The sequence below is a fragment of the Gordionus sp. m RMFG-2023 genome, chromosome 2, assembly GCF_954871325.1.
Source record: "Gordionus sp. m RMFG-2023 chromosome 2, tfGorSpeb1-WG-v2, whole genome shotgun sequence".
Taxonomy (NCBI): domain Eukaryota; kingdom Metazoa; phylum Nematomorpha; class Gordioida; order Chordodea; family Parachordodidae; genus Gordionus; species Gordionus sp. m RMFG-2023.
The window spans coordinates 28,140,636-28,284,814 of record NC_088776.1 but is presented as its reverse complement, the minus strand read 5'-3'; the positions used below and the strand labels follow the sequence as shown (position 1 = coordinate 28,284,814).

The following is a 144,179-nucleotide window of genomic DNA, read 5'->3' as shown; positions in this document are numbered from 1 at the left end:
TTGATCAAAATTTCATCATTTTTGTTTCCAATACTTATATTTACGTGTATGACATTATCCTAATAAAATTTTTAATATATTTTGATTTGACCGATTCCCGAACTCAAAACCGACCACTTACTAAATATTCGATTGACCAAATTTGCTATTAGTATAAATTGAAAGATGTTCATTTTTGTTTAAAATATCTATAAATACATGCAAAACATTATCCCAAAAATATTTTACAAATATCGTGATTTAACTGATAACCGACCCAATGACTAAATACTGCATTGTTGGTCCATGGAAAAATCATCATTTTTTCTTTATATGTGTACATTGTTAAGCATTATTCCATATTTATTTTAAAAATATTGTGACTTGACCGATTGCCGAGCTCAAAACCGACCATTTACTAAATATTCGATTGACCAAATTTGTAATATCAATTGAAAATTTTTTTTTTAACTTTATATATCTATAAATACGTGTAAAACATTCTCCCAAAAAGATTTTAAAAATATCGTGATTTGATTGATAACCGACTTGTAACCGACCCTATGACTAAATACTGCATTGCTGGTGTTATTCGTTGTAAATGTTTATTTTTGTTTTATAAACCTATATTTACGTGTTAAGCATTATTCCAAAAAATATTTTGATTTGACGGATACCCGATTCATAACCAACCGGCTAATTGTCAAAGAATAATATTTTAAAAATTTGTATTACACGTAATATTGATATAAAATATGAACATTAGTGATTTCGGGTCAATCAAATATCTAGTAAGTGGTGGGTTTTGAGTTCGGCAATTGGTCAATCAGAATATTTTTAAAATATATTTTGGAATAATGTTTTACACGTATTTATTAATATATAAAACAAAAATAAACAATTTTCAATTGATATTACTAACAAATTTGGTCATTCGAATATTTAGTAAGCGGTCGGTTTTGAGCTCGGTTATCGGTCAAGTCACAATATTTTTAAAATAATTTTTGGAATAATGCTTAACATGTAGATGCACACGTATAAAGCAAAAATAAATATTTATCCATGGATGACGCCAGCAGCATGCAGTATTTAGTCATTGGGTCGGTTACGAATCGGTAATCGACGATATTTTTAAAATATTTTTTGGGGTGCATGTATTTATAGAGATATAAAATAAAAATGAACATCTCTCAATTTATACTACTAGCAGATATGGTCAATATTTAGTAAGTGGTCTGTTATGAGTTCGGCAATCGGTCAAAATATTTTAAAAAATATTTTAGGATAATTTTATATACACTTATATATAAGCATTGGAAACAAAAATGATATTTGATCAATAACTCCAGCAATATGTGCCTTACATTTATTATTTTTCTATTCTAAACTTAGTCATAAATTCCATAATAAAATTTGGAGTTTCCATATTATTATTCAAAGCTTAATTCATAATTGAATTAATTTTTCTCTTGGTTTCCATTTGGATTGAATTTTCGTGATAATTATTATGTATTTCTTTATTATATCTTCTATCTTACCATTTTTGTAAAGTGCGGGACAATCTAGGTCAATGCTTTGTCTTTGGGACAACTTTATCCAGGTGGAACAAATAATTTTTAAAAATTAAGATCTCCTTATTTTTTCTTGATAACACTATTTATAAGACTCCGAAATATACAGAGGAAAGAATGGCGAAAATATTTATAATTTATGACATAATGGAACCAGCCAGACTAAAAAAAAAATTAGCTTTAATAAAAAAACTGATCTTCACACTTACTCTCAGAAATAATAAAGTTAATTTCTTACTCTAATATTAATATCTCCGCGTTAATCCTGGATTGATAATACGCTTGTTAAATTTTATTTTTTATTTAATACAAAATAAACATAAAATCATTTTAAAAAATGAGAAAAAATTTATAATACATAAAATATTTTCTTATAAAGTGAAAACAATTAATTCAAAATATATTTTTTTAAAAGGTGGAAAAAAATTAATTATATTTCTAAAACGCAAATTTGAAAAAAGTTATTTCTAACAAAATATATTTTTCTTTTGAAAAGTGGAAAAAAAAATTAATGATAATCTTTAGTTTTTAAAAAAATCGAAAAATTTTTTACTAAGAAAATTGATTGGCGTTGAAAATTTTAATAATAAAATTTTCTTCCTTTTAAACCAATCACAAAATTTTAACTTTTGATGGGCTTGTATAAATATACATATAATTATTTACAAAAATGAGTCCCGTGACGACAGCCACCCCTTTACCAGTGGTATTCACCCCAAAAAATTTTATTTATATAATATCAATTAACTATTTGAATAATGCAGTGGCGTAGCCAGGATTTTATCATGGGGGTTGGGGGGGGGGAGTTAAAAATTTTTAGGGGGGCTTCGCCCCCCAAACCTTTCATTTTTTTGAACACTTAATTGCTTATATTTTTGGATTTGTTAAAATTGTTTTATATTTTCATATAACAAAATTTTAGGTTTTATTATATATTTTACATTCCTTTATTTAATCATGTATATGTTTTTATTAATTAAAATATTTTCAAAATGTTGATATTTTATATAATACAGATTTTAATATTAAAAATTATAATAAGACTCTATTTAAAAAACTCTATTTAAAAAATAGTAATTTTTTACAATTATTTAAAATACTAGAAGATAGCCCGTCAAAAAATGACGGGGAATGAGAATTTACTACTTACCTTTATGATAGTTGTTACCTCTTATTTGAAAATAATATCCAATTATTATTCTTTTAATCCCTCCCCCCCCCCCCTTCATACCAGGTTTAATCCATTAAAACTAAGTGTAAATACTATGGTTTGGTAAAATTAAATTTAAAGCTTTTACTTGATAATACCAATATTATTTGTTAAATATTACTGACCATTTATACCTAATATTTAATATTAAAAAAATTCCCAGGCAAAGTACAAAGCCATAATAATTTTGAAAAATTCTTCTAAGCCCAGTGAACATAATAATTTTGGTAGTTGAGAACTGAAATAAAATATTTAAATAATCATAATGTTAAAAATACAATCAAAATCAGATTTTCATGGGCCTAGGTTTTTTGATCAGGCCGAGCCCAGGCCTGCATAAAATTTTTTAGGCCAATGTGTGACTCATAGTTAATAATAAAAAAATTCTCAAGCTCATAATATTTTTGAACAATTTTCCCCAAGCCCAGCCTAATATAATTTATAAAAATATTTTTCAAATCCAGCCCAACCTATAAAAATTTTATAAAAAAAATCTTCCCAAGCCTGGCCAACCCATAGTAATTTTCAAAATTTTTTCCCAACCCGGGAGATAGGTAAATCTCTAAAAACCATATATATTTTTTATTCTATTTTAACCCAGCTCACCCTTACTTCAGACAAAGGCCAACCCATTAAGACTGAGAATGAATACTATTTTTATAAAAATATATTTAAATTAGCTTTTACCTGAGGGCCATATAAATATTCTGTGTTAAATATTACACCTATGCCTAATATAAAAAAATTCACAAGCCAGGTCCACGCACTTGCGATAATTTTCTCAAAAAGATCATAATAATTTTGATAGTTGAGAACTGAAATAAAATATAAAAAAAGTCACAATGCATTTAAAAATACAATCAGAATATGAAAGTTGCATGGGCCTTGGTATTTGATCAGGCCTGGCCATATCTCCAAAAGAAATTTTCAGGCCAATTTCTAACCCATATTTAAAATTAAAAAATTTTCAGGAATCTAAGACTATATTAATTTTAAAAATGTTACCCAAGCTACTTCCAAGTCCATATTAATTGTGAAAAATATTTTCCAAACTCAGGAAAACCCAGAATAATATATTTTTTCCTTGGATCCAGAAAAATAGGTGTGATGTAGTGGTTTATAAGAATTAAATCTGTCTAATATGTATATATTTTTTTTTGCCATTTATATTATTGGGAAAATTTTTCAAAATTAGGAACAAATGAAGGGGAAATATCTGATTTACCTATCATTCTACTGGTTAGCTCCTGCCTGGTATTTATATGAAAATCATGAATACATATTAAAGTATCATTCTAAAAATATGTTCATTCTAATTTAAATTTTAAACAAACCACCATCCTTCTAAATGATTTATTATACTTAGTTACAAAATATAAATTTAAATTTAAGACATTGTTATTAAATTACAATAGAAAAAATAAAAAGATATTCTAAGTTAACAAATAATAGGAGGTTAACTTCAATCATAGTCAAATTATATGTAAGTTAAACAAAAAAGTTATATATTTAATCAAAAATGTTATAATAAGTTATGAAAAATATACATTCTACAATTAAATTATGAAGTTATGAGAAAATAAACAAAACTATGAAATGCATGTAGAAAAGGCCAATTTCAGGAAAGATAAGAGAGATGCAATATTTACTTATGCATAAAAATTATCTAATTAAGATATAAAGTTGTATAAAATTCAATGTGGAATGGATCCTTCTTAAGGGTTTTAACATAAAACTCTCATCTTGCAAGAATAAATTTTTAGATTATAAAATACAAATGAATAAAAATTTATTTTAAAAGACTTTTTAATTGTGCACATAAATTAAAATTACTAAATATATACTTTATTAACATATTTTATAAAAATAATGGAAAATTTTAGAATAACCCTAAATAAATATAAATTTTTAAATAACACCTCATAAGATAGGAAAATTTCTGATTCATCCCTCATAATAAAATAAAATTCTGATTCCCCATATAATGGTTTAAATTTTAAATTATACATAAATTCAAGAATTAAAAAAGTATTTATATAAATCTCGTACTCTTTGAATCGTATCTATTTGATTAATTTTGTCAGATTAAGAAAAAAAAATATTTTACCAGATTAAGAAAAAAAATATTCGCCAATAATCCATCTAGATTTGTAAGCGAAGTTCTTGCCCGTTTAGGTCATAGGCACTTTTCAAAATTAACGATTTTTTGAATATATATTATAAAGGTGATATGAAAAGTGGGACATGAAAAGTGTGACATGATTTTGTGACAAGGCTTTTATATATATTATAGAAGATGTGTAATTCTTATGCAAATAATGGTATTTAAAAAAATATGATGATATTATCTTATAAATAATACTTTTTTTACAAAAAAAAATTGATTATATATTAAAACTAATAAAATTTTATTGCTATTTTTTGATTTGAATTTAAAAAGAGAGATCTACTTTTCTCTGAGATTTTGCTAATTCATCTAGAATCAAATTTTTATCTAAAATCTCCTTATAAATATTCAATAGAGCTAATCCATTTAAACGTTTTTCACCGCTTGTGTTTCTTAAATAGGTTTTTAACCTTTTTAAAGTTGAAAAAGACCTTTCATTTGGATGCGTTGACGAAGCTTGTTGATTGATAGACCTTTGTTGTTATTATTGTTTCCCAAAATCGTTTTTACGTCCTCTAGTGACATTTCCAACATAGGCCTTGGTGCAAAGGCTAACTTTAATTTTGAATATAGGCTGTGACCGCATGATGATAAGAATAAGGATAGTAAATTTGCTTCAGGTTGATGTCGGTGGATAAGCATAAAACGTTCGAGGTAATAATCTGTTGGTTCTTCCGGGTCGTAGATTATCTAATGTACGTTGGGCGCCAGTGTAGTATTTGGACCGATGGATCCCCCAGTCTGAATGGGAAAAATAAAGTCCGTGATTGGGGGTCCGGGATGGTCGATGACGGGATCCAGAAGGCCGGGTTTTATCGATTTAGTCATGGAATCACTTGGACAACGTAGTTAAAATAATATTTTCAAAGTTTATTCAACAAAGTAAAATTACAAAAAAATATCAATTTTTTTTTAAAACGAACGAAAATAATTAATGATTCAAAAGGTGTTTTGTTTTCAACCTTTATAATTTTTAAAACAAAAAGGGGAAAAAAAAGTTGTTATTTAATCGCGATACAATTCTTCATGAAACTGGTAAAAACTAGTTTCAAATGCTATATAAAAATAAGGTATAATATATCAATTTCATAACAAAATAAAGGAAGATTGGAAAACAAAAGAAACAAGTAGAAAAAAAAGAAATAAGTTGTACGGGACAAATGGGGTGTGGGGGGAGGGGGGTAGAACATAAGACTCCTCCCCTCTTAAATACCGCTACCCGGCCGTCGGCGCCGATTTCAGGCTTAATTCCTACGAAAATAAACCAAGACGGCATTCGCCGCACCGCTGGTTTAGAGCGGATTTAATAACGAAGGTAGATCCTACCTTTAGTCAATAAAATAAATAAAACGGCATTCGCCGCACCGCTGGTTTAGAACGGATTTAATAACGAATATAAATCCTACCTTAAGTCAATATAATAAATAAAATGGCATTCGCCGCACCGCTGGTTTAGAACGGATTTAATAACGAATATAAATCCTACCTTAAGTCAATAAAATAAATAAAAGGCATTCGCCGCACCGCTGGCTTAGAGCGGATTTAGTTACGACTAAATTTTGAAAACACGTGGAGGACATATAAAAAAAAGGGATTTGTAACAGGTGGATGACCACACATAAAAAAATCAATATATATATATTCAAAATAGAAAAAAAAAGAAGGTGTTTTTGTGGAAATACGGCATTCTCCTCCCCTCTTAAATTGGGCTACCCCGGGGTGGTAGGTCCAAGAGATCTTGTGGGTTATTTGAAATTTGTTGAGTCTGTTTGTACGCAGTCATTTTGTCTGGTACGTTGGGTTGGAGAAATGAGAGTACTTGGGCTTCTTCCTCCTTGTTGGGATCTTTGGTGGCTTTGAGACAGTTGGGGATGGGCGATTCGATCGGTTGGCGAATAAAGTGAGAACTTCCAGGTTTGTTGGGGAATGAGTCATCTATATGTGTTAGCTCTTCTTCTTGATTTTCGGGTTCCCGTCGAGGTCGGATATCTCGGCGATGGTATCGTTGGGCTTTTTGAGCTGTTTCTACGTAATAAATGACAGATCCTAGAACCTCTATTATATTTCCTTTTTCCCATCGTGGGTTGGGAATGCTTGGGGGTGTTCGAACCCATACTAGATTCCCCTTTCTTTGATCGGGCTGAACCGGGTAGTGTGTGGTGCGAAATGCTGATTTTTCATGGAGGAGGTCAAATGGTCGTCTGATCTTGCGTCCAAGATATCGCATGGCTGGGGTTTGCTTCGTAGTTGGATGCGGAGTGTTTCTATAGGCTATTAGAAAGTTGGTTAGCTGGGTTTGAATTTCTGTACGGGGAAACCCTCTTATAGCATTTTTAAAGGTTCGTACGAATCGTTCCGCTATTCCATTACTTTGGGGGGAGTACGGGGGGGGGTGTAGATATGGGTTATTCCATGGCGGTGACAATATTAGTTGAATTCGTGGCTGACAAACTGGGGTCCGTTGTTGGTTATGAGGTTTCGCGGATAGCCTAGGTGATTAAAAATGCATTCTAACGCTGTTAGGAGGGCCTTGGATGTAGTGTTATTCAAGCGAGTTATTTCTGGCCATTTGGAATAGGCATCTACTAGAATTAGCCAATGTACTTGATGTATGGGTCCAGCGAGGTCGACGTGTACCATTTCTCCCACTGTGCGGGCGACGGGCCAGTGGTGTAGTAATTTCTGGGGGAAGTTTTCTTTGAATAGTTGACAACGGTTGCACATTTCACTGATTTTTATATCCTTATTTAATCGGGGCCACCAGACATAAATCCTCGCGGTTTCCTTCATTCGAACAATTCCCGGGTGTCCACTATGAATCTCTTGTAAGATAGCGGGTCGTAAGGTTTTGAGAATGATTAACCGGGTTCCCCGGACAATTATCTCCCCGTCTATTGACAATTCATCTTTTATGTTCCAATATTCTTGTAATTCAGTGGTTGTTATCCGGGAGGGGCCAGCCATTTCGTATATTTTCTTTGATCTGTGATAATTCTGGGTCTTGCATTGCTATGGATTCTATTTTATCTCTAGTGAAGGGTAGGTCTTTAATACGGGTCTGTAGAATTTGGTTTACCTCGGTTTCGTCTTGATAGTCGATGTTAGGGAGCGGTAGTCGGGAAAGAGCGTCGGCATTCATATTTGTGGGCCCTGTTTTGTATTTGATGTTGAAATTGAAGCCCGATAATGTTACTCCCCATCGTTGTAATCTTGCGGAAGTCATGGTTGGGATCCCAATTTTTTTTCCGTATATGGCTAGTAGGGGCTTATGGTCTGTGTTTATGATGAATTGTCTTCCTAGCAGGAATTGTCGGAATCTCTTAACGGCAAAAATAATGGCCAAGGCTTCTTTCTCTACGGTGAAATAGTTGATTTCGGCCTTCGATAACGTTCGGGAAGCATAGGCTATAGGTTTTTCGATATCGTTATCCCATAGATGTGATAGAACGGCTCCTAAACCATAAGCGGAAGCATCACAAGATAGAGTGAGGGTGGTTTCGAGGTTATAATTGCAAAGGATTTGGGGGGAAATCAATAGGGTCTTATGGAATTGAAGCTGTCAGATGTGGTTTGGTTCCAATTAAACTTTACCCCTTGGTGTAATAGATCGTATAACGGTTTAGCTATGGTAGACATGTTTGATATAAATTTTGCATAGTAGGTAACGAGACCAATGAAGGATCGCACTTCGTGAACTTTTTTTGGAACGGGACAATTTTAGATGGATTCTGTTGTTCTAGGACTAGAGGTTAACCCGTCTGCATTAATGATGTGTCCCAAATATTCCACTGAGGGTTGCGCTAATTTGCATTTTTTTAGATTTATTTTTAAATTAAAATCATCCAATCGTGTGAAGAGCTGATGCAAATTGAACCAGTGTTCCGCCGGAGTTTTCCCTGATACTAGAATATCGTCTAAATAAGTCACGGTCTTTTTAAGACCGTCTGTTACAATGTCCATCGTTCGTTGAAAAATCATTGGGGCGGAGGAAATATCAAAAGGAAGTCTATTAAAATTGAATAGGCCTAGATGGGTGCTAATTGTTAACAGTTCGCTTGTAGTTTTTGTGACTGGTATTTGGGTGTATGCTTCTTTTAGATCTATCACCGAAAAAATAGTACCTTCCTGTAGTGTTCCAAAAATATCTTCGATTCGGGGGATAGGATAACATTCGGGCCTGACCCATGGGTTCAGAGTAACTTTGTAATCAATGCAAAGGCATATGGAATTGTCCGACTTTTGAATGGGCACAACTGGCGATCCCCATTTACTGTATCGGCATTTACTAATAATCGCTTGGTTTTCCCAGTCCTTAAGTATTTGTTCAATTTGTGACTTTAGTGCATAGGGTACCGATCGGGATTTGACGAACTGGGGTTGTGTGTTGGGAAGGTGATTAACGTCTATTTTTTTTGCTTGGGAAACTTCCTAAGGTATCCGAAAAAATTCGTGGGAAACTTTTTTTAAGTTGTTTAGTTTCTTGATCCTTGGAGGTGATGTCTTGTAGGATCTTGGGTATCTTGTTTAGAACATCCCTACCCACTATGGAGGTTGGGGAGTTATTAGTTACTAGGATATTTGTTGAATGTGTTCTGTCCTGGTAGCTTATTATTGCCGGGAAGTGCCCTATGGGTTGAATGTCATGTCCTGAAAATGATTTTAGAACTACCTTGGTGTCCTCCATTGGGATAAGGTTGAAAAGTACATTATACGTTTGATTACTAATGATTGTTACATCTGAGCCTGTATCTATAACCATTTCTAATGGTATACCATTTATTTTTACCGTTACCCGGAACAAATGGTTTTTGTCGATATCCGCTTCATTTGTCATCATGTTTATGTGTTTGTACTCTTTGATTTCTACCTTTTTAGTCTCGGGTAGTACTCTGTTAGTCGCTGGGTAGGATATTGCCGGGAAATTGGGTGGGGTCATAGGTATATTTCGAGGAGTATACTGAGAGGAGTTATAATTGTTGAAAGTTTGTTTTATTTGGCAATTGTATCTATAATGCCCCACATTCCCGCAATTGTAACAGGTTGGGTTATCATTCCGTGGGAAATTCCGACGTGGGGGTTGATAGTAATTCGCAAATGTTTGCGGGGTGTTTTGAACATGTGTATACTTTATGGGTATGTTTATTTGGTTGCTGTAGGCGTGGTTCGTCGCATTATTTTGGTTAAGCGCTTCGGCCATTTCCCAGGTTTGTGCAATTTTTAACTTCCCTTTAAACGTTATATTATCGGACGTGATTACGTGACCTCTTATTCCGGAGGATTGTATCCCCGCTCCGAATTGGGAGGACAGGAAAAGGTCCCAGCTGGGGCCTAGATCGCACTGTGAGGCCAAAGCTATCAAAGCTTCCGCATATTCAGTAATCGTTTCGCCATCTTGCTGGATGCGTTGACGAAGCTTGTTGATTGATAGACCTTTGTTGTTATTATTGTTTCCCAAAATCGTTTTTACGTCCTCTAGTGACATTTCCAACATAAACCTTGGTGCAAAGGCTAACTTTAATTTTGAATATAGGCTGTGACCGCATGATGATAAGAATAAGGATAGTAAATTTGCTTCAGGTTGATGTCGGTGGATAAGCATAAAACGTTCGAGGTAATGATCTGTTGGTTCTTCCGGGTCGTAGATTATCGAATGTACGTTGGGCACCAGTGTAGTATTTGGACCGATGGATCCCCCAATCTAAATGGGAAAAATAAAGTCCGTGATTGGGGGTCCGGGAGGGTCGATGACGGGATCCAGGGGGCCGGGTTTTATCGATTTAGTCATGGAATCACTTGGACAACGTAGTTAAAATAATATTTTCAAAGTTTATTCAACAAAGTAAAATTACAAAAAAAATATCAATTTTTTTTTAAAACGAACGAAAATAATTAATGATTCAAAAGGTGTTTTGTTTTCAACCTTTATAATTTTTAAAACAAAAAGGGGAAAAAAAAGTTGTTATTTAATCGCGATACAATCATTCATGAAACTGGTAAGAACCAGTTTCAAATGCAATATAAAAATAAGGTATAATATATCAATTTCATAACAAAATAAAGGAAGATGGGAAGAAACAAGTAGAAAAAAAAGAAATAAGTTGTACGGGACAAAGGGGGTGGGGGGGGTGGGGTAGGTAAAACATAACAAAGGGGAATAAAAATGTTTATTTTATAAAAATCCTCAATCGTAGATGCATCAATATTTGATCGATTGGATTGTCTAGAGACTACTCTAGGTTTAAAAATTTCAATTCCAAACATATTAGCAATCTCCTTTACTTTTTCATATATTTCATGAAATTTTTCATCCACATTCTCTCTGATATTTGTTAATATTTCATAAATATCCTTTGCTCTATTCATAATCTCCCTTAAATCCAAATCAATTTTTTGTAGCATTTTGCTAAAATCATATGTATAATTAAATAAAAAATAAACACATTGAATTGAAATTAAAAACTGTGGCTTAATAAAATGCCTGCAAAAGATTTTCGGCATCTGCTGAATCTTTTTCCTTGCTTGATATATAAAATTCTAGTGCTGCAAAGACAACATCATATAGTTCAATAAAGAGTTTCACCGACTCTTGTCTTTCGATGAATCTGGTCGGACAAAATCTTTTAAGTTTTTTTTTTGATTTTTTGGGTCAATATCATGATACGTTTGAATAAATAACTCCCTTTTTTGGGTGGTGTGAAATTCATATTGAAAATGAAAAATATATATTTTTATAAAATGGAATATAACAAACTAGACAACTTTTATGAAATGCAAAATAATATAAAATTTATTTAATAAATATAAAAATAATCAAAAATGTGTATATCTATTATTATTTATAATAAATTTAAAACATAAAAATCAAGCGTTTATTAAGAATTTATTAAATTAAAATTAAAAAAATTAAAAAATTTTTTTTTTTCATTTTTCATAGGGGGGAAGGGGGGGGTGAACCCCCAAACCTTTTCCCCCATGCCTACGCCACTGGAATAATGATATTGTAAAATATTTTTAATCGTTAACCTGAGAATGGTTTTCCTGATCACCTTTATTTTCATGGTGAGGAATATTGATATTATGAGGATAGAAACAAAGTCAGATAAAAGGGTCAGCGAGTGTACCGAAACTGTCATAAACGATGACTTTCCCTATCGTTGGCTTGATAATTAGCTTGAAAAGACGCATCATACGTAGGCCTAAAACGAATTATTTGTTTTTTGATATTCGATTCGATTTGATTCGATTCGATTCGTATTTTACGAATACGAATAACACAATTATTCGATTCGAAATTTCGAATCGAATATGAATAATGAGGAAAATTATTCGTATTATTCGAAATTATTCGAAATTATTTATATATAAATATTCGTAATTATTCGCAAACATTTTATTGAAAGTAAAACAAATCTCGATTTTATAAACTCTATCAATGCGATTGAGAAAATAGAAACTTATTATAACTTAACAAATATTCACACTATAATATCAACAATACTGGATCCTAGACTAAAAATGGAATTTTTTGAGCAACTACCAACTACATATAACATAGACACGACAAATCTATTAGAAAAATTTAAAGATGTATATAATGATTACAAAATAAAATATAATATCAAATCAAATCAACATCAGTTAACCCAATATTACAGTCGACATGGATAGAATTTTTAAACAAAATAACATCGCATCAGTTTGTAAGGTGGAGACATATCTTAACGAAATAAGAATCAGTTCACTTAGAATGATGGAGATTGCTTGGGATCGTTTTCCTGTGTTGTCGAAAATGGCAACTGATATATTGTCAATTCAGGGATCTTCGGCTTCATGTGAGCGGTTGTTCTCAATAGGAACAAATATGATAATGAAAAATAGAATATCTTTGAAGGAGGAAACTATTAGAAAGACTTTTAGCTTAAAAAATTGGATATTATCAAATTCGGATTTACTATAATTTTATATTTTTGTGTATTATATTTTTATAAAATGAGATTATTGTACATTTTTAGAAAATTTTAATAAAATTTGAATATTAGATTGAAGAAATAGTTTAAATATTTTTTTTAAGAAATTCTAATTCTAAAAATCGGATATTTTGGTCAATTTGTTTGGTTAACGTTATATGAAATCATTGGGTTTTATTTCGTTTATTTTCTATAAATTTTTATATTGTAATGACAATTAGTTTAGAGAATCCTTAAAAGTGTCATCTTTAAACACCTGTAAAATTTTTTTTGCAAAATATTTTATAAGCTTTAGAAAAATTTTCGAATCGAATCGAATATTCGACGAATCGAAACGAATAATGATTTTATTATTCGTACGAATACGAATAGCGCAATTATTCGATTCGTTTTTTTGTAGGCCTAATCATAAGTACATCGGACTGATAATGGAAATACGTTTTCTTCTAAACTATTGACGATTGGTTTTCAAAATTAAGGCAATTTCATGTTGGAATTTTTGAAATTAAAATAGATCAATGTGTTTAGGAAGGTAAGGTAATATTATATCAGAACGACTTTTGCAATTTAATACAAAAAAAAGGCTAAAAAATAACAAAGAAAATGATTAAGATATTTGATTGATTAATTGCTTTTTATTAGAGAAAAAATATTATAATAACATTACAATATATTAAAAATATGGAAATTTTAAGATCTTTTCAATTTTTTAAAAAATTAAATTAAAATTTTTAATTAAATTAATATTTGGTTATGATTTTATATATTAAGTAAGTATAAATATATTATAATTACTTGATAAAGAAGTAAATGAGAAATATAAATTTTTTTAAGGATTTTTTTAATTTGCGAAAGCATTTAGGGAAAGGCTAACATCTTAAACGTAATTTTGAATATAATTATATCATTGAACTCAGAATTAAATTTCCTATCCAAAACCGTTTAGATGTATTTTTTTGCGTTTCCGGTTCAAAAAATAATTTTTTTGTCGCGAAAGCATTTTAGACGGGAAATGCTAACATCTTGAACGTAATTTTGAATATAATTATATCATTGAACTCAGAATTAAATTTCCGATCCAAAACCGTTTAGATGTATTTTTTTACGACCGGTTCAAAAAATAATTTTTTTGTCGCGAAAGCATTTTAGAGGGGAAAGACTAACATCTTAAACGTAATTTTGAATATAATTAAATCATTGGACTCAGTGCTCCCACCCCACCATCGCAACCCCCACCTGCTATCTCACAGGCGTCTTTTACGGCCGGAGAGCGTTACACCAAGCTGACTAAAGTCTGGGCAGGACTTAACCAGGATCTGTTAGAGCTCAGATGCAGAGCCAATAATCGCGGATGGCACGAGATCAAACATATCGCAGACATGCTGAAACTGCTTTCAGTAAACTCAGATCCTCGTATTATAGATGTAATGACGAAAAGAATCAGGGTGTTAGCTCTAGCCATTCATTGGAATTGGCAGACGGCAAGAAATAACGACGCTTCGTATCAAGACAAAAAATTATGCGGAGATGAGATAAAAGTTTATCACGAAACGAGGCCTTTTCGAGACAGGGCCGAGCAGGCCCCTCAACTTCTTCCAGTTATCGTCGACGCCCGGAAAAGAAGGAACCGGCCATCACTCGCGGTAAGAAGAGGAAGTGATAGCCACGATGCTATTCCCGTCTCTTCTTCTCTTCCATTATTACATCCTTCTCTTTCTTCTCTTCCCTCTACTTCTTCCTCTCACACATCTCCTCCGCAAATAGCAACCACAGGGGGCGCTATTTCGGGCGGTCCCCCGGCCCGAAGAAGAGCAGCTCAGTTCCATTCCTGGATTGCATTGGTAAACAAATACCTCAGGGAGCTGAGGCACCAGCTGTTCTCTCCTATTGACGACAATTCCGATTTCGGCACGGACGTAGATGAGAATCCAACTAACAATAATCCTACCCCTGCTCGTGACCGGCCGGCTAGCACTGCCTCAGAATCTGACGTACCATCCTTTTTGTCAGAAGACTCAGGAATCCCGGAATGGTGGTTACCTAGGCCCCTTTCGGTTTCCTTTCCGTCTAGCAGCTCGGGGACCGATGAATCAATATGTCAATCGTTTCGGACCTGGAGGCTTCAATCTTCAGTGACCACGGCAATTCTGGTGTGCCCCAGGTGGGGTCCACTGCAGCCCCTGATCTCCCTGGTATCCTTAATGGTATCAGCAATATCGGTGGTCGCGGTACCTTCATTGACGAACAATTGGCAGCGCTTCCTCGCCTCAACATCAGTTCCGCTAGGCTTACCCACACCTTTGATGCATTCCTTCACCAGAAGAGTAGCCACACGGGGTTTCCGACCCCGCCTCGATCATCTAAAGATTAACAATAAAAATAATCGATACTTCAGACATTGGGGCTCTGCCTCAGTCCACAATAAATTCCATGATATCGTTCGCCAGCTCTTAGACACAGACTAATCGAATTAGCGAATGGTCTACAAATCTGTTCACCGCTATTCGTTATTCCCAAAGGCGATGGTTCACCAAGGGTCATTAGTGACTTCGAAAAACTTCCTGCACTACTCTTTTCGCCTTAAATCAATCCCCCTGATGTCTACTAAATTAGATCAAGCCAGATATGCATGTATAATTGACATTAGATCGGCTTTCTTCTCGATCCCACTTGTGCCCCAAGTAAGATCCTTCTTTTGGTTCAGCTTCAATAACACCGCTTACGCCTACAAAGTCCTCCCTGGGCGCCTCATTTAACACTGCCTCCAAGCCATTATTTTGGATGCATGTGCCAAAACGATTAGAAAAGCAAACTACAATGTCTATCTAGACGATATTCTTATCTATGGCGATAATGAAAACGATGTTAAGTGGTCAACTAAATCTCTTCGATGCACCCTAGAAGGATAGAGTCTCCAGATAGCTTCCGAGAAATCAGTATTAGACCCAACATAGCAAATAACCTACTTAGGAGTTCCCACTCGAGGCCAATACGGCCGATACAGGTACCCTCCGCAGACTCGAAAAATACCTCGAAGTCTTCAGGAAACATTCCTATCAGCACATAGACATAAGGCGGGAACTTTCTGCAAGAGTTCTAGATGTATAACCATTATCCCTACGCAATAACAGGCATGTCTAGACTCTTCTCCCCTTAATACATTACCATGCATAACTCTTGGATAGCCCCTGTAGTGGACACCTTCTTAGCCTTCAGAAAAGCCGTAAAAATCATTGAAGCACTTAAGGTCTCTCTCGCCCTTCAATACTATGCCAACAGCCCCGTATACGTAGATGCCTCGAACTCGCATATTGGGATCTGCTTTTGGAGTGATGATTACCTATCGATCTCCTTCTCAGAAGCCTACTTGCTTTTCAGTATCCCAAGCCACGCCATCGCACACATCAATGCGAAGGAAGTTTTAGCAGTAGGTATGGGCGACATTATGGCTATTCACCTCAACAATGAATATCCAATGATGTATTCCGACTCATCTGTTGCATACTATACCTTCAGAAAAGGTGGATCTCGTCCATCCATAGAGATAGTCGTATCCCAAATATTATTCAAATTAGGACTCAAAAACTTCACTGCCAACTCTCAAATATTCAATGGATCCCTTCGAAAAACAACCCTGCCGACGAGCCGTCTAGCACCTGGATGGCCCACGAGAACACCTCGACCTATTTGGCGGCCCTATCCTGGATTCCCCCATCACTCTTCAACAACAGGACACGTCCCTATTCGGTGAGGAATCTTCTGTTGACACTCCTTCCCTTATTTCTGGATTATCCATTCCCAGTGATCCCACAACCGCTACTTATCAATAGAGCAACTTCTCCATCGGTTCCGGGGACCTATGAAAAACTCTACTTCTATTAATCAAAATATTAAAATAATAATACACATAGAACGAATCATCCCTGTATATTTATTTAGATAAATACTAAATTAACACTGTATATTTGCATTATTGTTATTTTTTCTCATTCTATTCGATATATAAAATTTTGATTAATAAAAGCCTTAGGAATACCAAAGCTATAAAACCAAAGGTATTCAGTTATATTCCACATTTCCCTTAAACAGGGGAAATTATATTCAAAATTACGTTTAAGATGTTAGCCTTTTCCCTCTAAAATGTTTTCGCGGCAAAAAATTATTTTTTGAACCGGAAACGTAAAAAATTATATCAAAACGGTTTTGGATAGGAAATTTAATTCTGAGTTCAATAATATTATTATATTCAAAAATTATGTTTAAGATGTTAGCCTTTCCCCTCTTAAATGCTTTCGCAAATTAAAAAAATCCTTAAAAAAATTTATATTTCTCATTTACTTCTTTATCAAGTAATTACAATATATTTATACTTACTTAATATATAAAATCATAACCAAATATTAATTTATTAAAAATATTAATTTAAAAATTATTATAATAAAATTAATTTTTAAAAACCGCAAATGATTTCAAAGAATTTTTAAAAAAATTGAAAAGATCTTAAAATTTCCATAGTTATTGTAATATTTTTCCTCTAAAAAGCAATAAATCAATCAAATATCTCATTAATCATTTTCTTTGTTATTTTTATTTTCAATATTATTTTTGGTATCCCGTCTTTATAGAGAATCTTTTATAGAGAATGCAAATATAGAGAAACCTTTATAGAGAAAACAATTGTAGAGAATGTTGTTTATAAAGAATATCGTTTATAGAGAATGATTTTATAGAGAATTTAATTTGTAGAGAAACTTTTAAAGAGAAAACAATTATGGAGAATGTCGTTTATAGAGAATTTCATTTATAAAGAATGATTTTGTAGAGAATCTCATTTATAGAGAATGATTTTGTAGAGAATTTATTTTATAGAGAAACTTTTAAAGAGAAAACAACTATAGAGAATGTCGTTTCTAGAGAATCTCATTTACAGAGAATGATTTTATAGAGAATCTCTTTTATAGAGAATGATTTTATAGAGAATATTTTTGCAGAGAATTGTTTTACAGAGAATTGTTTTACAGAGAATTGTTTTACAGAGAATTGTTTTACAGAGAATTGTTTTACAGAGAATTGTTTTACAGAGAATTGTTTTACAGAGAATTGTTTTACAGAGAATTGTTTTACAGAGAATTGTTTTACAGAGATTGTTTTACAGAGAATTGTTTTACAGAGAATTGTTTTAGTGCGAATTATTTTATAGGGAAGGATTAATAATTTTATATTGAAGAATTTTACAGAGAATGATTTTATAGAAAATGAATTATTTTAGAAATAAATTTTCTTTATTAAAAATATATAAAGGATATTTATTTGGAAAATCTACTCAATAAGAGGCTAAGGATATTTAATCTGGAAAATCTACTCAATAAGAGGCTAAGGATATTTAATCTGGAAAATCTACTCAATAAGAGGCTTTGAGATTTTTTTTAATTACAGTGTAGAATTTTTTATTATTATATATATTTGATGCGAAATATCAAATACATTTAGAAAAGGAAAACATCAAAGTAGGCTTAAGAAAAATTTCCAAAAAAGCAATGTCCTACACCATCACTTGGAAAGCAATAAGATAAGTTGGAAAAATTAAGTTATTCACAAAAATAAATAATTACTAAGTTAGTAATAATCTTAATAACTTAACATTTTATTGCATAAATTCTTTATTCAAATTTTCAAATTTTTTCGATCAAATAAAATTAATTCAAAATAGTTCCATAATCCAAAATATATAATTTTTATTCATAACAAATGCATATATACATTGTATATAAATATAAATTTAATTATATAATTTAAAAATATAATGAGACAATGCCCTTAGGTAATCTAACATGGGCCTTGAATAGTAATCTTCGACTATTCTATATACCCGTTGAGCTCTTTCCCAATATTGTTTCTTTGAGAGTGGAGCCAATAGTCCCAAAGAATATTGCTCTAATTTATAGAAATTAAGGCTATCTTCATCTTTGAGAGCTAAAAATTAAATAAGATTTTTAAAATATTTTAATACAATATATATTTCATACTTTTGATAAATTTCCAAATGGTTGGATGATGGGAACTTATATGGGAAGAAAAACTCCGGTGCCAACCTTCTACTGCATTGTTGGTATTTGGAGCTCGCATCAGAGTGGAATCATAGCAATTCCATAATGAAATACTAAACAATGGGGATCTCCTCTCCATTGCTATCATTTTGCCTATCCATGTCTCCTCGAAGTATTCTATCAAAGGTTGGAGAATATCCCGCCTTTCTTGCTAGAATTCGGAACCAACCAGCACCTCGAATCCATGGATTATGTCGTCCACTGGCACATATGCCAGTGATAATAACATCTTAATTTGTAAAGCAAAATTAGGCTCTGTCATATATGACATACAAATTATTGCATTTTTTTGAACGGCGCGCCATATGCATTGAGACATGTGGAGGAAACATCCACGGTTATCACCCAACGGAAAAGATTGTTTGAAAGCTGATATGGCTGCCAATTCATAGTCTGTCATTATAGACCTAGGATCAAGATGAATTTCAAAATTTTTAATTTTTTCGAAAATATTTAAATAATCTTGATGGCGACGCGACGCCATCCCTTACCCTGTGGTAAAAGGTCCTGTTTAAATGGTTAAGTGTCCTTTTATTATTGGTAGATAGATCTGGTTATAAGCAAATATAATTATCATTAATATTTACATTTCTTCGTATCATTAGGACTAATTATTTATTCAAACTTTTCTGTTGAAAGGGGGGGGGGGGTGTTTTTTTCAAATCCCGCATAAAATTTTTGAACTCTATAATTGTCCCATATATAATATTTCTCTATAAAATCAAGATCTACAAATAATTCTCTACAAAATAATTCTCTACAATGTAATTTTCTACAATATAATTATCCACAAAATAATTCTCTATAAAAGTAATTCTCTTCAAAATCAATCTCTATAAACAACATTCTCTATAAAATCATTCTCTTTGAAGTCATTCTCTATAAAGGACATTCTCTATAAAATAATTCTCTTTAAAATCATTCTCTATAAATAACATTCTCTATAAAACCATTCTCTATAAACGGCATTCTCTATAAAATCATTCTCTATAAATTAATTCTCTATAAAAATTATTCTCTATATAAAACATTCTCTATAAAACATTCTCTATAAACTACATTCTCTATAAAACAATTATCTATAAATGCATTCTCTATAATTGTTTTCTCTATAAATGTTTCTCTATAAAATAAATTCTCTATAATGGTTTCTCTATAAAGACGTGTAACCATTATTTTTTAGCCTTTCGTACCAAGCCTTTCGACTTATAGACCTTGCAGAGAAAAAGTACGTAAAAATAAATATATAAAAATAAATATATAAAAATCATCCTAAAAAAAATATATTTAAAAAAAATATCAATCAAAAAATATATTTATAAAAATAATATAAAAAATTAAAATAATATATAAAATTTCTGGATTTTTATAACGATGTTTATTTGAATAATAATAAAATGATAACTAAAATGAAATTAAATGAAATTCTTGAGGTTAAATTTCAGTAGAATTTGAATATAACTTAATACGAAAAGTGTGTCTTTTTAGTTATATAAATGTACTTGTCAAATGACCTAAATTAAAATAAATAATATTTTGTGTTATTATATAAATCAATGTTTCTAATATATAAATACTTGGTCTTAAATTAAGATCACTTTTCTAATTATATTTTGAAGACCTAAAAAAATATATTTTATACAATTATTTCTATAACCTGTGAGAGATTTATTTCAAATCGATCAAAAAAGGCACATTTTAAGCCGATCCCTTTTAAAATTGTTAAAATTTTTGGAATTATTTAGATAGGTAAATAAATGAGAAAGTCGTTTATTTTAGCTCGCTAGCACACTTCGTTCCCGAGATATAGGAGCTCAAAAGTGCAAAAATGAGCCACTTTGGAACCTGTAAAATTTTTAAATGCTTATATATCTCAAAAACTATTTATAGTAAAAAAAATATGTAATAGTAAAAAAAACTCTGGCTATCAAAAAATAATAAAAATTGGAGCCAATTTGAGTTTTTAACTTCCGGTTTACCTATATTGTTTTACCTGTATTTTTAAGCAAAAAAGGGAGTTTGTTTTCGAAATTTTTTTTTCTTTTTATTTAGACGCCTTTTATAAATATATTTACGATGTCAAAACCTTGGCGAGCTATCGACTCTTCCAAAATATACATTTTTACCAAAAATTGGAAAAAAATAGATGGCGCTAATGTTTGTAAATATTATTCTTAATGAAAATGAAAATATTGATACGTTTATAAGAAATATGATAAAATTTTCCAGTTCTGCCCCCTACCACCCACCATCCTTTAAAAGTTTTACATTTTTTAGATCTCTATTTTGCTACTATAGCAAATGACTTGTTAGCTCGATAATGTATAACACCTGCAGTAAAAACGAATACATTAATATATCCCTACAATCTATAGTGGAATCTCCCATTAAAAGAAAACGCTTATGTGAAAAGAAATATTTGAATAAAAAAATATCTATAATAAAAAAAATTTTAACGACTAAAATCATCAAATTATGAAAACTTCTATGTACCTTAAAAATCATTTCTCACAATTGTCGATTACAAATAAATATAGATTACTAACATTATTACCATCAAGTTGGACAGTTAGAAAAATTGTAAAGGAATTGAATATTTCATATATAGCATCAAAATCAAAAGGTTTAATAAAAGAAAAAGAGTTTTTTTCAACACCGAATCCTAAACCAGGCAAGACAATAGATGCCGCCACCTTTGCTGTTGTCAAAACTTTTTATAGCAATGATGAATATAGTAGATCGATGCCTGGGAAAAGGGATTTTGTTTCTATAATAAAAAATGGTGAAAAGATTCAAGTCCAAAAAAGATTAATTTTAATTAATTTACGAGAGCCATATCTTAAATTTAAAAATATTCATTCATATATTAAAATTGGACTAACTAAATTTTGTTTCAAATATATTTTTTATTATGGAATGAATATGATTTTATCCATATTTCTATATATTAATAAAAATGAATATTAAAAAAATTATATGAAAGATAGAAATTTGTTACATTATTAAGTGGCTAATGGTCATTTCCCCACTCTGCCCCTCAGTTTAATTAGTATATTTAATAGAAATTAAAAAAAATTTAGTATAAAAAGTGAAAATATCCTGTTATTGATAAGTTAGCAGCAAAATTTAGCCATAATCCGTAATTTAAAAAGCGCCATCTATTTTTTTCTTCAATTTATGGAGTCTATAGCGTCGCCAAGGTTTTGACATCGTATGTATATTTAGCAAAGGTGTCTAAATAAAAAGCAATAAATAAATTTCGAAAACAAACTCTCTTTTTTGCTTGAAAACACAGGTAAAGCAAAATGGGTAAACCTGAAGTTAACAGGTCAAAATGGCGCCAATTTTTATTGTTTTTGATAGCTCTTTAGAGATATTTTTACCTACAATTTGATATATTATATATTTTTTTACTATAAATAATTTTTGAGATATATATAAGCTAAAAATTTACAGATTCAAAAGTGGATCTTTTTTGCACCTTAGAGATCCTATATCTCGGAAACTAGGTGTGCTAGCGAGCTAAAATAAACGGTTTTCTCATTTTTACCTATCTTAATAATTCCAGAAATTTTTAACAATTTTAAAAGGCGCCGGCCGAATAGTGAGCGATTGTTAAAATTAACATATGAAATGAAATTTGATTTCTTTGAATGTATGAGCATCTCTTAAAAATTAACATTTAAAAAGAAATTTATAAAATTTACCATTGAGATTGATGTTGTCAGATTTACATTGTTTATATTTATGTTACAAAAATTTAAATCAATTTATTTATTATTTCTTTTGGGATTTTTCTGTAACGCGTAACTTAATTAATTTATTAATTATTTTCTTATTATTTTATCCATAACTTAAATATTATTTTTTTCTCTTTAGATATTGTTTTTAAATTGATGATTTAAAAATGTATATATAGATAATATATTTGTAAGAAGATTAATTGATATATATAAATAAAATTTACGAAAATGAATTAATTCATGATTACTATATTTGAGAGAAGAAGACAATTAAAACTTACGAAAATGAGTTTATATGTTATTACTATATTTGAAGTTGTGTTTATTACCATATTTTGTTATGAAATTTTCTTCACTTAAAAATCTCTTATAATACTACTTCTTTCAAAGTCCCCATTAATGTTGTCAAATGGTTGGTCTTTTTCGACCAGGAACCCGAATCGAATGGTAAAAATCGGCCCAACCCCAAGCCAGGGTCAAAAAATCACGACCCAACCCGACCCATTAGGCCTGAGCCGACCCGGGTGGATTGCTGGGTCGTCCTCCTGGGGCGACTTGCTGAGTTTGCTTACTGGGTCGATTTATTGGGTCGACTTGATTGGTCAACAAAATATATAGAATAATTAAACTAGTTTGTTTTAATCTGGGTTCTAATCCGGGTTCAATGTTTTTGATATAGAAAGATTTCTTAAAATCTTTGGTTCTAGTAATAAATTGGCACTGCCATTATATTTTACTCCACAAGGTGAAAATTTTTTAAAACTAGTTAAAAGTTTTTGATAAATATAAAACCTTTGGGAGTTGTAATTAATTGGCACTGCTATTATATTTTACTCCACGAGGAGAAAAATTTGTGTTGGGTCCAGTAATAAATTGGCACTGCCATTATATTTTACTCCACAAGGAAAAAATGAATGTGAAATTTTTTTATAATTTATCATAAGCTCAGTTTAAAGTTTTTGATGCTAGAAATATGTTCTTACACCTCTAAATCTTTTAATAAATTGGCACTGTCATTATATTTTACTCCACAAGGAAAAAAAATTATGAATACTAGAAAAAAATAAATGTGAAAATTTTATAACAATTTATCTTAAGCCTAGTTAAAAGTTTTTGTTGCTAGAAAGATGTTCATAAACCTTTGGGTCTTGTAATAAATTGGAACTGCTATTATATTTTACTCCACGAGGAAAAATATAATGAATTTTTTTTAAGACGTTGTTTCAAATCTATTTAAATGTTTATGATATTTGATATTAGAAAGATCTTCTAAAACCTTTGAGTCTAGTAATAAATTGGCACAGCCATTATATTTTACTCCATGAGGAAGAAAAAAATGTGAAAATTTTATAAAAATTTATCATAAGCCAAGTTAAAAGTTTTTGATACAAGAAAAATGTTCTTAAATCTTTGGGTCTTGTAACAAGTTGGACTACTATATAAATTACTCCATGAGAATTTTTTATTTAAGCGCAATTAAAATTTCTTGATACCAGTAAGATGTTTCTAAAACCTTGGGTATTGTAATAAATTGGCGCTACTATTATATTTAACTCCACGAGGAAAATGATTGTGAATTTTTTTTAAGAAGTTGTTTTAAACCTAGTTAAATATTTATGATATGAAAAATGTTCTAAAAACTTTCGGTCTAGTAATAAATTGACACTGTCATTATATTTTACTCCACGAGGAAAAAATGAATGTGAAAATTTTTTGAAAATTTATTTTAAGCGCAGTTAAAAGTTCTTGATACTATAAAGATGTTCTAACTTTGGGTCTAATAATAAATTGGCACTGTCATTATATTTTATTCTAAGAGGAAAATATAAATATGAAATTTTTTTTAAATTTTTTAAGCCTGGTTAAAAATTTTTGATGCTAAAAAGATATTTCTAAACTTTTAGTCTAGTAATAAATTGACATTGCCATTATATTTTATCCCACGAGGAATAATAAATTTTGGAATTTAAAATATGGTTTTAATTCTAGTTAAAAGTTTTATGGTAAAAAGATGTTCTAAAACCTCTATGTATAGTAATAAATTAGCACTGCCATTATGTTTAACTCCACGAGAAAAAAATAAATTAATGAATTATCTTAAAAATTTATTTTAAGCCTAGTTTAATGTTATTGATAAGAAATATTAAAATAATATATATTTATGTTTTGAGCCCAGTAGTAGGTTTGGTTCTAGTAATAAGTTGTCAATATCATTCTATTTTAATCCACGAGATAAATAAAAATTTGAAAAATATTACTAACTTTGTTTTTGTAACTAATATAAATTTTTGATATTAGAAAAAAGTTCCAAAGCCTTAGTATCTAATATAAATTAATATTGCTATTATTTTTAATTATATTTAACTTGAATTAGTTTAAAATTTTTGATATTAGAAATGAGGTATTCCATTTGATAGGGGACTGGTAATGGTAAAGAAAAGATTGAGGAAGGTGATCAGAGAATCATATTTTAAAATTTGAGACACTTGGATATAAAAATTTATCTTAAAATAGATCTATCCTCCATCTATATGCTAAAAATATATTTAAATATTTAACTATTATAAATTTTTTATATCAAATTTAGAAAATGTTTGTAAGATATAATTTTAGCAAAATTTTAACTATCTTAATTTGTGATTTTTACAAAAATTTATGTTGAGTTTTACAAACATATATGATGTCAGAAAAGGAATGATTAAAGATTATAGCAAAATAAAATTAAATACGACAAAAATAGTTTCCAAAAGAAAGATAAAGAAAAGATATTGATATCTTGTTTGGGGAGATTGTTTTACCCTCTATTATTTTTCTATTCTCCAGAATACTCCAAAATAAATGGTCTAAAAGCATTGGAGAAATGGGTAACAATTTTTAGAAATAGTGATAAATCCCCAAAAAGATGTAGGGGAGACCGGGGATAGTGTGTTCCCGGGGTAGGTATTTCCTTCTCAAATAATTTAAAAATTAATAAAGTTTAAGATTTGAAATTTAAGCCAAATATGTATTATAATAAGGTGCTTAAGTAGGTCCAAAATTGTTTCGGACAAAATTGCTCATGAAAAATTTTAAATGCAAATTTAAGTTTCAACATACCCAAAGTAACTTTTTTAAATTTTACATTTTCACGAATAACTTTTTTTATAAAAGTTTTTCAGACTTAATATAAATTCTAAATGATAAAAAAATCTCCATTTTATCATATATAAAAATATTGACAATCATTATGTTAATTTAATATTCTAAATTTAATTTTTAAATGATCCTGTGGACCTGGGGAAGGTATTAGCGGGGTGCTTCTTTTCCTTTTACATACATTCATTAAAATATTGGTTCTGATTTTGTAAAATGGTTCGAACATATATAAGAAAAACTAACAAAGAAAATAATGATAATAAAAAGACAAGTATTCTTAAAATGCTGAAAGATAAGATACCTTTGACAGTTATAACCATGAATACGAATTTAAGTTATGGGAGGTATATTTATATATTTAAATAGTATATATTAAAGAAACTAAGCATTAAGAGGTATAATAAATTGTTCAAAAGGAATGAAGATTTTCAAGAGCTATATCTTCACAGATCAGTATTTTCTCCTATTCAAGAAGCTAAATTAACAGATTATTTAATTAAAGGATCAAGATTATTTTCAGGATTATGCCCTAAACATATTTTAATCCTTTGTTATATCATATATCTCTGTAAAATGAATTTTTTTATAATCTTTAAATTTATGCCATGGTATTTCTTTAGTTAAATAATAATAAACTTGAGAAAATTTTTTTAAATTATTTACATTATATGTTAATGAAACATCTTTATTATACTTTAAAGTAAGAATTTAACTTATACATTAGAATGATATTTATTTAAGTGTGTATGATATATATGTAAATAAAAGGATGCTGCCATTTATGTATAAAATGATGCTGCCATTTATGTATAAAATGATGTTGCCATTTATGTATAAAATGATGCTGCCATGTATATATATTAATTTTAAAATGATGCTGCCATGTATTAATATTAATTTTAAAATGATTTATTAATTGTAGCATTATATATATTATATCATGCATTAAATCATATCTTACCTATATATTAAAGATTTAATTATGTGTGTATGATATATATTTAAAATAAAATGATGCTGCCATGTATATTAATTTTAAAATGATTTATTCATTGATTTAGCATATCATGCATTAAAACATATTTTGGTTCTTACCTATACATTAGAGGTTTAATTATGAATGATATATTTTATTATATTAATTATAAAATAAATTCAGAATAAAATTTAAGAATTAGGATTTTAATTAGATTGCCTTAATATATAAATAATTTAATGTCTTATGTTTAAATTTAGGTTAGAGTTTTAGATTATCAAATGGCCAAGAGGTATAATTTACAAGTACCAAAATCTTGGGAAATAACTCAATCAGCTGGTGAAGACTGGTTTGGAGCATTTATTAAAAGAAATCCAACTATTTCTTTGAGAACACCAGAGGCTACATGTATAGTCACATTGGATAGAACTGTTTTTGGACCTCTAAAAAATATTACAACAGTGCCTTGGATGAGAATGCATCCAGGGAAAAGTTTTACTATATATGATATCCCTAGAGTAGTAAAGGATGTCCTTCCAAAAGCCACCTCAGCTTCAAATATCCAAAAGGGTTTTGAATCCTCAGGTATATGGCCCCTAAATCCTTTAATTTTTAATGACGAAAATTCTAATCCTTTATATTATAATAATAATAACGATCCTAAATGAGAATTTAAATTTATCTGAAATTATTTCGCAACCATCTGTCAGTGATAGTCCTGTTCCATCATCTTCTCACGTGGAAAAAGATTTTGCTCCAGAAATTATTAGTCCCCATCCAACAATATTTAAAAAAACAACACGTAATCAAATCACTTCAGCCATTTTAACCTCTTCACCTTACAGAAAAATAGCCAGATCTAGGGCTAATAATCTGGAAAAAAAATCAAATCAATAATAAAAAAAGTTTAAATATGAATGCAAGAACTTTGTTTAGTGTGCCACAAAAACTATCAAACTCACCACCATAATGAAGATTGTTTCCAATGCCGTAATTGTCATTTATGGGCTCATGGATCATGTTGTGATTTTAATCCATTTTTTATATGTAATAAATGTGTTGTATGTTAAGATTATATGTTTGTTATGATTTTTGTATGAAAAAAAATGAATAAAATGCTTAGAAAATGATAGTCTAAAACATGCCCCACAAAAGGATAATACGTCCCCTGTCTCTTTTTCATGACTCAAAAATTTTCATTTTTTTTAAATTTAAATTTAAATAAATATATAATATTTTTTTATTAGATATTAATTTCTACCGTAGATAATTATATAAAGAATAAAATAACATCAAAATTATTTTGATAAATTATTTCTCCTCCTTTTCACAGCCTCTCAATTTTTTATGGACAATATAACCCCGGTCTCCCCTACTGTACCTATTTAAATTTAACTTTAATTTGTCCTCTTAAAAATAATTATTTTAAATATTTTTTTATGTATCCTAATCATGTACTTTTCTGAATTCATTAAGCTTGACAATTTATTATCATAAAAATACTAGGCATTTTTTATTTCCTTATGTAATATCTTAAAATGTATGAAGCCTTAAAATCATACTTACCTCCTCAATTAACAATCCACCAATTATCATAATTTTTTTAAAATGATTTAAGAAACGCATATCTGTCATCTGCCCATTCCTTGATGTATGTTTCATTTAAAAAAAAAGTAAATCAGTTATTGAAATATTAGTTAATTTAAAATCATTAAAATATTATGTGATATTTTTCCAAAAATGGACAAAAAATTAGATGCTTTGAAAGGAATGTTATAGACATGGCATGTAATAAGTTGATCTTAGGTCAGAATCTCTAGAAGAAATGGATGGAAATAAAAATTCCAAGTAGTCACATTTAGAAAAGTCTATAGAATCTTTTAATAATAATTTTTTTGTTTAAATAAGTCAAAGTTGTTTAACCGCAGCCAAGTTTATAAATAAAAAAATCATGGCCAAAACTAATTAATAAAAAATTAGACATCGGAGAAGGATTTATGCTAATCATCGTCAGGGTTATGTTATAAATATAAATAGAATAATTAATAATAAATATAAAGAAAAATTGTGTAATGCTGTGGGATAATTAGCTGAATTCCTTAGCCAATGCTTAATTAGTTTAGCTGAGAATGTAAGGAGAAAAAGGTAAGAAAAACTATATCTTTCAAATACAAAATAGCTATTAATTATCTAGTTAAAAATATATTTTCCGTTAAGTTATTGTATTTTGTAAACATTTAGTAAATATTATGTAATCATTAAAAGACATATATAATGACATAATAGATTATCCTTACGTTATATTTTAACATCACTTTGTAATCGGAAAATTTATAAAGTTTTATTTGCTTCATTTCTAACTAATAATCAAATGTATATCTCTTTATCAAACTTTATTTGGGACTATAAGGTCCCTAGTCATGATGAATTTTAATCCTTATACTACAGATGAAAATAAAATAACATTATAAACAACTAAATTATATCGGTAAGATATAGTTAATTTGGAAAACTAGATAACATTAATTTAGTAATTAACAGTCAATAGAGTATTAGATATCTTATCCTAAAATATTTTCCTCTTAGCAGTCATCATTTATTTGAAAAACTAGATATCATTTATTAGAAAACTAACAGTCAATAGAGTATTAAAGATATTTTCTTAAAAATAAATTGTTTATTTTCAAAAAAAAATAATACAACATTTTCTTCCCTTTTAGCCTTCTGGCTGGCACCACAAAATTTGATTTTTTAGATTATTTTCTTTATTTGTTATAAAATATCCATAAATAACCAAAAAGCATGTGATAATGATAAATGCTAAAAAAATATTAAGAAAAAAATGGTAAACAAAAAATTTAAAAGTAATCAAAGGCGATATTAGTTTCATTTGTTATTTTCCATTATTTGTTACTCAATTTATTCATATAAATTTTTATTTTTTTTTATGAAAATAATAAAGATATTGATAATGTGACTTATTATATATTTTTCATTTAAAAATTTCATAAAATATAAAAGAGCCTACTTGCGATTAATAAATAATTTTTATAAACTAATATAGAGCTATTATAATTTCCAAAAATAAAGGGGTAGGGGTTCATAAATAAAAAAAATTTAATTCCTAATTAGTAGCATCTCTTAAGTTCTAAATGTTTCAAAATTTTGCCTATGATAATATTCGCACGAATATTATGCTTTTGGATAAGTCTTCCACACAATTACCAAAGGAAAAATCAATTTAAAATTATCATTTATAATGATGCATTAGTGGTAGAAAGTATTTAGGGGTAAGTAAGGCCTGTACTAATTAGGAATTTATTATGATCATATAGATATTGATTATATGTTTTATATTGATTATATATAAATATATATAGATATCTATGAATATAATCATTTGTAAGGTTCACTACCTAACAGATATAGGGGGGGGACCAATCATATTATGTAACTTCCTATGAATGAATAATGGACGTCCGAGAATTGCATGTATGGAATTTAAATACATTATTAATATGAATGAATGGAATATATAAATTGTCGTATTATGGTAAATTCAACTTTATTAAATTGCGATTTAAATAATAATATGTAACCTATAATAAATGCTTGTAAAACTCACAAATTATAAAAAATAGTTCAAAATTTGCTAAAAATTATTTCCATGATCTTAAATGAAATAATAATTTTAATCTTGTATATCAAATTTTCCAAAGTTGATGTAAAAAATTTATAGTAATTACATATTAAAAATATTTTTAGCATATTTTAAAATTAATTTTAAAATGGGATCCTTGCTCAACTTGCCACGTCTTTTCTTATCAACTGCCAATCCCCTAAAAAGTTTCAAAATAGTGTCAATATTTTACTAGACCCTAAGGTTTAGAATATTTTTCTACTATCAAAAACTTTTTACTGGGCTAAAAACAAATATATAATTTTTTTATATTTCCAGATTAGTTAAAAATAATGGTATTAGAAATTACTTACTGAACCCAAGGGTTTTAAAACATTTTTCCAATATCAAAGTTATTTTGATAAGCTTAAAACAAAGATCTTAAAAAATTTTCCTCGTGGAATAAATTATAATGCCAGTTACACCATATTTATAGGTCCAATGGTTTTAGAAAAATATCAGAAACTTTTTATAGGGTTTAAGCATAAATAAATAATTTTTTTTATATTTCTACTATATTTCACAATAGAGTTAAAAAAAATGCCACTATAAATTTCTTTATAAACATAAAAGTTTAGAACATCCTTTTAAAATTAAAAACTAGAAATTGGGACAAAAACAAAGTTTTATAAAATTTTCATAATTTTTTTCCTCGTGAACTAAAATATAATAACAGTGCTTATTTTATTTTAAAATAGTATCATATATTTTAAACTAACTTAAGACAAAATTTTTAAATTTTTTTATAATTTAGCTCGTGGAATAGAATATAGTGGAAGTGCCAATTCATTAGTAGACCCAAAGGTTTTTGAACATCTTTCTAATATCACAAACATTTAACTAGGTTTAAAACAACGTCTTAAAAAAATCACAATTGTTGTCAATGTTAGAATTAATTTGCATAAAGATTTCTTTTGGATTTTGTTGTACTTTATATGTAATTTGCATAAAGAATTCTTGTGGATTTATTGTTATAACGCGTGATAAAAAGATTATATTTGAATAGTTATGATTAGTTATAAGAAGATTGAAAAGAGTATAAAAAGGCAAATTTTTACGATACAAAGAATCTTTGTTTTTTTTAAATTATTAACTTTTTTAATTATATTATATTTTATTTTATTTTTTTATGATTTTTACTATTATAATTTTGAATAAAGAATTAAAGTTGATTTTATGATTTCGTGATTCCTAATTATTATTAATTTCCTTTTTATATGTATATTTGTTTTCTATTTTTATATTTAGGTTTTGATGCACAATGACAAACTTGTCGTTGTGACAATGGTGTTGGAGAGCGGAGGAGACCGGCCCTTTATAACCTTCAGTCTTATGCAAATCACGCATTGTGACCGGTGGGACAACAAGGAGAGGTGTCAAACTGTATTCTAATACAAAAAAAAAATTCCAGAAGAACGTAAGAAAAATATGTAAATAAAGGTGAAAAGGAAAAATTATGTTGTTAAGATTATGTTTATGTAGGAATATAAAATCTAAAATTAAAGATAAAGGTAACATTCATAGTAGATAAGATATAATTGTGTTTAGTTTTAAAGGTGATATTAGGAATTTTATATTTAGAAGTTACTGGTAAACTAAAACCATTGGAATTTTGAAACTAATAAAGACTATGAGATTTTAGAATTTAACATAAATTGCGAAAGTTATATTAAACTAATAATTTGCTAAGATATAATAATTAAAAAATTCGGTGAATAAGATTAGAATATAACTTTATTGTTAGGAAATAGTTGATTAAATTCTTATTGAAGATTTACGTTTAACTTTTATTTTAAGGGCTGCGAGAGATAAAACAGCCTCAAGGATTAATGCGAATTAGTAATTAGGTTGTAGATTAACCAAAAAATCTTCATAGAGAGAATCGGCTTTTCGTCATTAGAAAATTTATGCCGCAATCGAGCTCAATTAGAGATCGGATTTTTATTTTTTTGAATCATAAATAAGATTTGAGATCAATTATGCAACATTATTCTAATAATAACAGAAAGAAAAACATGCTTTAGAAATATACATATCAGTTTTCAACAACGGTTGTGCGAAAAATTATAATTATTAGAGTTCATAAGTTCTTCAAAGACGTGGGGTGAAAACCATAGTGATTAGAGTTAATAGGTTGTTCATAAACGTTAGTATGAAAACTTTTATGATTAGATGTCATGGATTTCTCGACAACGTATGTATGAAAAGAGATTTATATATTTCTGCAGTTTTTTTTTATTTGAGTGTCAAAGAGTACATGAGGAAATAAATACACAATGATAATTTTTTTTAAAAGATAAGTTTTGATATATATTTTAGAATAGGATTTTTAGATATAAATTTAGTATAGACATGGCTGAAAAGAAGATGAGGATCAATAGCTGAGTACTAAATTTTTCAATGAAAATATGGGTCTAGGCTTCATTAAGGGGAGAGAGGTGATAGAATTTGATATATTTATATAATTTATTATATTTTGCTACGTATTATAAATTAAAGATTTAGTATAATTTACGACATTTATTAAAGGCAGAATTAGTTTAGAGGAGATAAATGTAGACATTAGGATAAGGTTGGTATAATTATATATTTTATTAGTATATTTGTATTAGGTAGTTTATATTTGAGAATAAATATAAGAAAGTGATAAAATATTTCAGAAGTTATTTAAATAGATTCTTTTAGGTAGAAGTAGATTAGATGTGATTACCCGATATCTCAGCAAGGGCAAACTGTCGTACAAGACCCGGAAGTCTGAAAGATAGATACGATTACAAGAATTAGAGGCAACAACCAATCAATTACAAGAGAAAGGGGGAAAACAAGCAAATTGATAGAAAAGAGGGTCAAGACGTTATGCTACAATCGTTAATCGCGTACAATAATAGCCAATTATTATCGAGACTTGAGTCTAAGATACGGAAATCGACAATCATAGGAAGAAGAATTAGTGAAAACCATCGTTTATCGCAGACCAATCGTTTATCGAGATAAAAAGCTAATCGTGGATTACAAGAGAATGATAGAAAACAAGCTACGATGAAACTGGATGGCATCGATAATCGTTCATCAAGAGTGGATCGTGGAAAACAAACGTTTATCAAGTTCGTCAGTGGCCTACAGAGATAAAAAGCTGATCATTTCCCAGGGTGACAAGCGACAGATAGAATTCAAAAATTTCAAGTGACAAAGCCTTTGTTAGAACTTAGAAGACAGCAAAAATTAAGAAGAATAAGTCGAGATCGAAAGAAGATTGATCATTTACAGAATGTTGGGTCTAATTTAAGTAGGGAGGTGTTGTGAATGTTAGAATTAATTTGCATAAAGATTTCTTTTGGATTTTGTTGTACTTTATATGTAATTTGCATAAAGAATTCTTGTGGATTTATTGTTATAACGCGTGATAAAAAGATTATATTTGAATAGTTATGATTAGTTATAAGAAGATTGAAAAGAGTATAAAAAGGCAAATTTTTACGATACAAAGAATCTTTGTTTTTTTTAAATTATTAACTTTTTTAATTATATTTTATTTTATTTTATTTTTTTATGATTTTTACTATTATAATTTTGAATAAAGAATTAAAGTTGATTTTATGATTTCGTGATTCCTAATTATTATTAATTTCCTTTTTATATATATATTTGTTTTCTATTTTTATATTTAGGTTTTGATGCACAATGACAAACTTGTCGTTGTGACAACAATCATTTTCCTCGTGGAGTAAAATATAATAGCAGCGCCTATATATTATAAGACTCAAGGTTTTAGAAACATCTTTCTGGTATCAAGAACTTTTAATTGCGCTTAAAATAATTTATAAAAAAATTTAACATTTATTTTTTCCTCATAGAGTAAAATATAATGGCAGTGCCAATTTATTACTAGACCCAAAGGTTTTAGAACATTTTTCTAATATCATAAACATTTAACTAGGTTTAAAACAACGTCTTAAAAAAAATCAGAATTTTTTTTCCTCTTAGAGTAAAATATAATAGCAGTGCACCCAAAAGTTTAAGAACATCTTTCTAGTATAAAAACTTTTAACTAGGCTTAAGATTAATTTTTATAAAATTTTCACATTTATTTTTTCCTCGTAGAGTAAAATATAATGGCACTGTCAATTTATTACTAGACCCAAAGGTTTTAGAACATATTTCTAATATCATAAACATTTAAATAGGTTTAAAACCGTTTTAAAAAATTCACAATTTTTTTACTCGTGGAGTAAAATATAATAACAATGCCTATTTATTACAACTAAAGGTTTAAGAACATCTTTCTAGAAAAACTTTTAACAAGGCTTAAGTTAAATTTTTATAAAATTTTAACATTTATTTTTTCCTTATGGAGTAAAATATACTGGCATTGCCAATTTATTACTAGAACCAAAGATTTTAGATAATCTTTCTATATCAAAAAAATTGAATCCGTATTAAAACAAACTAGTTTAATTTTTCTATATATTTTGTTGACCCATCAAGTCGACCCAGCAAACCAAACCAGCAGATCGACCTAGCAAGCCAACCTAGCAGGTCAACCCAGCAGGCGACCCAGAAAGCCAATCCAGCAGCCGACCCACCCAGCCGACCCATGGGTCGGCTCATAAGACCCATTAGGTCGGGTCTGATCTATGGCCAAATAGGTTTGCTCGGGTTTAGGATCGTTTTTTTCGGCTCAAACCTTGCTGGGTTTTCGGCCAACTCGACCCGACCTAGAAATTTAATAGTACTATTCCCCACATTGTTTGTCACATTTAGTCCCCTTTGTCCAACATAAATCTTTTTTGTTTTGCACGATTTGTAAAAAAAGATTGTTATTATATTTTTTTCAACTGTATTATTCTTTTATTTGTCTTACACGATTTGTAAATTATAAAAAAAGCTTGTTTTTATATTTTATTCACTTTGAAACTGGTCCTAGCCAGTTTTAAGGATGGCAATATGGATAAAATCGTGTTAGGAAAATAACAACAAATTTTTGTATATAAGTAGATTCAAATATGTAATGATGTTCATTAGCTTTTTTATTTTATTTTGCCAAATGTGATGTTACCTATTTGGAATGAATCTTTTGTTATTTACCTTTACGGCGACAATTTTAAGCCTAATAAAATTCACTATTGTGCTATATCCAACTTGCGTTAAATAAAATATTGTTTTCTTCAATCTGTGCTACCCGCGGAGGGAGTTGGGTATGATGACGAAAATGTCCACTAAGTCCGGTCTCCCAGTCTCTCTCTCCGCCAATTCCGGACGATCAAACGCCATCCATCCCTTCCCCTTCCCGATGGTTGAACAGCCAAGGTTCTTAGCTCCAACCATTTCAGACACAATATAATATTAAATCTAGATTCCATTTTAGGCCACCCTATATTTCATTTTGCCTTTATATTTTCAATTATATGGATAATATCTAAAATAAATAAGTTTTTTTATAATAAAAAATTCTAGTTAATTCAAAAACAAAACAATAAGGTCGGCTTCTCTAAACATTTAAAAATTCAGATAGCAAAAGGCTATTACAAATGTGTTAAAACCATGACCTTATGATTAAAAAAATTTGCTTCAGACATAAGCCAGCCCATATTTATACTTTCTTGAAAGAAAACTATTCGTTTCTAATAGATTTTATACTATCTAATAAACACCATTGGTTCCAAAATTTTAACTACAAATATATCCTATCATAAAATGGTGTCTGTGCCAATTCTATTGAAGAGTTACGAATGGAGGAACAAAAATGGTAAATGTTCAAACTAAAGAAAAGTGCAGAAAACAAATAAGAAATAGCAACACTTTAATAGACTAAAAGATGCGGACATAATTACGGCTCTGAAAGAAGAGATAAAATATTTACTTAGCTGAATTTACAAATATCTCAAATGAACTCTCTATAATGTGCTAGATTGAATTCAAAAAAATTCTCTTAAACACCTGATCTAAATATACAATCACATGCGAAACACTAAGAAGGGAATAGTATACTCCAGAAATCAAAGAAGTAGAAATAAATAAACCAAAACGGATAATAATATAAATAAAAATTTATGGAAGTCAGTGTAAAATCAATTAAAGATAGATAGAAGAGACTATTTAGCTTGCAAAACTTGCGAAATTGAAGTGGACATGAGGAATAATAGGACACACGATCAGGGTTGCCATGTCTCCCCCCATCAGCGGGAGACTCCCGCAATTTTTTAGTTTACACGCAGACATCTCTCTTCCCTAAAATACCGCAATTGAAAATCTCCCGCAAAAATCTACCGCAATTTTTTAATTTTTCCCGCAATTTTTTAATTTCTCCCGAATTTTTTAATTTTTCCTTCAATTTTTTTAAAAGGTTTTTAACGTTTTTAATATATAAATAATAATTTTGAGAGACAATAATTGATTATTTTTATATTTTTAAAATAAATTTTAAATATTTATTCGAAAAACATGTCTATTTGTAAATTTCTTTCTATCCTGTTTTATTTTTATCCAATAATAAATCAACATCATTTCAATCATCAGTACAAAGGAGTGTATCAACATCGATTGCAATACAAAAATATTCTCCAAAAATAATAAATAATACAGATGCAATTACAGTTGCGGAAATCGTATACACTATCATGTAGTTCAACATTCACAGAGCTATATCATCACAATGTGGGTCGAATCTTTTCCCCAAGATATTTAACGACTCCAATATAAGTGCAAATCTAACAAAAATGAGCAAGGCTACAAGTGTTTTAGTACCTGAATCTTAGAGGTCAATTCTAGACGATTTGCAGGGTTGGGCAGTATCGCGGATATTTGTATCTAAGATACAAGATACTGTATCATGTATCTTTTTTAAAATTTTGGAAAGTATCTTGTATCCAGTATCTAAGATACATATTATTTAAAAGTATTTGTATCTTAACCAACTTTGTATTCAAAAAGATACAGATACTTTTAAAAAAATTTATATTGGTTAATTTAAATAGTATTAAAATTTAAAATGATATTGTTTTAAGATTTAAATGAAAAATTTAATCAAAATTTAGATATTTTAAGATAATTTTTGATATATGACGTTGGTCGTCATATAGCAATTTGCTAACAATTAGAACTACCATATTTGAATCGTTTTATATCTGTCTATTTTAAAATTAAGGAAGAAGAAAATAGAATAATATGTTTATCTTCATCTTCAGATGATTCTTCAACCGAAAATTATAACAATAAATTTAAACTAAGCATAATTAATGGCAAATTTTTTGAAGTACTTCAAGATGATCATAATAAAGAAATTCATTGACTTTGATATTGACGAAAAAGTTATAGCAACTATTACAGATAACGGCTCTAACTTTAAGAAATCTTTCAAGGAGTTTGGATATTCTATGGAAGCTGTAGAAAATGACTTTGACATCAATGATGATGAATGTATAGAATTCGAAATCATTGAAAGTATTATTTAATACTTCTTTAAAATTTATTATGTAATTGTAAATTTAGTAAAAAATTTTATTCAAATAAAATTATTTATTTGTTTATTTAAGGGTCTAAAAAAGCCTCAATAACATTGCCTCAACACATTCGTTGTTTGTGTCATACGATAAATCTAATTGCCACAACAGATGTCGAGAGAGCTATTAAGGATTCTCCTAACATTTCTAAAATTCATCATCCTGCAATAGCTAAATGTACTAAGCTATGGAATGCAAATAATAGGCATAAAACTGCAGAACTTATCAAAGCAGTTTTAGGAAAACAATTAGTTACACCTTGTGGAACTAGATGGAATAGTTTGTATGATAGTCTTCATAGTTTATTAAAATTTAAAGGCGAACTTCCTAAATTATGTCAAAAATTAGAATTTCCTAAATTAAGAGATATTGAAATTCAATATTTAGAATAATATTGCAATATAATGGCCCCATTGGCTATAGCGATTGACAAAATACAGAGTGAAATCAACTGCTATTATGGAGAATCAACTCCAATTTTGAATGTCGTTAAAAAAAATTACAAATTTAATTTAAACCAATCTACAATTTTGCAAACCATTAGCTATTGCCATAGAAAATTATTTAAATAAAAGATTTAAAAATATATATGATTTTAATAACAATTTTAAAAGTGCATTTTTGGCAACTATTTCTCATCCCTATTTTAAAAATCGTTGGATTGATGGTGAAAAAGAAAAAAAATACCTTCAGGATTTGTTATTACATGAAGTTATAATTGTTTTTAAAAATAATATTGAAATTAATACTTCAACAATGATTACTTTTGCCTTAAAAGTACCACATCCAATTCTAATAATTCAATAAATGATATTGAAATAGAGGTCCTAAATTATATGAAAGATGACAGGTGGAATATAAATATGTTAAATAGTTATAAATATATAAAAGAAATATTTATTAAATATAACACAATATTACCCTTCTCAGCCCCCATTGAAAGATTATTTAGCTTTGCTAATATGGTTAATAGACCAAATCGTCAAAGATTGAACGATAAATCATTTGAAAAATTAATAATATTAAAAAATAATGCTGATATATGATGCTGATTTATTATTATTTACTAATTATATAATTATTAAATGGAATATTGCATTATCTTTTATAATAAATTTGTTATTTTCTACAATTTATTTTAAATATTTTTTTATAAATTTATATTATAGATAAGAAAATAAAGCTTTATACATTTTGATTTTGACTATTTAAAGTTTTTTTAAAAAAGTATCTTGTATCTTAGATACTTTTTTTTAAAATAAATACAAGTATCTTATATCTTATTGAAATTTTTCTAAAGTATCTAGTATCTTGTATCTTAAATACAAAATTTTATAAAGTATCTGTATCTGTATCCGAATACAATTTTCTGAAAATTTGCCCTGAAAGATGGGCATCCATATGCAATTCTGACAGATGCATCTAATAAGGGAAATATTAAAACATTTCCCTTGATCTTTCGCTATTTCAACAAGAATAAGAACATTTCAATAAAACTGTTAAATTTTTTTTCTCGGATAATGAAAAATCCAACGATGTAGCTAACCACATAATGTAAATATAGCTGATTAGGGTTATCAATGAATTGTATGTCAGCTTTCTGCGCTGATAATGCCTCTGTAAATTTTGGCAAAAACCAAGTGTATTTACCGAATTGAGGCCGCACAATAATGATTTAATACCAATTGACTATATATGCCATATACTACATGATTCTTGCAAGAAGGCAATGAATGTACTATCTGTGAATGTCAAAATAATTATGATGAGATGTTTTAAATAATTTAATTCATTAACTATAAAGATTTTAAAAGCTGTCCTAAAATTTTGAAAAATTTTTTCAAGTATGAAATAGCAGAAGCATATTTGGGATTAGTTTCACATGTAGGAAATCTATTTCATGAAGTTAATATTCAGTTGGAATCAGAATATTCTTTATTAATAAAGATTCACAAAATCATGCTACAGCTCTGTTCATCTCTACAGTTAAAAATTGATAATAAATTTTATGACGCTATTGCTAAAATATTAAATGTTCAAATAATACTCTAATTATTACATTTTTAAATGAAGCAGATATTTTTATTAAGACAATTTTAGAATATTTACGATCAAAATTTGATTTTAATAACTCTATTTACAAATGTATAAATATTATGACCTTGGAACAGAAACCGTCAATTGATGATTTTTGTAATTTAATAAATATATTAAAAATACCTAAAGACATTGATGTCTTGTTTGAGGAGATTGTAATTCTCTCTATTTTTTATGATTCACCAGAATACTTAAAGTTAGATTGTCTAAAAGCAGAGGAGAAACGGGTAGAATTTTTTCGTAATAACAATATATCCCCATGTTTGGAAAAAAATTGCATGTCTTATTTACCTCATTCTAATGCCTCATCCGAGCGCATTTTTAGCCTGATGAGGACTGCCTGGGAAAAGGATTGCTTTAACAACATTAGAGGCCGAGCTAATGGTTAAACAAATTTATAATATGTCATGCCAAGAATTTTATAAATATCTCAATAACGACGGGTAAGCGTTTAGTTCCATTATTTAAATCTCAAATAATATATAATTAACATTATATTTAATTTTATATATTTTTTACATTGTAAATCAAAAATAGAGAGCATTATAATATCCTCACACAAGATATCAATGTCTATCGGTATTTTTAAAATATTTAACATTTTAATATAGTTTGCAATGGCTCCATAAAATTTATTGTCAATTTTTAACTGTAAAGATTAACACATCATAATTTTATGAATCTTTGTTAAGATTCTTCTGATTGCAACTGCACATTAACAGTATGTAGTAGATTTCCTACATGTTAAATCATTCATAAATATACCTCTGCCATTCATTACTGAAAAAAATTTCAAAATGTTAGGACAGCTTTTATAATCTTTATTTAAGAAATATTTAAAGGTTTATAAAATTTTAAAATTCTATAGATGGCGGGTATTACGAACATATCGCAACCAACATGACTCAATTCTGTAAATACACTCTGGTTTTTTTCAAATTCACTGAGGCATTATCAGATCATAAAGTTGACATGTAATTTAATAATCCCGAATCTGCTATATTTACCATTATATGGTTAGCTATGTCTTTGGATTTTTCACTATTTGAGGGGAAAAAATTTAATAGTTTTCTTGAAACGTCCTTAATTTTGTTGAAATAACGAAGGATCAAAAAAAATATTTAAATATTTCCCTTATTAGATGCATCTGTTAGAATTGCATATGTATGCCCATCTTTCAAATCGTCAAGAATTGACCTCCTGAATTCAGGTTTCTAAAACATTGATGATATCCTTGCTCATTTTTGTTCTACAAGTAAAGTTTTCATTTATCTTGGAGTCGTTAAATATTATGGGGAAAGATTCTACCTACATTATAATGATAAGTAGCTCTGTGTATGTTGTACTACAAGATAAGTAATTACAATTGCTGCAACCGTAGTTGCATCTGTATTATTTCTTATTTTTGGATAATATTTTTGTTTTGCAATGGATGTAGATACACTCTCTTGCACTGATTATAATAATGTGATTGAACAATAATAAATAAAATAATTATCATTGAAATGAGTACAATATTAGTTTATTATATATTTAAACGTGATACGTGATAATTTAGCGCCTATCGCTAGTTATTGTTATATTATAGGAATTAATAAATTAATTTATATATTTTGGTTATTAAATAGTATATGTTTATTATGTAACGCGCATTTATTTAACTTATTCAAATTATATTTTTATTTTAGTTACAATTTTATTTTTATATGTTAACCTTTTTAATATTATAGTCTAATTTTAGTTTGTAAAAAATATATGAATAGTCGATTAAAAAAGAGAAAAGTAGTTAATAAAATATTATTTTTTAAAATTTGTTTTTCTCTTCATGGTGCTCCGTTGGCAAAAAAAACTCGCCACCACGTAAATTTTTTCTCTTCGCGATGTAAATATGAATAATAATAAAATTATAAAACGAAACAAATAAATTCTACATAAAGAAGGAAAAAGAAAGGTAAAAACATTTTAAAGTTATTTCCATTATGTTTTCTTTCAAACTCGTTAATATTCCTTGGGAAATCTCTGTTTATGATATACTATTTGAATTAACTTATAATTGTGATGTGCATTACTCAAGGATGCTGGGTAGGGATGACGTCTTGTTTGAATTCGTGAGCCATAAAGAAATGATTTATTTTGAACTACTTAATGGGAAATTTTACGTATATAAGGATTCGGAGTTTCAACTCCATTGTAGTTTTGTTAAAATATGAAGTGTTATAATTTCTAATATATACGAATTATTAATAAAATATGGATATAAAACCTGAATTAATATATAAAATTCCAAAATTGGTTGGACCACTTACTGAGATTTACTTAGACAGAATATTAAGTTATTTATTGACCAGCACATTACCGGACTCTATTAAAATAAATACTTTGCTTAATAATTTATCAGACGAGGTCTTTGACAATATTAAATCAATTGGTTCCAATACCGACATATTAGATCTTAAAATAGTGACTAAAAAATTAACTTACCTTTTACCTGTGCAAGATAAAAACATTTTGATAAACAAATTTAACTTATTACAGCAGAACTCGAGTGAGAATTTCATGCAATGGTACATAAGAGTATCGAAACTACATAAAAAATGTAATTTTTCGGACGATAGTAGATTAAAAGAAAAATTACGTACATCTACTTAAATGACAAAATAAAATATAAATTTTGTAAAAATATTAATTTAACCTTAAATAAAATGGTAGGCTAGGAATTAAATTAGATAGTATCAATGATAAATCAGATGTTGATAACATAAGTTATATGTATAACGATAAAAAGTGATAAAGATAAAATCTTTAACAATAGAAATAGAAATGACAATAATAATTATTTTAGACCTGATAATAATTTTAGAAATAATTTAAGAAATAATTATGATAATAGAAATAAAGATAGGAATTAAAACAATAATTTTAGATACTATGATAGGATTTACGGTAATAATAATTCGAGATACCACGATAATTATAACAACTATAACTACAATAACTATCGCTACAACAACAATAATAAATCTGATTATGGTAGAAATAATACATGGCATGATAATAATCAGAGAAGACAGATCCAATACGGTGACGGAAATCGTAACAATTACCAATCTTATAACAACAATTCAAATAGTTATAGAGGTAGCGACAATAATCAGAGAAAGCAAATACAATATAACAACAACTCAAATAATTATAGAGATAGCGACAACAATAATAGAAAGCAAATACAATACAACAACAATGATTACAATATGAATATTGAAGAAATTATTGAAGAGAAAGTCGACTCTACAAAGAACAAAGATGATAACGATTTCAATGTTAACAACTTATATGGGGACATGCTCAATGACAAAGATAATGCATTTATGACTACTTAAAAAGTGAAAGATATTGTTACATGTATGCAAGTCGACACAGGCTCAAAACATACTATTATACCTCAAGGTCTGGCTAAAAACTTGGTATTAGAGATGTTAAGAAATCCGAGTTACAACTTACCGCTTATGGCGGAAATTTAATCAAAATCATCGGCATCACTCAAGTTAAAGTGACTTATGAAGGTATCTCAAAATATTTAAAAGCGGTAGTCGTTGAATCAAGTAAAAATGCCTTGTTGGGACTTACATGGATCAATGCTTTCAAAAATATTTTAAATAAATTTATAGCAAATGTTGACACTAATTACGAAGATGAAATAGAAAAATTGATTAAAGAGCGTGAATCCAAATTGATAATGGGCCAATCAACAAAGCAAGTGTCAAGTTACATTTAAGAAGAGATGCCCAACCTAAAATTATACCGCCTAGACGTATTCCTTATTCAAAAATTGATCTTGTTAGCAATGACCTTAAAAAATGTATACATGATAAAATTATTGAGCCGGTGAATGATGTCCGGGCAAGTCCTGTTACCGCTGTCTACAAAGATGATTGGACCATTAGGCTTTGTGGTGATTTTAAAGACACTGTAAACCCAACTCTAGAAGATTTCAGATACCATCTACCACGAATCAATGATCTAATAGCTAAACTTTCAGAAGGAAAGAAATTTACGAAGATTGACTTTAAAAATGCTTTCTTACAGATCCCGATTGATAAAAGTTGCAGAAATATTTTAACCATATCTACGCACAAGGGATATTACCAATTTACTAGACTTCCTTTTGGGCTTAAGACCTCATCTGCAATCTTTCAACAGATCATGAATCAAATCTTAGATGGATGATGTCATATTTTATATTGATGATTTACTTATAACTGGAAAAAACGATGAAGCCCACCTTAACAACATAAAAAAAGTGTTTGATAGAATATCATCCTTTGGGCTAATACCTAACTTCAATAAAAGTGTGTTCTTTAAAAACAAAGTGAGGTTCCTGGGTCATGATATTGACGCTAAGGGGATTCATGCTAATCACGACAAAATTGAGGCAATAATTAATATGCCAGAACCAAAATCAGCTGCTGAATTATCAAAATTTCTGGGAATGGCTGGCTACTAGAAAATTTTTGAACAATTTTGCAGAAATAGCCTATCCTCTGTATAAGATTGTCAACAAAGAAAAATGGGCTTGGAACCTAGAATACTTTAAAAGTTTTAATGATCTTGAAGTTGATTAGTCTTCCATCTGCTTTGACATATTTTAACCCTGAATTACCTATAGGGATGGCCACTGACGCATCGAAATGTGGTTTAGGAGCTGTATTATTTCATACTGAAAAAGATGGTAAAGAAAAACCTATAGCTTTCGCGTCAAGAACTTTATTAAAATCCGAAATGAACTATACCAATATTGAGCGTGAGGCTCTCGCTATTATGTTTGCTATAAGAAGGTTCCAGGAATACTTAATCGGCACGAAATTTACAATTATTATTGACCATAAACCTCTAGTTCACATATTTACCAAGGGTTTTAAGGATAATAACACTATGTCCTTAAGACTCCAGAAGTGGAATATTACATTAGGAGGATATGATTTTAATATAAAGTATAAAGTCGGTAAATATTATGTTGTTCCTGATTGTCTCTCGAGATTACCACAAGAATGTCATGATGAAGCTGTTGAAAATATCACTATAATAAATGAATATGGGGATTTACCTATTAATGTTAATCAAATTCGTGACGAAACTTTGTAAGATATGGAATTAAAACAAGTCATAAATGATATTAGGAACAACAGGCCTATAATGAATAATATTTATAAAAACATTGATTTGGAATTAAGTATAATTAAAGATTGTCTTTACAAAAGCAACAGAATCATAATTCCGTCTTCTATGAGAAAAAATATACTACAGTCATTACATGAAGGTCATTTGGGAGCAGGAAAAATCAAATCCTTAGCCAAAGATTACATGTGGTGATGTGGTATAAACAATGACATATTAATGGAAGTGAAAGGTTGTGACGATTGTAACATATATCATGATAATCCTATAAAGATACAAAAACCATGGGTTTCGGCAACCAAACCGTTTGAAAGGATACACATAGATTATGCGGGTCCGTTTTTCACAAAAACTCCCTCGACAAATATTGCAGATAGAAATCCTGAAATCCCTATTCCCCAACCTCATAGGATTTCTATCCTATGTTTATCATTCTTTTCTTATATCCAATTTGATGAACTAATATTTCTCATTATTCGCATACTGATGATAATAACAATTTTGAAAAATGATAATAATAACAACTGAGCATTACAAAGTCACGATTTATAAGGACAACTTACAATAAGGATATCAAGCTTGCGATTTAAACAAACCAACGTGCAAAATCGATTTAAACAGATCAACGATTGGGACAAGCCAACGATATGATGACTTGTGAAACAACTTGATGAACAAACTAACTACGATAACATATTAAACTTATGTGAAGGCTTTTTAGAAGAAGGAGAATGTTATATATTCAAATTTGTACTTCAATTGATTCAAATTATATTTTTATTTTAGTTATAATTTTATTTTATATCTTAACCTTTTTAAAATTATAGTCTAATTTTAATTTGTAAAAAATGTTATATATATACCTTACAAAAAGAGAAAGATATTAGACAATAAAATATATTTTTCATACTCTCCTTAAAATTGTTTTTCTCTTCAAATCATTATTAAACCTATAATGATTATAGTTATTATAACTAGCTCTATTATTAAATCTCGAAGAATTATTGTACGATCCTGGATAGTTTGCTCTGACGTTATTGTAATAATTCGCGTTATAATTCTGAAATCTAGGGTTGTAATTATTTCCTTGATATCTGGGGATATAATTATATCCTTGATAATTATTTCTTTGAAAGTCATGGCCTCTTGTTGTCCATCGTTGTCTGTTATCTTAATTAGATTGTAAATTTTGTCGTTCGTCATGGTCTCTATATCTCACCAATTGTTTATTTTCTTCTGTTTTCCTGCCTCAATGCCTTTCTACATGTTTCACAGTTGTATCATCTTCTGTTTTTTCGTTTAAAGAAATATTTTCAACTTTAGCAATTATATTTTCTTTCAATTCTAACTCTTCAAAATCATCTCTTAAAGTAAGAACTTCTGCTAATGTAATGTTTTCTTATAACGTAATTTTCTGCCTAATATTTTTGCTGATTGATGAAATTATTACTTTTTCAATAACTCTTCTATAACTTAGCAAACATTCATTTTTTAAAATGCATAATCTACTTACCCAATTGATGTAACTTTCGTTTTTACCTTGTACAGCTGCGTTAAATAATAACATTTTTTAAAATGCATAATCTACTTACCCAATTGATGTAACTTTCGTTTTTACCTTGTACAGCTGCGTTAAATAATAATAAGTTGGAACTTGTAGATTTCCTCAGGTGTAATAACCTGAATTTTTCAATTAATATCGATGAATTGATGAAGTCGGTAGGTGAACATATCGATTTGAGCTTAATATATACCTCATCTGGTAATTTTCTTGTAAAGGAACCTGCTTTTTCGATGTCTGAGATCTAGGTGTGCTTAAAGATGTCTTTGAATCTACTCAAAAAAAGATCGCCATTGCCTGAGTATATTAGAAATTCAATATTTATATTAACATTATTATTAGGAATCTGTTTCATATTTATTTATTTATGATTTCCTCGAATATGTAGCGGAACTGCCACCATAAAGTTTTCTAAGAATAAATGAATTATGAGTTCAATTTTATTTAATTTAGAATAAATCAAAGTTACGAGTTTAATTATATTTAATTTATTTTAAAATTTTTACAAATTTGTCTCGCTCGTTGGGAAATTAAAAAAAAATATATATATGTGTTGGAATATTACATATAATAAATCTTTAAATGGTAAAAAAATGTTGATATATAAAAAAAAGAAAAGGCATAGTGGATAGCCAGTTTAATAATATTGTCTAAACGTTGCTTTAAAAAAATTGGTATGGAAGGAAAGTTAATAAATCATTGAAATGAATAAAAGTTTGGATCTAGTTGGAGGCCTGGCTGGGAACATGGGCTGGGCCATTTAAATATATCTGGTCAAGCCTAATTTTTTTTAAAAAATACCCAGGCAGGGCCGTATATATTCAAACTAAATATTTTAAATGGCCATTATTCGCCCTAAAAATTAAAAATAAATATAATAGATATAAAAAAAGATCCGGGCCTGGCCGTTGAAAAAAAATATACCGGCCGGACCGTGCAAATTATACCTTTGCAGGTCTCTGGCCTATATATAGCTAGAAAATATTTCATAGGATAGTAGGTTAATTTTAATTAAAACAACTTATTATCATTATTTAAAATGTGCGAAATTAATTACTAATTTAATAAATTGTTATTGATTCTCTATTTTTCATCCGAAAAAGATATATTCAAAAGGATAATGATAAAATCTCCAAATTTTAGGTAACTTTGGAAGTTTGGAGATATAAAAAAATAAATTTATTTTTTGGAGTTAATATTTTTTGTCAAAATATGTGAATAATCAAAAATTAGATGAATTTTTAAATATAAAATTAAATTAAAAGAAATGGCAGTGTAGATCTTAATCAATTTTTAAATATCTTATATAAAGAATTTAGAACTATTTATTTTAGGAAAATCAGGAGAAATCATAAGTTAATAGAAGGCGTGTGTTAACATAAGCCACAGTAAAAAATCTGGATATTACGTCAAAATTGGGAGATCTGGCAACCCTGCTTTTAGAGCCCTAAATAGTTTAAGCATAGTTCTACACTATATATGCACAGATAACTATAGCCTTTCAAAAAATTGGTGGATGATTAATAACCCCTCATTGATTTCCCCAGTTTTGGACAGGGTAAGAAGAATCAGTTTTTAATACCATGAAAGAGCAAAGAGTTTGAAAAATGACCAATAACGAAGTTATACAGCTGTCACACGTGATTAGTCATGTCAAGAACATTTATAGTAGACATATAGTATATTCATTTTATCATTATACACTCATGGATTAATTTACTTGACAAATTTTTTATTAAATAGGTATAGTAATCGATGATTTAAAAAATTTTTTCTTTTCATTTTTTAGATATAATATATACACTTTTTTATAATGGTTGCTTATAATAAGTTATACAGAAACTCATTTTATATGAGTGTAAGTTAAAATTTATATTAGTATGATCTTTTAATTATTATTAGGCAAATACGTCTAATTCTTTTATTCTATATATTATATCAGATAGCATTAACAAATCTTCATATAAAAGCATTTCAAAATTAATATATGGTATGATAGATATGTTGAATTTAAATTTTTTATTGGTGGCAGATATTTAAAAAAAAGAGTTTTTCAAACAAGATAATTGATAAAAACTGTTAATATAAAATTTGTAATAAGATATTTATTTAAATATTTGGCAAATGAGTAAAATATTTAATCTAATTGTTTTGGATCAATAAATACACAGAATTTATATTTATGTTACAAAATTATAATGTTAATTTATTTAGGCATAGAATTGATTATTATATTAAATCAAAATTATATAATATTAATTATCATTTTTTATAATAAAAGCTTCACAACACTTTATTATGGATTAATTGAGTGCCATTAATAAATATGACTAGAAATATAAGTATGTTATTTTGAAAGTTATTTACAAAATCATATTGTGGATACTTTGATTGGATATTAATGCATATTACAAAATCCAATAATATAAATTACTTGTCAATTTACTTAATTAATATATCAATATATATGAAACACTACTAATGCCTGAATCAGATAACAACAAATTTATTGACAAATTATCATCTAATACATGTAATGGAACTTTTATTTTTAATAATGGATCAATACATGGCAATAATAATAATTACAAAATAAAAACGCCACAGAAGTTACTATCAGGGAATATATCCACCAATATATCTGATATTTTAGTAAAAGCTAAAGACACTTCAGACTATACATTTTTAGATGACAGTTCTTTAAATTCTTCTATTGATAATTCACTTATAAATATCACAAATCATTCTTCTTTGTTAACATTAGCCTCGTTAGCTACAAATGATTGGATTTTCAGGCATAATTCCAATACTGATCTCATAAGTGACAGTAATAAAGTAGTGGGCTTTAATGTTGAAAACAATATTTATTTTAATTCAGATTATTTAACAATTGATAATAATTATCATACTTCAAAAATAACTGATTATGATGACTTGAATATAGATGATTTTAGTAATATTGGAGATAAGATTAAGAATATTTATACAAATGAACCCCCACCAGTATCATCTAAAAATTCAATTAATTATAATGATTTAACAAACTGTGATATCATAAAATACTTTGCTTATAATGAAAAAAAAAAATTACAATTTTTACTAGACAAGATTACAAGACTAAAAAATGCATCTTCTTATTTACCACAACTATCTAATAATATCAAAAAGTTATACCAGTATAGACCAGATGTATTAATATCACATACAATTTTCTACTTTCCTTACATTAAAAATAATAAAAATTTATGTCTACCCAATTCTCAAATGAAAACTGACTTGACTTATCAAAACTATAGACTATATATTGATTATATCAAACACATCAATCATAGTGATAGTTCTATATTAAATATCAGTAACAACTGCAAAATTAATACAATAATTGGTAAACTTTGGCTCAATAAATTAAGAGATAAATCGTTTTGTAATTGTAAATTTTCTCAAGATCAGCATTCACAATCACTTTGCTTAAATCTCTCAACTCAGGCCAAATCTTTTGATATTCAAATGAAACATTACAAAAAGTTGCAATTGAAACGATTTCGTAAATCAATCTTACCTCACCACAAAACAATTTTAAACAACTATACAACTGAGGGCATAGAATTATCTGATAATGGCAGCAAGCCTAGAAGAAGGGGTAGAAGAAGAAAAGATTTTGAAATGACAAGGCTGCTTCTCTTGGAAACAAATAATACAAATAAAACAAAAAATATAGAAAATGACAGTACTAGTAATAAAAGATACATTACAAGGCTTTCTAAAAAAGTTATTGAGTCATCTGAGCTTCCACTTAAAAAGGCTGAAAAACAAAAGATTAGTAAAATTACCCATATGGCTCAATTTAATGAGCCTGACTTAAAAAAAATAAAATCAAATCAAGATATTGAATCTATGAAATATGATCTTGTAATAAATAGCGTTATAGATAAGATTCGTCATGTGGCTAAAGAAATTATTGAAAAGAATGCATCCACAACCAAAAAAGAGGAATTACATATAAATGATCCCCCACAGCAATCACAACCCTTAATTATACCTTACAGAAAGACTGCAAAAGAAGAGATTCCTCATTTTGAACATATCAAAGAAAATTTATACACATACAAAGAGGACAAGTTATTTTAGCATTTATTATTTTAAAAATATCACATTTCCTAAAACATTATTTTTAATTAAAATAAATAGGAAATTACATATTTATAATATTAAAAATGTGATCATTTTTAAACCATTTTGTTTTAATTATAAGGAATTCTGAAAAATCGGCCAGGAAACAAGCTAAAAGAATGATATGCACATGCACTTTGGATGATGATCGTATAATTGAAATCCAGAATGAAACCAATATCATCGGATGTAGTTCTGATTGTTTGAACCGTTTGTTAATGATAGAGTGGTAAATATCTTATATAAAATATAACTAATCTACAAATTTTCAATTTATCATAAATCCATATCTATGATTCCATAACAACAATTTACATATTTCATTTTGAAATAATCTGATTATTGATTAATTTAATTATAGTGGTATCTAAATATTGAATCGAATATTAAAATTTAAACCCTTTGACCACACATTTAAAAATGTTGAAAAAGATAGTTTACTATCAATTGTTTAAAATACATGGACCAATCCAATTGTTACATTAAAATACAGCTTTCATTTTAGTCACTCCAAAAATCATTTTATTTTTTAGTCCATTTTCCTAATTTTTTGAATGCCCCAAGATGGCTTATTTTTCTGGAATAGGTATAAAAAAAATACCATTCCCAAAAAATACATTGGTTTTTTTTAAAAATTTAACATGGCACTAAAAATTGCTTTTTTTTAAAGCTATTTAAATTATTCTTATTAAGTAAGGTAAAAAATAAATCAACAAGTAGGAAATAAGCTAGTACCTTCTTTAAAAGACAAGGAGATGTTAAACATATTTTTTATATAATATTTTTTAAACTTCTTTAATTTTCAATTTTTCATAGGTAGGAATTTTCATTATTTTTCTAGCAAAAACTCACATATGAGAACAAAAAATATGTTAACACCATTTTTTAAAATTATTTATACCATTTCAATTCAAACATCATAGGTAAAAATAATTTTTAATTTTTAATACCCCAATTTCTTTTGAATTTATTTCATATTAAAATGAACATATTTTTTTAAGGGGAATATTTACTGATAGTCAATCCACACTTATCACAACGCTTAAGAGGAAGTAATTGATATAGATTATAAAAAATAACCAGTTAATTATTTAAAATGAAAGTCGCACATGTCATTATCTAAATCATATTTTATAGGGCTATTCACAAATTTTTAACTGATGCGGTATTTTCCGAATTCATACAAAACCGATCCAATACCAATATTAAGCTTGATTTTTATTTACCATCCATCTTTGAATATATGTCATTAAAATATTAATATTTTATATGCAAAAAAATTCGCTAATTATAAACTAATTAAGTTTTTTTTATTCTACATATGTTAATCATCACATTTAAAATATGAATAGACATGTGAGCCCAAGTCTCAATCGGCGATGAGGGTTTTTTAAAATTTTCTATTGTCGTTCTTTGGTGCGCCGAATTAACGTCACCGAATGAATTTGCGGCAGCGTTGGCGGAGCTACATATTTAAAAAAAGGATTTGATTTATAATTCAAAAAAAAGGATTTAATTTATAATTCAATGTATTACATTTTTTTTAAAAATTTATTTGTGGTTCCAACATTGTTTATTTTTTAAATCATTTCTTGCCCTAGCCCTATATAAATTTATGTAATTCTCATTCTCTGAAATAGACTTATTACATCTAGAACCCTTCATGCCTGTCCTAAGCTCCGAGGACATGAAGGTTTATTTTTTCAGGGGACCTCTCAATAATCATCTCGTTTCATCGAAATGTCAATCAGAATTATATGTCATTTTTCATCTAACACGTTTCACTTCATTTACATAATTTTCATTTCCAAAATTAACAATTCCCTATGTTGAAATTTATATTAAGACGTTAACTTACATATATTATATCAGACTAAATAAAATATATATTATATTGTACATTTAGCCATAACAACTAGAATATTAATCTGTTATAACAGTTATGAAATGTTTTCATTTGATAATTTTTGTTTTTTATGTTTATAAAATGGTTTATAGCATGGAACCAAATTTAAAAATAATTTCTAAAATAATTAAGACTCAAGAATTTGAGATCAAAGAAGATAAAAATAGAAAATCTGAAATTTGGAAGAAATTTTTACTTAGGTGAAAAGTTCCATATTTTTAGTCATGCTCGGATCAGGCTAACAAAAAAATTGTGCTCGTGTTGGACTTGGACCCAAGATTTTTTTAAATTTGTGCTCGGGCTACAAAAAATTACTTTGTAGGACTTCAAACACATCACATTAGTAATAAATATTCTGTCGATTTTTATTAGAACAAATTTATATATAAATTTGAAATGAAAGTAAGAAATATAAATAAATTAATAATCAAATTTAGTTAAATTATAATTTTCATGAATAAATATTGTTTATCGAGATTGGTGGGGCATAATCTTTAAGCATTGAGTATTTATCCAGTATGATGGAAAATACTTTTTCGCAAGGTATACTAGTTGTAGGTATATAAAGGATTTTCCTAGCTAAATTAGCAAGTTTAGGAAGTTCTAGTCACTTTTTCCCCCAAAAGATTAGTGCATCCTGTTCTGGTATAGTATGTTTGCCAAGTAATATATGTCATTCTTGCTTTAGATTGCTAGTTTTATTTTAATCATTGCTGGAAGGAATGTTAACGAGCTATTTTAGTTATATGAATGGGGTGTATGCCTAATTGAATCTTACTTGCATTTCTGTCATGCTCTATAAGTTTTAAATGCTGAATTAAAATTTTTAATTATGTTCGAATTTTAAAATTCTGAAACAATTTTAAGATTTTGAAATCTTGAATCAAGTAGTGTCATAAATATCTAATATTCAAAATATTTTTAACAAATTTTTATTTTAAAAATATTATTATTATATAAAATAAATTACTTGCAGTTTGATGATTGTAAATTATGGATCTATTATATACTAATACAATTCTTATTAAAAATTTCTATCATAATATTTAAAACACTATAAAAATAAAAATACAAGATCATAATTGTGTTCCCTAAAAGGAACCATAATTATATCTAAAAATTTATATTTGAATTTTTTGACGTACATATAAAAATTCTTTGGCTTCGTTTCTAAAATGCTGAATTTTGTTACCAAGATTTTTTAAAATAGGTTAATAGCGAAAAATGTCCGTTTATGGTGGAATAAATAGGAAGTGGTTGAGATTTTTGTATTTATTCATCTTCTTTGTACCTGCTTGGATTAACGGAATTTAATTTACTTATTTTTTTATTTACAATCACATAACATGAGTTTCTTTTGAAAACAACAGAAAAACCTTTAATAAATAATTTTTGTGTTTTAGTCTAATAAAAAAAATTCTGCTTAAATAATATGCAATTTTTCTATTAGAAAATAGAGAATGAAGTATAATAATGTAAAAGATATAAAATAATAATATGTAAAAGAAAACATTATATTTAAAAAAATTAAATACTACCAGAGTCCTGTAAGCCCGATCCACAACATATCATATACAAAATATTGGCCCGACCTGTAACCGAAAAAATTTATTAGATTCATTTGGGTAACCCCGTGTGATATGAACCAATGTTTCGGATTGCCCTCTTTGAAATAAATGAAACTTGGCATGATGCATATTTATATTGTAAATTTAATCAAATCCAAATTTTAGAGCACTAACTCAACCATTTCCAATGGTATACCCCTTTAAAGTCGAAATTGCACAAATAATGATTTCATTAGATCTCATTTAGTTTAAAAATTACTATTGATAGTCACTAATTATATATATAATTTTGTATGTTGCCTTATAAGAAAACATTAAATAAAACCCCAGGGTTTTCTAATTTCCCGTTAAATTAAATTATTTTTAAAGGTATTGTTTTGGGTGCTAACACTCACCGGGAAGTTTATTACATTTACATTTAAATTTATTAAAAATTTCGAGAGTAAATTTTCTTTATTTAATTTTATGTTAATTATTCATTATTTTTAAAATAAAACAATATATATTATAGATGATGCTATGTTTAAAAATAATTTTAATGTATTTTCTTTTACTATACTATTAGAATTTTTCTGGACCTATCCTTGTTCGATCCAACCAATTCCAACTGGCTGGACTCGGTTAAAGTAGAGCTCTACTTTGTGTACTTTTTTAGGTTCAAGTCAGGTCCGAGATTTTTTTATAATAGTATATTTACCCAATTGATCTGATCCGACTTTTTTCAATGGTCAAATCCGAAATTTCGATTTTGTTCCAAAATTAAATAGAATTTATGAAAATATTGATATGTATTTTTTTTAGAATATAAAATGATAATTAATATAAAAGCACAAAAAACCTTCATTTTTGTTTATTGGACAAGTATCCTTAGCACCCGCTGTCCAAGCCTGTCGGTGACCAGGGTGTCATCTTAAAGCTCCGAAATTCATCTTACCATATGTTTTTACACATCAGTCATCGAAGAAAAACCTGAAAATTTTTACGTTCCTGGATTGAACCTGAGACCTTCTGTTTCCAAGCATACATCATAACCCACTGGGAGATCTTTATCTGGAGTGCTTTGACAAAAGAATCCCACACAAATTGGAAGGAAAAATCCATAGTACAACCAACTATTCTATATAGTTCGGAAACATGGCCAAGCAAAGAATCAGACGAGTAAAATCTACAAACTCTGGAGATGAGAATGCTGAGGATGATTGTTGGGGTATCAAGAAAGGATGAGGTGCGAAGTACAAGAATACTAGGAAGTTTAAAGGTAGTGCCTATTAAGACTAAGATAATGGTGAACAGACTTAGGTGGTATGGGACACAATGAGAAGGCCGAACTACTTAGGAAATAAGGTTGAGAGTTTGGAAGTGATGGGCAAACGTAAAAGAGAAAGGCCAAAACTTCAATGGGGCCATAAAGTTAGAACCAATATGAAGAAGTATAAATTAGATAAAAGAGATAGTATGAATAACATAAAGTGGAGAGAGATATTGAAGGTGCTTACTACCAGAAAAGGTGAAAGCTAAAGAGAAAAAAAACTTAAAAACATAGCATTTATTTAAGTATTAGGAATGAAAAAAAATAAAATTTGCAGCCTATTGTCCCAATTTCTTATTCAAATTGTAATGAGATAAAAAATTTTTTTAAGAATATATGAATAATAAATATATAATTATATATATTATTTTATTAAGGTCGTAAATTCTTAAAAAAAAATCTAGATACAAATTCTTTGTAAAATATAGTATCTTATTAAAAATATCAAAAATATACAAGATATTGTATCTTTTCCTAAATACAATAAGTTGATCAACTCGTTATTCAAAAAAAATGAATGTCACCTTTTAACCCAAATGCTATAAAGGGATTATGCAATTGGATGTGAACCAACAATAAGAATGGAGATCAATTAACAGATGTACATAAAGAAATGTCCTATATACCGAGTGATTAACGAGTTTTGAAATCTTCATAACTCTAAAATGCGTTTTTGTTTTTATGAATTTTTCATTTTATTAAAGAATATATTGAATTTAATATCTTCTAAATTTTTTGAAATTTAATTGAGACTTTTTTCAAAATTGAGAAAAATTAGAAAATTTAATAATCCAGTCCCATTGTATTGGACTATGGGCGCTCGTTTTTCTTCAAAATTTTTATAAAATAAAACAAGCATACTTTAAGATTCTTTAGTTCAATACAATTGTAGAATCAATATACATAAATATAAAGAAATATATATTTTTCTTGTTAAAACTTCTAACTATCTCATCTTTTATTGATTGAACGCCAACTTAATTTTTCTCTTTTTTATTTTGCAAAATTTTTCATAAATTTTTTTTTCAAGTTTGCCTTAAGATCCAAAAGGTTATAATAGCATATTTTTATAAATTTATGTCCTTGATAATACAGGGGATTTAGATCAGGACTTATTTTCGGAATATGATTCTCATATTTCGAAGTCCGTTTATAGCTCGTTGAACTGAACGAATATTCCTAGTTTTCCTATGGAAAGGAATCAAACTTGGTGCATTCCAATTTCATCATGGAATCATTTTACCCATATTAGATCTTCTTTTGATAATATTTTTAATTTGTACTATTTTTTTTTCCGGTCATGGTATACTTTATTTGAATATTTACTGATATGATATGATGTCAAAATATATTAGCAAATAATTAATTTTTTAAAAGGTAAAATAAATAAAGGTGATATTTTGGGTGTTATTGTTTATCACCTTAATATTTTGTGTTATAGTTTATTATTAGGAAAATAATTTGAAAAATACGAGAACCTGCTATAGTCCAATATAATGGGAACCCATTTAGTTCTTTTTTGAAAAGAAATTAATTATATGTCTTGGTTTGTTTTTGTCAAATTTTAGTATTTTTTATATCCATTTTTTGAAAGACGGCTAAATCAAATTTAAAAAAAATTTCGAGTATATTAAGTTTTATATTCTATAATAAAATATGAAATTTCATAAAAAAATAAATGATGCGTTTTTTAGATTTATCAAGATTTTAAGTGGCTTAACTGAAAAAAATTTCAAATAAATGATACGAAATCTTTGAGATAAACTATCCCAAAACTTTTCAAATCGTTTAGAGTTTTTTTAAGCCATCTAAAATAAAACGATATATCGACAACTGTAATAAAGATAATATTTTGCTATATCATTTTTATGAGTATAATTTAGATATCATTATAGAAAGAATTCTAAACAGTCAACAAATCGAAATCATCCAATTTTTGTATACTGTGCCTAAAAGACAATTCAAAATGTTGGACAGCAAAATATAAATTAATATATTTTTAGGGGTGACCGATACCACTTTTTAGAGGCCGAACCGATACCAATTTTAAATTTGATATCTGTTAATTAATGATTCGATATTAAAAATCTGATTTTGTTCATCACACTTAATATATTTTGATTCTTTAATGTGTCCATCTACTTTTCGTATATATATATTAGAGGTCTCCAATGGACAGGTTTAACCCGAACTCTCTCCAGTCCCTTTTAAAAAATAAAAATTTAATTCACCCGCCAGTCCAGGGTTTTATTTTCAAAATTCACCCGCTCACCGATTTATCTACAAATTTTGAATAACCCGCCCCTTTTAGTGAATTTTACTTATAAAATATGTAATATTTTTAAAAAATATCGGTGCATGACTATATATTTTAATAATGATTATTTTATTCAATCATTAATATATAATTGTTTAATAAAATTAAATTATCTAATTCTCAGAGATCTACAAAATGAATTTATTTTGCCCCAAGTCCGCTCTCGTTCCGTGAATTTTTTTAAATCCCGTCCCGGTTCGTGGCCTGTTAAGCCCCGAGGCCCGAATTTAAAAAAAGGCTGATAGGTAAGAGGAAAAAATTTTAAACAACTATTTTATTCTATATTTTAATGTAAATTTAAATATCAGCAATAACTTACACAATTTTATTATGTTTAATATTATAATTACAAAATTTGATAAGAATTAGAGGGCTGCAGTGAGTGGGTTTTAGCCAGTTCTGGGCGGGCGTGATCGGGTTGTCTAAAATATTAACATTGGGCGGGTATAAATAAATAAAGAGCCAAACCAGTCATTAAAATAATTTTTAGGCGGGTTTAACATAAACGGGTGGATGGGTAAATTTAAAAAAATAAAATAAGTGGGCGAGTTATAAAATTTTAAATGTGGGCTGGCACCCGCCCATTGCAGACCTCGAATAAGAATAGTTTCCCATCTTTTTTTTTAAAAAAATTTTTCCTATTAGAAACTTATAATTATGATATTCAATCAAGCAAAAAAAATGAAAAATAGGAAAGAAATATAAAATGACGGCTTATAATTGATAGATTTCATTGGCCTTAAGGGCAAATTTTACTAGTGGCCTCATTTTTAGGGGGGGTGGATAGGGGTCTGTCTCTATGACCCTATTTTCCAGTCTTTAACCGTGTTGCCTTTAAAAGTTTATTCTTTTTACGTTTTTTTATCATTCTTAGTTTTTTGGCAAAAACATATCCAAAGCAATGTATTAAAAATTATTGCAGCTAGAGATGCAGGATAGTTTAAAAAATTATAACAGACCGATTTGGGCAATTCATACATTAGAATATTTCGGGCGGGCTGCACACTATACATAAAAAATTAGGAAATCTGATTATTCTTAAAATTTTAATAGGCCAGCTTAGGCATTCAATTTTAGAAATATATTATTGAATTTTAAGCTAATATTTTGATTACTATTTGAAAATAAATTACAATGTATGTTTATTTCTTTGTATTTTAAGCTGCGATGTAAACCCTCCTTCTAAAAATATGGGTTCGGGCTTGGGTTCAGTGAAAAATCTCTGAACCCGATTGGGGTTCAGGGTTCGGAGACCAGAAAAATAATGACTTATTAAAATTAGTTAACATTATTTTTTTTAAATTTATTTTTATTAGTATTGCCATAAAAATATATTATCATCATAATTATAATATATTCATGATTTTGTCATACTATCAATTTAATAATCCACAAACAACAATATCCTAAATAGATATTATTATATATTATCATCATTTATAAAAATACTTTTTAAATCTGCTTTGCTGGGTAAAATTTAAAAATTTTTACGAAAAATGGCCGACTCTTAAGTATAACAAAAATGATTCCAATGAAAAAAATGATCGATCTTTTTAAAATTAATATTTTTTTTGAATAAAAAAACAATTGTTTTAAATAGGAAATATTTTATAAATGAAAATCGTAAATTACATGTTTTTTATATATTATTTTTTACATATAAATTTAAAATAAGTAAAATAAAAGTTTAAAATTAAAAAAATTTTTTTTAAAAAGAAGTTGACCCTGAACCCTAAATTTTAAAAAAGGGTTCGGGTTTGTGTTGAGCGAAATATCGAGGGTTCGGGTTCAGAGTTTGGGTTCGGATTCTCATCCCTGATTTTAAGAACTAAATTTATATAGTAAATTCACAAGAAATTGAACAAGTTATATATGATGATCCAATTACAAATACACGATATAGATATAAAACAAAATTGATTTACAAAACGGTTGTTGTAGGAAAAAATAGATAGCCATAGAGGAGAAGTATAAGCGCCTTAACTCATTAATCACCAATAGTTTTGTTAAATGTTCTATAGCTGATTTTTAAAGACGGCTAACTCAGTATCTTATTCAGAAATAAATTAAGCAAACCTGGAGATTTTGCTCTATGGTGGTATAAAGGTTTGAACATATATTAGCAAAATTTTTTGGTTTAGACAATATTTTTAGGTAAAATATTGATATGCCGTTTTTTAAAATCCAAATCGAGCCATTTAACAACACTAATTAATCACCAATGTTTGATTTTTGAAACATCAATCTTTTGTTATATAATTTATAAATTTAAAAAAGGTGTGGTCTGTCTTGCCATATCTTTTTCTTTCTAAAAATGCAAACTGTTAAATTTATAAGCTTTTAATATTTGCAGATTTTATTATTTTTTTGCATAAAAAATTAAAATAAAATTATTATAGATAAAATTTTAATTTTTAAAAAAATTCTAATAATTCATATGCTAAACTATAACTCTTTAAAATATTAGCCTCAGAGATATTCATTTCCCGAAGATATATGGTAAAATATCTTTAATTCCATTTTTCATACATTTTAAATAACAATATCTAAATTTCAAATATTTTTTAGACTTTTTATAGCCAGCATAAAATTCTACCATTTAAAAAACACATTATTAGTCAAGATGAAGATGTAGATTCATATTTTATCTATAAAAAAAATATATAAAAATCGCATTCAAAAAATTAAACTATATTTACATTTAGCCAACAATTTTGATTTCCATAAGACTGTTAAATTAACGAAAATTAGGTTATTTTTAGATATCATTGGTCGAAATATACAACAATTTGAGATATTCAAAAAATATTTAAGTCTGGATGAACATATGAGCCCCTGTTAAGGTAACCAAAAAAGGTCTAAATGTGAGAAAAGCCTGTAAAATTTGGTGTAAAAGTTCTTTACTTTTGATATTTATACAGGTAAGAGTAACAATAAGACTAGTCCTCTTGTTGTTAGAGTTCTGAGAAAGTTATCAGTTAATATTTCTATCATTCAAGAACACTTCCACAGATTTATGCAGAATGTTAGGAGTGAATGTTTAGGTTGTACAGGAACAATCCATATAAATTGAAAAATGTCCGCTGGATCAAAAACTAATGAAAAAAAGGCATGGAGGTCTTATGAAACCTTCATTGATAAGATTGCTTTGTGTTATTGGAATGATAATAATCCAGTAGTAGTTGTGAATAAGCATCAAAGAATATTTCCTCTAAATAAAGTCAAGCGATTGAGTTCTAAACACAAGATTATATTAATATTGATCAACCAAATGTGATTACCTCATAATATATGAGAGGAATTGGTGGGGGAATATGTCTCACCTCAGAATATTTATTGTGAGATCTATAATTGGAATTGCACCTGAAAAACAATACCATCTCGGACAATTATGATGCCCAATTGATTTAATCCTAGAGGTAGAGAAAAGTCTTATGTCAATTGAAGCCAGTCATCAAGATCTTTGCAAATGGTGCAAGATAAATACGACACATAAGTGTGATAAATGTGATGGATGTACTGATTCATAAATATAAATTGCTCAAAACTATTTAACCAAAAAAATGAACTCGCTACCTCACAATGTTTGATCCTTGGAATATAAAAAATCACATAAAGATTTTTTTTTTGAAATTTTGTTATATAGATAGGTTTATACTAATGTATTAATAAAGGAAAATAAAATTTATAAAAAGTTTTTTATGTCTTTAATATCTTGGTATCTAACCGGTTTTGACATTTTGGAAAAATATTTGATATAGGTATTGAAAATGTGATAGCCGGAAAATTCGTACAATAAAATCCAACTAGCAGGAGTGGACTTATCGTAAAAATTTAACAGGCCGGGTTTTGCAGATTTATTCCAACTATTATATTTTTAATAAAGAGAAAGACTAGTATGATACGATAGGTCTATATTTTATTTTAAGAATTGCACACACGATATCATGCGTATCGAAGATATAAAATTATACATATTTCGCCAAAAATCTTAGCACGGTCAGGTGCACATATAAAATATTGTATATAACAATTAAAATAAATTACATATTATGATTGACGGGATAACAATGCTAACTCGAATTTAAACCTATAGCATTAAGATTTAAAATTTGGTAATAAGATGTATTTTTCTATCTAATTTCTTACATATGTTCATCTTTTGAAAAAAATTTCTGGTTTGATATATTTTGACAAAAAACCGTTTTTCTTGAGTGGGCTCATTTTAGGAACATCTTACATTTCAATTATTCTTCTTCTTTCTGACTATTCTTAATATTTTATTTCAAATAACACAGAAACAATTTATTAAATTCTATAATACATCATATTAATATTATGTATTGAGAATATATGTCATTTTACCTTTGTTTATTTGAAGAATTGCACTCGATGGCTAATAAAAAAAATAAGTTTAAAGACTCCGAGGAGAATAAAAATTATTTTAAGATTTATGATATAATATATTAAATTATAAATCATAATTTTTGCAATATATTTATATTAAGGGAAAATTCGGGAAATTTCCCTACCTTTACATATTTAAATAGATGTCAAAATTGTAATATTATGTTCAATTAAACAATATAGTTAAGTTCGATTTTAACCTTTTATTCTGATGCTTAGCCACTTTACCCTAGATATAAGGTAAAATGGCAAAAATGACAACTTCAGATAATTAATCGCAGCTCCTAAAGTATTATAGGTTGAGAGCTACATTTTTTTTATTTTGTGGATGAGTAATTTGACTACATATTTATATAATTTGTTCTGTTTTGTTAGTTTCAAAATATTATTGTAAAAATGCAAAATACCAATCGTTTTACCCAGTCTCCTCTAAAATGACACATATTGCACAGATAATTTTACTTATATAAAATTCACAGTTATAATAAATTATTTATTAATATGATTTAATTTTTAAGTTAATTAATGATGCATTAACTTGGAACGTTGACACAAATAAACAAGAATTTTTTCTAGTTAAATTTACACCAAAATTTTTCTTTCAACACATCAATAGAAATGTCTCAATTTATTTTGTCCGATATTAGCCCTAAGCACATTTTTTTATGATTTTTATTTTGCCAAAAAAATTTCACAATTCACTTGAGTTAGTTTTTAAAATACATTCATAAAAAAGGATAAACATATTCCACTAGCATATGCAGGATTGTAATGAGATTATTGTTTTAAAAAAATTATCGCCTACATATTTTTAAAAAAATATTGTTTATAATATTATGTTATATGGCTGAGATACGGGCCTCTAAAGGTAAAAAAATGGGGCATTTTGGGCAAAATACATTCCCTTTAATTTTAGGAATCTTTGGATATAATTGATCTATAAGCGTCATTTAAATTTCTTTGTATAGCCTAATGATAGGCCTTTAAAATTATATAATGTTGAATATTGTTTAAAAAAAATTAAAGTTGAAAAACCAGATATAGAAAAGCGGAAACAATCATAAAATAAAATTGGTTTTTTTTTCTTTTAAATTTTTATTATTTAATAAATATTAAAAATTTAAAGTTTGGCCGAGCTCTGGTGTAGGAGATTTGGCATTTTAATCAATAGTCAATTGTAAAAATTTGAATAAATATTTGATAAATCATTAAATATATATTTTCCAAAGCTTTTATGTAAAATATTTACTTCATTCCTAAAATTTACCATTTTTTTTAAACAGTAGATTACTTACAACCCATTAAATTTGGATAAACATATACTTCATGAAGGTCTAAAAATGCACTTTCTTATAGGATTGACCAGAATAAATAATAAAATTTGCAGTATCTGTCGTAAAGATTAAATGCCCCTAACCAGATATTTCACGAGGATTATATTATGTGAACATCCAAATGACTCATTACCATTAATGGGCGAAGAGACATCAATTAAGAAACATTAGCGAAAAAAGACAGCCTATTTAAAAAAATAGAAATTTAAGAAAAAATTAGGGAAGATGTTTTGGAAATTTTTTCAGAAGATAATTTTATTATTATCAATGAATGTTTAAAAAATATATTTTGCAAAGCACATTTTCGAAATGAATAATTCATATTGACGGTTTTACCAATTTCTTGGACCCTAAAAACAATAAGAATTTTTGACGGCTGAAATCATGTCAAGGATAGTAAAAAAATTTGTCAGGTGTCCAAAAATTTCGTTTTTAAAATTATTTATCATGGAATAATGATATAAGTTTTCGACAATTGGTAGGTTGGGAATGGATATATAATAAATTATATTTTCTGATTGAACTTGTAAATTCATTCCTTATTAGTGTTTGAGTGAGAAGTAAAGTTAATTCAATTCAGGGCATTATTCTTGCATCTTTACTCTCCTCGTATAAGGATCGATCATATTGATGGCTTACCAGCCAATCAAAGAATCTTGAAACATTAAAACTAATAATAGATGTTGGCTTTATTCAAAAATATAAATAGATGTTGGCTTTATTCAAAAATAAAAATTGATGTTGCTTTATTCAAATCATGTCTGTCTCTGGGTTGACAAATTATGACCCAAGCAACATAAAATATTAAACTGCAGATATATACATGCATTTTATATTATTTAGAATATTATAATTTAGCCCAGAACCAGAAGATACACCTTATTATCATATTTTTTTATTTTATAATATCCTTCCTTAAACCACATTTGCAAAAAATCCTTTTACAAAACATTATACAATAAGATGGTTAAAAAATCAATATTATTTCATTTGCGTTTATTTTTTTTTGATATATTTTTTTATTGTTGATTTTTTTAAAAAGAGCCTTTTTTCAATTGAATATAATATAGCTAAATCAATTTACATGAATAATGCAAGGTAGGCTACTCTTTTTATGGCATCATGTATCAGAGCTAAGATAATGCATCATTTAAATTTAACGTACATTTACATTGCTTATAATTTATTTGTATTTGATTATACACGAACTTATTTATTCTTTTATAAATTTTTTGTTTACAACCTTTTTTCATTACTCGAGGCATTGAGTAGGTAGGTAGGGATAATAATTCCCGTTAAAATTTTATAATATAAAGAATTGCTTCAATATTGATAACCAAAATTTAAAAAGAATGTTAATTTTTTTAAAAATAAATTTATGAACTAAACGAAACAGTTAATTCTCCAAAGACAATGTGGGCTAGATCTGAATTTTATAGGAAAACTACTAGTTATATGTTATATAGTGTCATCTTTTGAAAAGTAAGAGTTTCTAATTACTAAAAAGGTAACTAGTTACATTTATTTACAAACTAGTTATACTTAGTTACAAACAAGTTATTGTACTTTGTAAAAAGGTTATATAACCATTTTTAATTTTTTTATTTAAAAATTTTTTTTACGAATTTTAGACAAAGGAATCTTTATTAAAATATGAATTAATTACCGATATAATTCACGGAAAAATATACCGCAATTATTTATATTGAAAGATTAAAATTTATAAATAACATTTGCACCCCCAGTAATATATAAATAACAGGTTTATCCCAAAATATATATTCTATAAAGGTTTAATATCATTATCAAGTATATATTTTAGTCACATTTCTTCTTATTTCAACAAAAAAATTAATATTGAGTATGTTTTTATTAATTGATAATATTTAAATCTATATATTTGGAATAACCATTAAATTTGCAGTTTAATGATGTATATATCGATAAAAATAATGTTAAAAAATGATTTTTTTTTATATTAAACTGTAACGAAAAGAAAAATATATATTGGAGTATTAACAAAAAGTTTAAAACAATAAAGTTTATTTGCTAAATATAGCAGGCAGAGATATATGATTAAATGTTTAAACAAGGGACTGGTATATATAATTTATAATGATTTGTTATATGGCGGCAAAATCTCTGATTCTTATCAAATTTTATTTACCCATATTCAGTAATCGTATTTAACTAATAATTTTGCTTATCACTAATAATCATATTTATAACGAAAAGCAACTGTATCATATTAAAAGGTTAGGAAGAACGTTTAAAATAATTTTTAATTAAAGGGGGAATTATTTTTGAAAAAGTAATCGTGGAATTGACGAGGCAGGAGAAATTAGGGTATATTCGATTTTTTTTTGTAAAAACCCTCATTGCGTCTATATTTTTCATTTTATCTTTAATTTTCATACCAATTTTAGAAATTTATTTTGCTTAACTTTTTATTTATAGTTTGTCTACTAAACTGATTGAAGCAGAACTAAAATAATAAGTACTTTCAAAAGTTTGGAAAACTTTATCTTAATATTGGATTCAGATTTCTATTAAATTTTTGAAAAGATTACTATTATTTTATTCTCTCTATATATAATCAGGAAAGAGAAAATAATATCAGCAATATCGTAAAATTATATGATTAAAAAATATTTTGAATTGGATAAAACCCTTACTCCATGTAATTGATTTCTAATCCTGATTCAAAATCCGACAAAGACTGAGTTTAAGGTGTAAGGTTATAGTTTCCATTTAGCTTATAACTCGGATTGGGTTTAGCTATGATGACTTCATTATAAAATTTTTGCGATAAAGGTTTTGCTATCAAAAAATTCGTGATATTTGTTTCACGATATTATTTTTGCGGAATATTATTCACTAAGGGGATTCGCAATAAAATTTTGCTACAATCAGGGTTTCTAACCGAACCGCTAAACTGGAACGAACCGTTATGATTTTTTAAACCGAAACCGAATCGTTAAAGAGAAAATATAAAAAGAGCGAACCGAACTGTTTTTAATATTTTAAACCGGTTCATATAATTAATTTTAAATTATTAGTTTAAATTGGAAATTTTAATTTTCCTTGAGGGCAATTTAAATTTATGATTTCTTTTCAATCATTTTTATACAATTAAATCGCCATATACCAAGTTTATTGTTTTTACTTTATATACTCATTTTGATAGAGTTTAGGCAAATTACTAGTTAATTATATAAGAAATAATCTTCATGGTTAAATTAAATAAAGAATCGAGATTAATTATTTATAATTAATTTTTTTTAAAATCAAATTTATAAAAACAAGAACGAACGAAGTGGACCGTTATAAATTCTCGAACCGATATGAATTTCTTTAAAAAAAATGGAACAAAACCTTTTTAAAATTTTAAATTAAACTGAAACGAACTGAATCGCTATATATTAAATATTCGAAGTCCTGGCTACAATAAACATTCACGATAAGCTTCGCTAAATTGACATGAACTACAGTGTTGTGATGATTTAATGAAATATATTGACGATTAAATTTAAACTCATTCATATAAAATTATAATATTTGCAAAAATAATTAAAATATAAAGCATTATTGAAATTTCTTTTATTATTTCTTTTATTATTCCTTTTGTTATTTTAATTATTTTTGCAAATATTATAATTTTATATGAATGGGTTTGAATTTAATCGTCAATATGTTTCATTAAATCATCACAACACTGTATATAATTGGATATCAAATATAAATTTTTTTAATTTTTAATAGAAAAATATAATTTTTTTAGTAAATAACTTATTTCTAAATTTTTAATAGATAAATATTTTTTATTAGTAAATAACTTATTTCTAAATTTTTTTCACATAAATATTTTTTTTATTTTTTATAAAAAAAACCGTAATTTTGAATAAATAAAAAAAATTTTAACAGACTATTAAAATTTTTAAGTTAGTAAATATCTTATTTTATATTTAAGGTCAAAAACACTTTATCTATATATTTTTCGTGAAAATCCAACTTATTTTTTAGTTTATGACCGCTTTAATATTAATTTTTTCTTTTTAGTTTTATTTTAGGCGAATAAATATAATAGGCCATCTAGAGTATAAAATATATTCCTATTTTTTATACTAGTTTTATCTATTCTACATGTCGTAAATGGTCCTCTCCAATATTTTTTTACTCATATAGTAGGAAAGTAATGGTAATGTTTATTTAAAATTCTTTAAAAATCGTAGTAACCTCTTTTTCTTTATGAGGATTTTAAATTTTGTTTTGGGCAACAAAACATTTTTAATAAATATAAAGTATATACTAAATTAAATATATATAATTAAATGAAAACTGGCACTCGTTATAAAGGTTATTTTTCTTGCTTTCCCTCGATACTCTGTTACTGGATTCATATCTGATTGGCGATTGGTCGGACAATTTTTTCTCGAATCGGATCGGGCCAAAACAAATGGTCTCTATTTTAGTAATAAGTATATTATATTATAATAGGGGCAAGTTTAAAGTTCTTTTATAAAGAAAATAAACAACATTTATGGTATTTATATCGCGATTTAAACCGAATATTAATATTTCAATTAGAGAAGTTCCAGATTTAGATTGAAAAATATATATCACGATTTTCAATTTTTTTATTTGTTCTTTGATATAATTTGCGGTTTTAATTTAATTTAATTTTGTAATATATGAAAATTTTTTCAAAACGAATTTGATAGTAAGTATAAAGATATTGTAAGTAGAGATCTGCAAAGTTAGGCCCGGCCCGTACCGGGCTCGGACCTAATTCTATTTAAAATAATTGGGTTCGGGCCGGGTCTAAGATTTAAAAAAAAATTCGGGCCGGGTCGGGTCGTACCTTGGAAATTTTTTTAAATGTATCTAAATTTATCAATTTTATATTGAATTTTTTATGTAAAATAAAAATATTTGATTTTATTTATTGAAACTAAACGACATATAACATATGTCTTTTATTTTGAGTAATTATAAAGATTAATTTCTATATTTAAATAAATTCGGGCCGGGCTGGGTCGGTAAATTTTTTTTAAAAAAAATTCGGGTTCGGGCCGGCATAACTTTTCTAAAAAAAATTTCGGGCCTGGCCGGGCTTGAAAAATTAGGCCCGATGCAGATCACTAATTGTAAATACTGGATTATGAAGTAATTGACTAATAAAAATTAATGATAAATTTTTTTTTAATTTTTCGGCTCGAAAAATATTTTTTTTTGTCGCGAAATCATTCAGAGGGAAAAGGCTAACATTTTAAATATTTTTTTATCATTGTACTCTGAATTAAATTTCCTATCTAAAAATTAGATGTATTTTTTTACGTTTTGGTTCGAAAAATTTTTATTTTTTTCTCGCCAAAACATTCAGCGGGAAAAGGCTAACATTTTTAACGTAATTTCAAATATTTTTACATTATTTTGTTCTGAATTAAATTTCCTATCTAAAAATGCGTAGATGAATTTTTTTTTACGTTTTCGGTTCGATTACAATTTTTAGTAATTATGTCCATGCCTGCGAAAAACATTAAAAACATGGATTGATTTTGATTACTTTTAAAAAGATTCATTCAACTTAAATGAAATTTCTTCAATCACAAAGATTGGAGTACCCAATTTTTAAAAATAAAATTAAACAGTACTAACTGTTTAGTTTAATTTTTAATATTGCCTAGTTAGGCGAAATCTTATTAAATCAAAAAAGGAAATGTGGAAGAATGGCAAATGTTAAAAAAAACCTTACGTCGTGTTCCAGTTCTACTTATTTTTGATTATTTTGTTTAGTCTAGGTTAAACAGCTTTTGAGCTAGCCCTATCCCGGTTATTTTTTTCTCCTTTTTTTGTTTTTTTAGTTGTTTGCTTTTGTCCCATTGGATAAGTGTATATTAGGGCTGTGCCGATTTACATATTTTTCACCGATCCAATCCCGATATTGCTTCAAAACAGATCTGATATTTATACTGATTTTTCACCACCATCCATTGAACCAAATGTAATGAAGAAAAAAATATTTTTTATGCAAAAAATCGAATTATGCATTTAATTTAATTTTTTTATTTTTACAATTAAGACTATATTAAAAAATTTTTTTTATGTTGGTATGAATTATAAAATAGTAATATTTAATATATTAGAATTATTTAATAAATCGTAGAATCTTTAGATTTTCTGGCAATAAGCTTCTACGATATGGACTATCAATATCCCCTGCCGTACTGAAGGCAGACTCAGATGATTCCGCACAGAGATCTGTAAAGTTAGGCCCGGCCCGTTCCGAACGGGCTTCGAGCCGGGCGCGGAATTTTTTTAAAATATATCTAAATTTCTCAATTTTATATTGAATTTTTTATGTAAAATAAAAATATTTGATTTTATTTATTGAAACTAAACGACATATAACATGTCTTTTATTTTGAATAATTATAAAAATTAATTTCTATATTTAAATAAATTCGGGCCGGGCCGGCAAAACATTTTTAAAAAAATTTCGGGTTCGGGCCAGTCCGTTAAAACATTTTTAAAAAAATTTCGGGCCAGGCTTGAAAAATTAGGCCCGATGCAGATAAATAATTCCGCATATAACGCATTTTGCCAAATTATCTTTGTCTTTTGTGAAATATTTCCATAATTCAGATAACATATTTAAAAAAATTCTTTTATTTAATGTATAAATAATAAAATTGGCGTTATTATTAAAAGATTTAAAATAAATAAAACTTTGGGTGTTCCTTTCTATTTTGATAAAAAAAACTTTTAAATACTATAAATCTATTTAAAAAAAGAAATAAAATTTTTGGGGTTTTGTGCATTTGCATTGTTTAAAAAAAATTATTTAGAAAATATTATTAATGTAAAATAAATATACATAAAATAACAAAAAAGAGTAAAGTAAAAAGATCGGATCGTGTTTTTACAGGTATCGGCCCTATTCGAATTTTCGGAAAACGCTAAATACCGGTGCCGATCCGATATTAATATCGGCACCGCTCTAGCATATATCCGAGCTGTGTTGAAATATTAGCTCTATAGAGCGTTTTCTAGACAATTTTATTAATTATTTCATGCCTTATATATTTTAATCTATAAGACAATAAAGAGAATGTTTAGCTTTTTGATAAACTTATGCCCTCTCTTTGACATTTATAGGGTTGAGATATTTCTATCCCTAACCTGATTGCCACGTCGTACTTTCAGAAGTAATCTTTATGATTTGCTTGGATACGCCTATAGCCATTTAGGGGTAAAGGAATGCATAGCTCCTCCAGATTTTGCGGGAAGGTGTAACCATGTTTTCTGACATATTTTATGAAAATACCCTCCAAAATAGATTAAATTTTAATTTCATAATTTTTGGGAAATTTCTGAAAATAGGAACGTCCTTGATAATCTGTATAGCTAATGAAAGAGCTATAAATACCCATTCCCACTTCACAAAAAATATTTTTTAAAAATATTTAAATAGAATACCGATTTTTTTTTCATATTCCCATCTAGTTGTATAAAAAAAAGTAATATTTAATTATTTCTTTTGTTCTTTTAGGATAATAAAGAGTTCCAATTTTTAGTAGAAAAATTGGTAAAGTTAAATAATGTTAAATTCTATATTTTATTTTGTTCTTTTAACTATCATAGTACTTTTTCTAATTTGAATTTAAGGACAATATCATTTTAAATTAAGGAATATTTATATTCAGGCCAACATTATAATATATTAAAAACTATCCTGTATAATCTATAATAACTATATATTTATAGTTTTAAGATCTTAGCCTAACGAACTAATCTATAACAAAAAAAAATCGTTACTCACCTAGCGGATATTTAGTCATTTCTTTCTTTTTTATATTTGAATGGGTGTACATATCGTCTATACTAACAATATATTAGGTGTAACAAAAGATATATCCAAGAAAAATCAAATGCACTAAAAAAATATATAAATAAGGAGAGGGTGATAAGAGGCGGATATCGCGAAACTTAAAAGGTAAAAAAAACAGCCGAAAGCTTCTCATGCTACTGTTATTAATTCAAAAGTGTCCCATAAATGGTTTCTTAACTTTAGAGTAAGGATTTTTCCTGACCTTTTATCTGTCTAACTAACCAAGTCTTTTTATCTCTAACCACGATTACTTTGGGCTCCGCATTTCTTCAAAGAATTTATAATAGTAGCCTTATTACCAAATCTGAGATCATGATTATGATCAATTATATCGGCTTTCTTTTTTATATGATTATTAATAATTAACTATATTATTTTGCTTTTTTATATTTTAATTTACTTATTTTTTTCTAACTAATGTTTTGACCTCAATTTTTATTTTATGAATATTTAAAAATAATAATACATCATAAGTTTTAATTTATTATTTTTTTAAGTTTAATGTATAGTAATAGAATCATTAATTTCAACATCTTAAAATGCCTAACACCTTTCGGTAAATTATCAAATTAATAGGGTTAAATAGGAAGTGAACTCCAAATGTTAAAATACTGTTTATGTAATCAATGATCTACATGAAAATAATAAATTTAGAAAATCAATAATTTTGAGAAATTCATAAATCATTTATAGGTTTAAGGATCAATTTCTTTATTTTTTTTTATTCAGTACACTTTTCCTTCCCACTCCATTCACTATCACATAAATAATCAATATTATATTATAATTTTTAATAAAACACACATGCGAGCTTATGACAAAAGTTTTCTGATTATTATCGTATTACGATGATTTAACGAAAATTTTGTTCTATTCATATTTTTTAACCCAAATATATCATATTTTCTTAATTAAAACTGTTTCGATAATTTATTAAAAAAAATTTAAAAAATAAATTTTAAGGTTATTTATTTCCAATTTATAAAAATCACAAATATATTTTAGATTAATAATAGAAATTATATAATTTTTCAGTGCTTCGAGATGTCCATGCAAAGAATATTGTTCCAACAAGCTTTTTCAAAAAGTAAAATATATTTTGTGAATTTATTATTTACTACGAAGTTCTATTATAAAATATATTAACAAATTTTTCAATATTTTCAGGGAACTTTATCAGTATATGTATTTGTATTTCAGTCTGAATAATTTTTATTATATAAATAACAAAATATTCGTACTTTTATAACATGAAATTTATGAAATTTTACAATAGAAAACTTATTGCTCCTCCGAGCCTTTTATGACATTCGGAAAAGGATGGGGTCTCAGGACTCTTCAAGATATTGAACCGTAATCATTCTTTATACAAATATTAGTTTTATTTATAGGCGCCTATACTTAATATTAATACATCTTAATTTTTTTAATAATGATACCAATTAGACCTTTTTTACGATTTGATTGTATATTTGTTAAATTTATAACGAATCAACGATTTAAACTTTATTTATATTGGTTAATATTTTTTTAAATAGGCTTTTTGACATTCTGGAACTAATTTATTTTCAGTAATTATTAGTTATTTTATAAATAGTGGGACATTCGTTATAGAATACGTCGGTGAAGTGGTAGACACAAAGGAATTTAATAAACGACAAATACAGTATCACAAAGAGGAAAGGGTTTAGAATATATATTTTTGATTTCATTTATTTTTTTACCACATATCATCTAGGATTATAATTCAAGTAATTGTAGGTGATATTTATAACTCATAGATTTTTTTATTTTTTCAGTGGCAGGTCCAAATTACTATCAATATAAATCAAAAACCTGAAGAGGTCAAAAATTTTGGCTGGCCCATATTTGAAAAGAAATAATCATTTTTAAGCCGAATTGGACTAGGATTATTTTTATTTTTTATTTTTTATCTTGAGAAATATAATTTCATTATCTTGAATAATTTTTGCAGTGATTTTAAATGAAATTGAAGATTAATTTATTATATGATTTTCCAACTGATTAATTTATATAATTTTTTAAATATTATCACTTATATGCTTCGAGCCTCTGAGAGGAATTTATTGGTTTAAAAATGTCTAGAGTTCTAAGAAAATATTTAAAAATTCCTATCCAATGGATTCTATCCGAGAATTTTTCAAATGTTTGATCAGATCCAAAATTTTATTTTAGAAATAAGAACAACAATATAAAATTTTATAGGATTTCAATATTTTTTAAATTTAAAAATATCAATTCTGACATTAAATTGTAATAAAGATTTAAACATTTTTTTCTACATATGTTTAGATGATAATATAACTATTTTTTGATAAAAAATTAAATTCTATCCATATATATAATTGTAATGTGTTTCGGTCTGAAAAAAATTTCCGTTCTAACCTTTAATGATTTAACATTCATTAGCATTTTATATTTTCAATTTACATTTGAAACCACTTGCAAAATGCACCAAAATTATTCCAAACAACCACATTTTAAAAATTTGGGCCTATAGTAATATGATGAAAATAAAAAAATTTTTGGCCAGGCCTAAAAATTTGACCTATGCTTATTGTGAATCCATGTAATTTTGTTTTTTAGATTCATTACTATTTCATGTCATTGAAACAAAGTCAAATTATTGACGCCACAAACAAAGGCTCGTATTCAAGATTCATTAATCACTCTTGCGATCCTAATTGTGAAACTCAAAAGGTAAAATATATTATGATAATATTAGTTGAGTTCAAGGTTTTCATCTAGATATTAAGCCCTTATAATTTTCATAAAACTTTTAAATCATGCTTATGATATTAATTCTGATATTTTATTTTCTTATTAAAACTTCAGTGAGGTAAAGTATATCAGCACCCCGGAATTTTAAAATGAATTGGTAAGAAAAACTTCCACCCAATATGATTTAAAACCAGATCTGATATTTTTTTTAAAAAATAATAAAATATTCTCATCAGAAACCCAAAGTCTGGGGTTTTTCGATTCGGAAAATATTTTTAGATCTTGGCGTGCCTCGTCTCGAATTTTTAAAAGCACTTATTATATGAAAAAAATCTCAATATTTATTTTATTCTCTATTTTAATGTTATGCATTAAATTTATTTAAATATATAGCAATAACATTGATAATTTAAAGATGATTATTTATTTTATTCTATTTATTATAAAATATGATATGAACATGAATCCCACTTCCAGATTTTTTAAAATTCATTTATAATTGTATGCAATCATACAAAAAGGAAGTATATGAAGATAGTATAATAAAGTCACTGCCAAAAAACGAGATTTTATCTCTAAAATAACGAAACTTGGCATGATAGTTATCTCTGCTAGAGATCTGCAAAGTAAAAAAATTGGGTTCGGACTAGGTCGGGCCTAATATATTTTAAGAAAATTCGGGCCCGGTCGGGTGTGTCGGGCCTTAGAATTTTTTTTAAAAATATATCTAAATTTATCAATTTTATGTTGATTTTTTATGTAAAATAAAAATATTTTATTTTATTTATAGAAACTAGACCCCATATAACAAATATCGTTTATTTTGAGTAATTATAAAATTAATTTCTATATTTAGATAAATTCGGGCCAGGCCGGTTAATTTTTTCAAAGGGCCGGCAAAACTTTAAAAAAAATTCGAGTTCGGGCTGGGCCGGATAAAACTTTTTTATAAAAATTTCTGGCTGACCGGGTTTGATAAATTTGGCCCGATGCAGATCACTAATCTATGGCTATATATTTTAGAAACGAAATTTAGATTGCTAGCTTAGGATTGATTTCATTAAATCTTGTTTTTTTTTAAATACTTAAGATAGAGTTACAAATTATAGATCATTTTATAGCCCTTAAAATTATACATTGGAAAATATCAAAAAAATTAAAAATGTTTCCGGAAATTAATATTATCGAGAATGGATTTTTTGGGGTGTTGACATTTAGAAATGTTTATTACCTTTATATTTAACTGTTTAATCAAAAAAATCGATAGCCTTTTTTCTTTTTAAATTTTATTTATATATTTTTATAAATTAAAATATATTATATAGATAGCGTTATATTAAAAATCATTATTATATAATATATTTAATTAAAATGTCTATTGTATTAGTATAAAATAAAAAAAAAACCATTAAGTCTAACAAATATGATGCCCTTGGGCTATATGTAAGCAAGTAGCCCATACGATTATTAGGATACTATATTTTAAAATAAACATTTTATAATTTTATATGCAAAATATTATAAAAAAATACCTCTTAACTTTATCATATTCCATTTTGCGTTTATTAATAGAATTTCTTGAGGCCATAATTTGTAAATATATCCTGTCGCTGTAACCAGTATAAATGTAATAAACATTCCTAATAATTATTACCCCCCCCCCCCCAACCCTCCAATAAAATCCCTTCTCAACAATGTAGATTTTTTTTATTTTTACCGGAAATAAGAAAACAATGGGAATTTTTGAATTTTAAGGGCTATAAAATGATATATAATTTGTAATCGTAGCTTAAGGAATGAAATCATGCATAGCTCGATCACTTTGGATCTGGTTTAGCTGGCGCTATAAAATTTTGATTTTATTTCATAACATAATTAACTAACCTACCAAATTTCATTTATTTTTGAGATCGTCGTCTGAAACACTGGATGATTTGTAATGGAATGACCCCGGATCACTTTTTTATTGATAATGTTACCGGTTAGCCCTGCATGACTTTAAATCGCCTAATAAAATTTCAAAAAAATATTGGCCTCTTCCATTTCCTATGACTTCTTCACCCTCTTCCATTTCCTATGACTTCTTCACCCTCTAATTTACGATATTGCATAATCCCCCCCCCAACCATTGTAGTAATCTTTGCTGGTTCCTTAAAATAAAAATTACAGGTTACGAGGGTTTATTTTTAAAGAATCTTTTGATTTGTAAATATGGTTTTTGCTAAATAAAAATGGAGTAAGTTAAAGATTCAGGAATCTTTCACATAATACCCATGTTTGAAATGTTAGAAAGTCATAATGCCCCTAAAGACATAGTGTAATGATCAGTAAAAATTACAATGTTATCAGTAGATCTTTATAATAGTTTTTATAAGATACCAATATTGAAATATTATGTTAGATTTTTTTAACTTTTCCACTCCATCCCACGAATAATAGTTATAATTATCCATAAATCAATTGATCTTTTTCGAAATATTATGCTATTCTAAATATTATGCAGGAACTTTTTAATCCTACCGCACTTGCCCTGAAGATGTAGAGTGATTAGCATCAATTTAAGATCTCCTATTATGTCTATACTAAGTTATTTTAACCTCCCCTCAATCCCACCATACCCACTCTGAAGAGATTAGTATCAATATAATCTATTGATCTTTAATTAGCTTTTATTTGATACCCATGTTAAGATATTATACTCAAAAATTTTCAACTCCCTCCCAATTACCTGCTTCTAAAACTGATGAAAATGATAATCAAATACTCCTTTTACACATAATGTTATTAGCACCCCCCCCCCATCCCCACAGTCGGACCTGGAGAGATGAGTATTAATGTAATCAATTTAACTTTTTATTATATTTCATTTAGTACCTATGTTTTACTATGCACTTTTTATCTACCCACCTCCAACACCCACCTGGACACATAGAGCAATGAGCATTAATTGATCTTTGGATTAACTTTCATTTGATACCCATATTGGCATATATATATATAAAATTAGTCTTCCCCCATCCACAAGTACCCGGGTGACATTGTTTATTGAGTATCAATGTAATCTATTTATCTCTTTAATTTGATACTAGTGTTATAAACATTTCTAAAAAAATCGAACGCGTTTAACGTTCTTTGACCAAAATCTATAATATTCATTTAATATTTATATTGGCCATGTTTAAAATTAATAGTTTTAAGTGAGTAAAAAAATATTCTTATAGTTAAAAAAAAATTCTTACTAATAATAACTATATATATGCTTTTATATATAGTATAAAATTTAATTATTTATAAAATATATAAATTTATAATACTTTAAATTGAGTTCAAATATTAAAATATATAGCCCTTGATAAAAACTTTAAAATAATAGCGAAATTTCAAATAATCAATTAAAAATAAATAAAGATATTAACTATTTTAGATCTATGCATATAGTATATCAGACAGTGGCCCCTACACTTTTTGAGCGAATGAAGCAGAATACCCCCATGAAAAGTACCCCCTTGAAAAGTATCCCCCCCTTCGAAAAAATGATAATTATGACACCCATAAATTTCAAAAATAATTTTTATTGCATCAATTTTTAATATATAATATAAATAAAATGCAAAAAATATAACTTTATAAATATTATTTTTAAATTAATTTTTTTTTTTTTCTCTTTAGCTTTCACCTTTTCTGGTGGTAAGCTCCTTCAACATCTCTCTCCACTTTATGTTATTCGTACAATCTCTTTTATCTATTTTATACTTCTTTATATTGGCTCTAACTTTATGGCCCCATTGAAGTTTTGGCCTTCCTCTTTTACGTTTGCCCATCACTTCCAATCTTTCAACTTTATTTCCTATGTAGTTCATAGGCCTTCTCATTGTATGCCCATACCACCTAAGTCTGTTTACCATTAACTTAGTCTTAATGGGCACTACCTTTAAACTATTTAGTATTCTTGTACTGCGCACCTTATCCTTTCTTGTTACCCCAGCAATCATCCTCAGCATTCTCATCTCCATAGTTTGTAGACTTCTCTCGTCTGATTCTTTGGTTGGCCATGTTTCCGAACTATATAGAATAGTTGGTTGTACTATGGAACTGTAAATTTTTCCCTTTAATTTGAATGGGATTCTTTTGTCAAATAGCACTCCAGATAAAGATCTCCACTTTAACCACCCTTGATTAATCTTATTCTTTATCTCTTTTTCTATTGTGCCGTTTGTTTGTATAGTGGAGCCCAAATATTTGCAGCTTTCAATTGCGGATATCTGCCAATCATTTATATCAATACTCTCCGTTTCATCTCCTCCTATCACCATATACTCCGTCTTTTCTCTATTTACTTTTAATCCGTGCGTTTCTAGGATATTTATCCAATTCACTAACCTTTCTTTCATTTCATCCTTGGATTCGGCAAGTATCACAATATCATCTGCAAATATCATATTCCACGGGACTGTTTGAGGTATAGACTGTGCTAATACATCTATTACTGTAATGAAGAGAAGTGGGCTGAGAGCCGACCCTTGATGAACTCCTTCGGCTATTGTGAAGCCTGCTGAAGTACCTGTTGTGCTACGAACCATTGTTGTATGTCCCATATACATATCCTCTATTATTCTTATATATTTTTCGGGAACTTTTTTGTGGCGTAGCGCCCACCAGATAAGTTTTCTTGGGATTCTATCGAAGGCCTTTTCTAGATCGAGAAAGACCATGTGTAGCTTTTTGTTCTTTTCCCTGTATTTTTCACTCATTTGCCTAATTGCATGGATAGCATCGGTTGTTGATCTTCCAGGCATAAAGCCAAACTGTGTCTCTCCTATTTCTATTATATCTCTTAATCTTTTTTCTATTATTTTTTCGTATAGTTTTAGACAGTGTGACATTAGTTTTATGCCCCTGTAATTTTGACAATTGTGTGGATCCCCTTTATTTTTGAAGATAGGAACTAGATAGCTCTGCCTCCATTTTTGGGGGACCTCTTCATTTCCAAGTATTTTATTGTACAGATTTGTGAGGAGATGTATTCCATCATCTCCTAGTGCTTTAAGGCTTTATATTGGAATATCGTCTGGACCCCTAGCTTTGTTGTTTTTCATATGCTTGAGGCATGTGATTATTTCTTGTTCTGTTATAGGTTGCACAAGGTTTTGACAAGGGGAGTGTTCGTCGAGATGCAATATGTGGGAATTAAAGTTGAGAAGCTCCTGAAAATATTCTTTCCATCTATTCATTATTTCTTTTTCCTTTATTATCAATTTCCCATCTTTATTTTTGATTACTTTCGGAGCTCCGTTTATATCCCTAGAGTTCTTTTCTCGCTGTTTGGCTAATCTGTATATTTTATTTTGCCCTTCTTTGGTATGTAGATCTTCGTACATGTCATCGTATGCCATAGATTTGGCCCTAGCCACCGCCTTTGTAGCTAATCTCTTGGATTTTTTGTATCTTGACTTGTCATCTGCATTTTTGGATTTGTACCATATTTTATAAAGGGCTTTTTTCTCCTGTATAGTGGTTTGTACCTCTTGATTCCACCACCATAGTTCTTTGTGTGATTTGTTGCCTCCTCTTGTCAAGCCTAGCGTCGATTTTGCAGTGTCTATTAATCTGGATGAAAGGTCTGTCCATATTTTTTCACTGACTTGTGAGCAATTTATTGTTTCAATGTTTGCATTGATTGCAAAGGCATCTGTCATTGTTTTTAATTTGCCCCATTTGATGCATGGTTCCAGTTTTATCTTATTTTGAGTGGATTTATTTGAAATTTGTAAATCCATGATTAGTAGCTTGTGTTGCGCGGCGATATCTTCTTCTGGGATGACTTTGCAGTCTATTACATCTTTTAATCTTCTGCGAGAGATTAGCATGTAATCTATCTGTGTTTTCCTAGTACCACTTTCATATGTTATTAAATGACTGTCTTTTTTCCTATAGTAGGTGTTGGTTAAGGCAAGGTCGAAGGCTTGCGCAAATTTCAGTACGTGCTCTCCTTCATCATTTCTTTCTCCGTATCCAAAACCACCATGATGCCTTTTGTAGCTATCTCTTGCTTTCCCCACATGCGCATTTAAGTCACCACCAATTATGACTAGGTCATCCTTAGGGATTTCCATTACAGCTTCATCAAGGATAGCTCTAAAGTCATCTTTCTCTTCTTCCTTGCAACCCGTTTGAGGAGCATATACTGATAGGATGTGTATTATTGATTGACCAATGCAGAGTTTTATCTTCATTAGTCTATCAGAGATCCTGTTGACTTCTACTACTGAAGAGGTTAGGTCTTGGCTGAGGATGATGCCGACACCGTTCCTATTGCTAACAAGTCCATTATAGTACAATTTATATAATAATTTAGATAAATTAGGGGAAGAGAAAACGAAAGAATATAATTTCATCAGTATTTAATTGTTTAAATAAAAAATTTTCCATTGATAATATGGTTAAATTATTGAGAAAAGAATCTTTCATGGTACTGCACAGTCTTGTTTTAATTAATTTAATTTTACTCATGACTCTTTAGGCAGTACATGAGGTTGTGGGAATGGTTAATAAATATTTATATAAAATTTTTAAATTAAGGAAAGCAGAAAAATTTAAAAATAAACGATAAGGTAAAATAAATGAATAGTTTTTCCAATCTGAATCGTAAGTCCCTGAATTATCATCATCATCAGAAGAAGCTAAATAATGTATTGGTAAAAATATTTTAATTAAATAAATTTACAATTCTTAGAATCTGACAAATCTTTAGATTCTTGAACCTCTAGGTCATGAGTAATAATACATTCCCCATTTTGGCCATCTTATAAATATTTCTAAACTTCAACATTTCGAAAATTTGACTTGAATTTAAATTGTAAAATTCACAGAATAATATATTTTTCTGCCATTCCCTTTGGCGTAAAAAATGATATTTGATGTAAAAATTTCATGGAATCATCATTAAATCTTTCGTTAAACTGCATAATAATTAAATCGAGTGCAGCATAAAACACACCTATTTTAAAGCTAAAAAAATTTCTATATTTAATGATGAAAGTATATATACCTCTCCTTTTTGGATTGTAATGTTTGAAGTCTAGAACTTTAAAAATCAAAATGTAGATTTCTCTCCTTGATAAAATCTTGCGCCTTTGAAAAAACATCAAAAAATTCAGTGTTATTATCTATTAGATTAAAAAATAATTAAGACAATAATTTATATTATACTTCTCAAATTAATCAGCAATCTTTTGTCAATTGAATTTGATTTATTGCATACCCTATATCCTTCGAAATGGTTTGCAATTTTGTATAAGCCTAACTTGTTATAAACAATATATTATCCAAAACACAAAGTGATAAAATAAAATCAAATTTTTCTATTCTAAAGACTATCGCACTAGCCATAGTGGAAGTGGCAGGATCTTCAGAATCCTTTATATTTGTTAAAGCTGCCCTCAAGGCATCATAAAGTTGAAAAAAATTTACAATAGCTTTATATGACGATAGCCATCTTCTAAATAAAAAAAACATTTAAAATTTAAATAAATAAGCAACTATTACCGAGTGGTATTCTTGACGCGTAGAAATCGTTGAGATTTTTTCAGATCATTACACTGAAATTTTTTGAGTACCTCATATCTTTTTACACCATTAAAATAGACATAAATCTCATCTAGTATTCCTAGAACATTTCGAAGTTCTTTAATTGATTGGCATAATTGAACAACGATTAAATTTAATCGATGACAATAACACCAAATAAAAGCTGCCTTTGGCGCCTCTGCTCTAATCAAGGCTTGCACACCATTGATTCTTCCACTCATGTTTGAGGCGCCATCATAACTTTGCCCAACTAGATATTCAAGGGGTAAATTCATCGAGCCAAGTTTGGATATTATATTATGCTTTATATCGAGACCTGTGGTATTTCCCGTACAATATATGTCAATCAGTCTTTCAACAGGCTTCGGCGTCTCACTATTTTCAACATATCTTACTATCAAAGCTATTGCTTCTGATTTCGAAACAGTGCCATCAACTATGATTGAAAAGCACCTGTTAAATGTAATCTCATTTTGAATTTTTTTATTTTTCATGGTTTCAATGAGAATGTTTATGTTATTATATGATAATAGGTTTGAATATAATTTCGTTTTTAATCCCTTATTTTTTTTATCCTTTTTTCTTTCTTCATTTTGCTGTATATACATTTATAGTATAGGTTCAGAATCTGCAATAAGCTTAATAAGGGCCATCATATTGCCTTCTTGTTGCCTGTTTCCCCAGAAGGCTTGGTTACGAGATATTAAATAATCTAAACATCTTATTATAATTCTTATAATAGAACGGTTATTATCTACACATTCTTTCTGAGGTGTTATAAATTTTAATATCGAATTTTTATTATGAGAAAGCCTTCCATAATCTGCCATCATATGTGCCTATGAAGATTCATGCAGAATAATATCACGATTAATATTTTGCCATTTATCTAGACCTTCACATGTGCATTTTGAATTTGCGTGTGGACCACCAAATAAGAGACATGTTAAGCAAAAAACTTTATACATTTTAATACTATAAGTAATCCAATTTCTAAGAACTTTGCTATTGTCAATATTGGTTAATATTTTTAGGCATATTTAAAAATTGGAAAAATAATTTATGACAAGAAATTTCGGATAACAAATTTACTAAACATCGACCAAAATTTCCGTCAATATATTAAATTAAATATTAAGTGGGGGGGGTCTCTTATTGTTACATTTATAAACCAGAAATCACATGATCATGATGGATGTAAAAAAAAGTACCCCCACTCAAATTTACTGAAGCAGTTGCTTCGGACCCCCCCCCCCCCGTTGTAGGGGCCCCTGATATCAGAAACCTGCAGATGTACCAATTGCACGGCCCGGCCCGATTTTTTTTAAAATATATTTTATTTATTTTTAATTTTTATAGCTAATGTCGATTTAAAATATACGGCCCGCTGCGGGTATTTTAAGAAAAAAATTCAAGCTCGGCTTGGGTATATTTAAAAAAATTAAAATCCCTGCCCTGCCGGTCTCTATAATATATGTTTTTTACTTTATATCTTTTACAAGTATTTTTTTAAATTATAAATTGAAGATTTTGAAACTGATAATATACTTTTTGGACGCATGCTACATTTAGTAAAGATAGAATTAGTTAATTGAATATATTATGTTACTGTAAAGTATTTATTATGTTTTGGCCATGGTCAATCAGATGATGAAATAACATCTATGCTTACAATTTATAAATAAATAATAATATTCAAATTAAACTAAAGACAGAAATAGTAGCTGGTTAAAAATATTCAAATGTGATAAAAGAAACAGCTGATTAAATATAATCCTTTTTTCTTAAAAAATTGGAATTAATATTTTTAATTTAAAATGAATAAAAATATGATTTTCTAAAATTGAGCGAACCTAAAAAACGGACGCGTTTATCATAAAAAAAGAACGCTTTTACGTTCAAAGTTCGTCAAAAGTAAAAAGAACCCCGTTCATTATTTTTAAAAAAAACGAACTTCGCTCACGAACGCTTTCATTTACAACATATTTGATACCCATGACAAGATATTATGTTAAAAAAAGTTACTCTCCTCTCCCCACACCTACCCTGATACCATATATTGTTAAATAGTAATATAAGGAATCTATCCTAATATTAAAAAGATTCTTATTTATTTATATGTATTCCAAAAAAAATCTTAATAACGAAATGTAATATTGACTCTAAGTTTATTCATATTATTCAATTCGATTATCTTTTATTATTTGGGAATTTCTATCTTTATATCACTTTAATTTACTAATTTTTGCTCCAATAAATTTTATTTCATATAATATATTTCATAACATAATTTATAAAGCTTACAGAAGAATAATTTGCATATATTTCAATATTTTATAAATTTGCAGAAGAGTAATTTAATATATTTCAATATTTTATAAATCTTGCAGAAGAATAATTGAATAGCGATCTTTTAACAATTGTTGATTATATCCATTAGTGATCATTTATTAATATTTACTTCATTAATTGGGTATATAAATTTTATAATCATCGTGAATATTTAAAAATATTACTTTCTCTAACTTAATCTCACTTACACAATTAATTTATACTTTGTACTCTAACACCTATGAATATTTTTGAAAGTTTATTTTTATTAATTTTGTATTATACTACCGAAAAATTAAGAAATCTTTATACATTGAAATTAAGAATTTGTTTTTATAAAAAAAAATAGAATGTTAAGAATTTGTTTTTTGTAAAAAAATAGAATTGACCAAAATCAAAGAATGATAAATCATAAAAAAATAAGTTCCCAAAAATATAATAATCCTTATTTATTATTTATGATTATGCTTTGTTTTCAAATTCTAACAATTAACAATAAGCATGATTGGCGTTCAATTAATAAAAATATAACTTTTTACTATAAACGAAAACTAGTAATAAATTGAACAAAAACTAGGACATGCCACACCTTTATGGGCACGTGACATTCCCTAAAAATTTTGTATAATATATATTAAATTGTTAAACAATATTATAAATAAGATATTACAAATTATTAAATAAGTAAACAAAGAAGAGGATTTTTCCAAATCATATTCACTGTGAGTAGTATAGATATTCAGAGGATTTTTCCAAATGATATTCATTGTGAGTAATATTGATATTAAGAGAATAATTACTATGATATCGTTTTTCGGCGTCAATAAAATATTTGTCTCACTATCATCAATAAAATTAGATGGAAAGGTAAATGACCAGAGTATATTGTTTTTCAAATGTATGGCTAAATGGTTATACGGACGTAATCGTTGGATTGATCACTAGCTTGTAAAGACAGTCATCAGCTAATAAGAATTTCCTAGATAATATTCATGGTGAGTAGTATTAATATTATGAGAATAATTGTTATGCTATCGTCTGTTGAGCTATCATCAATAAAGTTAAGTGAAACGGTCAATGACCCCTGGTTGAAACGTGTAATTCATTTTTATTAAAAAACTATCACGGATTTATTTCATGAATTGCGGAATTTTCATGTTGGCCTTCTTTGTTATCAAAATTAATCAAAGGTGATTATGATGGTATGCTAGTATTAAATACCAGAACGGATTTTATTTTACAAATTTTATAAAATAACAATTTAAATAAAAAATTATTTATTTTATTGATTTTTTAATACGGATATAATCATTGTTGAAAAAAAACTATCAATTATTTAATTAAGGCAATTAATAAATTTGATGCATAAAAACTTGGAGAAAAAAATAGAAATAACATCTGAGATTAAAAACAATTAAATTATCAAAGGGTTATCCATTGGAGGAAAAAAATGAACATAACACATACCAGGATAAAGGAGAAAAAAATTTCACCAACAAAAAAAACTGATATGTGCATCACAAAGTTCATTTATTAATTAAAAAATTCAACAAATTTTATTTAGATAATATTTTTAATATTTGCTGAACACCAAAGTAAACACTATTTATTTCAGTATATCCAAAGAACAGGCAAGTTTAAATTCTTCAATTATTTTATTTTTGATGTGTAAACTTTCATTAGAGTCTATGACATCTGAGCTGAATCAAGGAGAGTTGGCTTCAAAGTTAAACCTCAATTATTTTATTTTTTATGAGATCACAAATACTAAGGTAAAAATTCATATATTTTAAATTTATATAAAAAAATTTCTTTTTACCTTTCAAAACCGAATTAATCAATTCAGATCCGCTAGTCGCGAGCATCACTTTCTAAGTTCTCTAACTTACTCAGATATATATTAATACTTCGTACTCTAACACTTAAACAAAACAATAATGACACTTGAATATTTTTGAAAGTTTATTTTTATTAATTTTGTATTACACTACCGAAAAATTAAGAAATTTATACATTGAAATTAAGAATTTGTTTTTATAAAAAAAATAGAATATTTAGAATTTGTTTTTACGTCTAAAAAAATAGAATTAAATCCTAAAAAAATAAGTTATTAAAAATATAATAATCCTTATTTATTATTTATGATTTTGCCTTATTTTCAAATTCTACCAATCAGCAATAAGCATTATTGTGGATTGGCGTTCAAATTTATTTTATAACATTTTAGAATAAACGAAAACTAGTAATAAATTGAACAAAAACTAGGACAATTACAAACTTTTTCTTCGTTTCCATAGTGTTTATTTCTTTTACATAAAGTAAATTAAATACATGGTCAACGACAGGTTCAATTATTTATTAATAAATATATATGTTATTTAATTAATCAAATATAACACCCGACATATTATCTCGAGATTTTTTTACCCACCCCTCACCGCCTTTCACCCCCAACACTTACCCTGATAACAAAGTGTTGAGTATCAATGTATTCAATATATCTTTATCAGCTTTCATTTGATGTCAAGATATTATTTTAGAATTGTAACCCTTCCCCCTCCCCCAATTCGCCATGACTTAGACATTAGAACACGGATTATTAATAAATCTCAATAATTTATTTAATTAATTTTGATTTGAAAATATAATACTTTTATAGCAAAAATTTCTGAGCTATTTAGTATATTTCTTCTGAAAAATTCTGAGCATTACAGTTTTTTTTCTGTGCCATATGATATTTTTTTTACATTTTTATTTTTTGCCATCTTTTCCAATTTTCAAAATTTTGGTAATGTGTAAGGTTAATTATATAGATATTGCAAAAAATATCACGTCTAATTTACTTCAACTTTAAATTTTCTTCAACTTTAAATTTTCACCTTACCATTCAACTGTTTTATCTAAAAAAATGTAAATAGTTTATGCAATAGCCATCCAGATTTTATTTATTGATAATGGATGTTTCATTAAAATATACCGTTAAAATAACTCACAGTAAGCGTAGAGCCTTATACTTAGATTCAGTCTTACATTCGCCTTAATTTTACCTAATCATTAATTTATAATATTATTATAGTGGACCGTTAATGGCAAATTAAGAATTGGTATTTTCTCCAAAAAACGTATTCCTAAGTATTCTGAATTGACTTTCGATTATCAATCACAAAGATATGGGTATATTTTTTATAATGTTGATTTATTTATTTTATATTTTACAATTTCCTACGGCATCGATTGAAACTATTTTCAAAATATAAATTTCACTTCTATGGATATGATAATAGAGGTCTGCAAAATCAATGTATAATTTTAACCTTAAAACCAGGGATGCGGAACCCGGCAAAATTTTACTCGGATTTGGTTCGGTTTGAGGTTAAAAAAAATAGGTGGGTTTGGTTCAGGGAAATATTTTTGAACCCGGGTTTGGTTCCGGGTTCAGCTCTATTAAGAATTTTTGAATTGATAAAAAAAATATTATATTTAAATCATAATTAAAAAACTAGACATAAATTTGGGTATAAAATTTTTTTTTTATTTAGGCAAAATATAATTATAAATACAAAGCATAGTCATGTATAGATTTAAAAAAATTTATTTAGACGTATTTCTTTAAATTAACAATATCCAATATAATAATTTTTACTTTGACCTGTTCATTTTCATTTTCCTTATAATTTTTGAGAATAAGTTTAAAATTAAAAATAAATGGCGTAAATGAATTAAGTTCTTTAAAATTTATTAACACTTAATTGGAAATTTAAAAATATTATAAAATGTCAAGTAAATTAGTAATATTTATATTTACAATTATACAAATATCTTATATTAATTTGAACAATACACTGAACCCGGTTGAACCCGGGCTCAAATAAAATTTCCGGGTTCGGTTCAGGGTTTCGAAAATTTTATAAACAGGGTTCAGTTTCGATTCGGGTTCAAATTTTTTTCTTTTCTTCTCCGGGTCGGTTCAAACCCCCAGTTAAAACTATTTTGCGGTTCATTTATATTTTTACTACGCTAGAAATTTAGATGTGATTTTCAACTCTTTATATTTTATAATAAAATTGTTGTTAAACTTAGTTAAAATTTAATTGTCAATCGATTATTTTTTTTAAAATTAATATTTTCCAAGTCCCATTCATAAATTGTGTTTGTCAAATTGCAATTATCAAATAATTTAATTTTTTACCAATTTTATTAAAATTTTTTGCGCGTTTCATGAGCCGTAATGTTTTTATTGTTTTCTATTTGTGATAATACATTCGGCGCAGCATTATGGTTATTATTTGGATTTAATTAAAATAGTTTATTTGAAAAAAATGCCTTCAACCCTGGCTATGTTTCAGTCCATAAAAATCGAAAAGAGAGGAAATAATTAGAGGGGACTATGATTTTATTATATCATTTAGAAATTTAATCGATTGGGAATCTGCCAACGAATTGGCAGAAGTGGAGGTTTTATGTAGGTTGCAGAGGGCTTGCCTAAGTTTTAATTTTTAGACGGATAAATCGACCTCAAAGTAACCGGCCAGCATAGAAAGTAATAGAACTTATAGAAAACGACACCAGTACTGTATTGTATGATGCTACAATTATGCCCATCCAAATGGTAAAGGACTTTGACCATGAACTGCCACAGGTATAGGATGTCGAGGTGGGAGTACTTGGCGAAAACAAGCAGTTATAAGTCGGGGCAGAGATGGCTATATGAATAGGATAATGTGATCAAGGACGTTTTGCCGGTGTTGAGCAAAATTATGGTGAACACCGTTTTAGAAGAAAGAAAATAACATACCGAAAAAATGACATGTACCTAGTGTTCCTAAGAATATTCTAATATTTTAGATTACATTGGAATATTTTTCTAATAGTAAAAAAAATATTCTAGTAATGATATTTTTAAATGTTAATATTTTCGTATAAAATTTTGTTATAATTATAGGCTTAGAAAATTCCTTGCTTTTAATTTTTTTATGTAGGGATGGATCTACTGCTTTAATTATCTAAATTACAACTTAATAGTATTATATTATTATTGATGTTGCTTATTCATTTTCAGATGGCTTTTAGTGGAGTGGAGATAATATACATTTTTATACTAAACTTTTGTATTCTGATTTCTGTACATGCAATCAATATTTGTTATATTTTAAAAATAAAGTCATAAAATTTGTAGTTATGATAATTTTTATAATGGTAATGAATGAAATTTTTTTTATAATTATTCGTTTACCACGACTCTTCATCATACTATAATGGGTTCAGTCCTTTTTTATTCAGGATCTCAGTCAGATATCAATCCTTAAAATTTGATAACACTATGTAATAAAATATCGCATGGATTCGTTCCCGGATCCATCAGACCACTTCTATTCGACGCTATAATAGCACTCGAAAAGCCAAATAAATACATTCGACCAATAGCAATTAGAAACGTATTTCGCCGTGTTGTTGATAAACTCATCTTCCAAAATTAAAGACACCAATTTTAGCAATCTACCAACTTGGTATTGGCATCAATAGTGGTTGCGAAATAGCCGCACACGCTGTCGTATCTGTCTCCAAAGCAACTCAAGTGACGAAATCCTCGTCAAATGGGCTTTCCTAATGTTTTCAACTCCATCACCTATCTCATTTTCTTCCACAAATATACCATTCACTTCCAACCTTTTCTCAATTTTCCCACTCCTGTTATTTCTTACCATCTCTTCTCCAATTCAACAATTATTTGCTTTCATCATCAGAAGGGATCTAACAAGGCGATACTTTGGGTTCGTCACTTTTCTGCATAGGAATTAATGAAATGGTTAAAAACATTTCCGCCGTTTATAATCTTCTATTTCATACCTGGATCGACAATGGAAAATTTTTCCCTTCCCAAAAAGGTTGCAAAGACTAGCTATTATTCCAAACAATTGGAATTTCACTTAACTAGCAGAAAATCGAAATCTACTCAATATACTTTTCCATTTCATTCACCCATAACTTTCACACAATCGAACTCTCATCCCTTACTCCTCTAGGATCCTAGTTGGTGGTTTAGAATCCATCAATCACTTCGCAAGTGTTTCATCTAGCCTACTTCATTTAAAAACATCTTTCTCCTCATCAAGCTTTTTTTCTTCTCAAAAACTTTTATTATATTCCTAATTCTATACGCTCTTTAATCCACTTCAATTTTCAAATTTCCAGATTCATTATAATCATTTGAAATCCATAAAATCTCTTTCTGAATTCTTTGGTCAAAGAGTCAGCTTCTGAATGTGCCATCCAACCACAACATCGATGCTCTTGATCTTGCGGAAGCCCGCATAATCATTAAATACAGCTCCATCGATCTTTTTTACTCATTCATGCACATCGCCTGCTCCATTCTTACTATTTTCGGCAGCAAAGCTCAATTCTTTTTTAAAGATTTAGGGAGACAGATTTGCGAAAAGATTGAATCAGTCTAGGGAATCTTCCTTTTTACAATAAGGGTTTGCTACTACCATTATTCATTTACACTATCTAAGTTATATTTCTTCTATCGCGTGCCTCCTTATACCTTTTTCCTTATCCTACCCATTATATTTTTATATTAATCGCCTTTATCAATTTTGTCTTAGAAAAAGAAATTTCTTTTATAATATTATATTAGTTATATTTACTCAAATAAAGAAACTTGAACAGAAAAAAAGTTATCGTATGAATGAATCGAATAAAATAATCGAACTGATATTCATTAATAATATGTATGTTTGAATAATTGAGATATTCTATTTGTAAAATTGGAGCACCATACATACCTCACCCATAATAGCCCCTATTTCGCATACATTTATAAGAAGTCAAATTCAAGAGGGATGATCCCTAGTAACCTCAGTCTGCGTTCCTGATCTAGTGAGATATTGGGTTAGGGCTCTGAACCTGTAGATTGGAATTAAAAGTATAAACGATGGTTGGAATTAAAAGTATTAATAAGGACGGCTATGAAAGGATGCTGTGTGTAACGAGTAAAAATATTAGTGAGTGTGATATTTTTTTCTATTACTGGTCATTATTTATGATTTTATTGAATTAATTATTATTTATTTGCTTAAAATTAATAAACCAAATTATCTGTAATGGGATTAAAATAAACATTTAACAAAAAGCATTAAAATTGATATTGACTGCACTTTTAAGAAGCAGACCTCAATTATATAAGAGATGGAAGGAAGTTTATTACATTAAATCATTCTTATATCAATATTTATAGAAAGGTGCTCCGGTACCTTTAATATATATTATAAAATAATCAAATCTTTATATTTTACGCTACTCAATATATTGTCACATGGTATGTAAAGTCGTGAACCTCAAAAATGTTTCTGTAGTTCAGCCAATTGCAGAGGATATATTGATAAAAATTATTTGCCAGCTACTACTGTTTCACCTCTTTTAAATAATAGCTACATTCCTGTAAATGATAACAATGATGATAACCCCATAACGAACACGATTACCAAAAGAAATCAAATATTTTCTGAGGATCCTTATTTAGAAGAAGAAATTGAGGATCTTTTTAGTAAATAAAAAATTTGGAACCATTTATTTATAAAATTATAAATAAAGAAATATCAAATATCACCGATGACTCTGATATTAAAATCTCGGAGGGAAATGCTCAGAACTTTGGATTACAAAATTCGGAAAACATGTTAAAATTTTGTAGACTGATGATTAGGACCGAAAAGCCTTTATTTAAGATTAAATTATTAAAATTATTGAAGGTAGTATTTCCATTATTATGAAATTAATTCATGTGTTAATTAGTTTTCAAGGCTGGATATTTTGACCTTATTTATAAATCTTCAAGGTCTTAATTTAATGTGGACCTGGATGGCCTCCATCCCTGATATTGATAGAGTAATTTATCCAAAAGACTCTAGTTATGAAGAATTTGAAGAAAACATTGTTCTAAGTTTCAAGGTTGGTATATTATTTTGAAAATTGCATACTATATCATTTATGTTGTCATTTTAGATCTTGGAAGTTTTACTAAAGCTTCCTATAACTACCAAAGAGTCATTAGAAAAATCCAAAATACCAAAAGTATTAGAAAAGTGGGCCTCGATGCCACATTCCTTACAACAACAAAGCGTTGACATCGAAAAATTAACCACGGAATCTCAAAAAGTATTGGAAGAATGGAACAATATCAAAGTTTTTTTATAAAAAGTTAATTACTAACTTATTTTGATATTTTAGGAAATTTACAAAATTCCGAAGAAAAAAGACAATGCATCAGGTATTAAATAATAATGATAGTTCTCCCACTAATATTAGTATTCAGCTACAATTAATATAAAAGATGGTAATTAAGCATAAATACCCCAGACAAAACCCAAAGATATTTTACTATGTTTAAAAGGGGCAAATATTTTTTTTAAATTTAAGACTGACATGATAATGGATTGGGGATGTGCCGGTCCATATTTTTCATCGATCCTATCCGATATTTTACGATATTGGTTCAAACTCGATCCGATATTTACACTGATTTTTCACCACCCCCCTTTGAACCAAATGTAATTAAGAAATTAATATTTCTTATGCAAAATCGAATTAATGAATCTTTTATTATTCCTCCTCATGTAATTAGAATTCCGCAAATAACGCATTTTACAAAATTATCTTTGTCTTTTGTAAGTATTTCCATAATTCAAATACCATATTTAAAAAAATATTTTATTTAAAGTATAAATAATAAAATTGGCGTTATTCTTTAAGAAGATTAAGATAAATAAAACTTTGGGTGTTCCTTTCTATTTTTATAAAAAAACTTTTAAAATACTATAAATCTATTTAAATAAATTAAATTTAGGGGGTTTTGTGCATTTGCATTGTTTAAAAAAAAATATTTTGAAAATATTATAATGTAAAATAAATATACATTAAATAAAATAAAATAACAAAAAGAAAAAAAAAGATCGGATCGGTTTTTTACAAATATCGGCCCAATTTAATATTTTGGGAAAACGCTAAATATCGGCGCCTATCCGATCCGATATTTAATTTCGGCACAGCCCTATAATGGATTCATATGATCCTTATGTGGGCTAGCATTACGTCTCGTAATTGAGTATGTTTGCATTATTGTAGGGCTGTGCCGATCCACATATTTTTCACCGACCCTATCTGATTATTGCTTCAAAACCGATCCGACACCGATCTGATATTTATACTGATTTTTAATCGCCCCCGTTTGAACCAAATGTAATTATTTAATCAATATTTTTTATGCAAAAAATCGAATTATGAATTTAATTTAATTTAATTTTTTTATTTCTACAATTAAGACTAAAATAAAAAATATATATTTAATAATATATCCATTTTATGTTGGTATGAATCATAAAATTGTAATATTTAATATATAAAATTATAATATATTAGATTTTTAAAATAAATATGACAGCCTCCAGATTTTCTGGGAATAAGCTTCTACGATATGGACTATCTATATCTCTTGCCGTACTGTAGGCAGACTCAGATGATTTTTCAGATAACGCATTTTTCAAAATTATCTTTGCCTTTTGTAAAATATTTCCATAATTCGGATACCATATTTAAAATTCTTTTATTTAAAGTATAAATAAAAAAATTGGCGTTATTTAAAAAGATTTAAAATAAATAAAACTTGGCACTAATTTTCCATAAAATGTACTACTCTACCCTTGTAATTTGTCTAATGCAATTGACAGATCTTAAAACCTTACAATATCTCCTTCTCTAAAAATGGGACATAAATTGTTTCAAGATAAATTTAACACCTGGTTATCATGGAACTTTCCGCTGATTACCACGTGTTATCTCCCTTATACTTTCTCAAGATTAGAACCTTCCTAATGCATTCCATAATTTTGTACATTTTTTGAGTTTATAGTGCAAAAAGACTATTTTTGATGTTTGATGGCTATGATAAAGTGTGGCAGACATACCTGATGTGTCTGGTTACTTTATTTATTTCATCTAAAGATAAAAATTTAAAAAAAAATTCTATACTAACCATATTTAGATCATTCTCATCCTAAAAATCAGTCATGATTATTTAATTTTACACCAAATAACTTGACAGGATACATTATCCTTTAAAGTATCATTTAGTTTATCAGAAATCCCACATTCTCTATAGACTGTATTTGTAAATTATATCAAATGAATGTGTTCCAGACATTCTTCTACATGCCTAAGCTATTGATTATCTTTCAATGTCTCGTGTTCTTTAAATAATATATTGCCCGGGAGTTGTTATTCCCATAAAACTACGGGTTTTTGTAAACCACAAATCTGTCGTGGTGCAGATATTTGATTGAGCCTTTAAAATACTTTTTAAAGTGCTTATACTTTCTCAATAAATTCCTCTATTCTTCTCTGAAAACATCTTGAAAATATTTTAAATGATCCAACATTACTAAGAATATCTTATTAATATCTATCTATTCTTCTTCTTCTCCATTTTATGGCTATTCCGTTTACCTAGGTAGGTCAGTTTTCCCTATATAAATTATATAACTTTTCATCATTGTAATAAATTCAGGCTGTTCATAGGCTTGAAACCCTTGACAATAATTGTACATATCAACTTATCAATTTTATTTTGTGTAATTATTAGTTTTATTATATTAATGGCATTTTATGAAGCTGACATACTGAGTTGAAACATTTTTTATAGAGGTATAATTTTTTGTTTTTCTTTTGAGCTCTTTTAGATACAACTTATATTGGGTATAAATGCCTAAATGGCGTCTTTAAAAAATATATATATAATTATATTATAAGATAAAATTATCATATATATAATAAACTTTTAACAAATTTTGTGGAGTTTATTGAATTCTTTATCATTTTTTTATTTGTACAGGTTTGACATTCAGCTTTTTGACTTGAATTATTTTAAAAAAATTTCCATCTTAAATTTTAAGATTTGGATGTTGTTATTTTTTTATCTATCAGTTGTTCTAGCTAATTTTGGTTGTCAATATATTTAATGGCGGAAGTAAAGGAAATTAATACAAGATTCCACGAATAAAATAAGGTTATAATCTATGATCTGTAAATTTATTAAACATATTAAAAAGAATCTATCTTTTGCCAAGAAAATGAAAAAGATACAAAAATTTCAGAATAAAGGATCTTAGATACAGATATTAGTATCTTATTAAAAATGTCAAAAAGATACTGAGTACAAGACACAAAAGAATCTTGTATCTTAGATACAAGTATTCGTAGTACTGCCCAACTCTGACAACATCCTATGCCAGAATACAAAGATGAACTTTATTATTATCAGATTACCATTACGAAATATAATTCAAGAGTAGCCTATAAATACCCAATGCTAACATACTATTTTAATTTTTTCCTATACAGGGGAACACAATATCAAAAGGAGAAACTCTAGATCAAATAATCAAAGAAAAACAAAGATGATTTACTTTCTAAAGTATACAAGCATACAATAGATGGATGGCTAATAAACTATGATATGGGCCTAAAGAAATATAGCCGAATAGAGAAAGGTTGTTTACCATGGCGAACTAAAATGATATCACAACAATACTGAAGCAATCTGTATGCCATGATACATCAAGGACATATTAGAATGATTGCCACAAAAGACATCAATTCAAAATTCTTTAAAACTACCAAAAGTATGGTACCAAGTACATACTTATTATTCTGGACATTTCAAAATCATTATTGGTGCTAATGATACATGCTAGCAGACGCTGGCTAGATTTCCCTATGACTAGTACAACCACAGAAAGCACGATAAAAACATTATGGAATATCTTTGTCAGATTCAGATTTCTCAAAATATAATAGTTTCTGATAGCGGGCCACAATTCAGTAGTAAAGAATTTAATGATTTTTGTGAAAAAAAGCGGAATACAATTAGTACATGGAAGTCTGCAAGGAAGATTTAAAATTCTTATCAAATCAAAATATGTTGAATTATCTTTTTGAACTTTAAAAAATTTTTTTTTTGCTTAAAATTTTAGGCGTGAAAATCACTAATAAATTGTAACAAAAATATAATTACAATAGCAATTAGCAACATATCATTTTTTTATTAAAAAAACATCAAATAAATAAATTTAATAATATAAATAAAAAATATTAAACCATATCATGTTTATTTGTTGATAATAATAAAATATTTACACTAAATATAAATAAAATAAATTATTTTACTAAAATAAATAAATAATAATTAATGCTAGGCATATCTTGCGGAACGCTGACGGATGATTAGCCGATGCAGAATTTTTCACTAATTTAGTTTTACCCGATTTTTAGGCTAAACCTAATTAGGCTTAGCCGACTTTTTCACCTAAAATCTCGGCTAAGCCGTTTTGTAGTCGGCTAAAATTAGCCGATTACGCAACACTAACTATTACTATTAATTTGTTGGCTTACCAAAACTGTTGTTATCTCAGGTTCTTATTTATATTAAGATTTTTATAATTGTTAATGAATTTAAATGAACTTTAATGTTTTAGCAGTCCCTTTTTTGCAGCTAGCGCATTTTTCCAATTGCTGAATCCCTTTTGTCCCAATTCATAAAGCAGCATTATCTTTTACACTCTACTCCTACCACTCTCGACCCTTATACCATAATTTTTAAAACAATCTTAGCCTTTCATGGATAACTTTTTTCAGATTAATTTGATTTTCTTGATAGATTCTGGCCAACACCTGGGATTTGAATTGAACTTGAATCATTAGGGTACTTTTTTGACACCAAAAATAACATTATAATTATTAAATTGAAAGAAAGGGTGATAAATAGATAATGTACATAAATCATGTGAAAATCTAAAGGAAATATGTTGAAAATGAACATATACAAAATTCTATATCTTGTATTTAAGATACAATATTACAATACTGCCCACTCCTGAAGGACATTATTAAATTAATTCTCCCAGTATAATTATAGATATTCTATAATAATAACCAGATTATATTCACTTGTTGTATTACAATAACATTCACATTTCTTTTCTACAAACTCGAGCAATATCTATTAAATTTTAGCATGAAGGTTGTTAATATAGGACGATTAAGTTTGGTTTTCCAATTTTTTTCGTTTATTATGCTTACCACAGCTCCAGTATCTAATTCCATTCTGATATCTATTCACCCAAAATTCTGAATTATATTCATTTGTTGCATTTTTAATAAAATTCGCTATTTCTTCTACTATGTGCCTAATTTTGTTGTATTATAACAAGTGACAATCTTGAAAGGACAATTTCCCTTTTATGGTATCCGCCGCAGAAATTGCAGGAATTTCGTTTTTTGCAGATCGTATTAATGTAGTTATATTGTTTTGATTATTTATTATTATCATCATTATTAACTTTTATTTTACATTTATATTATCTTGTTCATCTTCTAGCTGATCAATTGTAATTTCTTCTTTTTGTGTTATTTATAGCTGTTTATTTATATTCTAAATTATCTTCGGATTATAATCCTTGTAATATTTTAAGATTTTTAGTCAAAATATAAATTTATCTCTTAAAGCATTCTCCATTCTCCAAAATCACAAGTCGTTGATAATTTTCGAAGGTTTTTTATATAGTCTATTAATATTACATCATTTTCTTGATTATACTGAAAAAATTATATCTCTCTACAATAATGTTAGGTTTGGGATGAAAAAATTTGATTAAAATATTATGTATTTTTAATACCTTTTTCCCCCGGACTATCAGGTTCACATAAATTTACAAGTATTTTGTATCACATCCTATTGTTCTAAGAGTGATTTTTCTTGTTTAGGTATTAATAAATGATTATGTTTTAAAATTGTTAGTCTTTATATCGCTGTTTTGAGTCGGTTAAGGTTTAATTGACTGCGCTATTTTTGTAATATATTGAAATAATATATTATATTAGTATTTAAAAAGCAACTTAAAACTTTCTATATTTCATTTCAAATCCCACAATATATCATTATCCATTTTTAAATGTGTATTTAAATAAAAAAATAATAAACATTACAGTTCACTGAACTGTTGTTAATAAAAGCTAATAAAAAATTGAGTGCTAAATCATCATTCTAAACCCCCGATAGGTCATGAAGAAAGCATAGAAGAGGGTAGCATAAAAAGTTATATTCTGATGATTTATAAACCAACTAAACAGATGTTCAAGGATTGTTAATCTGCCCCGAGCGAGCTTCAGGCCGTGCCTATTTTTTAGAAAAATTAGGTTGGGTCGGGTCTAATATTTTTTTTAAAAAATCGGGCCAGGCTTAATTTTTAATATAATCAATTTTGTGAAATTGATTGATATATAAAATTTTTTGCAGAAACAAGGCCACCAATATCTTTTATTTGTATAATATTTTTATAATTAAAAAAATTTTAAATTTTTCTTTATTTAAATAATTTCAGGCCAGACGGACTTTATTTTAATTTCGGACTGGGTTTTTCGGAATAAATAAATTAAAATTTTGATTTTTTTACTTGCCAGGCCAAAAAAAATTAGGCCTGATGAAGATCATATTAAGGATAACTGTTATTATATTTATAAGTATATTCAATATTTGAAATCATATCAATTTTTAAACAATTATTCTATAATTGATAGAGGACATATCTCGGCCCATGTCATTTTGCAATACCGATAAATATATGGGATTGGAATATTGTCAAATTAACGATTATTACAATAGAGATTCTAGTTCTTCATCCAATGCCAGAAATGACTATTGTTATGATGAAAAAAGTTTATATTTGATTAACTATTCAATTTATGAAACGTATAATATACTTTTAAATTATAAATCAGGTATTAGGGGAAATCGGGGCATGTCGGATAAAATTTTATAAAACCCTCAATTTTTTTACAGTCCAGGTTCATAAAATAATTTTTTACTGCTCGAGTTTATAAAAAACATCCAATGACCAGGATTTCAAAGAATACATCAATTCTACAGATTAAACTTCTTTTTTAAGCTAATAGAATTTTAATATCTAATAACTTTTAAAATTATCTTCTTTATTTTAAAATGAATATTATTTCTTTATACTAAAGAAAAACTACATTTTTGTTCAATTTTGGCGAAATGTATTTTATTTTTAATATTGTATATTTGATTGAACAAAAATAAAAATTATAATAATTAGTCTTTAAATTAATAACTTATTTATCAATCACAATAAAATAAAATATATAACCACAAATTAAAATGATGTGGTTGGTTATATTGAAAGTTATTCTATAAAATTTAATAATTTATATAAAAAAATTCTTGTAATATTAGTTGGATTTGGTTATTATATTGTATTTATTAAAATAGTAACTATTTCGTTCTTTCTTTCTTTTACTTTATGTTGTTGACTAAAAATAAAAATCATTAATTAATTTCCTAAATTAATAACTATTTTATTTACCTAGTATAGTAAAATATATACGGACATAAAAATTGTGTGATTTAACTAAAAACTAGTATAATTTGTTAATAATTTTTTAAAAAACTATGCTTTTCTTTTAAGTACAAGAGATATAAAAGGTTTTCAAATGGAAACAGGAAATACGAGAAATCAGTTATAGAATAGGAACATGGATTTAAATATATTTTCGAATTTATAATTTGAATTATAAAATATTGTTTCCTTAGACATAGTCCTTTTATCGCACTGAAGACTGGTGCATTAAATTTTATGAGATGCATCCAAGTAATAAAGAGTGATAGAACCCAATTACAACAAATTTTTTATGTATAATAATTTTTTCGATACAAATTTTAAACATTTATTTTCGTTTTTAATTGATATTTAAAAAAAATAACTTATGTAAAAAAAAGGAAAAGTGTCCTTAGATAATACCTTCAGAAAGATATTTAAAATAAATAAACCATGAACTTACTACAATGAATTTTAAAATTTCCATATAGTATTTAGAGTAGGCCTCTAAAAAATTGAATAATCAAATGTAAATTTAAAATCAAATAATATATTATTCATAATATGAATGATGAATAATTCAATTTTATAAACGTACTTTTTGGAAATCTTATAGAGTAAAGTACACAACAAAAAAGATAAAATTAAAATATCGCATAAATAATCCTACATGTTAGTTGCAATTATAATAGAAATAACTATTTTTAAAAAAAATTTATAATAAGAGCAATTTAGAGTCAAATTTATATATAAAAATCTAAATTATTAATTTCACTTTATTAAACAATTTTTCTAATTTTATTAAAACTGTAGTTATCAAGCCTCCATATCAACATTACCCATCTCCACGTTCTAATAGTATTTGGCAAAACAATTATAATGATAACAAACGCTTAAAGAAAAATTTTTACGAACCAAAAAACGATCGCAAGGATCATATTTTAATGTGTAGAGAAAACACTCCAGAACAAAAATACAATCATTTCCATATTAAGTAAAAAAATTGATTTTGAAACTTTTTATATTTAATATCACATGAGAGCTTGCTAATATTAATGTAACGAACGAATTATCATTTTTATTACTCTTAGTAGGGAAGGACTGGGCACCCAATATCTCCATTTGTGTTGCCTTTAAAAGATTACCTATGTTATATTTTTTGACAAAACTTGACCAAAACAATGAGTTAAAAGTGTGAAAAAGACTAGTGTTTTACACATCATAATTTATTATAACATAATTGCACATATGATCATATATATTCCACATATAAAATCCAAAGTGTATGAACGAATTATCATTTTTATTACTCTTAGTATCTGGGAAGGACTGGGTACCCAATATCTCCATTTGTGTTGCCTCTAAAAGATTACCTATGGTATATTTTTTGACAAAACTTGACCAAAACAATGAGTTAAAAGTGTGAAAAAGACTAGTGTTTTACACATCATAATTTATTATAACATAATTGCACATATGATCATATAATATAAAATTGTATTTAAATCTTTTTTTAACAAAAATTTAAAAATCGGATTTTTAACATTTAAATCAGATACTTTAAACATTCGGATTTATGAATAAAATTTTTACAGCCTTATTTATAAAATATACAATTTGAAAAGATAAAAATACAAAAATATTTTTAATTATACTGTTACTAGTTACGAATAATGTATAAAACAGGTTGAAGATGAGAAATACTACATTGATTCTGATTTTGGAAATATTTTATGTCTTAGATTTGTGCTTCTAGTATTATTTTATCTACAACCCTTCATAGCATAGTGATGCTATGTAGATTCCAGTTATTTTAAAACGTTATTACTTAAAATTCCTTCAAAATTTTTGTCTGGATCTTTTAATAGCTTATATTTTTGGGTTAAGTGTATGTTCAAACTTGATTTTTATTTTGTTAGTTCATGAGTTATAACTGTTTAGCTTGAGGTTGCATAGACCCCACAGTTCAGCGTGTAACATGTTTTTAATTTATTTTAACATTGATATATTAACCATAAATAAACACTTTTTAAACTTAATTTTTATTAGTTAAAAACAGGGATGGTTCGGTTTAAGGTTAAAGAAATAGGGGGTTCGGTTCAGGGAAATATTTTTGAACCCGGGTTTGGTTCCGGGTTCAGCTCGGGTTTAAGAATCTTTGAATTGATAAAAAAATATATTCTATATTTAAATCATAATTAAAATACTAGACATAAATTTGGTACAAAAAATAAATTTTTTATTTTATTTATAGGCAAAATATAGTTAAAAATACAAAGCATAGTCAAGTCATGTATAGATTTAAAAAAATTTTTTAAATTAACAATATCCAATATATTAATTTTTAATTTGACTTGTTCACTTTCATTTCCCTCTAATTAATAATCTTTGAGAATAAGTTAGAAATTAAAAATAAATAGCGTAAATAAATTTAATTGTTTAAAATTAACAATCCAATAGGAATCTTTGAGAATAAATTTAAAAATGGAGTAAATGAATTAAGTTCTTTAAAATTTATTAACACTTCACTTAATTGAAAATTTGAAAATATTATAAAATGTCAAGTAAATTATTAATATTTGTATTTACAATTATACAAATATCTTATATTAATTTGAACAATTCACTGAACCCGGTTGAACCAGCGTTCAAATAAAATTCCCGGGTTCGGTTCGGGGTTTTGAAAATTTTATAAACGGGGTTCAGGTTCGGTTCGAGTTCAAAATTTTTTCAAAAACCCGGGGTTTCTTCTCCAGGTTCGGATTCGGTTCTAACCCCTGATTAAAAAAATATTATACTACATCACCAATATTTATATCCTATTCTGGCATTTTAAAATAATCCGTCAGTTAGCGAGTCTCTTAGCAAAAGCTATCATAAAATTTTAAAATAAAAGTTAGTCACTAAATTAGAGTTTATTTAATATTGTTTAAAATATGAACGCTACAAATTAATATGTTTCTAAAATATGGCTTGTCTATAAATTGAGATCCAGAGAACTCCACTATTGCCAAATTTAGTCATATACCAATTATTTGTAGCTTATTATTATATATAATATTGTATTTTATTACCTAATTCATATTCTTGCCTTCTTATTTATCATAAAAATGACGAAAAGTAATCAATATATGCCATTTCCGGTCAAATCCGATCGATATATGCAATTTTTTATCTTTCATTTTTAATATTCCACATATAAAAATAAAATCATTTATAACATTTAATATTAGACATGTTTCGCATAATATTGTATATATTTATAAAATTTTTATTTGAATATATCCTAAAAAACGAAATTAATTCTTGTCATAATTTTCTACTGGGGACTTTGGCCATTTTGATAATGATTTTTTATACCTTCATTATTAATATGCTGAAATTTATTTTGTTGCATATAACTAATCAGGCCTCTTTTTTTAGAAATTTTTTTAAAACTTGGTTCAATATAGGTCAAAATATCTCAATTTTATAACGATCAATATGATTATTGGGTCCTTCATCTCTATATTCATCTGAATATATTCTTTTTGTGCAGCCATTTCTCTGAGATGGTAATTCATATTCTATGATAATGTCTTAACGTTTAATCACTTTGAATACTTAATTTAAATAAAATCCAAATTAGACATGGTCCACGTGGTATTTCAATATTCTTTTATAACCACGATAATGGTGCAATTATTTTTTAAAAATGGGTATTGTTGATAATTTAAGTTTTCAATAAACGAAAGCCTTAAAATAAGTTTTAAATTGTGAATCTACAATAATCTTTTCCACCCATATGGCAATTTTCTTTAGATCATTTCGTTCGTAATCTTCTTAAACTTCTGCCTACGAAATCATTTCTATCCTCTATACCTGCATACATTTATAAGTATCTCCAAAAAAATGTGGAAATTCTATAGATTCTAAGGATATAGTTATAGTACCATATATACACATTTAGTAACTACTTATTTTAAGAATCCTTAATCTAGCCTGCAAAAGATTCTATATTTTTAAATTTAATGTCATGTTTTTTCTAAACAAACGTAAGTTGACACTCCCATGAGTCTTTTTATTATATTTTCTTTATATATAGTGGCTTAACCATTCCCTCAATTTCCAATGGGCGGGGTGCAAAGTTATAGTAGAAAGTTTCATCATCAACTACCTTCTTTTCATGGCCTTTGACCTAGTGATTTTCAACCATCCGGTTGAACCGCTTCTAACAAACGGGTTCCACGTTTGGGTCCTGTCTGACATTACGGCCCGATTGTCCATTCCGACTGAACGTAGTTCAATATTTAAAATATTAATTAACAACATTAAATTATTTTAAAAATAAAAAGTTGTTAATAATGATATAATTACCCTTGCTGTATTCTACTACTCTTAATTTGTAAGCTATTGATTTCTGTAGAATTTTTCATGATAATATTAGACATCTTATTCTCTTGTTTTTTATCTATAGGACAAGTGAATGGAGATTTGATTTAGATAATTATATTTTTTAAATTTAAAATATATTTTGTTTTGGAATCATAAGTTTTTTTTAAAAAAATATTTTATCAAAAATTTAATATGTTTTTCTTAATAGGTATGGCGATAGTTCTGTTTGTTATGATGTATGAGAGCAAGTTTGTTTTGTTAGCTAGCTAATTGTTTCGTCATATTATACTTTAATTTAATAAGCATCAACAAATAGAGGAGAGTAAAAAGAAATTTTTTAACAGTTATTGTGTGACAACGATCGCCTTGGTGAAATTCTTATACAGAGACGTTAACTTTTATCTGCTTAGCTTATATTAGAGGAACCGGTCGGGAGTGACAGTTCTACGGTCTGGTCCCATCTAATTTAATGGTACAATCCTTAGAAAAAAGACCGCTTCATACACTACTTAGACCACCTTTTTAAAATTCTTACTACGGATTTTTAAAGAAATTTTTTCTACTTCCTTTATTTTGATTTTTTAAATCTTTCATCAGCTTCTTGAAATTTTCTCTCATACATTCTAATATCTATGTCAATATTTGTGCTTTATGGGGCTATGATCAGTTTAGTCCCTAAGCTATATCTGCCTAACCCTAGAAAATCACCAATAAATTTATTTAAATTTTTAAAATTGGGTCCATAATATTTACATTTTTCGCAGCCCCACGAGTATACTCGCCCTTATGGCTATTACGCTTCTGGGTTTAATTAATTCATTCGCAAAATTATCTGCTAAAATGTCCTTATACTTCAATTGCTGATATTTTTTAACAAATTTCTTTTGACATTCATTTTCTAATTTTAATATTATGGAAAATGGTAAAAATTTATAATTGCGTTACATTAATCATATCGAATATTTCATTTTGTATTATTATTATACAAATAAATTCAAAATAAATGTCCTTTTTATTTTCAATTTTTTTTTACATAAAATTATTTACTATAAAATGCAATAACATTGACAAATTTGATATGTATAATAAAACATGCATAAAAAATAATAAATTAATTGATATTATATTACATTTGAAACAAAATCAAGACGGGAATAATAAAAAGACAATGGAATTGTTATCCTAGATTGCAAGTCTTTGACGAAGATAAAACCCATCTTTTGGATCCTCTATTTTGACAAATTTGTCTGCCAATTTTTGATTAGGACTTGAGCTTGAGAACCAAGAGTGGTCATGATAACAAATACGAACTGATAATGTTAAAGCTCGGAAATAATAAAAGATTTCATTTGTGGTAGAAAAAATTTTTTCCATTGGTAGAATCGTTAGCAATGAAATTTTATAGCAAGGCATATAAAAAGCTCTGTTCATAATCAATATCAATTTATTTGGGCAGGGTAAAAAAATATTCTTGATATTTTTTTTTTTTAATATAATCATGTAAAATGTGCATAATGCCATAAATGTAAATCTATTTTTAAAACTCAAAGAATTCAACTAAACATTTTTTATTCAGTTTGATATTTTATTTATATATAAATATGATTATATTTTGAATATAAATATTATTGTTAGTTTTTGTTAATAAAATAAAAATCTTTATCACTAAATTTTTAGAATTTAAAAATAAATCCTAAATATTTAATATTATCTGTAATACATTTGTAATAATGTATCTATCAAGATATACATATATATATATATATTTAGATACATTTGAAAAGTATCTTAGCAACTCTATATATTTGTAACATTAAAAAATAATATTCAAATATATTTCAACAATAACAATATAAAATTTTATCAATAAAAAATTTAAAATTATAACCTAATTTTCTATTCCAAGTCTGTTTCCAAAATTGGATTGAACTATGCCAAAAGAGGAGTATTCTTTCAACAGAGACCAAAAAGCTGCTACATCTAAGAAATAATTAAAGATTAGATTCTGTATTATCAGCAACAATAATTATATTATAGGATCTATACCACTCAATATCGAAACATTTTATGTGGAAGCATAAACGTTTCTGATTGTTATTTAATTATAAATATCACCTCATTTTTATAATAATCAGTCAAAATTGGATTGGTGTAAAAATTTATTTTCTTATCCATATTCTCTAGGGGATGTTGAAATATTATAAATCTTTCAATTTTTTTCTGCGATTAGTATTATTTAGATACTTTGATAGTGCTTTGGCTAATCGCTGCGTCAATTCTATTTTTTTCTTGAAACTTCTTTGTTCAGCAACAAACTCTAAGATAAACGCCCACAAGATTTGATTGACCTATATATGGTTGTAGTATTTCATTTTATAATTGGTCCAGTATCAAATTACTACATTATTTGTCTCATTTGCCTGTGTCTCCAAAATAGTCGGTTTGTATTAATGAAGACTGATGAGTCTAATAATGAAAATGAAATAACATAAGATAACATTCCTGGTTCAATAATAAGACAAGTATAATCAATGCCTAATATGATTCTATTCTTCGGCGTTATAATATGCAGCCTATTAATATATTTTAACAAGAAATTATTAAAATAGGCTGCTGACAAGACAAGTATCGGACAAGAGAAATTGAAGGCATTTTAATTAATATCTTTTAAAAGAGAATTGTTGAAGAGATTCTTGTTTATTTGCATTGTCGCTATAAGTTAATACGAGATTTATTAACATAAAAACTTTACCATATTTTTTTTTAATATTTATTTAAATTCTATGTATGAAGCAATATTTTCAATATGTATGATTTTATATGTGGCTAAGACTTTTGGCAGTCTGAATCCATTTAACCCCCAAGTTATCGAAACAACCCTATTGAAAAATATTAATCATTTTTAAAAAAGAAATTCAAATCAAAATTAGTGAAAATTTTTTATATGTGTAATAAGTGTGTAATATTCCACGTCAAATGTGAGCAAGAAAATCGAAATTTTCTGTCGATCCCTATCAATTTCGATAAAAATTTGCAAGCACGTTATATATGTTATAATAGTATCTGAGACAAAATTTTTAGCTCATTAGCATTTATATTACCTGTGATAATTTGATTAAAGGTAAAAATTTAAATTAATATTTCATTATGAACTTTAAATTTTTATTTTCTATTTATTTTTTATAATTTCTTAGATAATTAGCTCGGCTCAGTGGCATAGACAAGGGGGGGTTGAACCCCCCCCCCACATACCTCCGGATTTTTTTTTTAAATTTAAATTTTTTTTTTATATTGTGAATAATTTTATTTAAAAAACGGTTTTGATTTAGAATTAAAATAATATATACGATATCAAAGTGAAATATATTTTATAAGAATCTTTAATTTTAAATAGGACTGTGCCGATATTAAATATCGGATCGGATCTGTACCGATATTTAGCGTTTTCCGAAAATATCGGATCGGGCCGATACCTGTAAAAACCGATCCGATGTTTTTATTTTTCTTTTTTTAGTTATTTTAATGTATATTTATTTTTCATTATAATATTTTCTAAATAATTTTTTTAAATTTTATTTCTTTTTTAAAATAGATTTATAGTATTTTAAAAGTTTTTTTTTATAAAAATAGAAAGGAACACCCAAAGTTTTATTTATTTTAAATATTTTTAAATAACGCCAATTTTTTATACTTTAAATAAAAGAATTTTAAATATGGTATCTGAATTATGGAAATATTTTACAAAAGACAAAGATAATTTTTGCAAAATGCGTTATCTGTGGGATCATCTGAGTCTGCCTTCAGTACGGCAAGAGATATATATAGTCCATATCGTAGAAATTTATTCCCAGAAAATCTAGAGGCTCTCATATTTATTAAATAAATCTAATATATTATAATTTTATATATAAATATTACAATTTTATAATTCTAACATAAAATGGTTATATTATTAATATTTTTTTATTATAATCTTAATTGTAGAAATAAAAAAATTAAATTATTCATAATTCGATTTTTTGCATAAAAAATATTGATTTCTTAATTACACTTGGTTCAAACGGGGTGATTAAAAATCAGTAAAAATATCGGATCGGTATGGTTTTGAAGCAATATCGGATCGGATCGGTGAAAAATATGTGGATCGGCACATCCCTAATTTTAAATGATCACAGGGTTTAAAAATATATATTAAAAATTATACGAACTAAAATATTTACCATCTCAATTCTTGTGATATATCGGATGCTTTAAAAGCCATCTATGAATTAAAGTTATCAATATCTAATATATTGAATAAAAAAAATTTGACATTGTTACAACCAACAGTACAAGAATAATTATTATAATTGCAATCATTTGGTTAGGGAGGCAGGTATCATTGAGAGCTCATAGAATATCTGCTGGCCCCTTATGACTTAGTTATTAATACTAGATTCAATATTCCAAATAATTTAGTTTTTAACTTAAAACTATTTAACATTAGTAAAAGGTTAAAAAGGCCGATTTTTGTACTTATAATTCCTATCATCTTATGTAATATAATTGCTAATGAGCTAATATTTCGTTTCAGATATTTATTAGAACATACAAAGCGTACAAATTTTTGTCTAAATTGAAAGGGGTCGGCTTTAAGGTGTTTGATTTGACATAAACAGTTCGAAATAAAATATATGATCTATCATGGCTGCAATATAAATTTAACCCATCGTTTTGGACATGTTCTTGGTAATAAAATATACAAAAAATTTTCCACGAGGCCGAAGCGTCTTCAGCCCTCCCCTGTATTTAAATAATAAATACTATTTTATTAAATTAGATCATCTTATAACAATGGATCAAAAGCACGATCTCATCATAATTCTTATAACTCAAAAGATTATGATAAGGATAAGAGGTTCTCCGAATATTCACATAATATTAGCTATGATGAAAAAAATCTATTTAATGATGATTCTAGAAAAAAGGATCATTCAGTCACAAACTATTATGATCAAAAATCTCATAAAGACAAAAGAAAAGCTCACTCCTCCTTTTCATCACAAGCACATCAAAATAGAAAAATTAATGTTAAACCAGATTATAACAATGAGCAAACTTCGCTAAACTCTTCTCTCGAACTCCGAACTGTTGTAGAAATGGATAAGACAACTGGCTATTCTTTTCCTATTTTATACAACTCTAAAAGTTACAAAACTTGCCAAAAGAATTTAACAGATAATTCGTTTACCGTTTTGCCAAATTATGCATCACATTTGGTCAGCCCAATTCAATCTTCTTCATTCTTAACTACCCAACGCTCGTTGTCTTTCAATCAGTCACCATTAAAAAACGATATTAATTGCATTAACACTCTCTTTCCTCGACTTGATGTTGCGATGCCTTTATCTAATATAATAAGCAATATTAATTCTCTCAGCACTTTACATAATCCTTATGCTTCACAACACCTTATGCAACAAGCCAATTACTTAAGCACTACTTTATCAATTCCCATTAGCACCCATTTATTACATCAAAATCATAATTCTCAAAATTCTTTATACATCAATAATGTTTTACAACAGGCGCCACAACATTATAATTCATCCTCATCACAGCAACTCATAAATTCTATTCTATATTGGCAATCCCCCACCCCTCCCCCCTCCATAAACAATAATCTCCAAAATGGCATCTCTTCTTTCAACCAAACAAATTTGTCTGACACTTCTAATTACAGAAATTTTTTGAATTCCATTGGTACACCTTCGTTTGATAGCCTTAATCTCATTTCCAAAGTGAGTATTAACAAAATTAAAAATTTTATTATAATTTTATTATGATTAAGGTAAGCGATACTAGTACAAATAATCTGATCTTAGATTCAAAAATACTACCAAATAAAGGAAAATTACCAGAAAATTGGAAAATAGCATTCGATAACATCTCCGGCAAGCCTTATTATTATCATAAAATTACAAAGTTTGTATTTAAAATAATTAATAAATTTTTTAATTTTATAATATTAATGATAGACAAGTCCAATGGGATTTTCCAATCGATAATAAAATATCCGAAACATCATCATCTTCTACTTCCCCCAATTCCAACAATTCTGAAAATCTTGAGGTCAAATCTAATAAGGAACACAATAAACAAGTTATTTCATTTTCTAAAAATTACTGTTTTACTGAAATTTTTTAAGTTCAAAATGCATTAAAAAAAATTAGCTCGAAAAAATAATTTATAATATTTTATAATCTACCACCCAAAACCGAATTTGTTTTTTATAACGAAATTTTTCTCACAACTAACACCATATTAAAAAATGTTGGTTAAACTATTTTTAAATTTATTAAATATTATCTATAAATTATTTAAATTATTTAAATTAAATAAAAATGAGTTCTTACCACCCTGTTAACCGCGCTAACCGAGTCACAATTCTATTTTTTTTGTTTAATATTTTAACTCTAAAATTATTTTGAAGTTTTTATTAAACATCTAATTTCAAAAGTTTATTAGGATAATGAATGACTTTCGTAAAATTATTAAAAATTTATGCATCAAAATGTTGTTATAAAATATTAAATAATTTATATAACCGGTATATAAACCCGAGGTTGAGGATAGGTTTCGGGTAAAAATAGACTATTACTCAACTATTATTCACTAAAAAATTAAGCGTGTTGAAAATAATTTGCACCAAAATATAAATTTTTTCACCACATAAAATATATAGAAATTTAAAAGAATGACCCAATTTCTAATATACAAGGCTCTATTTTTTTAAAAAAAATTTCCACTCGGCCCGGCCCGAATTTTTTAAAATATAATATATTTAATTTTTATAGGGCGGGCTTGCAGGTCTCTTCAAATTATATTTAAAAAATGAATATTTAGATTAATAAATACACATAAATAACTAAAGAAATATTGCATAATGTATAAATCGGCAAGGCAAAGGTATTTTTTTTTATAAAAAAAAATATAAATTCTTTTTTATGATTGAGCTAATTTTTTAATGATTTCATCAGTATTTGGTGTTAAATCTCTATGTTTATTAAACTTTTCAAATAATTTATTTTCTGAGGTATCACTTCCTTTATAAGTTTTACTTTTTAAAAAAAACGTCATTTGGCAAACTTAAAGTTTATTAAATCGAGGTGTAAATAACACTAAAAAGAGGTTAATACTTCTACTAATCTAACAATAATATTTGAACAATGGATTTGTCTTGGTGCGAGTAGAGGTATGTGATTCTCAAATTCATAAAGCTCTCCTTTAAACTCAAGAATCATTTTAATTCTTCATCAACATATGATTATTTGTGCTACGATTTTTATGATGTTAACTAAACCAATATTATTCTTTTGATAATTGCACATTTATTTATTCATACATTATAATGGAAAGAAAATAACGAGAAGGCGTTTTTTCAAAAAAAAGTTTTTTTCAACTATTTCACTAAGAGCACATAATAGTTTCCTCTAATCCATAAAATCAATTATTACTTAATGATGGAAGTTTTTTAAAATATTTTAATAATCTGCTTACCCCCCCCCCCATCCGCTCTCTAATACGCTATTATTCTAAAAAATAGTAAAGAGCAAGCTAAAAGGCAAAAATAGGCGAATTTTTTTTTAATTATCGAAGAATTTCATATATAATTCATTATATCTATATTATATAAAAACTGAAATACAATGCATAAAAAATGACCTAAATTTTTTGAATGCACTTCATAACTTTATAAAAATAATTATAATTTAATGCATAAATTGGAATAGACAATAGTCGCCTGATTCTTTTTAATAATAGTTACCGCACGCTATATTGTTAGGTTATATTTTGCAGCCCTGCGACTTGTCAGCCACTGAGAAGAATTCTAACTGAGTGGAGGCCTGTTAAAGTTTTCATGATTAAACTGGAAATATTTTATCATAAGACTTCACAATCCATCATAATGACATTCATAAGTTTTCAGCGATAATACACGGAATTATGTTAATACAATTTTGAAACTCTTTCAATTCACATAGGCATTTATTACACTTTAATTCCCTCATAATTGTTATATACAATGTATGTGTGATTTCGATTGGTTAATTTTCGTTTATTCACCAGATTAGGTGCCCCAAAATTTTCCAAGGGGTATCAGTATATACACATGCTCATTAAATTTATTAAGAAAAATAAGGATGAATGTGGATGGCTGGGGTTTTACCAACCAGAAGCACCCAGACGATTTGGGAGCGATTTTGCCCCTTCGAGCCCCGCACATTTTTCTCTATTTTGATGTTGTAGTCTTGGTATGTTCGTTGGGGAAGATGTTAAATTTCATTTTCTGGACGGGAGGTAACTCGTAATAGTCTGAACCTGCCCAAGAAACTTCTTCATCTCCGCTCTTGACGAGATCGAACTTGCCATGGCTCTCGATCTTATGGAAAGCATCGGGGTGGCTGGTGAAAACTTCATTCACTTAATTCTCGGATAAACTTCCGCAGCTCGTTAGCCAGAGGTCAGGTGTTTGGGATACCGAATAAACCCGTGGAGATTGGGAGATTATCGATTATCTCTCCGATCGGTTTCCGCGATCCTTGCTCTATTGCCAGGGCCACCCCTATCATTCGAGTCCTCTCTACGCAAAGTCGCAGTAGGTCTTGCATATCATGAGAAAGCACCAATCCGATAGTTTTGGTTCGAATCCCAGCAAAAGCAAAGATCATATTTTTTTTCTTAATCCAATTTGGTGGTTCTGTCCTTGGGGGGGGGGGGGGGGGGGGTTGATAAATAGGAGGCCGGACTCGACCACGTGATTCCTTTATAATATATGTTAAATAATAAGAGTCTTATTATATGTTAATAAATTTTTATAGATATTTAGCAAATTAGGTTGGTATTTAGAAAACCGCTATACGTTGACTTGGAAGTATCTATATGAAAAATTTTTTTTACATCCATAACCAGGTCTGATCAGAAAACCAAGTTCCATGCAATTTTCATAAAATTTTGCTATTAATTTCTATTGTAATAGTCTTTTTAATTTTATATTCCATTTATTTCTATAGTAATTAGATAAATTTATATTTGTGATAATCATAATTGGTGAAAAGAATGATAAGCTCAGGTTGGAAAATCCTATGAGGTTGGAAACTAGGGATTTCAGGATTTCTATCTGCTGTATTTGTCAAGGGAAAGTTTGAGAAAAATTTTTTAAAATTATATTGACTCGGGCTGGGCTTGGAAAATATTTTTATAAATTATATTGGGCTGAGCTAGTGGAAATTTTTCAAAATTATTATCAGCTTGGATGCTTGGGAATTTTTTTAATTTTTTTTTGCAGACCTAAGCTCGGCCTGATCAAAAAATCAAGGCCCATAAAATCTGATTTTAATTGTATTTTTAAATTCATTGTGATTTTTTAAATACTTTATTCCAGTTCTCAACTACCAAAATTATTATGATCTTTGGTTGGGTTTGGAAAAATTTTTTCAAAATTATTATGGCCTTAGACCTTGCTTGGGAATTTTTTTAGTATAAAATATTAGGCATAGTTGGTCAGTAATATTTTAACAAATAATATTGATATGGGTATCAAGTAAAAGCTTTAAATATATTTTGTCTCAAAACATAGCTTTTAAACTTAGTTTTAATGCTGAAGGTGGAAGGGGTGGTTATAAAGAATAAAAAGTGGATATTATTTTCAAATAACAGGTAACAACTATCATAAGAGTAAGGAGAAAATTCTCATCCACCTTCATTTTTGATGGGCTCAGCAATGCTGACTAACGGGAGCCCTGGTACTCTTAGTTATATATTTTTCAATTTGCCCATCAAGAAAGACGGATCATCATACTTTTTTCTTATATTCGATGATAGATGATTTAGAAATTAAGAATATCTATTGAGGTGTTATTCACATATTTACCTCTTTTTCTCTTAAATTTTAATATTTTTATGAAATATATTAATAAAGTATATTTAGTACCATATACAAACTAACTAATTACCCCCCAACCCCGTCATTCTTGACTGGGTATTAGCTATGAAAATAGTTGATTACAATTGAAGCAATATCGTTAATTCTCATAAAGTTCCTTTTATTCCCAACATTCTTATGAGAAGTTACCGCAATGAAAATTTCCTGGTATTTTCTAACCCTAGTGGTAATTCCACTCTTCAGAAGGTTGTTTCAAAATTCACTTGCAACAGAAAGATTTCAATAGACTTCCAGAATTGGAATCAATATTTAGCGATTTAATTTGATTTGAATTATAATACAATATCTATAAATAATCTCGTATTGAGAAAGAAGGGGCTGAAATTTTAAAAAAATGGAAATACCTGGCATTAAATTCTATATTAAATCTGGCATTACATAAATTATAAAGGATGTAGCGCTTTGTGTTTAATAGAAAATATTATTAATACTTTTGAATTATCTTTTTTCGAGTCATGTGATAATTTGTTAAGATCACGTTTTTTCCTGCCCGCATTTATAAAAGCTAAACACAAATTCCACGAATAAAAGTAGTTTTAATGCTAACATCATAAATATTTGTGAAATAAGAGGTAAATTTTTGTAAAGGAGACGCTACGAAATATTAAAAAGTATATACAATGATTTCAAACAGCACGGTTTGACATGTAATAGGAACTAGGGATATAACATAGGGGAAATTTCCCAGGAAACTTCGATTTCCTCCATAGTTTCTCCAATTTTCATTTTATGTTTTTTTTGATCAAATAATCAGGATTTTGATTATTTTAAGCAAATATTTTTTCCTCTTGGTTCATATATCATAATTGTGTTTTGTTTTTGTATGTACACTCATTTTCGATAATATAATAATAGTTCAACTCTAGTAATGTTCCCCGGGAGGAAATTTTTTTATTGACTGAAATATGAAATATATTAAAATGTTTAATAAATAACTGAAATAAAGATAATGAGTAGGATTAAAGGTTGAGATATAGGATAGGATAGGCCATTCCTCTTCTAATTTTAATTCAACTAATAATATAAATTTTGGAAAAGGTTCATAAAGATAAAAATAAAATTATTTCTTTAAAATTGCTTACACCCAACTCTTTGATCATTGTAGTTTTGATAATTAATAATATTTTGCGGTAATAGATAAGAGACTTAATCTGTTTGATAATGAATTTTTTTTAAATGATATTGAACCGCTTAGCTATACAATTTTATAAAGTCATGTACACAAATAGAGATAGTGGAAGTGAACAAAGCAACTTTATCTGGCATTCCTGAAGCATTTATTTATATCAAGGATATCACAGAAAATAGAGATCGAACAATTTATAAAATAAAAACGGAAAATTGTTGCTAGGACATACATTACCCTACTCATATACTTGACCCAAAATATTACGGAATTAATAAAACAATGAAATTTATAAAGGTTAGATGTCATAAACCGATTTTTTGGATACCTAGATTTAGATGTTGTGAGATAAATAACAAATTGCTAAATTTTAGAGATCTGGAATCGTTTTCATCTTCAAACGAAGATATCAAATTATATGATTGAAATTATATCACATCTTTTTAAATAATATATTAATAGTTTTTATAATTTTTAAAGGAAATTTCCCGTTTTTTTCGCGGGAAATTTCAATTATCAGGGATGTGAACCCTTCGAGGGTCCGGGTTCTGGTACAGGAATAAAATTTGAAAAGACTCGGGTCCGGGTTCAGGGAACATAAAAATAATGACTCAAAATAAGATTTTTTTTCATTCATTTATTATTATACTTCAATATATACATAATTTACAAATGAAAAATTTAAAAATGAAATAATTTATATTTTAAATGTATTATTCAATCGCACAATCATAATATCTTCTAAAATATCAATCATCCTTGAGATTTCCACGTAAATTAGACAATATATATTTCACAGATGAAAATTCACGTATACCCTTACCTAAAATAGATAGTTATCTTTATAAAATTTTTGTACTTGTAATGCCGGTACAGCCATTAAGATTCTAGATAAGATATATAATTCTGGATATATTGAAGAATTTTTTTCCCAGAATTTTAAAATATTTATATCCTTAATTATTCTCATAACTTCTGTGAACTTTACTATTAAAGTTGCAATAGGCATTTTTTGATCCTGCTTTCTGATGATAATTTGATTTTTATTTCTCTATCTAAAAGTAAAATTTAAAGATCATCAATAGTATTATTATCACTACTACTAGTAGGTATTGTCGTAACCAATATATTGTAAATAATGGAGTTTTGAGTATGCCATAAATCCTTAAGATGGTCTTTAGCCATTTGTTTTTGCTCAATATTCAATAAAACTTGATATCGAGGGTCTAAATATATAGAATAGTATACAACACTATTTTGCAAATATTGTTGCTCTCAAATTTTTATGTTTTCTAATATTTCGTATAAAAAGAACTTAAATTTTTCTAAAATCTTAATATTGTTATTTTAAGGAACTAATAACTAGTAAGTTCCTTTATTTGGCAATAATTATCTTCCAAAATGACTTCACATGCCTATAATAAAATCATTACAGAAATCTGTTAAACTTAATAATCGTTCTAGCATCATACAAATTGAGGATGAACGTGTTGTGCATTATCACATAAATTAAAATATTACAGATTCACTTTAAAAATAATCAACGTATTTCTATAACATAGCACATTAAAAAATTTACATAATAAAATATTAATACCTACACTAATGATATCAATCTCTAAATTAAATGGAAATCCAGGAAGAAAATTGAAAGAAAAACGCGAAGATAAAATAAATAATTCCACAAAAAAGTTAATAAAATTTTAAAAAATTTATATTATTTTTAAAAAAATATTGTTATTTTTAAAAATTTTTATGACACCTAGAACCCTTGGACTTTCCACTTTAGCCAAAATGCAAGGGTTCAGAAGGGTCCGGGTTCGAGTTGACATCCCTGGTTCTGGCAAATTTAGATCTCTAATAAGAACTCAACCAAGCTTTTGAAATACATTTTTATATTATAAATGAATCCAATATGTATATTATATATAGCATTTTGAATAAAGTTTCACCAATTTATTTAATTTTTATGAAAAATAAATTCGGTTTGGGTAGTATTTATATTGTTTTATTTGGCAGTTATCTAACTAATTCTATTTATTTATATAAACACTATGGTATTAATGCACTCAGAAAAACAATGATCATAATATTAGCCGGGATACAACAGTTCATAGAATTAAGGAAAAGTTCCGAAATGAAGTATGAATATATATAAAATTTAAATCACTTATTTTTGACAGGTCTCTACTTTCGTGGTTCAGTATTTAACTCCCTATCTTAAAAAATGTTGCAAAATTGGCCGCATCAATAGTACAGACGATTTTAAATATTTAGCTAGAAAAGTATTTAAGATTAAATTTCTATTTAAAATATTGTTATTTGTTTTAGCTAACACATACTATCATTGGCAAAGAGATGGAAAGAAATATCTCGAATCCCCAAAATATAAGATTTTCTAACTCAGTTAAATCTAAAACAGAAGTCTTTATCGAAAAATATATGATAAAATTGGGTCCTGTATATATGAGGAACCCAAAAATATTATAATATGCTAAAATAATTGTAATATATTAGTTTATATTTATTTTTCATTGTTTACATATCATTCTTTATAATTATAATAATATATATTTTATAAATAATTATACAAAGAATAAATAAATAAATTTGCATAATTTTGTACAATCTCCGAAGATGGAGAGAGGATCATGTGGTTAACTATTTAAAAAAAGATATAAATCAAGAGCCACTTTCTTGACAAAAACAAAACACCTAATACTAGAGGCACGCACGGGCTGTCCGAAGCCTGAGCCTCGGGTTGGATTCGGACATTGAAAAAATTTTCTCGGCCTCAGATCGAGCTGTAAGATGTGTCCGACCCGATAAATTGATATTAAAAATAGAAATATCTTTTATTTCACAAATATGAATATGTTGATTGTTATATGTTTCAGAAATTTTTCTCTATATAAACAATTATAGCATCTTAGCAAAATCTTTGAAGATCAAAAATTCGTAAAAATAAATTTCCCTAAATGGGAAATTTTATAACTTTTTTTAAAAAAAAACGTCAAAAAACATTTTTTTATTTTGCTCAATCTTTGAGCATGCTCAATCACATTTTTTTGATTTCCAAAAGAGCAAAGATTTTTGAATTTTGAGCAAAAACCCTGAATAATTTTTAATTTATCTTATATATTTTAATATTTTATAACCTAAATTATAAAAAATCTTTTATTCATCGGGTTCGATCTAAAAAGGTGTGCTCGGGTCTGGGTCTGACAAAAAATTTTAGAATTCGGCTCAAGCCGCGAAAAATTACTTTGCAGACCTCTACTTAAAACATTCATTATAAATTTTTTTTTCGGAGCGTTAACTTTAAATCACACTTAGCAATTAAGATTTCAAAGGTTTTATTACACAAATAATATTTTATATACAATCTATTGTATATAAATTTTTTTAAAGAATTGATAGAATCATGGTGTAGTAATAAAAATCAATTTGATTTAAATCACAAATTTAATCAAGTTATTTAAAAAAAAATATTGATTTTGTGGTGATTACGATTAAAAAGCGACTGAAAGCATAATTCTGAAAATGTTAAGTGCTCAAGTGTAGATTAATTTAATCCGTTTGATAGACAGTAGAAAGAAAATTAATTGGCATTATGCTAGAATGAAAAATTTTAAAAAAATGTACACCTTGGGGTTACGCGTGAAGTTAGCCTAATTTTTGGAAAAATCTGAAACTTATACCAAATCATTGTGGGACTTTATTAGAACATTTTATTGTTTTATTCTTTTGGTAGATGACTTAAAGGGGAAAAGCTTATTGGTAAAAAATACCAACCAAATACAAACTATCATATTGCACCAAGCGCAAAGTCATCCAAAGATATAGTAGCATTCTTTCTGATATTTATATCTATAATTAATGCATATTTCATATTTTTTAGTACTTCAACCACTTTGGTAAATAATTTAAAGAAAATCATTGGCATAATAAAAATAAATTGCCAAGATTGATATCATGTTAGAGGGAAAATTATAGAAGTAGTCAGCTTCTCCATGTAAGTGGGGGGGGGGGACAATTCGAATAAATTTTCTTGAGGGGGGTAGGCGCGGGGAAGGGGGGGGGGGGGTTGAGATAAATATATTGTGGGTAATCTATTAAATTTTTAGATGTAGGACAATATATTGCTGTAATAATTAATACTTTTATTATAGACCTATTATAATAAGATATTGCTGCATCGACCAAATCTATATATTGCAAACAATCATAGACATTATTTTTCAAATAAAACTTTCTGCATTTAAAAGGGTTAGACATTCCCAGCAAACTCATATTCATGCCAAACAACATGCTATAATAACGCATTCATTGTAAATTAGAGGGTTTTTAATTGAATTCATAATCTAATAAATAACTTTTTTTATATTCACAATATTTTTAGAGTTGGTAGTGTAGCTAAAATATTTTGGGTTATTTTTAGAAATTATGAAAGGAATACCATTATAATTAAAAAGGTGTAATTAATAATATGAATCAGTTTTTCTAATCAATAAATAAAAACCAGATATAAACGAAATAAAAACTATGGCACGCCTTAGACTAAGTCATAAATATTGAATTTTAAATTACTATTCAAAAATCAATCATATCTAAATACATAAAAGTTTTTCCCTAAAATATGGTTGAATTATCTGATTCTATGATTTTTATAAATATTACTTGTTCTTTTTACTTTATTTTTATAGATTTAGCAAATAAATTATATTATTAAATTTGTAAATATCTAATTTTCAGCCCTAACCACCCCTCCTATCTCCGCTAGAATAGACTGGAAAAAAGATGATAATGGAAGCTAGTCAAGCATTTCTAGATACAATTACTCATCCATTCTATAAATAACCCTAGGGATTATCATCTAGATTTTAAAAGTGTTGTAGTTTACATTTGTTAATATATATTTTTTATTAAGTGATTTATTTTAACTTGTATTAATTTCGAAATAGCGTCTGGACTATATGTATTCAAAGACATATGTCATTGTATGTATTACATTAAAAAGAAATTGTAAAGATCATTTATCATTCGTGAACTTTAAAAAAATTCAAAATCGATTATTTCAACAATATCAAATGACAATCAAATAATTTATAAATGTCGTAAATCAAAATTGTCAATCATTATTTATTCTGATAATGACTGGTCATCTATAAGAGAATTCTTTATTTTGGTTAGGGTACTAGTTCATTCAAGGCTTGTGTTACTTGCCACTATGGTTGCATTTAAAAAGTTTTAAAAAAGTTTAAATTTTATTAAAGAACGCATTTTGTCATATTTCACCATCAAGTATCACGTCAATTCGGCGCATAAAATTTGGCGCGGCGACAATTCAGCGCAGCGTCAATTCGGCACTACGACAATTCGGCGCAGCGACAATTCAGCGCGGCGTCAATTCGGCGCGTATCTATTACAGTTGCAATTTATTATATATTACTTAGTATTAAAAAATAAGGATGATTAAATAGAAATCATTTTTAATGTTGGTCCTAATAATTATTTCTTCATATTTATTTTTACAAAAATCGCAATTTTATTTACTAAATGTGTAATATAAAAAAAATTAACAACCAATATTTATACCTATTTCTTTGTTGACCAATTATCACATAAGGTATGTTGATTAGTAGCCTGTTATGTAAGCCGAGATTTTGGGCATGGAAGAAAGAAATCGAATCTTACATATTATTTTGGCTAGAATTTAAATCGACTGTTTTTAGAAATAGACCCAGCCATGATCCAAAAAAAATCAAATTAAGACTTACTCATTTTTTAGATTTATTAAAAATCCTTAAATTCTATAAATCCTTTTTTAAAAAAATATTATCCTTAGGCTAATTTTTTCTATTAGATAAATCAAGAATGAATTAACGCACAATTTTTTTTATTTATTTATAAAGTGAATAAAGAAAATATAAATATACTATACAAAACATGCTATTAAAAATACATTATATTTGTAAATTAAAATTATATGAGATACCCCCTTAAATAATCATTAATCGGACGATTTACATAGTCAGATACAATTAATATACATCCGTATCCCGATACCTCTTTCTTTATCTAGGGGGTTATTAACCAGAAATATATTATACAATTTTTGCTTCGGTTAACGATTGTTCAACCGTAGAGCATCAAACCTTGGTGGTTGTCTTTCTCTAATACGAAGAATTTTCCTAATCCAATTAGCTAATATGTTATAAGATTATATAAGACCCTTTCATTATCATGATAGAATGGTGTTTTTGTAAGTCTATTAAAAGCATCAACTACATCATCCATGGGAACAAATGTAAGAGAGAGAGCATTAGTCTAATTTTTATAGACCACTCATATCCTGCATCTTTATCTAAATAATGTGCTAATAATTTGCCATCACTCTGTATATGTCTCCAAATCGCTTGGGTCATATGAAAAAAACACCCTCTTACAGTTATTGGCGGTAATGAATGTGTAAAGGCATTTATTTCAGCCTGCTCAAAATCGATCATTACCGATATAGGATTTAGATTATTTTTTAATCTTTTTATCTCATCCAAGACCCTTATATATGTAATCTGGGTTTTATTCGGTGGCGCAAAAATTGTGGGTACAATCGTTTTATGTGCAAATGCTTGCTGTCATATTGAAGGAATGGCCAACATGTTTTTCTATAGATATCGAGCAAATCTAGATCATAACTGTTCGTCGGGTTAGATAATGGAGAACCTATAAGCGATCTAGCCCGCTGAAGTGACGCGATGGGTGGAAGGGCAGCATGAAGGGGTAGGGAACCCTTTGCTATTGCAATGCTTATAATTTTTTGAGATGTGTCAGTCACCTCAATGGCACGTCTTTTAATATTATTTAAACATTCGGTTTTTAATATCTCAGTACCATCTAACACATGATTATAATTATCTATATGAAGAATTACTTCTTCATTTAATGTATGGCACCGCCCTTTGCAATGGGTAGGTCTACCTTCCAATAATTTATAAGACTCATATTGTTTTTTGATTTATAGTTCTCTCTTTCCTGAATATGTATTGATCATGAACAAGTTGTTTTGACCCACGTTCACTTATAACATATTTTAAAGGCATTCTTAAAAATAAATGTATAAAAATTATAAATGATATACAGAAATAATATTAATATATACCTTTATCCGGAATTCTCAATTTATAATGATTGAATTTTGGAAAGAAATTATAAAGATTAAATTATGGAAGGAAAAGAAAAAAAATAAAGTTTTTTACAGACTTTTTAAAATGGAAGAAATGACAAAATTTCAAGATAAAATATAATTCTATTTATTAATTTTTTGTCAATAGTTAGGCGGAAAAAATAAAAAAAGGAGATTTGTATTTTATGTTTTTTAGAATGTAAACTTTTATTTTTATTGTTGAGAAAAATAATGATTGAATTCTTTAAAATTGTTGAACAAAAAGAGAAAATCCCAAAATAAAATATTAGGCGTAAAAAATAAAAAAAAAGATTTGGATTGTATGTTTTTTAGAATGGTAAATTGGTCCATCAAAGAAATAGGTATAAATATTAGTTAATTTTTTTCGATATTACATATTTAGTAAATAAAATTGAGATTTTTGTAAAAATAAATATGAAGGAAGAAATAAATAATACCAACATTCAAAATGACCTCTATTTAATCATCCTTATATTTTTATACTAAGTAATTTATAATAATTGCAATTGTAATAGATACGCGCCGAATTAACGCTTTCACGAATTGTCGCTGCTCCGAAGCTGCGCTGAATTGTCACGGAATAAAGAACTTAACTCCTTTGGTTCGGAAGTTCTGGACATAAATTCTGATACGGGGAAAACAACTGTTAGAACTATGCTGAAATCTAGATCTTCATATCGGTAATACTTTCTTCGAACCAGGGTTTCTCACCGATAAGTATAACGGCCCGGTTCGTTTCGGTTTTTAGTTTAAAATTTTATAAAGGTGTTTTTCCATTCCGGTTTTTTTTGAAAAAATTCATATTCTGTTTGGCTTATAATTTATAACGGTTCTTTTCGGTTTGTTCCGGTTTTTATAAATTTGATTTTAAAAAAAATTATTCATAAACCATATATATATTAATCTTAGAGTAAAATCTTTTTAACCTATATTTTTATAATTTCTTATTTAATTTAACCATGATAATCTAATATATATTTTTATTAAACTTAGTAAATATAAATTAGACAAATTAATTTTTTATATTTCATAAATAAATAAGATAAAAACAATGCGCAAATACAATGAGGAATAAAATAACGCATAAATAAAATGAATTATACTATTTATGTTTAAAATGAGAATTAGAAATATCTAAAATATTTTCTAATATTTTAGGATTTAATTTAGTTCTCTCTCAAGAGAGTATAAACTTAAGGCTAGAAAATGCTCTTTCTATGGATACCTGCGTAGCTGATCTTCTAGCACAATTATGGCTAACTTATAAAGTTCTGACATACTATTCTTTACATTTACCTAATAATTCAAAAGATTAGTATCTTTTTCTAATCTCTCTATATTATCAAATACCGAATTATATATTCTATTTCTACAATTATTATAATTTTCTCCCTGAGAATTATTCTTATTAAGGCATTCTAACTTTAATAAATCTTCAAAATCATCTAAATTATCTTTCCAATATATGAACACATAGGCATAATATCTAACATTTCAATATTCTGATTATTTATATTTTGTATCAAGTTCCAAGTTTTAAAAAGATGTTTTTTGGTGATCCCTTTTTCTTCAAATGTTAAAAATCAGTAATTGATTTTTATTAGATGTTAGTTATTAATGGTAGAATTATATGACTTTACCCTAAATTATTAGCAAGTCCCCAAGGAAAATTAAGATTTCAAATATAGGTTAATAATTTTAAATTAATTATTTTTTAAAACCGTTTTGAACCAGTTTAAAATATTTATAACAATTCGGTTCGCTCTTTTTATATTTTCTTTATAACGAATCGGTTGATGCTACGTTTCAGAAAAATATAGCGGTTCATTCCGGTTTGGTGTTTAGGTTCGGTTTGACACACTCCTTCGAACATCCTGACGTTAGAGAAATATATACTTATAGCTCATCATACAATTCTTGGTCACAAATTGACTATTTCGATCGGTTGGATAAAAAATATTAAAGTACTCCATCAAGTTGTTCAATTCAGACCATAAACTCCTTATTTGTTATATATGATGATTGATCCGAAAATCTGGTATAAGAGGAAAAAAAATAATGGGAAGTTAAATAGCGTTCTAAGTGTGTATTTAGGCTCTAGGAGATCAAAATATAAAGGATGAATTTGTAAAACAAATCAGAGAAAAGTTCCTAAGTCTAAAGGATTCAGTTGAAACTCTACCCTCCGACTTACTTTGGAAAAATACTCACTCTATTTTCACGGAAGTGGCGACCAATTCCTACCCTGGCAAAGGTGGATTCCCTGATTGGATTTCAGCCGAAACAAGAAAGTTTCGTGAGGACAGGCCACAAGATGAATAGAGCGAAATACATTTTAGAAGATATTGGTAACAAATTTCAAAGAGATAAGAGGAACTATCTTGAGAATCGGGCCAATAAATAAGTATCAATACAAATGGCACTTATAAAACCTTCAAACTACAAGAAGGATAAATATTTTAAACTCAGGCATGATAATAAAATGATTTTAGATCTAGAAGAGCAGATGGAAATTTGGATTTCTCACTATACCAATTTTTACTGTGGGAAAGAAATTTCCTTATCAAATAACATATCAACAATGTCTTCTTCTTACTGTTCTACTCATTCACCTAACCATTCCCTCCAACACTATCATTACCTTCTACTTCTAAGTTATGGCCTCCCAAATAAAACATCCTCATAGTATTATGACCCAATTCACGTCATGCACGCAATTTTCATCCACTGCTCTAAGTGTAAACATAGATAGGTTCCCCCCTATCAAAAGTGAAATAATTTATATAATAAAAAATCATAAGGCCTGCGGATAAGATAATATACATAGTGATTACTTGAAGACTGATTCAATATTTTGCATGGAGATCCTCTTCCTAATTATTATCAGAGCTTAGCAAGAAGGGACATGTCCTAGTGATTGCTTACGGCTATCCTATTTCCAGAAAACACGGAATTCAAAATTTCTTGAAGACTGGAAGGGGATTTCATTAAATTCGATAGTGTATAAAATATTCGTAAATATATTCTTAAACAGACTTAGGTCGATTGTGGAAATAGATCTTGTAGACTCATTGGTATCGTTCAGAAAGGGGCATAATTCACTTGAAGCCATTATTGCGCTAAAAATTTATATTGAGAGAGCCATCATACGGAAAAGGCATTTGGTTATCATTGCTCTTGATTTTTAAAAAAAGCTTTTAATTCTATTATACAAGCTAGGTTGCGGAGAGCCTTGGAGGTTACTAAATATGATAAAAACTATTTATAAAAACTACTCGATACAATTAATTCACCCAATTCAAAAATCCCTGTAAAAATTAAAACAGGGATGTGTTTTATCGCCCTTCTTCTATTTAATTTATTACGAATACCATAAAGAAAGTTAAAACATCTTGCCCGGATCTGATGTCCATTAGGAACATTAATATTCTTGAATTTGCTGATGATCTTTGACTGATGGGAAAATTATTATCGGATCTTCAATTCCTAGTAGATAGTATTATTATCATAGAAGCCTGTTTCTTTGGTTTAGAAATAAACATAAATAAAACTAAGATAATGACCTCATTATCCACCCCTTTACACATGAATCTAATGATAAAAGGGAAGATGATTGCTGAAGTGCAACATCTAAAATATTTAGGAGTAATACTATAAGATTTAATGGCTAAATTATATAAAACTAGAGCAAAATATAGGTCATTTATGAAAATATGGTCATCAAACCAATTATCAACCGTTAAATATCCGATTAAAGTTCTAATACTCACTTTCTTATACTATGGTATTGAATCTTGGAAGGATACAAAAAAATGTCTTACAGAAAGATCAATTTATCAAGATAAATTTCCCAATGCGAAATTGAAAATATTTTTCATGTTCTACAAATATTTAAAAGACAGATAGCAAGATTAAATGTAATTTAACTTTAATAGAAGTTAAAAAGATGCTTCTCCTAGTTGAGAGATTAGTTTATGTAGAAACCCCAGGCATATATTGGAAATATTATGATTTTTAAAAATTTCTAAATATCACAAGGTATTTTTATACTACGATAAAAATTGACATGGAATTCGTGAGGAATTTAGCTTGGTGGAGAAATAAATGCTTGAATTTTGGAAACTTTACAAAAAATCAAATCGAAGAGACAAATCTGGTGCTAAAACGAATCATTAAATAGAAACATTCCAAAAATTTGAATGAATATTCAAATTGCTTGTAGAACAAGAATAGAGATATAAACCTAACCAAAAGTAGACTAAATGATACGAGTCAGCCACCATCATCTTCACAATTTTTATTCTTTAAATTATTAACTTTAAAAGTATTTAAAAGAGTCAATCTAGAAACAAAATATTCTTTTAATATAAGTTATGAAGGTTTCAATGTTAGCAAAAATTTATGTAATTGTGGCTTCCAGCAAAGGTATCTTTTACCTTGTAAAATATATTTTCAGATATAGGGAAGACAACGATATCTTCTAAGATGATTCCTTATGTGCATTGAGATGGCCGAAAGAATATAATTTATACCTTTTATAGCTTCTTTACAACACTTACTTTTATATTGTTAAAAAAAAACTTAACCCTCAATTATTAATTTTAATTAATTTTTACTTGACCAAAATTTTTCTTCTTCTTTCAAAAACAATAATTTTTTTCTTCTTTGTAAAAGTTCTTTTTTTTCGATCTACATTTTATTTTTTCCAAAAACAATAATTTTTATTCTTCTTTTATTTTTTTCCAAAACAAAAACTTTTATTACAATTCATGATAAATAAATAAATTTTTATAATAATAATATATATATATATCGTAATATATCGTAATAATAATATCCCCCAAAAAAACAACAATAATCTAATATTATATAAATTTTTACAAATATTTTTTTTTACTTCTATTTTTTATAATAATAATATATATATCCAAAAACAACAATAATCCAATATTATATCAATTTTTACAAATATTCTTTTTCCACTTTCACCACATGTCCACCCCCTAATTCTTTCTTCATCCCCCTTCCTCCGGCCCCAACACAAACTCTAACTCCGAATCTGACATGCCAAACTCCAACCAGTCCAAAAATTCATGTGAAAGATACTCCTCATTCCACAACTCCATCGTGTTCATTTCTCGGGTTCACCATGCGCTGCTATCACCGAATCTTCACTGATGGCTGTCTCCACGCTTCTCCTTCCGGTCTCTGCGCCCTCCCCGAAATCCGGATTGTCATTCCCCGTCTCCTCTTGTCTCCAATTGTCATCTGGCCCATCTCGGCGATACCCACTCAGGTATCTTCCTCGCGGCCCTTGTATCACTTACCGGTCCTTGAACGTCACTCCTTGTGTAGCCACAATCCCTTGTCGCATTCGTATCTTGGAGACAGTTACTTCTCAAGTGACCCATCCTGCCACACCGGAACAACGGGCGTCTCTCCACTGCTGGTTGGTGTCTGCGAGATTCCCCACCCCTTCTTCTCATCCACGAGTCCGGGATCTCCGAGGTCTTATAATGCTGGATCTCAACATCTTCAAATATCCACGCTGCATATTTATTTTAAAAATATAGGTAACGCACTCTAATTAATTCTATTTCTCACAAAATACTCTCTTATTTACCTTACACAACAATTCTGTTAATTTAATCATATTTAAAAAAAAAATTTTTTTACCGAATTTTTTTTTTAATTTACTCGCATTCAAAAATTTTATCTTAAAAATAATTTTATATTTTACTAACTTATCTCCCTTTAATTTAATAATATTTAACAAAAATCTCCTTTTAATTCAAAAATTTTATCTTAAAAATAATTTTATATTTTACTAACTTATCTCCCTTTAATTTAATAATATTCAACAAAAATCTCCCTTTAATTTAATAATATTCTAATATTCAAACATTTCATAACACGCTCCACATCTGAATAAAATGTCCGGTAAATAATTTTCTCTCCCTCTGCGATATTTCACTTGGATATCAAAACTGCCCACGAGCAATAACCATCTCTGCAGCTTAAACGACAGCATTCGTTCTTTGTTGTCCTTCCTGTAGATGCACCAACGATTTATGATCGGTGTAAATAAGAAATATGCGTCCAGTCAGATATTCACGGCACTTCGTTAACCCGAAAATAACGGCCAATGCTTCTTGCTCAATCATTGAATACCTGGTCTCTGCCGCTCTAAAAATTATTGAGAAAAATAACACTGGCCTCTCTACCCCATCAATAGCATGCAACAGCGCTCCTCCTACACCTTTATTAGATGCATCCACCACCTTCTGCTTTACTATTAGGTCTTACCATATTATTAATTCCCTTCATATTTCTGTCCAAAGGCCGCACCTCCTTCCCCGTAATCTTATGACTCAAATATGTCACTTCGTTAACCCCCAACACACTTTTATCCGCGCTGGCTCTCAATCCTTTATCCTTGATTCTATGAAACACTTCTTCCAATCTCCGTTCATGTTGCTCGTGATTTCTTCCCATCACCAAGACATCATTCATATAGTAGAAAACGCCCTCCATTCCCTGGAAAACAGCAGCCATTGTATGCTGAAAAATAGGAGCTGAGACACTAAGTCCGAATGGTAATCTACAGAATTAGAACAATCCCTTAGGCGTAGTTAGAGTTAATAATTTCTATATCTCCGGTTTCACACGTAATTGCAGATATGCATTAGAGAAATCTACCTTTGAAAAATAAACGCTTCCCTTTAAATTGGCTAGTATTTCTTCAATTCTTGGCAACGGATATTTGACCTCCACGACCCATGGATTTAACGTGACTCGAAAATCGGCACATAAACGGAGTTTTCCATTAGCTTTCTTCACAGGCACTAGCGGAGTTACCCACTCACTGTATTCCACAGGACAAATAATCCCTCTTTGTACCTATTGATTCAATTCCCGTTCCACTTCCTTTCTCCATTCAAACGGTATCCGTCCTAACGCAGAGAACTTCGGAGCACAACTATCTTTCAACTTAATGTCTACTTCATAGTCTCTGAGGCATCCTAAGTCTTCACTGAAAATTTCCTGATAACTTTGTACGAATCTCCGGACTCCTTCTTGCACTTGGGTCACAGCTAATTTTCTTCCCTCCTCCTCATTAGTTATCAATTCTTCTTCACTGAGCAGTGTCCTGTCCTCCATTACTTCCCAATTTTTTGACATCTTCGCAGGCACCACTCTCTGCTTTTCTTGCTGCCGTCCTACCTTTCCTTTCCCAATTCCTTCCTTTTCTTAATATCACGACCCTCCTTAACAGGTTCAACCTGCCCCGGGTAATTTTAATCTATTTTCTCTTTAGCTTTATTCTCCTTTATTTCTCTCCTAGAATTCCTTTCCCCTACTTCGTTCTTATAATTGCTTCTCCCTGTTTTGTTTCCCGAATTATCTCCCCTAGTTTCACTCCTCGAATTGTCTTCCCTTGGTTCGCTTCTCAAATTATCGCTCGTTGTTTCGCTCCTTGAATTGTTTCTCCTCATTTCACTCCTTAAACTATCGCTCCTGGAAGTATTTTGACTCGTTTCGCTCTTGATTGACAGCTCCTTGAATTAGCGCTCCTCGGTTCGCTCCTAGAATTGTTTTTCCTTATTTCGCTCTCTAACCTATCGCTCCTTAAATTATTGCTCCTTGTATTATTTTTCCTTGTTTCGCTCCTTGAATTTTCGCTTCTTGTTACGCTCCTAGAATTATTTCTCCTTGTTTCGCTCCTTGTATTATTTTTCCTTGTTTCGCTCCTTGAATTTTTGCTTCTTGTTACACTCCTAGAATTAATTTTCCTTGTTTCGCTCCTTGATTCATCGCTCCTTATTCCGCTCCTATTTTTCTTTGGTTCCCTTATCAAACATGGTCTCAATTTCAGGCAACACATTCTCTCTCAAGGTCATAACGGCATATTCCTCACTCGTTATTGGTACAAATATACCCCACCATGAAAATACTCTTCAAAAACTATACCATGGACCAATTCTAGTGATCCAATCCCAACCCATCACCGCTTCTTTATTCCGATTAATTATCCATAAATCTAAGATTTCAATCCTTTCCTCCGATGTCGCTACTATCTCTACCCTACCCATTGCTGCCAACAAGGTTCCATCAAACTGTCTTATTCTCAACCCCTCATTCTCCCCCAGGCCAAATACTCTGATATCCGCTATATCCAATTACCGAAATGCCTGCTCCTGTATCAAATAACATGGGAACCATTCTTCCCCCTAAATTTATCATTAGGACAAGAATCATGTACTATCCCCTCTTGTAGCATATTTAGGCATCCCTCCTTATTTGTTTTCCGCTGATTGAACCCCTCCTTTGTCCCTATTAACCGTCTCACCTCGACCTGTACTGTAATTTTTTCACTATCATATAGTCACAAATTACAGTCCCTCGCCATATGCCCACCCTTTCGGCACCGAAAACATTCCATATTTTTCTCTTCCCCTTTTTTGATATTTACTGCCATAACTCCTTCCACTTTCTCCCGCTCAATCGTCCACACATTCGAAGCACTGGGAGCCATTTATCTCTGGGGAAAACCGATTTTATTGTTGTAATTGCTCACATTACATTCCTCCTTATTATGCCCAAATCGGCCACAACCCGCCAATCTTAATCTTTCTTGCTTACCTGGACAATAAGGAGCTATATGTCCCAACTTCCCACAACCAAAACATTATGCCTAGCGGTAATCTCTAAGCATATGACGTTTACCGCAATTTTAACAACTCATTGCTCCTCTTCATTGCTCCTTTTTCTCGTGGCACAAATTTTATCTTATCTCCAATCTTCTTCCCCGAAAATTCTCTCTGCGTTCTCTATACGGTCGTAACTCTTGATTACTTTCGAAATTTTGTTTATCAGGACCAAATAATTTCTACTTACATCACTATCCGTCCACACCTTTTCCTGAACAGGTAACCAAGTTACTTTACCAATCATATCCTCCTTTCCATTATGTCTTTCAATTGTCAACGTTTGTCCCTTTATTCTTACGCTACGACTTCTCCTCACTCTCCTGCCACAAACTAGACTACATACCCATATTAATAGTATAACCAGCGCTCCAAAAATATTATACTGTCTCTCCCAGTATTTAATAAATTTTAAACTTTTCATTCCAGCGTTATAAAAAATTTATGATTAATTTCAAGATAAAAATCTTGGTTATTTGAAGTGTCAATAAGTAAGATATTATAAGTAACGTAAATAAGCCAATGATGCACATATACATGCACACTAACTAGGTTAATATTTGACAAAATCCGTGTAAATTTTTTTTAACAGGTTTATAATCGTAAAAATTTGAGCAGCACTTCCGTGTAACTGGCTTATTTAGTAAATTTTTGAGCGAATTTCTAACAGGCTTATATTCGTAAAAATTTGAGCAGCACTTCCGTGTAACTGGCTTATTTTGTAAAAATTTATTTTGTATATATTCGCAAAATTTTGGGAAGAACTACCAGACCTTTGTGGTAACAACAACTTAAACGTCCGAAACACTCGGGTAACCTAAACTTAATAACTTCCAAAACGCTCGGGTATCCTAATGCAACCTAATAACTTCCGAAACAATCGGGTAACCTAAACCTAATAACTTCCGAAACAATCGGGTAACCTAAACTTAATAACTTCCGAAACACTCGGGTATCCTAAACTTAATAACTTCCGAAACAATCGGGTATCCTAAACTTAATGACGTCCGAAACAATCGGGTAACCTAAACTTAATAACTTCCAAAACGCTCGGGTATCCTAATGCAACCTAATAACTTCCGAAACAATCGGGTAACCTAAACCTAATAACTTCCGAAACAATCGGGTAACCTAAACTTAATAACTTCCGAAACACTCGGGTATCCTAAACTTAATAACTTCCGAAACAATCGGGTATCCTAAACTTAATGACGTCCGAAACAATCGGGTAACCTAAACTTAATAACTTCCGAAACAATCGGGTAACCTAAACTGAATAACTTCCGAAACACTCGGGTTCGGGTATCCTAAACTTAATAACTTCCGAAACAATCGGGTATCCTAAACTTAATGACGTCCGAAACAATCGGGTAACCTAAACCTAATAACTTCCGAAACAATCAGGTAACCTAAACCTAATAACTTCCGAAACACTCGGTATCTTAATGTATGCTGGTAACGTGAAGGTCGCGAGTTTCTGGCTACCACACTTTTATACCTTCTTTATAACACTTACTTTAATTTTTACTTGACCAAAATTTTTCTTCTTTGTAAAAGTTCTTTTTTTTTCGATCTACATTTTATTTTTTTCAAAAACAATAATTTTTATTCTTCTTTTATTTTTTTCAAAAACAAAAACTTTTATTACAATTCATGATAAATAAATAAATTTTTATAATTAACACGTAATAATAATATCCCCCCAAAAAAACAACAATAATCTAATATTATATAAATTTTTACAAATATTATTTTTTTTTACTTCTATTTTTTTATAATAACAATTATATATATCCAAAAACAACAGTAATCCAATATTATATCAATTTTTACCAATATTCTTTTTCCATCACCACAATACCCATATTTAAATGAAAATAATATAAACAATGATATTTATGAAGAGGAAGGAGATGCAAATTTTCATATAAGGAAATATATAAAATGACACAAGAGTATTTTCAAAATAATATTGGCAACTTTATTAAGGAGCTACCAATTGATCTGATAATGTTATGCTTTCAGGATTTAAGGGAAACTGTGAAAAGATTTGTAACTTAGAATACCTGAAAAGCAACAAATGGATAAATATATAGGAAAACAAGGAAAACGTTAATAGTTTACTTTTATGTTCTAATTCTTGAATTAGTTAAAACTTTATAAATGCCTAAAATAAATAAATAGAAAAAAGGAAAAAATGCAGCTGACTATTTTTAACAAAAAAAGGTCTTAAACAAAGAAATAGACAATGATATTGATCTTTTCATAATGCAGGATATCATGAACCAATAAAATCTACACTTATCCCAACGAGAATCTAGTACAATTACTCATAGAGGATATATTAGTATTACAATTACCTAAAACATTGTCATTTCACAAATTATTTTCAAAATAATTATAATTGTAGTTACAAGATTGTTAAATAATATTTAAATGTTTATATTTTATTGTCTGGAGCTTTAATTTCATATTATTTTATATTATGTTCAATTGATTTTTAAAGTTTATATTTTACTGTTTGAGGCTTAATTTCATATTGATTTAAAAAGTATATATTTGACTGCTTGATGATATATTAGATTTAATCGACATATTAAAAATTAAGAACCAAAAATAAGAAAATATATTTTATTTTGATTATACCAGATTCCTTGTAAAATAAAATTCTTGTTCATTTTAATTTATTCTAACTTTCCCAATCAATACTACCCCACCCCAACTTAATCAGTACAATAATTATATCTATTTTTAATATATTTTTATTATATTAATAAATTTAAATAGTGTAATCATATTTAAAAAAACAAATGTTATGAAACAGAAAATAAATATTTTCTTAAAAAGCATCTAAATTTATCCAGTTTATTTTAATTATAAAAAAAATTAGGATATAATCTTTTTATCTAAGTTATGCGTTTTTTTAGGTCATTTATATGGAATTCTTGTGCTGTTATCTTTATTTTTAGTGTACATTAAATATATATAAGATGAAAATTAGATAGAACAATTTATCATATATTCTGGAAGGGTCTTCTATTATAGCAGGGTCTAATACCATATTGATTTTAAAAAAAGAAAATTTAATAAGTAAAAAAAAATTTTTTTTTAATATTATTTACTCCAGAAACTTACGATTACAAATGGGAATTATTAAACAATCTTATAAAATTCATAAATGGAATTAATTATCAATTGACATTTCAATGGAAATAATTTTTGTATTCTTATTTCATTCTATTTTTTTTTAAATGTTTTTTTCTTTTTATAATAATATACATATGTATCAATCTTTTTTTTTAACTTAAACTGATATATGGCATATTTTATTATATTCTCTATATTATAATGTTAATTTTTAAATAATAATATTTTATCATATTTGTATATGAATTTTAATAAAAAATTGAATTTAAAAAAATAAAGTATAGATATCGTGAAAAGCAAAAAAAAATGATATCTTCTTTTATAATTATAATTTTACTAATCATTTTACTCTACCTTCTTCCAAATACTAAAAAATACATATTTTTCCTATTCATCCTTCAATTAAATATATTATGTCGATTTCTAAAATATAATAATCTACACTCTTCAAAGATGATATAATATTATGCCGACATATTCTAAATAATCAATTATCGCTCTTCCAACTACATATCAACATTCGCTTAAAGCACTATTGAGGGAGGCTTGTCCTATCAAAACTTTCTTTTTCAAATAGTAGAAGCGCTTAACTTCTTTTGTGTAACGAATAGTTCTAAGACAACCTTAAGATTTCCCTATTTTGCGGCCGTAGAAAAATTTCCTTAAGTTTGAATTCGTTTTACATCTCCACACCCTAAAGATTTCCCCGACAAAGTTTAATTTTTTTTTTTGCATTTCTTGGTTTACCAGTATTTTCGATTATTTTTTTTTTATTTGCCAATGCATCTAATTTATTATTATTTTAAATTTACCAACCCTCCTAATTTCGATTGTTCATAATCTTTCTTTTTTCTTTCAATTTTTGATTTTTTCTTTCCCCCTTTTTTCTTGTTTATACCCCCCCACCCTTTTTTTTTTTGTTTGTAATAATACTTTTTATACTTTATGTACCTAGTCTTATTTTATAAATATTATTGTTTATTTATTATTATTTTTTTTTTCAAATTTACCAACCCCTCTAATCTCGATAATACTTCTGAAAGGATAGATCAGGTTTTCCTCTCATCCAAATTTTGATTTTTTTTTTCCCCATTTCATCTTTTTTTTTTCTTCCAATCAAAATTATATCCGTTAATATATATATTTTTTTTTTGTGTTTTCTCCCTTTCAAAGCCATCTCATGGTTAACTCTTGTTGTCAAGTATGCTTAAAAATAGTTTCGCTTAATTTAAATGGCGTGTTTAGGAAACATGGTTCACCCGCGTGCCACAATTCTGGAAAATTTCCCCTCTCTTACGGCCCAGATCCTTTAATTAACGCTCCTCACTCGTATGACCCCATTCCACCATGTTCCTCAAGCTCTGTTGATTTATTCCTTAATTCGCATAAGCCCCCTGTTCTTTCTAGGATCCCTATAGCCGCCCGAGAGTCTATCTCTAGGTTCCTCATGTCACTTATAAATAATTTGAATTCGGATTTCTCCTCACTACCATTATGGTTAGACCTGGTTAGTTTTTGTTTTCGAGTCCTAGTTAAACCCAAAAATAAAATAAATAACTTATCTGCCTTAATTAAGGAAAAAGTTTCCAATTTTGGAAATACAATTATCGATGAATTTTCTCCTTCGTACGCTTTAAACCCCAACTCCTTCCGTCACAAATTGATCTCTGAAAAATTAGATCTTGGAGATATTAGCGGTGCGGCCCGAATATTGTCTTCCGATGACTCTATTTCACCTATCAACGTTACCATATTTAAACAACTACTTGAAAAACATCCACGAGCGTCCCCTTTTAACATCCACCCGCATGCCTCCTCCCCTATTCCCTTTACCTGTGACGAAGTACTTAAGTGCTTAAAGTCCTTTAAAAAAGGGACGACAGGGGGGTTGGACGGCTTCAGACCTGGTTTCTTTGTGGAGTTAATTCAATGCCCTGATAGTGGCTTCATTGACCCTTTGTTGAAAGCATTAACCGAACTGTGCAATAATATCCTCGTACGCGAAGTTCCCCTTTGCATTCGTCCTATTATTTTTGGCGCCCGTCTTGTCTCCCTGACCAAACCGGATGGCGGCGTTAGACCCATAGCCATAGGGTCATTCTTTCGTCGCTTAGTCGCCAAGGCTATCGTAAATAGGATTCGGCCTAAGGCTAGTTCCTTCTTATTTCCTTCACAGTTAGGATTTGGAGTGAGAGGTGGGTGTGAAGTGGCCTCACATGTTGCGCGTATTTTTATAAATACTGAGGCCGATAAGGTTTTCTGCAAGTTAGACTTCAGAAATGCCTTCAACACCATCCATAGGAGGGCATTCTTACCATCTTTTTTACACCATTTCCCAAAATATGGGAATTTCCTTAATTCCTGTTATGGATTCCCTTCGTTACTCAAATTCGGGGAATTTTCCATATCCTCCGAAGAGGGGATACAGCAAGGTGATCCTCTAGGCCCTCTGCTCTTTACTATAGGGATTCATGATTTGATCAAAAATTTAAAGACTAATTTCCAATTAGACCTTAATTTATGGTATCTCGACGATGGCTCTTTTGGCGGTTCTTTATCCAATGTTATGTCGGCCATAGAGTACGTTGAAATGGAAGCTTCGAAAATTGGTCTTTCCCTAAATAGGAAAAAGTGTGAAATTTCCTCCCTCAACAATAAGGATTTTATTCCTCCCTTAGATTTTACAATCATTCCGCACGAGGAACTCTGTCTTTTGGGTTCCCCTATTGGTTTTTCAACCTCCTTTTGTCAAAAAACTTTTGACGATTTGATCCATTCCCTTTCCAATTCACTCAAGAATCTTCCTCATCTCCCCAAGCATCAGTTCTTCTTTCTCACCAAAAAATGTCTTTTTCTACCTAAATTCTTACATTTATTTAAATCTTCCCCCGTTTTCCAGTACAATACTCTCCTTAAGGTCTTCGAATTAAAATTTAAACATTTTATCGAATCCCTTTTAGGCTTAAATTTTTCCGATTTCAATTGGTCCCTCGCCTCTATGCCCGCTTACCAGGGTGGACTGGGATTGTTACCCCCCTTCCTTATGGCAATTGCGTGTTTTCTTTCATCTCGAATATCCTTCGCCGATTCCATTTCCTCGCTTATCGAGTTGGACGATCCCCTTCTATCTTCAGCTAAACAAGAGTGGCTTACTCTTATCACCCAAGGCTCCGAGCAGCCAATTTCCTGCCATCTAAAGAGCTTCCTGGTCCCTATGCTCCAATGCTCGTTTGAAAAACTTTGTATGTATCCTGAGCTAACTAACCTTCAACTGCTCAGAAACGCAAAAAAAAACTCTAACGGCCATGAATGGCTAGACGCGATTCCGAGTGGTAAAAAGGAAACGTTACTCACAGACGATGAGTTTCAAACTGCCATTGGCCATAGGCTTGGTTGCCTTATCCCTTCTGTGGACACCTGTGCCGCCTGTCACAAACAGGTTGATCCTTTCTCTAGACATTGTTTCTCGTGCCTCAAAGTCAGTGGCCGTTTCCTGAGGCACGACAACCTTAATAGGTTAATCGGCAAAGCCTTGATTTCGGCCGGTTTCCCCAATAGCTTGGAGCCATTGGGTCTCCTAAATGCTGACGGTAAGCGCCCTGACGGCATGTCTTTAACGTCTTGGCACGGCGGCAAAAGACTTGTCTGGGACGTCTCTTGTGTTACCTCCTTTCCGGCTAACGGAAATACCGACTCCTTGGAACTACAAGAAACCAATAAGTTTAATAAATATAGATTCCTCCCTAACTCTTTTTTATTTATTCCCCTTATTTTTAGCGTCCTTGGAAACCCCGGTCCCCAATCCCTAAAGTTCTTAAATCAATTGGGTAGAAGAATTTCGTTAAGGACAGGGGTCAAAAACGAGTCCCTATCTCTTAAACAAAAAGTCCAATTTGAAATCCTAAAGGGGAACTACAAATGTTTCTTCGAAACACTCCCATTTCCCTCCTAGTTTATCAAATATAGTCATTGTTAATTTTATATATATTTTGCATCGCAACTATAATATAATATATATTATATTTTTTTTTGAAATATGTATTATTATTTTCTTTTCGTCTATTTTTATATATGCTTATTATTTCTAATTTACATATTAAAAAACTTATTATAATATAATATCTTTAACCAAAAATTTACTTCAAATTATTTATATTAAATACATTGTTTATCGAAATGGTATTTTTTTTACTTCTTTATTATAATAATATTTTCTTTTTCTTTTATATTCATTTATATTTATTTTTTTAGATATAAAATATTTTTTCTTTATAAATAATTTTAAATTTTCCTATTAAACTAACTATATATTAATATTCTAAAATAATACATTAATTTAATTTATTTTTTAAATTAATATTTTAATCACTTGCTTTTATTACTTCTTTAATTTAATTAGAATCACTATTTAATTTATATTTTTTATTCGATTAACCTTTCTTATTCCTAATAATATTTTTTTAACCACCAATTTTTTAACAAATTATTCCAATTTCTTAAAAATAAAATTTTAAAAAATGATTTTCTATTTTAGAACATTTACTTATTTACTTTTACCCTATAGATTTTTTTATTTATTTTTTACATAAATTTTACTTATCCCAAAACACGTTTTTTCTTTATTATAAATCCATTTTGTTTATTTATTAATTTTTTACTTAATGTATTTTCTCTTGTCCACCATTTTTTTATATTCCTATTATTAATGTCTATATCTTATAATTTATTTCATTATTTTGCCTTCTAATTAATAATTAATACCCAAATAACATTATATATTTTTTTACATAATTTGTTATATTATTTTTCAAATATTTTAATTACTGACCATTTAATTATCTAAAATAATTACATTTAAATTTCACTTTACATATCATAAATTGATTAATTAATTTATTTTATTTAAAATTTATTACCTTATCACTTATTTTTATTTATTTTAAGATCTCATACTTGGAAATCTTTAAAAGTATTTTTTACCATAGTTTATTAATTTATTAATATTTTTTTACAGTTTTAAGAAAATATATAAGAATTTTTATAATTTTTTAGATAAATATGATAATTTCAAATTAAATCCAACTTAATTTTATTTAGATAATTTTTTAATTAACTTAAAATATAATTTAGAATTTTATAAACTACCTTATTTTTTACTTTTGTTCTTAGGAAATTTTATTATTATATGTACCAAATAAAAATTTCTCTAACTAATTTTAATTCTTATTTTATTCTAATATTTTATAATAATATAAATATAATAAGATTTCACCTTCTCTTTATATTATATTTATTATTAATATCTTTTTCTTTTTAAGTTTTTTCATATCCATCTATCCTAATGTATAACTCTTCTTCCTTGTCATGAAACCTAAAAATGATTTCACTAAATGCTACATCACTAAACAATTATAAATTTGTACAATTAAGAATTCTCTTAGACATTCTAGAAATTGATATAGCTTATATTCAAGAAACTCGTTGGACTGACTCTTGTAAAATCCTATGTAATGGATACCAATTATTTTCGTCGGGAGAAACGTATATAAATTGGTTTGGTGTCTATATAATTATAAAAAATAATTTAGCTGATTACGCTCTAACTTTGAAGCATTAAGTAGTAGAATATGTAGTATCAGATTAAATACAATCCCTAAACATCATAAACGTATATACCCCTACCTTGAAAGAAAAACTTCCTCCCTACCCTTTTAGAATATCTAAACATATTTCCTAAGCGAGAAAATTTATTAATCACAGATGACTTTAATGTTAAAATCGGACGTTAAGGAATTATCATAATTTCCTAGGCTCTGCTGCTATTAATATAAACCCTGATACTGGCGGTAAACAACTCCTTGAAATTTGCTGTAACCTTAATCTTCGTATCGAAAATACTTTTTTTGAACTTTCAAATCCTAAAGAAATTATACAGTATTAATTCATCTCATAACTCTTGTTCTCAATTTGACAACTTTATTTGCTCCAAATTTACAATTGATTGGATAACTAATATTAAGGTTCTTAACGAATAACATTTAACTCAGATCATAAAATTGTGATATGTTATTTGAGGATATATCCAAAAATTTGGTACAAAAGAAAATAAATTTTAAAAAAAAATTCCATAAAAATAAACCTTGATATTAATGCTCTAAATAATCATAATACTAGAGAAAGTGGCGCTAGTCAAAAATCACTTCAAACTAATAATTTACAAACTAATTTAAACACTGATAGTCTTTGGAAAATTACTTCTGAAATTTTCATCAAATCGGCTGCTAACTCTTTACCAATTAAACACCCTGATTGGATTTGGTTGGAATCTAAAAATCTTATTGCTATTCTTGTTGGAACTGGTCGTTACATGAAAAACAGAGGTAATAATATACTTTATAATCTAAGTCATAGATTAAGAAAAGATAAAAGAGCTGCTGAGCTACAAAATTTATTTAATGTTAATGATTCCTATAATTTCAAACTATTAAAATTCTTTACATCATTTAAGAAGGAGCGCTTCCCTAAAATTACTCATAATAATCAAATTATTACAAACACATACGAACAAACGGCAATCTGGACATCCCATTATACAAATATGTTTAGCTTAAATGAACCCCCTCTTTTATTAAATGACATTACCAATGATCAGTCATTACCCTCTACATCAAATCTTCTCCCCATATACAGACTATTACCTTCCACTTCTCAACTTATATTACCCAATATCATTACTAAAGACACATTACCTTTTATCTCACCTCTCCCTTCTTTTTACCATGTTGAAACTATCATGGGATGGGATTGGATTACCAAACTAGGTCCTCCTAATAATTATTGTAATATTTTTACAATAAATAAGGATTTAGAAATAAATAAGGTTAAACGAAGAATAATGGCCGATAGTTTCTGAAATGAAATTTGTGAGAGAGGGCAGATTTGACAAGATAGGGAGGGAATCCCATCATTGATTCTGATATGTGTGAAATTTTCGAGGAATTAATGGTTCAATCGGATAGTTCTAAAAATAATATGGAAATTAATGAAGGGCAAATTGTTGATACGGAAGTTAATAAATTAAATAAAATGTGTGAAGAGATATCTCTTTTAATGGAGAAATATGAGGTAATTTTTGAAGACACTGTGGGATGTCTCAATAAATATCAGGCGAATGTGAAATTGAGGGATTTTTGCCCATTTTTTTGGCATGTTGACGAGTAAAAGGAGATTGAAGTGGATTAGACCGTTGGGTCGAATGGCATTATTGCTCCGGTAGAATATAGAGAATGGGTCACACCTTTGGGTCCCGTGAAAAAGATTATTGGATGAGGCTATATGCCGATTTTTGAGTAACTATAAACCGATGGGTTGTGGAAGTTAAGTATCCATTGACCAGAATTGAAAAATTTTGGCCAATTTAAAGGGTGCAAAATATTTTTCCAAAGTTGATTTTTTTTTCAGCTTATCCATAGTTACCTTTGAAGGAGGAAATTCGTAAATTATTAACAATAACGACTCCTAAAGGATTATTTGCCTTTTCTAGGTTACCGTTTGGATTAAGTGTGTCAGAACCCATTTCCCAAAGTACCATGGCATCTGTTTTCCAGGGATTGGAAGGTGTATTTTATTATATGGATGATGTGTTGATAACTGGGGTGACACCAGAGCAACATAATCAACGTCTTGAATAAGTTTTCAAGAGAATTCGGGACAAGGGCTTGAGAGAAAATTAATGGGATGGAGATGAAACCTCTGGATTAAAATTTGAAAAATATATCAAATATGAAGCAGCCAACCAATAAAGCAGAGGTTCAATCGTTTTTGGGGAGGTTAATTATTATCATAGATTTTTGGATGATTTTGCAATGATTGCCGTACTCTTATAAACGTTAAAACAGGAAATTGGGAAAGAGCCTATTTTGGTGTGTTTTAACAATGATTCACAAATAATAATAGCTGTTGATGCATCTAACAAAGGATTTGGAGGTGCATTATTGCATTTAGTGGATGGTCTGGAGAGACCAATTTTATTTTTTTCGAGAGTTTTTAAAGAAGTGGAAACGCGATATTCTGTTATTGAACAGGAAGCGTTGGCCGTCATCTTTGGTTTAACCAAATGTAGTGAATATTTAATCGGGAAGAAATTTGTAATTCATAGTGATTATAAACCACTAATTCATTTATTCAAAAATGATAATCGGGAATTAATGTTATCTCCCAGATTACAACGTTGGTTGTTATTAGTGCGAAGTATTAATGTAGAAATTAAATATCGTCGAGGCAAAGAAAATTACTTGCCTGATATCTTATCCAGGTTGGTATTGTAAAGAAGATAAATAAAGTAATGGATAATGAGAAAACATCGGTTTGATCTCTTTCACATATGCTAAAAGGGGTCCTACTTATTGGGAGGATAAATTCAAAACTTTAAAAGATAAAGAATTGAATCAGATAAAGTATTGAATCAGATAAAACTTTTTCTAACGGGGAAAAAACCGTGGAAAAATAATTGTAAAATTGTCCGTGTGGATGATTGTCTAATGCGAGGGAATGGAGCTGTAATTCCGTTTAAATTACGTGGTTATTGATCTATTACATGATGGACATCAGGGTCGGGATAAAATGAAATCTTGGGCTCGTGAATATGTATGGTGATCTGGGAGGTGTTATTGAAAAAATTACGAGAAAATGTGTTCCATGTAATACCTATGCTCCGTAAAACTGGGAAAAGGGTAGTATAATACAGAATATAGGATCGAAATTAAATCAAGTCCCTTTGGAAAATGGGGTTTTGGTGGTTGTACCAGGATCACATAGAATTAAGAGACTAAAAAAAGAAAAGGAGAAAAGTTGAATGTTTTATTTATAATGACCTTTTAGTATGATGGCCATACATAACATTTGTTAATAAAAAATGATATCGTTGTGATACGTTGGTAAGTTCGTTGATTCAAAATGCAATATAACATTTGGTAAAAGGAGGAATTATTTATTGATAATGTCGGTAATTAACCAATAAGGATGGTAGTTCAATGAATGCCATCGGAAGAAGGATTTTTTTCTCCCCTTCCCTTCCTTTGTATTATTTTTTTTCGTCTACACTTATTTTTTTTTAATAATTGTCAATCTTACCGCAAAAGAAAAAGCGGAAGTAGCGTTTTAAATATATGTTTGTTTTTTCTCCAACAAATAAATTATGATAATTTTATTGTTTTTATATTGGATTTATATTTATTTTTTTAACAAAATTTTTATGCATGAGATTTATTAATTTTTTTTTACACAATGATTATCAGAATTAAAAATCCGAAAATAAATAATTTTTTCTGATATATAATATTACCATACCCCCCTAATCATCCTTGATCAACTTTAATCTCAAAGAATCATGAAATTTCCGTAATTTTGGAAATCGTTAATAGTTAAAAGAAAATGTATTCCCATTATCAGGCCGATGTACATATGAGGCGCCTTTTCAAGCTAGTAAACAAGCCAACGACAATGGAGAATCACCGTTTACCCCGACAGTTTTGGAACAAAATAATATTATCGTTAACATTTTCATCTGACTAGGTTGATGATAGCTCCACAAATATTCTAACGCCGAATGACTATACCATAGCCATTATTCTCATAATATCAATCACCATGAACATAAAGGTGATCAGGGTCGGTTTGAATATTTAAAATATTTTGTAATGTCTTTATTGTTTAAATAGTTAATAGATATTTTATAAATTTTCTTTTTTGGGGGA

At 28.0% G+C, this 144,179-nt stretch overlaps 1 protein-coding gene across 2 annotated transcripts; it reads left to right on the top strand.

Annotated features, from left to right (window-relative positions):
- Positions 1-48,582: 48,582 nt before the first annotated feature.
- Positions 48,583-117,852, top strand: LOC135923145 (uncharacterized). 2 transcript variants are annotated; one of them, XM_065457734.1, is made up of 21 exons: positions 48,583-48,609; positions 49,148-50,984; positions 51,119-51,265; positions 72,804-72,855; positions 73,045-73,121; positions 73,366-73,453; positions 74,376-74,489; positions 87,505-87,602; positions 91,760-91,977; positions 92,025-92,182; positions 92,226-92,381; positions 92,436-92,615; positions 92,661-92,700; positions 99,060-99,197; positions 100,691-100,871; positions 109,071-110,031; positions 110,082-110,215; positions 110,269-110,392; positions 117,436-117,504; positions 117,546-117,647; positions 117,694-117,852. In XM_065457734.1, the coding sequence occupies exons 2-21, from the start codon at positions 49,348-49,350 to the stop codon at positions 117,850-117,852; spliced, it is 4,833 nt and encodes a 1,610-aa protein (XP_065313806.1). In that variant the 5' UTR covers positions 48,583-48,609; positions 49,148-49,347. The 2 variants fall into 2 exon arrangements, 1 of the variants encoding a protein (XP_065313806.1); XR_010571139.1 differs by having other exon boundaries at positions 48,584-48,609; positions 110,082-110,184; positions 117,694-117,816.
- Positions 117,853-144,179: the final 26,327 nt, after the last annotated feature.

Bases quoted from the DNA above. Each gene is read 5' to 3' on its own strand.
- LOC135923145 (XM_065457734.1), top strand. From the start codon at position 49,348: ATGCCTGAATCAGATAACAACAAATTTATTGACAAATTATCATCTAAT. The intron at 110,216-110,268 runs GTTTGTATTTAA...TATTAATGATAG, and splicing joins TATTATCATAAAATTACAAA to ACAAGTCCAATGGGATTTTC. The intron at 117,648-117,693 runs GTATTTAAGATT...TATTTGTTTTAG, and splicing joins TTAAATATTTAGCTAGAAAA to CTAACACATACTATCATTGG.